The 121,366-nt window shown below is 56.9% G+C and overlaps 2 protein-coding genes and 1 long non-coding RNA gene across 24 annotated transcripts; 1 reads left to right on the forward strand and 2 right to left on the reverse strand.

The window, feature by feature from the left end:
* Positions 1-716: 716 nt before the first annotated feature.
* Positions 717-104,204, reverse strand: RAB11FIP3 (RAB11 family interacting protein 3). 5 transcript variants are annotated; one of them, XM_070064197.1, is made up of 16 exons: positions 103,532-104,204; positions 103,148-103,498; positions 50,821-50,914; positions 40,665-40,756; positions 35,231-35,442; positions 23,999-24,148; positions 21,373-21,507; positions 18,686-18,721; positions 15,396-15,489; positions 14,660-14,763; positions 9,122-9,262; positions 3,720-3,801; positions 3,006-3,143; positions 2,756-2,911; positions 2,505-2,645; positions 717-2,435 (listed from the first exon to the last, which is right to left on the reverse strand). In XM_070064197.1, exons 1-16 carry the CDS (start codon positions 103,808-103,810, stop codon positions 2,322-2,324), a joined length of 2,319 nt encoding a protein of 772 aa, XP_069920298.1. In that variant the 5' UTR covers positions 103,811-104,204; the 3' UTR covers positions 717-2,321. The 5 variants fall into 5 exon arrangements, with proteins under 5 accessions (XP_069920298.1, XP_069920297.1, XP_008250927.3 ...); XM_070064196.1 differs by having other exon boundaries at positions 103,148-104,204; XM_008252705.3 differs by lacking the exon at positions 21,373-21,507 and having other exon boundaries at positions 103,148-104,204.
* A 78-nt stretch (positions 104,205-104,282) lies between these two features.
* On the forward strand, positions 104,283-113,715 carry LOC149120665 (uncharacterized). The gene is made up of 3 exons (XR_016225750.1): positions 104,283-104,533; positions 107,880-108,022; positions 113,393-113,715. It is a non-coding gene; the product is annotated as an uncharacterized LOC149120665 (long non-coding RNA).
* Positions 113,356-121,055, reverse strand: DECR2 (2,4-dienoyl-CoA reductase 2). 18 transcript variants are annotated; one of them, XR_016225743.1, is made up of 10 exons: positions 120,918-121,055; positions 120,318-120,386; positions 119,914-120,141; positions 119,480-119,531; positions 118,796-118,931; positions 115,216-115,369; positions 114,842-114,935; positions 114,584-114,688; positions 114,176-114,390; positions 113,356-113,527 (listed from the first exon to the last, which is right to left on the reverse strand). XR_016225743.1 is itself a non-coding variant. In XM_051842157.3 (10 exons), exons 1-9 carry the CDS (start codon positions 120,995-120,997, stop codon positions 114,176-114,178), a joined length of 1,098 nt encoding a protein of 365 aa, XP_051698117.1. In that variant the 5' UTR covers positions 120,998-121,055; the 3' UTR covers positions 113,356-113,527. The 18 variants fall into 18 exon arrangements, 11 of the variants coding, with proteins under 11 accessions (XP_051698117.1, XP_089176981.1, XP_089176982.1 ...); XR_016225744.1 differs by having other exon boundaries at positions 114,171-114,390; XM_051842157.3 differs by having other exon boundaries at positions 115,216-115,340; positions 119,914-120,135.
* Positions 121,056-121,366: the final 311 nt, after the last annotated feature.

Genomic DNA, 121,366 nt, shown 5'->3' on the forward strand with positions numbered 1-121,366 from the left:
CTGGTTCCAGTCCAGGCTGTTTTGTTTGTTTGTAAATTTATCTGAGAGGCAGAGAGAGAGGGAGAGAAAGGTCTTCCATCTGCTGGTTCACTCCCCAAGTGGCTGCAAAAGCCAGAGCTGGGCCGATCTGAAGCCAGAAGCCAGGACGTCCTCTGGATCTCCCAGAAGCAGGGCCCAAACCCTCAGGCCATAGCGGACAGCTGGATCGGAAGAGGAACAGCCGGGACCTGCACGGGCGCAGGCTTAGCCCACCGCACCACAAGGCCAGCCCCAGTCCAGCTTTCCAAGCATGTTGTAGGGCCTTTAGGTGAGAGCAGCCCTCGCAGCCAGGCCTGGTACCTCCCCGGTGACCGCAGTGGCAGCACACTCCTCATCCCTGCCCTCCCCCAGGGCTTCCTGACCCCCTCTGGAGCCTCTGCCTTGGTGCTGTGTGCACGGCCCTCCTGAGGGACGCTTTCTCCCACTGCCCTGCCGTCCCTGAGGACACGCGGGGCCTCTCCTCCCAGTCTAGAGGCGCCTCGGCAGAGCTCCAGGATCTGGACCCTACCCACAGTGGTGTCGTCCCGGGGCCTCCCAAGGGCTTGGCTTGCTCAAGCTGCAGAGCCGGGGGAGTCTGTGGTCTCTGGATGACCAATGGCCCACTCTGAGGGAGGCTAGGCCAGGTCCCCCGGCCCCCGACCCTGCCCCAAAGACTGTGAAGAGGAAGGAGCCGGCCATCGGGTGCACAGTAACAGCTTTAATCTGTGGTGGCCGACGGTGAGGCTGCACTGGCCGGCACTGCCCTGCATCCAGGCAGGAGGAGCCACTTTTCACGCAGTAGAGTGGGCGCAGGTGCAGGCTGTGCTTGCTCTGTGCTCGCCCGCGTCTCCTGGCAGTTTGTATTTACAGACACACTGCCGAGCGGCCAGCAGAACCCAGACACAAGCCCGTGTCATCAGGGCCGGGGCCTGGCACAGAAAGGCAGGGCTCCAGTATTTATATAATATACATACATATATATATATATTTTCATGTGTATACACATAGTTTTCTCTCTTGAAAGTATTAAAAAATTGGTCAACCTTCAATCTATAAAAAATACCTACTCTACATGATAGAAAAATCTCTCCTCCAAGTTTACACTGATTTACACCCAAGGCTTTCCCCGAAATGTACAACACTGGGGCGGAAGGAGTGACACAGGGCAGCACACGTGTGCACACGAGCGGGGGCCTCCCCGGGAACACACACAAGCTCCTGGGCGTGAGGCTGGCGGGCAGGCAGGTGCCGCTGCTGCTCGGGGTAATGCGGGCACCAGGCAGCGGCAGCAGCAGCAGGAACAGGGCCTCCTCCGCTTCACACGTCCCTGGAGAGCCTGCCCCGGCTTCCTCCCCACCCGACAACGTTCTAAGTCAGAGAGCCCGGAGAACACGACCTCTGGACTCGGCCTAGGAAACGTGGCCTTTGCCTGGAGAGAGCGTGGACTCAGGAGGCCGGGCGAGGCCGCATCCGTGGAGAAGCAGCACCTGCACCAGCGAGCCAGAGGGGCCAGCGGTATCCACCCATCCGGGAGTGAGTTCCACCAGCTGGAATCTCGGGCGCTGGTTTCAGAGCACAGGGTCCCCACGGGCTCCTGCCTGGCCCTCCCCAGGACAGTCAGAGCCCCCGAGAGTTACTGCGGCCACGGTCAGGCCACTCAAATGGCTGTGTGGCCGGGAGGATCCTGGGGCCAAGGCTGAGCCCAAGTGGCCACACCCGACGGGTGACGGCCTGAGGGAGCGTGGCGGGGCCTGTGGCTCCTGGCCAGACCCGACAGGTGCCGGCCGCGCCAGCCTTTCCTTCCCACACCACCGCTCCTGACTCGAGGACGCAGGGGTTCGTACGCCAGCCAGCAGTGGCCAGCTTGGGTGGCTCTGCATCAGGGCACTTGTGGGGCGGGTGCGGGTGGCAGCACCTTGGGCGGGGACCCGTTTTCTTCCTTTCTTACCCACAGGGTTGGACAGTGGGAGAAGGGGCCTGCCATGAGGGGCTCACCGCAGCCCGAGAAACCATCCCCACACCCCTCTGCCAGAAACGGGAGCATTCTCAGGCGAGCCGCCGCGGACAGAGCCGCCAGCAGCCCAGCCACACCCTCACCTGCTGCAGGCTCCCGTCCCGGGGGCTGGCCTGCCTCCCCCTCCCCCACTGCCCTGTTTGCCCCAGCCCAGCTGCACGAGGGGTCCCTGCGTGCTCCGGGCTGGGACGGCCATGGCACTTGCTGGTCTCAGTCCCCATGGTGCGACGCGGCCACTCCAGGGTGCTGGTGGGGTCCCAGCTCCAGCGCAGGCTGGGCCTTCCTGCCCCTACTTGACCTCCAGGATGGACGGGTTGGTCTCCATGATGGCCACGATGATCCTGTCGATGTAGTCCTGCAGGCGGAAGTTGATCTCCTCCTGCTTCTGAATCGCTTCCATGAGCTGTGGGGAGAGCAAGGGTCAGCCGGCGGCACGCGGACCGGGGCACGAGCCCAGGGCGGGATGCGCTACCTCGTCGCGGGAGACGGAGCTGATCTCTGCGGCCAAGGACTCGGAGAAGGACGTGGCGAAGAGGCTCTTGGCACCCTGGATGCTCAGCGTGATGATCTGCCCGTTCAGCTCGTCGTTCTGCTCCTTCAGACTGCGGTTGTCCTGCAGGGACACGGGTGTCACCGCCCGGACAGGGCCCGGCCGAGGACCTCCACTGCCCCCCCAGCCTTCCGGAAGCTCCGCGGGGCGGGGGCGGGGCGGGCGGGCCGCACCTGCTTCAGCCTGCGGACCTCCTGCTCCAGCTCGCTCTCGCGGGCGCGGGTGTTGTACTCCTGCAGGCCTGCGCTGCTGCTGCGGCCCCGCCGCTGCTCGGCCTCCAGCTTGAAGAGCTGCAGGTGCTCCAGCTGCCTGCGCAGGTCCTCGATCAGCTGCGGGCAGCCACAGGGAGGCAGGGCTGCGTCAGCCTCGCGACCTCCGTGCCCACCAGGGGCACGGGCGCAGGCCGCCCGGGGCCCTGCTCACCTCCTGGGTCGCCTCCTTGTCCCTCCGGAACTGGTGCCTCTCGTGGCTCAGCTTGTCCCCCATCTTCCTCTTCTTCTCCTGCTCCTCCCTGAGCCGCAGAGTCAACTCTTCCATCTCATCCAGCAACTTGCGCTTCTCCTGCAAGAACGCAACACCTGCCATGGGCACCTGTCACGTCACGCAGGCTGTCCCCCAACCACGTCCCAGCCCGCGGTCACGGGCGGGGCCCTGCGCTGTCTGAGCCGTCCACGCGCCTGTGGCTGTGGTGCACACGCACGAGCCACAGGGCTGTTCTCAGAAGGGGGTGGGGTGGGAAGGACGTTCATGTGGACCAGGCCGGCCCGGCTCCTCTGGGTCTCAGGAGCCAAACTCAAGGGGTGTGGGGGACCCTCCGATCCTGGAGGCTCCCTAGACGCTGCCGAGGAAGGGACGGGGACCGCTCAGGGAACGGCTGGGGGGTGGGAGCCCCGTGGTGCTGCCTCTGCCTCCAAGGACCTTCCTCCTGGATGCAGACCCCTGGTGAATGCAGTGACCCCTGGACTCGTGGGAGAGCCAGAGGCTTGGCGGGGCCCAGTGTCCAGCAAAGGGCAGCCTGGGCCCGAGCTGGGCCCTGAGCAAGGCGCAGTGTCGTCTCCCTGCCCGCAGACCCTGACGCGCGCATTCTCCTCCCCTGGCGTGAAGTGTGGTGCTGAGGCCGGGCCCACCTGGCCTCACCTCCTCCAGGCGCTCGATGCTGGCCTTCAGACAGGGCGTGCAGGACCGGAGCTCACTGTTCTCCTCATCCAGCTGCTGCAGCCTGGGGCGAGAGCAAGGCTGGGACCTGCTCCCCGGGACGCACCTCCGTGGGGCACGAGGGCCCCGGATCTCAAGGAGACCCCAAGAAGTTTTCAGAGTCCTTATGCCACCCAAGTGCTCTAGGCCAATGTTTTCTATAACCCACTGTGGCTTTTTTTTTTTTTTTTTTTTTTGGACAGGCAGAGTTAGACGATGAGAGAGAGACAGAGAGACAGAGAAAGGTCTTCCTTCCATTGGTTCACCCCCAAAATGGCCACTATGGCCGGCGCACCGCACTGATCCGAAGCCAGGAGCCAGATGCTTCCTCCTGGTCTCCCATGGGGTTCAGGGCCCAAGCACTTGGGCCATCCTCCACTGCCTTCCCGGGCCAAGCAGAGAGCTGGCCTGGAAGAGGAGCAACCGGGACAGAATCTGGTGCCCCGACTGGAACTAGAACCTGGGGTGCCAGCGCCACAGGTGGAGGATTAGCCAAGTGAGCCACAGTACCGCCCACTATGGCTTTTAGGTTTGGGTTCTGGAATAATCTGAGGTTTACAGTTACAGATAGAGTGCAGAGTCCTCCTGGAGCCGCCCTGCTCCCTCTCAGCTGTCACTGGTTATCACTGTGTCACATCTGTCATCGCGTAAAACCCTCCTGGGACACTATTAACCAAGCTCCACTCTGCACTTTTCAGCGCTGCCAGGACCACCGGGGCCACATGGCACACAGCACACGGCCCTCGGCCCTCATGGCTCCTGCATGCTGCCACCTTCTCACAACCTTGGCTGTGCTGGGCAGTCCTGGCGGTGGGCTTTGTAGAAGGGCCCTCGAGTCGGGTCTGTCTGCGGCTTTCTCGTGGTCAGGCTGGGTGGTGGGTCCTGGGAAGATGCCCACGGAGGTGAGGGGCCCCCTCATCACACCATGGCAGGTACCTGGTCCCTGGCCAAGGTGTGTATGCCAGGCGTCCCCCCAGGAGGCCATGATCCACCTGCCCACAGGTCCTCGGGAGGTTGGCCCCTGGTCCCTGAGCCCGGCCCCTCTCTGGAGAGGCAGGTCTCAGAGCCCCCTCCTACCTGGGGTGCCCAGACAGCACTGGAGTCCTCTGTGAGAAAGACTCGCACCTTGTCCCCACCGTGCGTATCAGTCACCACTTCTGTCAGTCACCACTCTGTGCGTCCATCACTACCGTGTGTGTCACTGCCATCTGTGTCATCAGTCATCGCCGTGTGTGTCCATCAGCTGCTGCTGTGTCGTCAGTCACTGCCATCTGTGTCATCAGTCATCGCCGTGTGTGTCCATCAGCTGCTGCTGTGTCGTCAGTCACTGCCATCTGTGTCATCAGCCACTGCCGTGTCTGTCACCACTGTGTGTCATCAGTCACTGCCATGTGTGTCAGCCACCGCCGTGTGTGTCATCAGCCACCATGTGTGTCAGCCACCACCATGTGTGTCGGTCACTGCTGCTGACCACTGTGGACTGAGGCAGTCAGGACCTGCTCTGGGTCTGTCCGGTGGGGTCATTACTGGTTCACTGCTCAAACCGCCCCCGCTCCGGACTGGAGTCCTTTCGGTTGCCCGGCGTCCCTGGGGCTCACGTCCCTCAGACAGATTCTGCTAGTCTGTGCTGCACACCCCACCAGCCCCTCCAACCCAGCCCAGCTTGCCCACAGGGCGCATGTGAGAGGGGAAGCCCTGCCAGCGTGGGGGGTGCAGGGCTCTCCACCCAGCAGGGACCGTTGCTGCTCTGCAGGCCTGCCAGCCGAGCGCCCCTGCACCCTGGAACAAAGTGTCTCCAGCACTTGTCAGAGCTCTCGAGCCCGGATGTGCCGTCAGCCGGACAAGGGGGCTGGGCTGTGCCCACTCTCCTGTGTGTGGCTGCCCTCTTCAGGGCGGGGGAGCACGAGTCCCGCTGTGTGTGGGCAGCAGGCCTCCTGTCTGCGCCTCATCCTAACCAGCCTTCCTCAGCTGGCTGCCGCCGCCTGGTTCCGAGCCTGAGAAGTGCAGATGCTGGTATTTCTGGGCTGTCCGACTGCTGGGCAGGGGGCTTTGGGGATGTGGCTCGGCTGTGCCTGTTAATCTCTCTCCTGTCCTGCTAGGAATGGGGCACAGTAGGCTCATCAGTTCTCTCTCCAACTCAAGAATCCAGGCACCTCTACCCAGTTATTTTCCCTTAAAACAACTAGAAAAACAAATTGTGTTGAGGCAGCTCTGTGGTGTGGCGGGTAAAGCCAACTCTGACGCTGGCATCCCATATTGGCAATGGTTCAAGTCTCAGCTGCTCCACTTCCAATCCAGCTCCCTGCTCATGCACCTAGGAAAAGCAGTGGAAGATGGTCCACGTGCTGCCATCCATGTGGGAGTCCCGGAAGAAGCTCCTGGCTCCTGGCTTTGGATTGGCGCAGCTCCGGCTGTTGTGGCCAATTGGGGAGTGAACCATCGGATGGAAGACCTTTCTCTGCCTCTCCTCTGTGTGTAATTCTTACTTTCAAATAAATAAATAAATCTTAAAAAAAAATTATTTGAAAGGCAGAGTTACAGAGGTAGAAGCAGAGAGAGAGAGAGAAATCTTCCATCTGCTGGTTCATTCCCCAAATGGCCACAACAGCTGAAGTTGGGCCACTCTGAAGCCAGGAGCCAGGAGCTTCTTCCAGGTCTCGCACGCGGGTTCAGAAGCCCAAGGACTGGGGCCAACTTCTACTGTTTTCCTTAGGCCATAGCAGAGAGCTGGATGGGAAGTGGAGCCGCCGGACACAAACTGGCATCCTTATGGGATGCTGGCACTGCTGGTGGCAGCTTTACCCACTACACCACAGCGCTGTCCCAGTTCTATGAATTTCAAACAACTTATGAGCAGAGAAGAAAATACAAAGCTGGCCTTGCTCTCCCACAGCCCAGCAACACTCCCTCCTGGGACTTGGGCCATCTCTCCCCTCCTTCTCCCTGCCTGGCGCTCGGCTCCTGGTCTCCCTCACACCTGACGGGCACTGGGCTCCAGCCGCACAGGCACTGCGCTGCCCCAACAGCGGAGGCCGTCCTCCCACCTTCCCTCTTCCCAGCACGGGCAGGACTGGGGACTTTCACCCACACCTTCTGGAGGGATGTGGGGCAGTACACGGCTTTATGTGAAGGCTTCCTTGGCTCACACACCACAGACAGCATCACACGCCAGTGGACTCCCGTGAGACGGGGGCACGGCCGCTGACACTGAGGGCATAAGCAGGCCACAGCCCCAGCTCTCAGGAACCTGCCCCTGAGGGTCCCTGGGCCCTCCCCAGAAGTGCTCAGCTTTTCCTGGGCTGACTCAGCCCTGCCACTGTGACCGACACAGCCTGGGGGCTGACAACCATGCCCCTCCCGTCCCTGAGGCACCAGCCTCCCAGGCCTTCTGTCTCACTCTGCAGCGCTCCGCCTCTGGATCCACAGACGTGGCCTCCTGAGGGGCGGTGGGCTGCAACAGCACGGCCGCACCCAGCGGATCTTCACCACATGGGCTTCTCAGGGCCCATGCGGCCCCCAGGAACACCCCAGCAAGCTGTGGGGCCAAGAGGGCGCAGGACACAGGGAGGCGACTGGGTGCGGAGGGCTTTCAGGAAGTCATCAGAAAAGCTGGCGACACCAGAGGGCCTCGAGAGAACCCATCCCATCCCTCCCGTGCCTGCCCCTCCATGCCAGGGCAAGCAAGGGAGGTAGGTGTCTCACCCGGCCCCACCCCACAGCCCCAGGGCGATGGCGGGAGTCCCAGAGAAAACGCTCTGACAAGAAGCCAGCTCCGTGCTGAACCCACTCAACCGCACTGTGCCAAGGCCAAGGAAGACACTGTCCTGGGCCCCGTGGCCCCGTGAGTGCCAGGAGATGGTGCCCACTGCCGGCAAGCAAGGAGACCTGAAGCAGCTCCTGTGTGCAGCCCCCGCCTGGCCCCACTTGTGAAGATGCCCAGGAGCTCTTCCGAGCTTCAGGACCTGGTGAGACACAGCCCACGAGCCTGCCCTTTCATCAGCTCTCTCAAATGGCAGCCTCTAAACCCCACAGGCAGTACGGCTCAGGTGAGAGCGCACGCGGGCCAGTGCTGCGGGGCAGGTTGAGCAGCCACCTGCAACACCGCAGCCGCATCAGAGCGCCAGCTCCCAGTCCCAGATGCTCGGCTTCTGGACCAGCTCCCCGCCGGTGTGTCGGGAGGGCAGAAGATGATGGCCCAGGCACATGGGCCCCTGCCACCCACCGGAGACACCTGAATGGGTTCCAGGCTGCTGGTTTCAGCCTGGCCCAGCTCTAGCCATGTGGCCACTTGGGGAGTGAACTAGCAGACGGAAGACCTCTCCTTCCCACCCCGTTCTCTGTCACTCTGTCTTTCCAGTAAGTAAATACGAGGTGAGCGTTGTGGTGCAGCAGGTAGGCTGATCCCAGTCCCGGCTGCTCCACTTCCGATCCAGCTCTCTGCTGTGGCCTCGGAAAGCAGCCGAAGACGACCCAAGTCCTTGGGCGCTGCACCCATGTGGGAGACCAGGAAGAGGCTCCTGGCTCCTTGCTTTGGACTGGCTCAGCTCCAGCTGTTGAGGCCATTTGGGGAGGGAATTAGCAGATGAGAGATTCCCCGCCCCCGTAACTCTGCCTTTCAAATAAATAAATCTTTAGAAATACTAAGTAAATAAATCTTTTTTCCCCAACTATGAAATAGCCTTAAAGAAACGGCTTCCCCGCCTGGGGCCGCTGCACAGGGCCGGTGTGGGCAGCGGGGCCGCCGGCCTTTCCCCACTGCGTCTTGCTTTTCTGAGAGCGCTTCACCCCCGCACACTGCCGCCGGCCTTTCCCCACTGCGTCTTGCTTTTCTGAGAGCACTTCACCCCTGCACACTGCCGCCGGCCTTTCCTCGCTGCGTCTTGCTTTTCTGAGAGCACTTCACCCCTGCACACTGCCGCCGGCCTTTCCTCGCTGCGTCTTGCTTTTCTGAGAGCGCTTCACCCCTGCACACTGCCGCCGGCCTTTCCTCGCTGCGTCTTGCTTTTCTGAGAGCACTTCACCCCTGCACACTGCCGCCGGCCTTTCCTCACTGCGTCTTGCTTTTCTGAGAGCGCTTCACCCCTGCACACTGCCGCCGGCCTTTCCTCGCTGCGTCTTGCTTTTCTGAGAGCACTTCACCCCTGCACACTGCCGCCGGCCTTTCCTCGCTGCGTCTTGCTTTTCTGAGAGCGCTTCACCCCTGCACACTGCCGCCGGCCTTTCCTCACTGCGTCTTGCTTTTCTGAGAGCACTTCACCCCTGCACACTGCCGCCGGCCTTTCCTCACTGCGTCTTGCTTTTCTGAGAGCGCTTCACCCCTGCACACTGCCGCCGGCCCGGCCTACCTGGCCTGCAGGTTCTCGATCTCGATGCTCTTCTCTCGCTCCAGCCTGCACAGCAGCTCCTTCTGCCGCCGGGCCTCCCCCAGGACCGTCTCGCAGGCTCGCAGCTCCTGCTCCTTCAGCTGCTCCTCCAGGGCGTTGGCTCTGTCAGGGCAGAGCACAGCGCATGAGCAGGGCTCCAAGGCCTGTGGCCCCAGCTGTGGAGGCCTGCCTTTCTCCTGCAGCATCTGGACGCTGATCCAGGACCTGGAGAGCCTGTGCCCCCCGAAGGAAGGGGCAGGAGGGGGATGCCCCTCCAATGGCCCCCAGCCCCTACCAACTGGGGGCGTCTGGGGTGGCAGGACTTGCCCTCGTGCACCCCTGCCCACCTGACCCTGCCTGCTTGAGGCCTGTGGACAGGAGTGCACACAGAGGCCTTCGCTCACCAGTGCCTGTCCACAGCTGCTCGGCCCACAGCCACTACGCACAACCAGCCGGGCTCAGGGTCTCTGGGAGGCAGAGAGCGCATGTCCAACCTGACTGTGGAGACTGTCAGCTCCTATCAGCCATGACTGAGACTGGGGCAGCACAATCAGCCCAGGGTTGTCTCCCGAGGGTGTGCGTGAGGCCACAGCACACTACACCCAGGACCGGTCCAGCGCTGGCTGCCAGGCACACTGGAGCCCCAGGTGTTGTGGGGAGGGGACAGCTAAGCAGGAACCTGGGCTACAGCCCGGCCCTTTCCAGGCCACACAGGTGTCAGGGAGAACACAGGAAAGGGACCAGGAGCCCTCTCCTAGACCCCCGCGGACCACCGGCAGGAGACAGGGACCGGTCATCCCCGAGAGAAAGGCTGCAGGCCCCGCCCAGGGACGCAGTACAGCCCTGCCCCAAGCCCTGCTCTGGACACAGAACTTGCCTTCTCCGCACAGAGAGCGAACGGATGGCAACGGCTACCAGATGCCGCAGGAAGGTCTGTGCCACAAAGCGCAAGGCAAGCAAAGACAGGACTCTGAGAAAACTCTCCACGTGGAGACAGCAGGGGGGAGGCCCTGACGTGGACGTCAGAGGGCTGACGTCCCACACCCCTGAGATGCAAGCAGCTGTGACAGAGGACAGGTAACAGAAACCATCAGCAACTAAAACTATGGGAAGAAAAACTTAAAATTTCAATAGAAGGAGTTGAAGGAGAAAAATGAGGACATACAGGGAGACGAAAGGGCACAAAGACAAAGCTGGAAAAGGAAAATAAACAAAACGAGAGAAAACGCCCAGGGCTTCAGAGAAGGCAGATCAGGCACAGGAGAGGCTGGAAACAACTGACCCCAGCGGCAGGCATGGGGTCCGGGGTTACCCCCCAGGGGCAGGCATGGGGCTCAGGGGTTACCCCCCAGGGGCAGGCATGGGGCTCAGTGTCTACCCCCAGGGGCAGGCATGGGCTCAGTGTCTACCCCCAGGGGCAGGCATGGGCTCAGTGTCTACCCAAAGGGGCAGGCATGGGCTCAGTGTCTACCCACAGGGGCAGGCATGGGGCTCAGTGTCTACCCACAGGGGCAGGCATGGGGCTCAGGGCTACCCCTCAGCAGCAGGCATGGGGCTCAGGGCTCCCCCAGGGGAAGGCATGGGGCTCAGTGTCTACCCCCAGGGGCAGGCATGGGCTCAGGGGTTACCCCACAGGGGCAGGCATGGGGCTCAGGGGCAGGCATGGGCTCAGGGGTTACCCCCCAGGGGCAGGCATGGGGCTCAGGGGCAGGCATGGGCTCAGTGTCTACCCCTCAGCGGCAGGCATGGGGCTCAGGGGTTACCCCCCAGGGGCAGGCATGGGGCTCAGGGCTACCCCTCAGCGGCAAGCATGGGCTCAGGGCTCCCCCAGGGGAAGGCATGGGGCTCAGTGTCTACCCCCAGGGGCAAGCATGGGGCTCAGGGCTACCCCCAGGGGAAGGCATGGGGCTCAGTGTCTACCCCCAGGGGCAAGCATGGGGCTCAGTGTCTACCCCCAGGGGCAAGCATGGGGCTCAGGGCTCCCCCAGGGGAAGGCATGGGGCTCAGTGTCTACCCCCAGGGGCAGGCATGGGCTCAGTCTACCCACCAGGGGCAGGCATGGGGCTCAGTGTCTACCCCCAGGGGCAGGCATGGGGCTCAGGGCTACCCCCCAAGGGCAGGCATGGGCTCAGGGCTAACCCCCAGGGGCAGGCATGGGCTCAGTGTCTACCCCCAGGGGCAGGCATGGGGCTCAGGGCTACCCCCCAAGGGCAGGCATGGGGCTCAGTGTCTACCCCCAGGGGCAGGCATGGGGCTCAGGGCTAACCCCCAGGGGCAGGCATGGGCTCAGTGTCTACCCCCAGGGGCAGGCATGGGGCTCAGGGCTCCCCCAGGGGCAGGCATGGGCTCAGTGTCTACCCCCAGGGGCAGGCATGGGCTCAGTGTCTACCCCAGGGGCAGGCATGGGCTCAGTCTACCCCTAGGGGCAGGCATGGGCTCAGTCTACCCCCAGGGGCAGGCATGGGCTCAGTTTACCCCCAGGGGCAGGCATGGGGCTCAGGGCTCCCCTAGGGGTAGGTCTGGGCTTAGTCTACCCCCAGGGGCAGGCTCGCCACCTGGGCCCCCACAGCCCGTGTGGAAGGCCTGGGTTTGAGTCCAAGCTGCACTCCCGCAGTGAGGGTTCCAGCACTTGGGCCCTGGCACACGTGGGGCAGACCTGGATTGATTTCCCAGCTCCTGGCTTCGGCCTGGCCCAGCCCGGCTGTTAGGGGTATTTGAGGAATGACCCAGCAGGTGGGAGATCTCTGTCTCTGAGCCTTTCAAATAAGTAAAATTTTTTAAGAAATAGAATTCTAGAAATCTTTCTGAAGCTGAAGGTTTCAAGGCTGGAAACTGAGTAAACCACACAGAAAACAACAAAGGCCTCATGAAAACATCCCAGGCAAGAAACACACACGGGGGCAGCCGGAGCCCGTGTGCCAGCTGACGCAACATCATCTTATACTCAGCTGAACCCCGACTGGAGGGGGGGCAGGGAAGGGAAGACGCACCTCTTTGCAGGCACCCATCGGGGGCCTCCTCTCAGCAAGCGAACAAGACAGACGGCCTGGGATCCGGAAATGAGAGCAAACCCGAGAAGGCGTGTGGGCAGCCCACCCCAGGCCGCTGGAGCAGCAGGCTGCTCGCAGCTCCGCAGAGCGGGCGTGCGGTCCGCAGACGCAGCTAACTCAAGGAGGCTGCGCGGCACTGCTGTGCAGGAGGGAGGTGAGCACCACTCAGGACCCCCGAAACTGGGGCTGGGGCGGCAGCGGGGGGAGGCACCAAGTGTGGACTTCCAAAGAGGGAAAACGAAACCTCACACCACCTGGAGAAACGACCACCTGTGGAAATGCACCCAGCGGGCTAAGCCCTTGCCTGTGAGGCCAGCACCCCACTCAGAGTGCCCGGGGTCGAGTGCTGGCTGTTCTGTCTCCGGTCCAGCTTCTGCCAACGCACCTGGGAAGGCAAGCGTGGCCCAAAGCCTTCCATCAACATGGCCCGGCCCTCCCCTGGCTCTGCGGCCAGGGCTGGAGGCAGGTGCCTCAACTGAGCAGGGAATCCTGGACCGCAGGCCCACTCCACGGGAAGTCTGTTTGACTTTGCTAAAGGGAGGTGCTGTTTCTGCCTCTCACTTGAGGCACTGCACCCCCAGGGCTCAGAGGGCGGCCTGACCTGATAACGCAGGGTATGAGCACCGGAGCGAGTCAGGCGTCGTGCGGCTCAGCACCTGGTGACGGTGATGGCACTACTGCCAACACAGGCGCATGCGGGCTGCTGTCCGGGCTGCTCAGAGCCCGGGTCACTTCCTCAGGGCAGGCACAAGGAAACTGAAGCTCGGAGGTAAAGAGCCCTTGCCTGAGGCCACGACAGTACCTGTCGGAGCCAGAGAGGCCCAGGCAGCCTGGCAAGACAGAGGTTCAGAGGAAAGAACCTCTCCTGTGGATTCCACATGTGCCTCTCAGGTGTCCCCACTGCCTCCGCCCCCACAGCACCCAGCTCCATGTGGACACCACCTGGAGGGCCCACTCCCCCTGCCAAGCTCACCTGCATCAACACAAGAAACGTGACAGCACCGGAAGGTGGTGCCTTTGCACCTGGCCTGAGAGGAGTCGGCAGCTGCCAGCCCAGCACGCAGGAGTCCCGGCACCCTGTCCAGCTGCCACCCCAGCACGCAGGAGTCCCGGCACCCTGTCCAGCTGCCACCCCAGCACGCAGGAGTCCCGGCACCCTGTCCAGCTCCCACTCATTCTACTCCTCTGCGGCTAAGCACTTCCATGTGCTCAAGGGAGGGCCAAGGCCCTAAGGAGACACTGTCACCTCCCTGCTCTGTGAGGGTAGGGGGCTCTGCAGGCACAGACCTCACCCCAGCCACAGCCCAGCTGTCTCTGAGGCCCAGGGCCTCTCTGTGAACAGACCCAGTAGCAGCACCTGCCTCACAGGGTGAGTCTGAGGGCAACGGGTCATGTAGGGCAAAGCGCGCAGACAGCAGCAAGTGCCCAGGGCAAGTGCGAGGGTGGGAGTGTGAGAGACGGGGAGACGGGGAGACAGGGGGTGTGAGAGATGGGGGAGACAGGGAGATGGGGAGACAGGGGGTGTGAGAGACGGGGGAGACGGGGAGACAGGGGGTGTGAGAGACGGGGGAGACGGGGAGACGGGGAGACAGGGGGTGTCAGAGACGGGGGAGATGGGGGTGTGAGAGACGGGGAGACAGGGAGTGTGAGAGATGGGGAGACGGGGAGATGGGGAGACAGGGGGTGTGAGAGACGGGGGAGACGGGGAGACAGGGAGATGGGGAGATGGGGAGATGGGGAGACAGGGAGACGGGGAGTGTGAGAGTCAGGGAGACGGGGAGTGTGAGAGTCAGGGAGACGGGGAGACGGGGGGTTTAAGAGTCGGGGAGACGGGGAGACGGGGAGACGGGGAGTGTGAGAGTCAGGGAGACGGGGAGACAGGGAGTGTGACAGTCGGGGAGACGGGGAGACGGAGAGACGGGGGGTGTGAGAGACGGGGGAGACGGGGAGACAGGGAGATGGGGAGACGGGGAGTGTGAGAGTCAGGGAGACGGGGAGACAGGGAGTGTGAGAGTCGGGGAGACGGGAGGGTGTCAGAGTTGGGGAGACGGGGACTGCCAGGTGGCTGCAGGGGACACCTGTCGAGTGGGAACTCCCCAGTTCTCTGGGAAGTGGGCTGAGAGAGGGCTCTGGGTACAGCAGCAGCCACCAGATTGGTGGGCTGTGGTTCAATGTGCTCCCTCCGACTGCCTGAGGAGCTGAGCGTGGGTCCCATTGGCAGCTGTCAGATCTCTGGGCATGGCACAGGTGAGCAGGACCCAGCCCTCGCTTTCTCCGCTGTGTGTTCAGGGCCACGTGGAGGGCCGAGGCCACAGGGCGGCTCACCTGCGGCTCAGGAGCTGTGCTTCCAGCTCCCGGTGCAGGGGACCCTGCTTGGCGAGGTTCAGAGGATTCAGTGGGGGCGGGGGTGGGGGCGCAGACGGGGTGTGCAGGAGGCACAGGCTGCGGACGTGGCTGCCCCCTGGCTCACCTGTGCACCAGCTGGAGGTTCTCCTGCCGAAGCCGGCTGTGCTGCTCCCCGGTGGCTGCGGTGTCCTTCTCCAGCTCTGACACGCGTCTCTCCAGGAAGACCACCTTGGAAACCAGAGGGCAGCTTGAGAATCAGAGGCGGCGGCAGCAGGGCCCTGAGGAAACCACCCGGGACGCAGCACCAGGGACTTCGTGACTCAGGAGCAAGCTAGGCCGCAGCTGGCAGACCGTGCTGCGGCTGTCCCATCAGCCCGTGGGGCACGAGGAGTGTGGAGCACCTGCCGCCTCCAGGGCCCTGGGTCTGGGAAGCCCAGGCAGCCTTCTGATGCTGACGTGGGACAGGAAGGCAGGGACCTTGTCTCGCCAGATACAGCCTAGAGAAAAGGCCCTGGCGCCCAGGGATGCAAACAACAGACGTGTCTATGCCTTAGCTGCCCCCACCCCGCGCCGTCAGGGCAGTTCCTTCCAGAAGCTGATGTCTGTACCCACCCCCGCCACAGGCCGGTGTCCTCCCCAATGCTGATCCATGGGCCTGGGAAACAAATCTGTCAGCATCAACCTGCTGCCCTCGGCCTGACTCAGGTCATCCCAAGGCCAACAGCTCGTGCCCCCTCTACCTGTCCTGATCGTGTTCTCCCAGGGGCCAGGACGAGGCCCGTGCCCCAGAAGGCCCTCCCCGCGGCCCTGCCAACTGCAGCCTGACACACTGCCAGCTCTCTGTGGCCTCCAGCCTGTACCTTGTCGGCAATGTCCTCCTCTGGGCCCTCCACAGGCTCCAGGGGAGGGTCCTCCAGGGCATCCATGGTCAGGGCCCCTGACTGGTGCAGGTACCTGAGCGAAAGAAAGAGCAGCAGAGAAGAGGAGGAAGCACATGGCAAGTTCCTCACACACAAGCATTCCCGAGTCCCAGCCCTGGGCCAGGCCCTCTGTTTGAGAGGCTCCTCTTGGCCATCTGAACAGTGGGGTCTCCTCTGGAGAGGGCCGGGAACAGAGTCCCCTGGAGCTCTCCGCGGCTCACAGAACACCGCCTCTTTCCCTGCCCGCCACAGGGCCCAGGGCACTTTGTACTAGCGCAATAGAACACGACATCCTTCTTGAGCTTACAGGAAACGAGCAGGACTTTCCCAGAGGCCCCTCAAGCATGTCACGCGCTCCCTGTGGCAGACCAGGTGAGGGTCAGGGAGAGCCTGCACCCTGGCAGTATCCCTGGGGGCGTTCTCAGAGCCTGGTCCAGCAGCCTCAGGAAGGTGCCGGCTCCAGGGCACCCAACCTAGCACACAGCACACCTGACCCTGTGGTCTTGTGTGAGCTCCTGGCCTCACACTGTGGCCTCAGGGCAGGAGCAGTCTCAGCTGTGGGTGCCTCACGAGCGTCACACTCACAGCAAACCTGAATGACTCGGGATGCTTCAAGCTCTTGGAGGACCTGCGCCCAAGGCAAGCCCATGTGTGGACGCCTTTCCACCCTGGGACTCCCGGGACTGAACCGAGCCGACCGTGTGATGCTCAGAGCACTTGCTCCTCTGAGTCCTACCCCCTGTGAACGGGATCTGCAGGTTGCTGAGGCTGGACAGGGGTCAGAGTGAGACCCAATCAAACACTAAGACGCCACACTGAAATCCACATGCTGTCTCGACAAGCTCACTTCCCTTCGTGGAAGGTACTCAGCTAGCTTGTACATCTTTCTCTAAAAAATACACTCTAGGACCAGCATTGTGGCACAGCAGGCAAAACTGCCGTCTGCGGTGCTGGCATCTCATATGGGCACCAATTTGAGTCCCGGCTGCTCCACTCCCAATCCAGCTCTCTGCTATGGCCTGGGAAGGCAGTAGAAGATGGCCCAGATCCTTGGGCCCCTGCACCCACATGGAAGACCCAGAAGAAGCTCCTGGCTCTTGGCTTCAGACTGGCCTGGCTTCAGCCAATGCAGCCATCTGGGGAGTGAACCAGTACATGGAAGACCTCCCTCCCTCTCTCTCTGCATCTACCTCTCTGTAACTCTGCCTTTCAAATAAGTGAATATATTTTTTTTTTTGACAGGCAGAGTTAGACAGTGAGAGAAAGAGACAGAGAGAAAGGTCTTCCTTCCGTTGGTTCACTCCCCAAATGGCCGCCACGGTCAGCGCACCGTGCTGATCCGAAGCCAGGTGCTTCTCCTGGTCTCCCATGTGGGTGCAGGGGCCCAAGCACTTGGGCCATCCTCCACTGCACTCCCTGGCCACAGCAGAGAGCTGGCCTGGAAGAGGAGCAACCGGGACAGAATCCAGCGCCCCAACTGGGACTAGAACCCGGTGTGCCGGCGCCGCAGGCAGAGGATTAGCCTAGTGAGCTGCGGTGCCAGCCCAAATAAATGAATCTTAAAAAATAAATGAATAAAATAAATACTTTTTTTAAAAAAAGATTTATTTATTCACTTGAATGGCAGAGTTAGAGACAGAGACAGAGACAGAGACAGAAAGAGAGAGAGAGAGAGAGAGAGAGAGAGTATCTTCCATCCACTGGTGCACTCTCCAAACACTGGACCCGTCTGCTGCTTTTCCAGCCGCATTAGGAGCAGTGGGGACATGAACCAGCACCATGTGGGATGCCGGCATCGCAGGCAGTGGCGTCACCCTCTGTGCCGCAGTGCAGAGCCCGCAGTCTGTGGTTTTGTTCCCTGATGGCAGCTCTGTGCTAGGGGCCTCTGCACCCTGACAGAACCAGGCGTGCAGTGCCTGCCCTCATACAGTCTCTGTCTGCCCTGTCTTTGGGTTCCGGTTCTTGCTGAGTTCTTGGACTGCCTCCTGGCTGGCTGAGCCTCTCTTCCCCCTGTGTTGCATCCACAGCGCCAGCATGCCATGTGAGCACCGGTTCAAGTCCCAGCTGCTCCACTCCCAACCCAGCTCCCTGCTGATGTGCTGGGAAAGCAGTGGAGGGTGGTCCAGGTCCCTGCACCCACGTGGAAGACCTGGAGGAAGATCCTGGTTTCTGGTTTTGGCCTGGCCCAGCCCAGTCCAGTGTGGCCATTTGGGGAGTGAACTAGTGAGAGAGATCTTTCATCTGCTGATTATACTCCTCAGGTGGCCACATGGACCAGCTCTGGGCCAGCCCAAAGCCAGAAGCCAAGGGCTTCCTCCCGGTCTCCCAATGAGAGGCAGGGCCCTGCCACCCATGAGGAGAACAGGTGGGTTCGGTGAGTGAACTAGCAGGTGGAAATTCTCTCTATATACTTTTCTACCTTTCTGTCTCTGCCTGTCAAATAAATAAATACAATTTTAACAAATACCAATTTTAAAAAATTACTCACAACCTAGAATTCCATACTAACTGAAAGTTCAAAAACAAGATCTCAGAAATGTATCCCTGGTCATCACTTTTCTCAGGAAGCTACAGGAAGATGTACTAGACAAACATGGAGACAAAAAGAAGGAAGACAAGACCCAACCCTGTGGGGAAGACAGGCTGAACACAGCCCGATGGCCTGGAGCAAAGGGTACGGAAGCCTGAGGGGAGCAGCCCAGCTGAGACAGAGGAAGCCCGTGGCTGGCGGGAGCAGCGCAGGCGAAGAGCAGACTCCCCAGAGCGACACGGGGTAGCTTTTCACGGCTCCCTCAACGCTCATGTCAGAGGAAGCCGCCACAGAGCCGCACCAGCAGCGCAGGACAGTGTGTGCCCTCCTCTCACAGCAGGAGGTCAGCAGACAGTGCCCTAAACTAGACGCGAAGAAATGCTTTCACGGTTCAGAGGAAGGGGCACCCCTCATCCCCAGCTCCTTCGGGGACCCAGGCAGGCAGCCCCTGCGAGACCCAGCTCTGAGTGGCCTCTACCTCCAGGCTAACCTACAGCAGACAGTGGGGGCAGCAGCCCTGAACCCAGACCCTGCCCAAAGCCTGCTGTGGCCATTCAACAGACAGGCCCAAGTCCATACCCTGCAAGCTGTCACAAGCAATCCCTTCAAGTCAACTTTGAACCACAAGCTGTGAGAAGTCTTGCGCACGCTCTTAGAGTGATCAGTAGAGCATTTCAGTCCGCAGTGAGCGGCTGCCTACCTTGCCACCTTCCTGCTGGAGAGCCGCTTCGTCGGACTGCAGAACCAAAACAAACAGGAAAATCGTGTCAGGACAGTGAGAACAGGAGGAAACAGGAAAAGGCTAAGGCGACAGGACGGCACCCTCCCACACAGCACGCAGCGCCCCTCCCGAGCAAGCCGCACAGAGCGCACTCAGCACCGCGGGGAGGGGCGCGGCGCACGGCCCCGCTTCCCAAGGCCTTTCCCACTCTCTCGCCCTCCCCAGAGAAACTCCCCCTGCACAGAGGCTGGGCTCAGCGCCCCGACTGCCAGCCTGCACTGTGCGGGTGCCAGATGGGCCAGCGGCACGTTCCAAACACTACCGAAGCCAAGTCACCCCAAATGCGGGGCCCTGCGGACCCCCCAGGAACGTTCCACCCCTTGTGGTCACAATACTGATGTCACAAGCCAGGCACCTGCTGGGCGGGGGTAGAAAGTCTTTCCTGTTGCCACGGGGGGGGGGGGCAGTAAATACAGCTGCTCACACATCGCCCTTCTGACCTGCCCACCTGCAGGGCCGGAGGCCACGCCTACCTCGTATCTCACTTGTGAGGCCCACTCCTCCACTGAACGGCCAGCTTCAACCTTCACCTCATCTCTAAGCGTAAGAGCCATCACCCCATCCCGGAACCCAAGCTTGCTCATCTCAGCACGCTACGACCGTCTCTCAGGCACAGGCCGCAAGTCCCACCAGGCAGACCCCGGTGCCCTCAGGCTGCTGCTCTGTGGACAGCATTTTTCCTTTGCGACGCTAGGTTTTGGCAGCAGAGGGCGCTGGAGAGAGACAGTGCCCAGGACTGGGCATGCTCCCCAGCAGGCGGGAGGCGGGGGCTTTCCAGCAGGTCCCCATGCTGTCCCCAGCCCCAGGCGGGGAGTGGCCATTCTACTCTGAGTGCTCTTTCTTCCTGGTGGTTACCCCTCAACCCTCTACAGGCAGTCATTCTCTACGGTTAAGTTTCACTGTCCAAATTACGGTGGCTCCACTCTCCCGATGGGACCACACATTTCAACCCAAATCTCATCTCACCCTGGTACCGCTGGGCCTCCTCACCGCTAACAGGGTGGGCAGACTGCTCTGTTTTCTCGTCCAGCTCGCAGGACTGGACTGGCGGTCCAGTGGCAGTGTTCATGACTGTGAAAAGCAGCCTTTTGGTTCTACAAAGTGGATTTTTACAGACGCCCCAAGAGCCTAGAAAATACAACCACCACCACTGGGATGTTCAGAGGCCCACAGGTGCACCTCACCAACACCTGACGGCCAGGTAAGTTGACTGACTCCATGCAGAAAACCAGAGTGGGCTCAGACCTCCTCCACTGAGCGCTTCGGGGAGTGTTCTGACTCAAAGCCGTGTGTCCTAAGTCTGCTGACTTTAGCACAAACGTACCTACCTTGGTACAGCCTCTCACAGAAGGGGGTGCCGAAAGAGCATGTGAGCTCCCACAGGACTTGCTGGCCAGACTCAGCCACATCCTAGTCCACGCTCTGCCCCACAGGGCCTAGCAGGTCTGACACGCCACCCGGGGCAGGTTCTCAATGTGGAAAGACTGCCTCTCTCGAGAGAGAATGAGATGCGACGCGTGTCTCCGAGTCACCCTTCACACACAGCGACGACATACCTCACTCCCGAACTACCAGGAAGAGGGCGTATGGCCTCACGGGAAGAACCTCACGCCCAGCTGAACCCCACAGCCAGTGAAACCCATCTTCTGTGATCCTTGGTCTTGCCAGACGCCAGGTTCCCTCACAGGATGGCCTGTGAATGCTGAGCCTGTCCCCCCCCCCCCCCCCGGCACTTGCTGGGGGCGGCGTGCTTTGTAGCGTTGCACACAACACCAGGAAAATGCACCAGAGCTGCAGCTGAGGCGGGCCAGCAGCACAGCCAGGCTGTCGACAGCGGGCCCCGGCCTGGGCCCAAGCCCTGAAGGCGGGAGGCAGACGTAGGGCAGCTTCCTCCGGACAGGTCAAAGGTTTCCGAGGACCTGTGACACAGGAGCCTGTGCACGGCTGCCCAGAAGGCCTGAGCCGCCGCCCAGGTGCCGGCTCAGTTCCGCTGGCCCGTCTCTTCTCAAGACTCCCGCAGCGTGTGCCGAGGCTGTGCAGCGCCAGCACACACAGCTCTCCTGGGACGCCGACAGGAGCCCGGGCTTCCCAGGGCGGGAGGGGACGCGGCCCCAGCACAGGAGACTGCCGGGGAACAGCGGCAGAGCTGTTTAGAAGCAGGCAAAGCTGCTTCCGCGTTAACTGAGCGAGCTCAGGGGAGGGCCGATCTCAGCACACACATCCCGGACTGAAACGGACGTTCCTAGAGCTGCTCACAAGCTGGTGTCTGAAGCCCCAGTCCTTAACTCTCCCAATACGTCTGCGTGACTCTGCTTCCCCATGCTGGACAGCACGGTGCGCACAGATCACCCCTCCCCAAGACACAGCTGAGCAGACAGCCACAGACATGCAGGGCAGGAGGGCACGGGGTCCTTGGCGTGGTCCACGGCATGCGGGCAGAGGAGGCTGGGGAGTGCGCCCCTCTGGTCGGGTGTTCGGGCCAGGCCTGTCTGAGTGCCCAGCTCACGGCAGCAGGACCTTGCTCACGTCAGACCCCTGGTGGGGGCAGGGGCAGTGGGGTCTCCCTTGCCCTGAACAAAGAGCAAGGCCAGCACCATACCAGTTACCTATTCATTTCAAGGTCATTCAGGCGAGCGGAAAGGTCCTCTAGGCGGTTGATCTGCTTGTGGCACTGGCTACAGTAAAACTCAAAAGCCTCATCAGTGAGGATGCTGTGCAGCTTGGCAGCAAGTGGGCCGGAGCTGGAGAGACGAGAAGCGGCAGTTCAGGAGAGAGCGGGGCCCGGCCGGGCAGCTGTGACCCCGCAGAGACAGGACAGGACAGGACAGGGAGGAAGTGGAGCTGAACAGAGCACGCTGGAGAAAGTGAGCTGCGGAACACCCTGGCTCCGAGTTTCCAGCTCTGTGAGGCCACACCGCAGTGGGCCCTCCAGGAGCTGGGCACACACCTGTCCGGGCGCACCTGCTCCTTCACGGCCAGGTGCACGGAAACTGGCTGCAGCCTAGCACTCCTGCCGCTCCTTCGCCAAGACACATCGAGGGACGGACAGCCCGGCTCCGGGGGAGCGCACTGAGGGCACGGCTGTCACCACTGCTCTAGAAACCACGGGTGGGTGGGCCGGCGCTGCGGAGTAGCAGGTGAGGCTGCCGCCTGCAACTCCAGCAGCCCACACGGTGCCGGTCCAAGTCCCGGCTCCTCGACTGCCGATCCAGCTCCCTGCTAAAGCGCCTGGGAAAGCGTGTCTCTCGGTTTCTGTCTCTCCTTCTCTATCTCTGCCTGAAGGAAGGAACGAAGGAACGAAGCACTGGTGTCAAACTGTGGGGACCAGCGTTAGGTAGCTGCAGCTTGCGACGCCGGCGCCCGTACTCGAGCAGAGGCTGGGGTCTCAGCTGCTCGGCTTCCCTGCCACCCACGGGGCAGGACAGAGCTTTTTTTTTTATATATAAAGTTTATTTATTTATTTATTTATTTTTGACAGGCAGAGTAGACAGTGACAGAGAGAGACAGAAAGGTCTTCCTTTTCTGTTGGTTCACCCTCCAATGGCTGCTGCGGCCGGCGCACTGCGGCCAGCACACCGTGCTGAGCCGATGGCAGGAGCCAGGTACTTATCCTGGTCTCCCAGGGGTGCAGGGCCCAAGCACTTGGGCCATCCTCCACTGCACTCCCTGGCCGCAGCAGAGAGCTGGCCTGGAAGAGGAGCAACCGGGACAGAATCCAGCACCCCGACCGGGACTAGAACCCAGCGTGCCGGAGCCACAAGGCGGAGGATTAGCCAAGTGAGCCGCGGCGCTGGCCAGGATGGAGCTCTTGACTCCTGGCTTCAGCCTGGCCCAGACTTGGCTGTTGCAGCCATCTGGGAGAATGAACCAGTGGATGGAAGATTCTCTCGCTTTCTCCTTTTGCAATAATAAATCATTTCTTAAAAACCCGCAAAACTATGTGTGCAGCGGACACTGTGGTACAGCAGGTTAAGCGGCCACGTGGGGCACTCAGAGCACTCGGGACATATCAGAACGCGGGTTTGAGTTGGAACTGGCTACTCCGCTTCCAATCAAGCTTCCTACTTTTGCACCCGGAAAGGCAGCAGGGGACGGCCCAAGTGTATGTGCCTGCCGACCATGTGGGAGCCCCGCTGGAACGCTCTCCCTGAGACCCAGCCCTGCCCTGTGACTTCACTGCGAGGCTCGCAGGGCAGCGGCAAGGAGGCAGCTGCTGCTGGAGGGGCAGAAGGCAGCCTCGTCCTGGGGCCGGGAGCCCCGGTGCTGGACCCATTGGGAGGTCCAATGTTAAGAAAGATTAGAAAGAAAACAGAATGTGGCAGAAAAGAATGGAAAGCATGGACAAGAGGTGACAAACTCAACAAACACGAAGAGACGGCCAAACGGGACAAACACAAGCATAGAAATGCTCCAGCAGACACCCCAGAAAAGTGCGTGTTGGAAGAGGGAAGCTGTAAAAACAGGCACGTTGCACCTCTGCTGCCTGCCACCCTCACAGGACACTGTCCAGAAAAGCCAGCCCTCAGGGAGCCGGGGGAGGGTCTCTCACCCCACAGCACAGGCACACAGACGGCAAGGGCAGGGCCCTGCTGGGGCTGGCACCACCCTCCAAGGTTGTCTGGCCTTGAGGCAAGCAGAGGAAGACTTCCACGGTAGCTGGTTCAGATACCTCGCCTCTGCTGCCGGCAAGGGTGGAGAACTCACGGACCGACTGGTGTGGACGGGCTATGGATCAGGCATGGGGCCCACAGGCAGGAATGGCCCCTGATGCACTGACCACAACAAAGGGCTGCCTGGGCCCATGGACAGAGCACACTGAAGCCCTGCGAGCAGCCACGTGTCACATGACCAAGCGTCTCCCTCTTCCGCTATCACGGTGTTTATTCAAAGCCAGAATTTTCCAGAGACTCTGGGGATGCAGGCAATTATAGGGACACGAACCTACAGACGCCCTTCTTCCGTCAAAGCCAGCCACAAAGACGGGACTTGCGACCAGCAGCTAAGGAATCAGTTTCCCAACGTGGTCCTGGGCCACGCTCTGCAGTCAAGGCCGTGGGCACCTGGAGGGATCTGAGGGCCACTGAGGGGACGTCCACCCACGCTCCAGGCTGGAAACTTTCGAATGTGCTGTATTGAGTCACCTCCAATGACGCCGGTTTTCCCTTTTCAATTCATGAACCACAAAGGGAACGGGGGACAATGGGGAAGGGGCGTGTGGTCTGGGGGCGTTACCTGGGGGTGAGAAAAGCAGGATCACTGCAGGTGAGCTCCCCGTCAGAGAGGGCCTCCGGAGACACCTCCACCTCGGTGCCTTCCCCGTAGTCCTCAAAATGCTCCTCGCCGCCGATCACCATGACAACAGACTGGCCACGCGGGTGAGACCTGCACGGCACGACAGGAAGGACACGGCGACTCAGCCGCAGGCGGCCAGGCAGGAGGTGCAGGAGGGCTCTCCAGCTGGGACCTGCTGCGAGCCACAGGTGGAGGGCGCGTGCTCAGGAGCCATGTTCAAGAAGAGCAGGGGCAGGCCCCTGTGGCAGCAGTGAGATGCTGCGTGGGGTGCATCGGGGTGATGCCACACCCCGTACCAGACAGCCTGCGTCTGGCCCAGTTCCAGCTCCTGCCTCCAGCTTCCTGCTCATGTACACCTTCTGGAGGCAACAGGTCATGGCTCAGAGAGCGAGGTCCCTGCCGCCCATATGGGATACCTGGATGAAGCGCCCAGCTTCTACCTTTGGCCTGGCCCAGCACTGGCAGTTGTAGGCATTTGGGGAATGAACCAGAAGATGGAAACTCTCTGTATCTCTGCCTTTCAAACAAACACATTTAATTTTTTTACAGATTTATTTATTCATTTGAGAGTCAGGGTTACACAGAGAGAGAAGGAGAGGCAGAGAGAGAGAGGTCTTCCATCCACTGGCTCACTCCTCAACTGGCCATAACAGTCGGAGCTGTGCTGATCCAAAGCCAGAAGCCAGGAACCAGGAGCTTCCTCCAGGTCTCCCACATGGGTGCAGGGACTCAAGGTCCTGGGCCATCTTCCACTGCTTTCCCAGGCCATAGCAGAGCTGGATCGGAAGTGGAGCAGCCAGGACTCAAACCAGCGCCCACGTGGGACACTGGCACTGTGGACAGCGGCTTTACCCACTATGCCACAGCTCCGGCCTCCACAAATTTAATTTTTAAAAAGTTAAGAAACAGGTAAAATTGATTTTTAAAAATAATATTTTACATAGGCCCAACATACTCAAAATATAATGTCTTTTATTTAAACACTTTGTTAGTTCTCAACAGATTTTTTTTCCTTGAAGAGTAACTGATTTATCTGAAAGGCAGAGTTATGAAGACTCAGAGGCAGAGGCAGAGAGAGAGATAGAGAAAAAAGTCTTCCATCCGCTGGTTCACTCCTCAAATGGCTGCAATGTTTGGAGTGGGCCAATCCGAAGCCAGGAGCCTGGAGCTTCTTCTAGGTCTCCCACATGGGTGCAGGGCCCAAGGACTTGGGCCATCTTCCATTTCTTTCCCAGGCCACAGCAGAGAGCTGGATCAGAAGTGGAGCAGCCAGGACTTGAACTGCTGCCCAACTGGGATGCTGGCACTGCAGGCAGTGACTTTACTCACTACACCACAGCACTGGCCCCTCAAAATATAATTTCTAATACGTGTTTTCTGGGGCCAGCATTGTGGAATAGCAAGTAAAGCTGCTGCCTGCAGTGCCGGCATCCCATATGGGTGCCAATCGAATCCCGGCTGCTCCACTTCCTGTCCAGCTCTCTGCTGTGGCCTAGGAAAGCAATGGAGGATGGCCCAGGTCCTTGGGCCCCTGCATCTGCATGGGAGACACGGAGGAAGCTCCTGGATCCTGGCTTTGGATCAGCACAGCTCCTACTGTTGCGGCCAATGAGGGAGAGAACCAGCAGATGGAAGACCTCTCTCTTTGTCTCTCTCTCTCTGCCTCTCTGTAACTCTGCATTTAAATAAATATTTTAAAAAAGTGTTTTCCCATTACTTATTTTGTATAAGCATAAACTGTGCACTGCCAGCTCATGTCATGTGCACCACACATGCGAGTGCACTCAGGAGGGGAGGGGAGGGAGGCGTGCACAGACATGTGAGTGTACTCAGGAGGGAGGGGAGGGTGTGCACAGACGTGTGAGTGTACTCAGGAGGGAGGGTGTGCACAGGCGTGTGAGTGTACTCAGGAGGGAGGGTGTGCACAGATGTGTGAGTGTACTCAGGAGGGAGAGGAGGGAGGGTGTGCACAGACGTGTGAGTGTACTCAGGAGGGAGGGGAGGGTGTGCACAGATGTGTGAGTGTACTCGGGAGGGAGGGGAGGGTGTGCACAGATGTGTGAGTGTACTCAGGAGGGAGGGGAGGGTGTGCACAGATGTGTGAGTGTACTCGGGAGGGAGGGAGGGCGTGCACAGACGTGTGAGTGTACTCAGGAGGGAGGGGAGGGTGTGCACAGATGTGTGAGTGTACTCGGGAGGGAGGGGAGGGTGTGCACAGACGTGTGAGTGTACTCAGGAGGGAGGGAGGGTGTGCACAGACGTGTGAGTGTACTCAGGAGGGAGGGAGGGTGTGCACAGACGTGTGAGTGTACTCAGGAGGGGAGGGAGGGTGTGCACAGACGTGTGAGTGTACTCAGGAGGGGAGGGAGGGTGTGCACAGACGTGTGAGTGTACTCAGGAGGGGAGGGAGGGTGTGCACAGACGTGTGAGTGTACTCAGGAGGGGAGGGAGGGTGTGCACAGACGTGTGAGTGTACTCAGGAGGGAGGGAGGGTGTGCACAGACGTGTGAGTGTACTCAGGAGGGAGGGGAGGGTGTGCACAGATGTGTGAGTGTACTCAGGAGGGGAGGGAGGGTGTGCACAGACGTGTGAGTGTACTCAGGAGGGAGGGAGGGTGTGCACAGACGTGTGAGTGTACTCAGGAGGGAGGGAGGGTGTGCACAGACGTGTGAGTGTACTCAGGACGGAGGGAGGGTGTGCACAGACGTGTGAGTGTACTCAGGAGGGAGGGAGGGTGTGCACAGACGTGTGAGTGTACACAGGAGGGCTGGTGTTGTAGCACAGCAGGTTAACCACTGCCTGCAATGCTGGCCTCTCCTATTGGAGTACTGGTTCCAGTCCTTCCTACCCTACCTCCAATCCAGCTCCCTGCTGATGCACCTGGGAAAGCAGTGGAGGACGACCCAAGTGCTTGCCTCTGTACCCAGGATGAGAGAAGGTTGGAGTTCTGGGCTCCTGGCTTTGGCCCCGACTAGCTCTGGCTGTTGCAGCCATTTGGGGAATGAACCTGTGGTGGAAGATTGATCTCTCTCCCTGCCTCTCCATGGCCTCTGCCTTTCAAATACATAAATCTTAAAAAGAAAAACGTAAGGAAAAAATAGAGTTGAAAGTCAAGTTCATTTTGGTGCAAGAAAGAAATGGAGGTCTAGTTTCTCAAACTGTGTTTTCACGGACTTGCGAAGCCCCCGCTGTATGTGACGTGGTCAGCAGCCCCATACGGTCGAGCACAGGTGTCAGCGCAGACCTCACCCTCCCTCCCACACCCACTGAGCCATAATCCAAGCTTCTGCCTTGATGTACAACCAGGACAGAACCTGCTTCCCACCGCCCGTCGCCTCCTGAGGCAGCGACCCCTCGACAGCTGTTCTCTGGACCGCAGCTGAAGCTGGACTCTAGACATGCCAGGGCCACGGCAAGTCCTGCAGCTATGGCAGCTACTCTTGGCAGGGCTGGGCCTCCTGCGCCACCCAGGCGGCCTGGACACCGGCCTGCGGCTGCTCCTCTCAGAAAGGGGCAGGCCTTGTCCAGGAGACGTCGGCAGGCGTGGGACCCGACCTGGACACCGGCCTGCGGCTGCTCCTCTCAGAAAGGGGCAGGCCTTGTCCAGGAGACGTCGGCAGGCGTGGGACCCGACCTGGACACCGGCCTGCGGCTGCTCCTCTCAGAAAGGGGCAGGCCTTGTCCAGGAGACGTCGGCAGGCGTGGGACCCGACCTGGACACCGGTCTGCGGCTGCTCCTCTCAGAAAGGGGCAGGCCTTGTCCAGGAGACGTCGGCAGGCGTGGGACCCGACCTGGACACCGGCCTGCGGCTGCTCCTCTCAGAAAGGGGCAGGCCTTGTCCAGGAGACGTCGGCAGGCGTGGGACCCCACCTGGACACCGGTCTGCGGCTGCTCCTCTCAGAAAGGGGCAGGCCTTGTCCAGGAGACGTCGGCAGGCGTGGGACCCAACAGCGCTCAGCGCAGGAAGGAAGTTCCAGTTTCTCACACTAACCAGTCCTTTCAGTAAGAATGAAAGAACAATGTGACATTGCAGCAGCCCCACCCTATCCACAGTTGTTACCCAGTCACCAGCATACTGAAAACAGAACGTAAAATTCCAGAAGTAAACAATGAAAAGTTTCAAATAACTCTTATTTTGATAAATTGCTATAACTGTCCAGTTTATTAGTAGCAACTGTGGTTAATCTCTTACTGTGCCTAACTTGTAAACACAGCTTTATCACAGGTATGAACCACAGTCAGACTCTCTGAGGTTTCAGACGTCCACTGTGGGCCTTGAGCACAGCCCCAGTGCCTTGACGCATTCTCAAACTCCACCTAGGTAAAATGAAAGAGGATGACCTCATCAGTCTAGTATTCTAACAGTATTTCCACGTCACAGCCGTCTGCCTGCAGTGCCTCTTCTTACACAGTGACGGGAACACATAATTCTTTTTTGAGTCATAGTTTTCGCCTTTTTCTTTTTTTTTTTTTTTTTTTGACAGGCTGAGTGGACAGTGAGAGAGACAGAGAGAAAGGTCTTCCTTTTCCGTTGGTTCACCCCCAGTGGCCGCTGCGGCTGGCACACTGCGCTGATCCAAAGCCAGGAGCCAGGTGCTTCTCCTGGTCTCCCATGCGGGTGCAGAGCCCAAGCACTTGGGCCATCCTCCACTGCACTCCCAGGCCACAGCAGAGAGCTGGCCTGGAAGAGGGGCACCTGGGACAGAATCCGGTGCCCCGACCGGGACTAGAACCCAGGGTGCTGGCGCCGCAGGTGGAGGATTAGCCTAGTGAGCCACGGCGCCAGCCTTGAGTCGTAGTTTCACAGGCTATTATGTTCCATGAACACTGTTTGCTGCTGTTAAGATCAAAAAGGTCCTGTGTGACAGAACTGGCTCCACGGAGGTAGAATCAGAGAGGAAACACAAAGGCAGCTAGGCTGCCGTGCCTGCTGGGACAGGTGCTGGGGAAAGACAGGCTTCCACAGCAGGGACCCTGCTCCACCACCACTCCCCACCCGTTCCTTACAGCTGACTCCCTGTGTGTGAGGCTGAGATGAAGCCACACATTTCACTTTGGGGACCAACAGGCCCAGGCCACACAGCTCCATGAATGGACATCCCACAAGCACACTGGGCATACTTCCTACGTGCAGTCCACACCAAGCAGGGTCATACTGGCTCATAATCAGCTCTTCAAGAATACAACGGTGGCGTCAGCATTACAGCATGGTGGGTGACGCCTCTTGTCTGACGTCCCACGTCCGAGCACCAGTCCGAGTGCAGCTGCTCCACCTCAGACCCAGCTCCCTGCTAACGCTCCTGGGAGGCAGTGCATGACGGCCCAGTGCTCGGCTTCCTCCCAGCCACGTGGGAGACAAGGATGGAGCCATGGCTCCTGGCGCTGGCCTGAGCCAGCCCCAGCTGTTGCAGTCACCTGGGGAAAGATTCAACACAGATGATAACTCTGACCCTCCCCATCCTCTGTCAGTCTCTCTCCATCCTCTGTCTCTCCCCATCCTCTGTCTGTCTGTCTGACCCTCCCCATCCTCTGTCTGTCTGTCTGACCCTCCCCATCCTCTGTCAGTCTCTCTCCATCCTCTGTCTCTCCCCATCCTCTGACTGTCTGTCTGTCTGACTCTCCCCATCCTGTCAGTCTCTCTCCATTCTCTGTCTGTCTGTCTCTCCCCACCCTCTGTCTGTCTCTCCCCATCCTCTGTCTGTCTGACTCTCCCCATCTTCTGTCTGTCTGTCTGTCTCTCCCCATCCTCTGTCTGTCTGTCTCTCCCCATCTTCTGTCTGTCTGTCTGACTCTCCCCGTCCTCTGTCTGTCTGTCTGTCTGTCTCTCCCCATATTCTGACTCTCCCCATCCTCTGTCTGTCTGTCCCCATCCTCTGTCTGTCTGTCTCTCCCCATCCTCTGTCTGTCTGACTCTCCCCATCCTCTGTCTGTCTGTCTGTCTCTCCCCATCCTCTGTCTGTCTGACTCTCCCCATCCTCTGTCTGTCTGTCTGACTCTCCCCATCCTCTGTCTGTCTCTCTCCCTCTTTCTGCATTTCAAATAATAAATCGTAGAAAAAATGCAAGGGCATTTCAAAATGTTAGTGGACTATGGAAGCAGAGGATGTTTACTCGGATGCAAAGCATGTTGGACATCCACACAGTTTTCTCATACTGTACATTTCCATCAACTTTTCTTAAAAAGAGATGTCTTTTATTTATGCAAAAGGCAGAGGCACAGCAAGAGAGAGGGAGAGAGGTCTTCCATCCCCTGATTCACTCCCCAAATGACTATGATGTCCAAGGCCGGGCCAAGGCAAAGCCCAGCGCTTCATCTGTATCTCCCACACAGGTGCAGGGGCCCAGGGACCTTCCACTGCTTTTTCCAGGTGCTGGATTGGAAGTGGAGCAGCTGGGACTTGAACCAGTGCCCATACGCGATGACAGCATCATAGGCAGTAACTTAACCTGTCACACCACATGGCCAGCCCCACTGACTCAAATTTAATTTGGAGGACATAGTTTACTAGCTTTATTTACTTTTTTTTAAGACAATTTTTAAGGTTTTTTTTTATTATTATTATTTGAGAGGTAGAGTTACACACAGTGAGAGGGAGAGACAGAGAGAAAGGTCTTCTGTCCGCTGGTTCACTCCCCAGATGGCTGCAATGGTCAGGGAGACCTCTTCCAGGTCTCCATGTGGTGCAGGGCCCATGGACTTGGGTCATCTTCCAACGCTTTCCCGGCCATAGCACAGAGCGAGATCGGAAGTGGAGCAGCCAGGACTCGAATCAGAGCCCACATGGGATGCTGGCACTGAAGGTGGGGCTTTACCTGCTATGCCACAGTACTGGCCCCTATTAACTTTATTTTTTTATTTAATTTGACAGAGTTATAGACAGTGAGAGAGACAAAGGTCTTCCTTCCATTGGTTCACTCCCCAAATGGCCGCTACGGCTGGTGCTGCGCAGATCCGAAGCCAGGAGCCAGGTGCTTCTTCCTGGTCTCCCATGCGGGTGCAGGGGCCCAAGCACTTGGGCCATCCTCCACTGCCCTCCCAGGCCACAGCAGTGAGCTGGACTGGAAGAGGAGCAACCGGGACCAGAACCTGGCACCCATATGGGATGCCGGCGCCGCAGGTGGAGGATTAACCAAGTGAGCCATGGCGCCGGCCCCCCTATTAACTTTATTTTAAAAGATTTATGGAGCTGATTCTAGTCCTGGATACTCCTCTTCCCATCCAGCTCTCTGCTATGGCCTGGGAAAGCAGCAGAAGATGGCCCAAGTTCTTGGGACCCTGTACCAGTGTGGGAGACCCAGAAGAAGCTCCTGGCTCCTGGCTTCGGATTGGCGCAGCTCTGGCCGTTGCAGTCATCTGGGAGTGAACCATCGGACGGAAGACCTCTCTGCCTCGCCTCTCTCTGCTTAACTCTGACTTTCAAATAAATCAATTAATTAAAAAAAAAAAGATTTATTGGGGCCGACGCTGTGGCGCAGCGGGTTAAAGCCCTGGCCTGCGGCTCCACTTCTGATCCAGCTCCCTGTTAATATGACCGGGAAAGCAGAGGAGGATGGATCGAGAGCTTGGGCGCCTGCACCCACGTGGGAGACCCAGAGGAAGCTCCTGGCTCCTGACTTTGGATTGCCCAGCTCCAATCACTGCGGCCACCTCGGGAGTGAACCAGTAGATGGAAGACCTTTCTCTCTCTGTAACCCTGTCTTTCAAATAAAATAATTCTTAAAAAATAAAAATGCATTCATTTGAAAGGAGGATATATAGAGAGGTCTTCCATCTGCTGGTTCACTTCCCAAATGGTCACAACAGCCAGGCCTGGGCCAGGCTGAAGTCAGGAGCCAGGAGCTCCATCTGTGTTTCCCACGTGGAGGCGGGGCCCAAGGACTGGAGCCGTCATTCACTGCTTTCTCAGGCAGGAAGCTGGACTGGAAATGGAGCATAGCTGGGATTTGGACAGTGCTCCAGTATGCCAGCCCAACTTTAAAAATGCTTGTAAGGAAGCGGTGGGCAGAGAGCCTGCTCGCTCACTGGTTTCAGGCTTACACTCCCACTCCCTGCAAGCCGCAGAGTGGCCAGTGCTTCAGCCCCTGCTCCTCACAGGCTGGGGCTGGGATCCTGGCAGCATGGCGTCTGGGTCACAGTGCAGCCCAAGGGCCTGCCGCACATCCCACAACCACACCGAAACGCAGCAATCAAACTGAAGAACACTCAACTCAACGGAGCGAGAGGACACTCAAGGACCGTGAATGTTGCTATGAGGTAGTTTCTGTGAGTGTTGCCAGGAGGAACATTTCTCTGGGTGTAGCTGTGAGGTACAGTTTCTGTGTTGAGAGGCACAATTTCTGTGACTGTTCTCATGAGTACAGTTTCGTTTCTGTGAGTGTTGCTGTGAGGGCACAGTTTCTGGGAGTGTTGCCGTGAGGGCACATTTTCTGTGAGTGTTGCTGTGAGGGTACATTTTCTGTGAGGGTATATTTTCTGGGAGTGTTGCCATGAGGGTACAGTTTCTGTGAGTGTTGCCGTGAGGGTACATTTTCTGTGAGTGTTGCCGTGAGGGTACATTTTCTGTGAGTGTTGCCATGGGGACACAGTTTCTGTGGGCATCGTGAGGAACAGTTCCCGTGAATGTTCTATGAGGTAGTTTCTGTGAGTGTTGCCAGGAGGAACATTTCTCTGGGTGTAGCTGTGAGGGACAGTTTCTGTGTTGAGAGGCACAATTTCTGTGACTGTTCTCATGAGTACAGTTTCGTTTCTGTGAGTGTTGCTGTGAGGGCACAGTTTCTGGGAGTGTTGCCGTGAGGGCACAGTTTCTGTGAGTGTTGCCGTGAGGGCACAGTTTCTGGGAGTGTTGCCGTGAGGGTACATTTTCTGGGAGTGTTGCCGTGAGGGTACATTTTCTGTGAGTGTTGCCGTGAGGGTACAGTTTCTGGGAGTGTTGCCGTGAGGGTACATTTTCTGGGAGTGTTGCCGTGAGGGCACAGTTTCTGGGAGTGTTGCCGTGAGGGCACAGTTTCTGTGAGTGTTGCCGTGAGGGTACAGTTTCTGTGAGTGTTGCCGTGAGGGTACATTTTCTGGGAGTGTTGCCGTGAGGGTACATTTTCTGTGAGTGTTGCCGTGAGGGCACAGTTTCTGGGAGTGTTGCCGTGAGGGCACAGTTTCTGGGAGTGTTGCCGTGAGGGTACATTTTCTGTGAGTGTTGCTGTGAGGGCACAGTTTCTGGGAGTGTTGCCGTGAGGGTACATTTTCTGTGAGTGTTGCCGTGAGGGTACATTTTCTGTGAGTGTTGCTGTGAGGGCACAGTTTCTGTGAGTGTTGCCGTGAGGGTATATTTTCTGGGAGTGTTGCCGTGAGGGCACAGTTTGCAGAATCCAAGGGGTCACCCAGTGGGATGGCACTTAGGTGAGACACAGTGCCAGTAGTGCCTGGGAAGAGGTAAGATGAGCACATGGTGGGTTTGTGCTCTGCCGTGAGGACAGGTGGGTGGAACGGCCAGTTTTAAAAATCAGCCAGTGGTGTTCTGAGGCATTGGGCATCTACTCAAAGGTATGTCACACTTGCTGAAGAGTAAAAAGCCAAAAACTCCTTGAGAGGCAACCCAAACTGTAAAGGATTGCAAGCAAAATAAAGTAACAAATCATGGGTCTGCTGTTGTGGCAGAGAGAGTAAAGTAGCCACCTGCAATGCCAGTGCCCCGTATCGGCGCCAGTTCATGTCCTGGCTGCTCCATTTCCAATCCAGCTCCCTGCTAATGGCCTGGGAAAACCAGTGGAAGATGGATTAATTGTTTGGGCCCCTGCCACCCACACAGGAGACCAGGAAGAAGCTCCTGGCTCCCGGCTCCTGGCTTCAGCTTGGCCCAGCCCTGGCTGATATGGCCACCTGGGGAAGCCTGATGGGGAAGCCTAGCTGATATGGCCATCTGAATTGGTGTTTGGAAGATTTTCTCTCTCTTTCTCTCTCTCTCCCCCTTCCCCCTCCCTCTTTGCCTCTTCAAAATAAATAAATAAATTAAAAAAAAAAAAAAACTTCCATACTTGCTACACATGGCATCTTTCTAAGTAGCAGCAAGTAAATCTACACTCTTAATTTGGTCTACGTGGGCCATCGGGCACCTCTCTGGTCCTACCTTCTCCCACCACCCTCCCTTCGCCTCCACGTTCAACAAGCTTCTTGCTGGTCTTCAACCACAGAGACATGTTTACCCTAATGGCTCCATGCTGGAACACCTGGGTTTGAGTCCCATTCGGGCTCCTGACTCCACGTTTCTGCTAACACAGTCCATGGGAGGCAGCATCAGTGACAGCTCAAGTAGTTGGGTCCCTGTCACCACATGGGAGACTCAGATTGAGTTCCGGGTCTGGGTTCCTGGCTCCAGCCTGGCCCAGTTTCTGCCACCGCAAGCATTTGGGGAGTGAACCAGCAGATGGGAGCTGTCTCACACTATCTCTTTCTCTCAGTAAGATTTATTTTATTTATTTCAGAGACAGAGTTACAGAGAGAGGCAGAGACAGACAGAGAGGTCTTCAATCTGCTGGGTCACTCTCCAAACGGCTGCAATGGCCAGAGCTGGGCTGATCCAAAGCCAGGAGCCAGGAGCTGCTTCTGGGTCTACCACGTGAGTGCAGGAGCCGAGACTTGGCCCATCCTCTTCTGCTTTCCCAGGTGCATCAGCAGGGAGCTGGATTGGAAAGAAGCCACTTTTAACCTGCTGCGCCACAGCGCTGGCCCCTAATTGTTTTTTTAAAACATAGGGGTTAACAGTCACTTGGGGGAAGACAGGTGGTATGGTGGGGTGCTATAAATATAAACAAGTTCTCAAGACCTGCACAAGACTCTCACTGCATTCTGTGTCATCCAGAACAACGCTGACAAAATCCCAATGTCTGACCTAAAGTTTCTACATCTCTCTGTCTCTACAGTGAAACAGCTGTGTGACCGTTTCAACAGCAGTCACATGTGCAGCTGACAGGAGTCCCACGTGACGGAAGCCAGTCAGACAGGGTGCTCAGGGCAGTGAGTGTGGGCTTCCGTGGGGAGGAAGAGACGGCAGGGGCAAATCTGCCATAGTGTGCGGCGGATTCTGAGCTGTCTGGCCAGCACTCCTCTAGAAACCAGACACGTCCACACGGTGAACATGCCCATGGCTGGCCTCCAGGCAGGCACTACAGGGCACATACCTGCCCGGGAGCAGCAGCAGAGCACCATGGCCGGGCTCCTCCATGGTGTCCAGGCACTCGGAGGGTGCGGCCGAGCCGCCGGCGCTGTCTGTGTCCCCTGCAGGCTGCAGCTCGGGGTGTACCAGGGTGCCAGTGTCCTCATCGGTGAAGGTCTCGCACTCACTGTAGGTGCTCTCAGAGCCCATGTAGGCACTGTCTGTCACCTCGTTGGCCTAGGAGAGAGCACGCCAGCAGTCATTTAGTGCACTGGGGAGAACAAGGACATGCGCACCGCACTGTGCTGCAGTCACAAAAAGGACGTGGGAAAGTCCCAAATGCTGTCACATGAACAAGCGAAATATCAGCTTACAAAACAATTCCAGATGAAAACAGGCACGTGTCCAAGGGCAGAAAAACAGTAATCAGAGTGATTTTTACAGTGAGTTGAATACAAACCTCAAAGAGATCCCAGTGTCCTGCTGTCACCTGATACAACCACCCAATGGTGGCTTCCTACACTGGAAGCGTTTACACTCAAGAAATTAACATTCAACAGTACAAGAATGCACCTTTTTAAACTAAAAATGTCATCGTTAATAGCTGTTTCCATGCTGAGGCTACTGCTTTTAAATTCGGATTCAAGGCTAACCTTAAAAATACCCATCAACTATTTCATCACCTGTTCCGTTTACTGCTTCGACGGCTTCTTGCTGACTCGCAGAAGAGCAATGTGCACTGTAGTTAAGGATTTGCAAACAGACAAGATTCAGAAAAGGGGCGGCTGCCGCAGAGAAGCTGGACTTCGTACTGTGGTGCTGGTGTCCCAAGAAGCAGACGGAGTGCGAGCCGCGGGGGCTGCATCCACCCAGGCCTCCTCGTCTCATGTGCAGAGACGTGAAGGGCCCTGGCATGGTGGAAGAGAGGTCCCCGCTCCACCTTGCAGCTACCAGCATCGCCTCCTCTGTGAAGTGGGGGCTGTAGGCACTGACCTCCAGGGCAGCAGCCCCATGGCATCAAGGGACGGCACCGGGGCACACCCCACCAGTGAGCAGGAGACCCCAGCCAGCTGCCGGCACAGCAACAGCAACACAGGGAATGACCCGGTGTTCACTCACGTTTCCAAAGGGAAACCCAGTCCTCCCTGGAATCAATGAAGTAATGACGAGAACACATTCACTTCAAAGCCCAAAACCAGAAAGTGGCTTCAAGAGGCACCTGTTCCAGTCGGCTCAGCCTTGCCGAGCACTTCCCGCCGTCATCCACTAATGCAGCCCTGGGACTCAGCCCAGCGTGGGGCTGGCTCTGTGCTGGGCCTGGGAAAGCCAGACAAGGGCCGCTGTGCCCAGAAAAGCAGGCAGGTCCCAGGACGCCTGTCAGAGCCTGGACCCGGGGAAGACACGCCACAGCAGGACACAACCCTGAGCAAACACACGAGAGTGAGGAGCAGTCGCTAACGCCCCTGGTGGAACTGCCCACTCACCGGGCAAAACTGACCACAGGCTTGTACACGCATGACCACCAACACCAAAGACCAGAGCCAACTATCCAGTGTCCAAATTCCTGAAGGAACGCTGCTCCCGGTCTGCAAGGACAGCTCCACGGACTCCACGCCCAACACCACCAGCCGCTCGGTCCTCAAACTGGCTAACAAGTCACCCAGTCTGCCCCAGACAACTGGCACCGCGCGTGCTCAGAGCCAACCCCGTGCCACAGGACACGCAGCCACGTCCACTCCCCAGCACACGGCTCCTGCCTGGAGCCTCCCTCCTCCACGGGAAACCAAACGCTGGGCGCGGGGCCCGCCCCGTCTCCTCTCACGCTCAGATGCCAGCCCGTGTACCTCCATGTGCCTCCCCATATTTCCACCTGGGCCAAGTCACCGGCTGCTCTCCTCGGACAGCAACGTGCCGCGCTGGGGTTTCTGCAAACCCTGGGTGCTCGCCTGCAGGCACATCACCGCCCGCAAGGCCGTTCAGCCTGCTCCCAGACACGCTCTGTTAAACCTGCGGCTGCGGCCAGCAGTGCAGGGAGGCAAAGTTCAGGACGCGTCCTTGCGGCAGGGCTCAGGACAGAGCTGCTTTGTCCACACGTATCCAGCCCTGCTGATAACAGCCTGCGCAGAGGACGCGCTGCCCTGCCCTCTCACCAAGGCTCCTCTCCTCCAGAAGCCCAGGCGGGGGGAAGAGCAGCAGAGAAGCCACAGCAGGCTGCCCCTGAGGTCCCTCCTATCGCCCTGCCGGCTTGTGCCCTTCCTGCCTCCCTGAAAACGGCCCCGCCCCCACCTGCTCAGATTACAGGACCAGGCGCTTTATAAAGTCTCACAACACCCCAACCCACACCAGCTCTTCCCTTCTTCCTCTGGGAGGTAACAGTGGTCGCGTCTCCAATCACAAAGGTCCTGGGGACCAGCTCCTCCCGGGGAGGGCACGGCCCCCAGCCTCAGGGCGTGCAGCACAGTGGTGCTCCTGCGCAGGAAACAGTCTCAGTCAGTACCAGGCGTACTTCCCTCTGAAGATCACAGGGCAGGGTCTCTGAACAGGTTCATCAGAACGTCTAAAGGTAACACTCACGTTTTTATTAGACATTTAAGATTAAATGATGCAAGCTTTAAAAAGAAAAGAAAACAACACTTTGGGAGCCATGTCTTGAAGCAGGGGTTAAGCCACTGCCTGTGATGCTGGCATCTCATATGGGCACAGGTTCGAGTCCCAGCTGCTCCACTTCCAATCCAGCTTCCTGCTAACGGCCCGGGAAAACAGTGAAGGTGGCCCAAGTGTTTGGGCCCCTGCACCCACGTGGCAGACGAGGACAGTTTCAGGCTCCAGGTTTTGGCCTAGCCTAACCCTGGCCATTGTGGTTACTTGGGGGAGTGAACAAGCAGATGGAAGTTCGCACACTCTCTCTTTCCTTTTCTCTTGGAAACTCTCAATAAACAAATCTTAAAAGAAGAAAACAGGTGCTGCCACCCGCAGCACCAGCATCCCACACGGGCACTGGTTTGAGTCCTGGCTGCTTCTCTTCCAATCCAGCTATCTGCCACAGCGCTCTGAAAGCAGTGGAGGATGGCCCAAGTGCTTGGCCCCCTGCACCCACGAGGGGGACCCAGAAGAAGCTCCTGGCTCCTGGTTTCAGCCTGGCCCAGTCCTGGTCATTGCGGCCATTTGAGGAGTGAATCAGCGGGTGGAAGACCTCTCTCTCTGTCTCTCACTCTGCCTTTTAAATAAATAAAATAAATCCTTAAAAACAAAACACACTTTCTATAATTGCACAGTAGTATCTAGTTCCACTTATGAAAATTACACCTAAATCGTAAAGAGCAAAACATGGAGGAACCTGAACGCCTGGCACTCAGTGGGAGAAACTGGTCTGACTCCAGCCCTGGGCACTCAGGAGACCCAAAAGACCAGGGCTGCCAGGACTGGGGGGGGGGGACAGGGCTGCACCGGCGGCCTCAACCTGCTCTAACTGGGGGACAGGGCTGCCAGGACTGGGGGGGGACAGGGCTGCCAGGACTGGGGGGGGGGGGGACAGGGCTGCACCGGCGGCCTCAACCTGCTCTAACTGGGGGACAGGGCTGCACCGGCGGCCTCAACCTGCTCTAACTGGGATGCTGCGTGCTGCCACAATCAGAACGGGGCGTGAAGAGGGAGCCCAGCGCAGACTCCCGCCTGCAGCTGACAGCGCACCAGCACGGTCTCGGGTTCCAGCAAGGAAAGGTGTTCACAGGAGCAGAACAGGTGCCGCTCCTTGCCATTTGCCTGCTTTCCTGTAGACATAAACTGCTCCAAAATACAGTGTTCAAAATTTTTAAAAAGTAACAAATCTCAAAGAAATCAGAACCTACAGACTGAGAGGCACTGCTTTCCCACACTCCCTGCTAAGAGGCCTGGGGCGGGGCCGGTGTCTCACAGTGGGTGGTGCGGGTCAGTCTGTACGGCAGACAGGAGTGGCCCCAGCTTCAGGAGGCAGTCCTGAGTCCTCCCCCTTCATGTTTCCTACATGGACAACAAATTAACACAGACTGCGGCCTTGAAACCACAGAAGTTTGTTCCCCCACGACGCCAGAAGCCGACTGAACACACCAGGTACATCAGGTGTGGTTCCTTCCAAAGGCTCCTGAGGGGACCCCTCCTCACCCTGTCAGCCTCTGGGGGCTCCAGTTCACTCGCTGTGCATGACCCCTCCAGGCTCTGTCCCACCTCCACATCGCCTCCTTCCTGTGATGCTTGTCACTGGATTCAGGGCCCAACCCCAGCCCAGCAAGGTCCTGATTTGAGGTCCTTTGCAAATAAGGCCACACTCACAGGGTCTGGGTGGGCTGCCATCCAGCCTGCCGCGCCCACCGTTCACAGAATATACAAGTCAGCAGGATGCCCAGCACACAGAGGAAGAGACATTTATCAACAAGTGCCTAAGCAGAGACAGTCTCAAAAGGGGACACGGCTTCCCAGACACTCCGAACCACAGCAAGGATGCTCTTCCCTCGTATTCCTGGGAAACTCAAGGGCTGTTAAACTGCAGGGCCTTCACCGCCTCGTTGCAAGGGGGCTGGGTCCTCCTCTCCACGCCATGCAGTCGGGCACACAGAGCCCTGCGCACCAGAGCCATGTCAAGTCCCCGCCCTCTGCCCACCACACTGAACTCCCAGGCAGCACCACGGTCCAGTCCTGTCTCACCTCTGTGGCCCCACCACGCCAGGGCCCCACGCAGAGTGAGCACACCAAGTGCAGCCAACACGGAACTAGGGCAGGTGCTGTGGCCCAGCTGGTCCACTGGGCCAGGACTTTGAGCAGCGACCACCTGCTCCCAAGCAGCTAGTGGGGAGGGACGGTCTGTGCTGGCCCACTGCATGGGGGACTAACACCTGGGGCAGCTGCTCAGAGCAGGGCACCAGGGGAGAGAGAGGAACCCCACGATTGCCCCATGCGCCTGGAGACGACTCTGTGTGACCACCTCCTTTACCAAAGAGCCAGGGGCAGAGGACCACGGTGAGCAGCAGCCTCCGGCCAGTCCCGCTTCTTGGGCTTCACTGAGCAGCTGAGGTCTGACCAAGGCTGGCAGCTGCCACCCTGCCTTCGCAGCGGCCCTCAAGGCCTCAGGCAATCTGATGCAGCTTGGAAAGAAAACCTCCCGTGTGCAGCCACCCTGCTCCCCAGCCTGACCCCTCCCCAGACAGGGCACAGTCACCACGGTCTATCCTCCAGGACTGTGACCTCCCCAGCTACGGTGAGAAAGAGCAAGGGACCGCAAGGAGGGGACGCCACTTCACAGCAAACCTGGACGCGGATCCTGCCAGGCCCCGGCCCGGGAGTGAGCTGCATTTGAGCAGACACTCATCAACCTTCTGCAACAGCTAGGGTCGCCTCTCAGCCCTGGGCCCACCAGCCGCAGCGACCCTACACGGGGTGGGAGAGGAGCCCCTTCCCTTCCTCCAAGCTCAGATGAAAGCACTTGCCTCATAGGTGACGAAGTCATCGAACTCGACGGGGCAGGCAGAGGGCTCTCCGTCCTGGGCAGGGGGGACACCGCACAGCTGTCCATCGCAATCTGCAGGGAGAAGACCTGGGCTCAGCAGGCCACCACAGCCACCACCGTGAGGTCAAGGGCAAAGCCAATAGACTGCAGTGTGCGGGGTCTTTCTGAAGGGCGCATCGTGGGGCTGACGTGGGGGGGCCGGGGCCCTGAGGGTCACGGGAACAAGTCCACTCACACTGTGAGAAATCCAGGGGAGGGGCTGGCGCGGTGGCACAGTGCCAGCGTCCCACATGGCTGCCGGTTAGCGTCCCAGCTGCTCCACTTCCAATCCAGCTCACTACTAAAGTCCTGGGAAAGCAGCAGCAGACGGTCCAGTCCTTGGGCCTCTGCACCCACGTGGGAGGTCCAGATGAAGCTCCTGGCTCCTGGCTGTGGACCGGCCCAGCTCAGCCATTGCAGCCATTTTGAGGAGTAGGCCAGCGGATGAAAAGCTCTCTCCCTGTACCTCGTTCTCTAACTCTCTCAAATACATTTTAAAAAATAAAAAAAAAAAAAAGAAAGAAAGAAAGGAAAAAAGAAAAACAAAAAGAAATCCCAGGGAAAGAAAGCTGTGTCGCCCGTGACAACAGTGCTTTGCTCCAGAATCCTGAGTGGGTGGTGCAGAGATAGAATGATACTTTTTATTTCTTAAAAGATCCAAAGAGCCTTGTAAAAGAAAAGAGCCTGAGACACAGCTCTCTAAGGCTGCTAGGAGCAACCCAGATTTAGTTGTTTTTTCCCAACCATTCAGGTTTGGAGAGGTGCAGATACAATGGAGTTTGTCCTGGGTGCTGCCTAGCCAGCTCGCCCACAGCACTGGCTCCAGGGCTCTGCTGCGCCCGTGGCTACAGAGCACATTGCAGGAGCACAGTGCAAGGACGATGCTGGCCTTCCCCGGCTCCAGTGCTTACAGACGACGCACACACTGAACTTCTCACGGTCTAATCAAACACATGGAGCAGCATCCTCTGAGGCCACAGGGACAGCGGCCCTGAAGCAGGCAGCACTGGGATCCTCCAGCAGGCCACACTCGCGCCGTGAACCAGGACAGCACGTGGGACGGGCGCCCTGTCACCACGTCCCCAGCCAGAGCAAACCGTACAGCAGGAAGCACAGCCCTCCTGGAGGAGCCTCACCACGGGCAGAGGCAGGCACACGCCACTCCCTCTGTGCCAAAGCTTCCTCTCCAGGCAGGTGCAGCTTCCCGCGACACGTGCACAAAGGGCACTGGTCATGCAGTAATAGAGGACTGTGTCCATTCAGGATGGCCTGCGGGCAGGACCCTACCCCAAAGTCCTCCCGGGTACTTCTGCTGCTGCTGTTGGACCTCTGAGCCAACGAGGGAGTGTCTGAGTGTGGCCAGGGTGGCACCCAACAAGCAGGCTGGAGTCCCTGCCTCAGTCCCTGTGGGTCTAGTGCAGGGGGAACGCAGGAGAACTACATGCCTTTTTGGTATGGGAGGGAGGGCCCTGGACAGAACTTTGAGTTCTGGAGCCAGGGAGTTAGGAGAACTAGAGAGTCCAGTGCAGTCAGAGACTGACACACTTTGGTTTTTGCTTTTTAAAGGCTTTTATTTATTTGTTTGGAAAGTCAGTTACAGACAGAGAGCGAGCAGTGGTATCTTGTATCTGCTGGTTCACTACCCAGATGGTCATAATGGCTGGGGCTGGGCCAGGCCAAAGCCAGGAGAGTCATCCAGGTGTCCCACATGGGTGGCAGGGACCCAAACACTTGGGCCGTCTTCCACTGCTTTTCCCAGGAAATTAGTAGGGAGCCGGATCAGAAGCGGAGCAGCTGGGGCCCAGATCAGCGCTGGTATGGAATGCCGGGGTCACGGGTGGTGGCTTCACCTGCCACACCACACACCACCACACTGGGCCCACAGCACACTAAATGAAAGGCTTGCCTGTCTGTCGCTGGCTGACTTTCCCGTCAGATGTCAATAGTGTTGTTGATATTAAAAACTCAAAAATTTCACAGCCATGCATTTCAGACACAGTGGACAAATGCTCACATTCTGGGGGAGGGTGGGACACTGGTGCCTTGGTTACGACACGGCTAGGGATGCCTACAAGCCTACAACCCCGTCAGAGTGCCTGCGTTTGTGTCCTGGCTCTGCTCCTGACTGTAGGATCCTGCGAATGTGCACACTTGGAGGAGGCAGGTGACGGCTCAAGTTCATGGGATCTACCACACATGGGGAAATCTGGGTTAAGTTCCTGGCTCCTGGCTTCAACCAGTGGTTGTGGGCATTTGGGGAGGGAACCAGAGGGTGGGAGCTGTCTGTCTTCCCTCACCTCTCAAAACAAAACAAACCAAAACAAACAAACAAACAAAAACTGTGAAAGGAAAGAAGAAAGACTCTGGCGGTGGTGGTGGGCAGTCTTGCCCTGCATCAGGAGATGTGAACGTGGCTTGCATTTTTATCTTCTTGATGGGAACTAAATGTATTTTCTCTGTTAAGAATTAAGACAATTTCCAATTAACTGGAAACTTTTCAACTTTCCATGTGCACTTGATCTCCTCTGCTCAGCGCCAGAGGTGCTGCATGAGCTGGGGTTAGGCCTGTTTGTAGCAGCTCCCTCCCTACCTCACTGCACGCCTGAAACGACCTGCAGCTGCATCAGGAAAAAGCTCTGCACGCTGCCCTGCAAGCCGGCTCAGCACGGACGCAGGGGCCTGACGCAGAGCCAGGTGTCCGTAGCCACAGCAGCACAGGTGCAACCTGAGGAGCACAGGGGGGCAGTGGTGGACGTCTGCCCTGAGCCCCCATCAGAGCACCTCGGCTGGACGCCTCTCTCCAGCTCCTGGTTCAAGCTTCCTGCTGGCGCAGACCCCAGGAGGCAGCTCCAATGCCTGAAGTGATTAGATTACAGACACCCGTCGGGGAGACTTGGATTCAGGCCCCAGCTCCTGGGGACCCTTGGGGAGTGAGCCAGCAAACAGGAGTTTGCACTCTATCTCTCGTCCCTCTCAAGTCAAACATACGCATTTGTGTGTGTCTATACACAGTCCTAGGTAGGGGCAGGCACACCCACTGGGGTCCTCTGGCACTTTCTTGGCCGTACCCAGTGCTGCAGTCACCTTGTAGCCCCACTGCTCAACTGCTCTAAGAGGTGGCCCAGCCAAGCTGGTGCTGAGATTGAGGGGCCACCCCGATAGTCTCCCCAGAAGCCAGGACTGTCATGCCTGCCTCCCACAGAGAGGCACCCACAGCCCAGCTGTACCTCTGCTGCCCGCACCTCCATTCCTGTGCTAGGCACAGCTCTGCCTCACAACACCCCAGCTGGGTGCTGCCTCTCTCCCACCCAACCCTGCTGCTTCCTCTAGAAAGCCGGATCCAAGCGGCAGGGCGAGGGTGTGGTTCACAGTCCACAGCCTGCCAACCAAGGGCCCTGTCAGGAGGGCACTGCCCCACCCACTGTCCAGCTCAGATCCTCTCTGCCTCCCTGCCCGGAGCCCCTCCACCACGTGACCAACTGGCAAACCATCTCCCAGGGCCCAGGGTCTGCTCCGCAAAGGCTGAACTCACGGAGTGGAGTATCTCCCGCAATGCACTCCCCTACGTGGCATCAGATGACCCCAGGAACACTTCCATTCCAGAAAGTTCTTGCCAGCAAATACACAGCCCCACTTCCCGGAACATCCGTGCTAACCCTGGGAATGGCGGGGAGCTGTGTCTTCTCAATTAAATCAAAGTGAAAACATGGCCACAGGGGCCAGCGCCACGGCTCACTTGGTCAATCCTCCGCCTGCAGCGCCAGCATCCCACATGGGCGCCAGGTTCTAGTCCTGGTTGCTCCTCTTCCAGTCCAGCTCTCTGCTGTGGCCCGGGAGGGCAGTGGAGGATGACCCAAGTCCTTGGGCCCTGCACCCGCGTGGGAGACCTGGAAGAGGCACCTGGCTCCTGGCTTCAGATTGGCGCAGTGCCGGCCGTAGTGGCCATTTGAGGGGTGAACCAATGGAAGGAAGACCTTTCTCTCTGTCTCTCTCTCTCTGTGTTAACTCTACCTGTCAAATAAATAAATAAATAAGGGGAGGGGAGGGGAGGGGAGGAAAAGATGACCACAAAGATGCAAGATTTGAGATTAAAAACCACCCCATGAGGCTAGCGCAGGTGGTGGGGGTATCCTGACTTGGAGGGTCCACGCTGCACCTCAGCTCAGTCCCGGAAGACACCTGCCGCCTACTCCTCCACAGTTGCCAGGAAGAGCACTGAGGGAGGTGCAGAGCGCCAGGCTCCCCCGGGGAAGACGGGCTGGAAGCAGCAGTAGGCCCTGCACTTCCAGACCCAGGCCAGAAGGTGGCTCCACCACAGGGAGGCAGGGAGGGAATGCTGGGTCCAAACAAGAGAGCCCTAGCCAGCTCCTGGTGACAGCCACAAAACCCTTCCCAAACTGTGTGTCATTCCCTAGGAAGGGGACACAGCCCAGGCTGAGGTGAGGACAGGAAAGGGATGGAGTTCAGGAGGAGGCCGACCTCAGCAGTCAAGGCAAACGGCTGGTCGCCCAAGAAAAGCAGGAACTGACACACAGGCCATTCTCTAACGACCGTTTCTCTCAGAGATGGACGGGTATCGACACACTACTAAACTGCCCCATGAGACAGCCCTGGGTCAGCAGTGGGCAACCCCTCTTGCTTGACAGAGAACCTGCCCCCACAGAGGGCCCGTGGGCAGCAGGCTAGACAGCTTTATCGCGCGACTGTAGGCCTCAACCACCCCAGGGCACAAGTGTTCTGAGAGGGTGTGCTAACTGGGCTAAGAACCCCTACACCTGCAACTGTCCCATTCCTATGAACCTGACCCAAGAGACCAGACCAGCTGCCAGCTCAACAGAACCCTGTCTCCGGCTGTCTCTGTCTGGGGATCCTCTCAGCCCACACCCACGGCCCCAAGGGCCACTGCTCCACTTGCCGTGACTACGCAGAAACAGCCGAGCATGTCAACATCCCAAATCCAGGAAAACGTCTTCGCTCTCCTTAAACAGCGAAGGGCACGGCCCACTGGTGAGGGAAAGCAGCTGCCCTCCAGAGCTCCTGCCAGCCAGAGCTGGGAGCAGACCCGGGAACACACCCTGCCAACAAGCAAGTCCTGCTGTTTTGGAAGCACAGCTGGGCGCTGCGAGCGGCCAGGGTGTTGACACCTAGGGAAACAAGTCGCTGCCTGTACCGTCCTGAACAAATAACGGCCTGTTTTCATACAAAACGCATGGAAATGGGGTCAGTGTCATCACTCGGCGGGTCAAGCGCAGCTGACACCATCAGCATCTCACGGGAGCGCCAGTTGAGTCCCAGCTCCTTCGTTTCCAACCCATCTCCCTGCTAATGCACCTGGGAAGGTGGCGGAAGACGGCCTGAGTGCTTGGGCCCCTGCACCCACGTGGGACACCTGAAGAGTTCCAGGCTCCTGGCTTCAGCCTGGCTCAGTCCTGGCTGTTGAGGTCATTTGGGGAGTGAACCAGAGGATGAAAGACAACCCCCCCAGCCTCTGTCTCTCCCTCTCTCTCTAACTCTGCCTTTCAAACAGATATTTTTAAGCATGCACAGAGTTACAGTACCGTCGAACGTTTCCTCATACACCCAGCACGCGTGGGGAGTGGGCCGCGCTGCCAGGCTGCCGGGACGTGCACCTGGTCAGTCTCCCTCCAGGCTCCCTCTCACTCCCCACTGTGTGTCTGCACAGGTCCCACAGGCTCCTCACTGCTCTACAGGTGCACCGGCAAGTACCTTGCCCCGCCTGCCCTCTTCCCGTCTTCCGGAGCGGTTATGTCACAATCTTTGGTTATATAAACACTCCATTTGGTTGTTATGACTGTGAAGTGTTGCCCACTACTGGGCCCAGCCCTAGTCCCTCTTATTCCACTTCTTATTGCTCCTGGAAATGGCCTTTGCCTCAAGTGTCTTGTGCTTGACTTCCAGGCACCCGTCACACTTCCAGGGTGCTGAGCAAGGGCTCAGCCAGCTCTGGGGTCCCCAGGTTGGTCTTCTCAGTTTGAGGTAGTCCTATTTGTTTTGTTTTGGTTTATTGGGGGGGGGTTAAGATTTATTTATTTGAAAGTCAGAATTACACAGAGATAGGAGACACAGAGAAAGAGCAAAATTAACAAAGGCAAAATTAAAACAAATGGGGGGCGGCGTTGTGGTGTAGTGGGTAAAGCTGCCACCTGCAGTGCCGGCGTCCCATATGTGCACTGGTTCGAGTCCCGGCTGCTCCACTTCCCATCCAGCTCTCTGCTATGGCCTGGGAGAGCAGTAGAAGATGGCCCAAGTCCTTGGGCCCCTTCACCCATGTGAGAGACCCAGAAGAAGCCCCTGGCTCCTGGCTTTGGATCGGCATAGCTCTGGCCGTTGCAGCCAACTAGGGAGTGAACCAGTGGATAAAAGATCTCTTTCTCTCTCTCTGCCTCAGCCTCTCTATAACTCTTTCAAATAAATAAATATTTAAAAATAATTTTTAAAAAGAGTTATTCACTTATTTGAAAGGCAGAGTTACAGAGAGACAGAGAAGAGAGAAATCTTCCATCTGCTGGTTCACTCCCCAAATAGTAGCAACGGTCAGAGCCCGGCCGATCTGAAGCCAGGAGCCAGGAGTTTCTTCCGAGTCTCCCACGTGGGTGTAGGGCCTCAAACACTTGGGCCGTCTTCTGGTGCTTTCCCAGGAGCATTAGCAGGGGGCTGGGTCAGAAGGGGAGCAGCCAGGACTTGAACGGGCACCCATACGGGATGCCGCACTGCAGATGGCAGCTTAACCCACGGCACCACAGCGCTGGTTCCCCAGGTCTTTGATCCATCTTGAATTGATTTTGGTATACGGTGAGAGGTAAGGATCTAATTGCACTCCTCTACGTATATACATCCAGTTTTGCCAGCATCATTTGTTGAAGAGATTATCCTTACTTCACAGCATGGTCTGGGCACTTTTGTCACAAGCGAGTTGACTGCATGTGCGTGGACTACTTTCTGGGCTGTCCGTTCTGTCCCACTGACCGATGTATCGGTTTTTATGCCAGTACCAAGCTGTCTCAGTTACTCCAGCTTTGTCGCATGCTTGGAGTCAGAACTGTGAGGGCTCTAGCTTGATTTTTCCTGCTCAAGACAGCTTTAGCTTTGCGGGGTCTTTTGTGATTCCATATGAATTTTAGGATATTTTTTCTACTCCATAAACAATATCATTGGTATTTTGGTAGGGATTGCAAAGAATCTGTAGACTGTTCTAGACAGATTTCTGCTTTGTGAGTTCACCATTAGCATCTAAAAAAGCTAACGAATTTCACGTTTATTTTGTAACCTACAACTTTACTGACGTGGCTTGTCAATTCCAACAGCTTTTTGGCAGAATGTTTGGGTTTTCCATGCGGAGCATCATGGCACCTGCAAACGTGGATAATCTGACTTCCTCTTTCTGATTTCCTCCTCCCAACTACTCCTGCTAAAAGCCCCAGTAACGCACTGCGCAGGAGTGGTGAAAGTGGGCATCCGTGTCTTGTTCCAGATCTGAGGAGAACGCCTGCAGTCTTGTCTCATGCAGCATGGCACTGGTTGCTGGTGTGTCATATACAGCCTGTAGAATTCTGAGGAATGTTCCTTCTTTACCTAATTTGAAGAGCTTTTATCATGAAGAGGGGCTTTCTCCGCACCTACTGAGACGACCAGGTAGCTCTGACCCGTCATTCTATAGCATTTATCGTGATGTATGCTCTTTTGACGTGGTTTCAGATGAAATTTGCTAGTATTTTGTTGAGAATCTTCGCATCTTGCTCACTACGGACACATCAAAGGTATCTGGGCTCAACTCGCAGACCCGGCTCCCAAGTCCAGGTCTCTGCCAATGCAGACTCGGAGGCAGCAGGGACGGCTCAAGCTCTTGGGTCCCTGCCTCTCCGTGGCAGACCCAGATCAAAATCCTGGTTCCCAGCTTCAGCCCATCCTGGTCCTAGCCATTGAAGGCATCGGGGGAGTGAACCGGCAGATGGGAGCTTGCTCTGTCTCCCACATACATTAAAAAAGGAAGAAAAAAAATCTACAAACAAACGTATAAATCTTGATCAGGACTGATATGCACACTAAACTGTTAGGGAGAAGTACACAAGAGCACACTGAATAGAAATGCATCCCGTTAAAACAAAGGATGTGGCAGGCAGAGGACGGTCATGTGAGGGGAGATACAGCCACGTGCTTCCTGTAGAACAGGGGTAGTAAATACACGTAGACACTTCAAAAAGTTCATGGAAAATCTAATTAAAAAAGCTTATTTTGATGCAAACTTTTTTTTTTTTTTTTGACAGGCAGAGTGGACAGTGAGAGAGAGAGACAGAGAGAAAGGTCTTCCTTTTTGCCGTTGGTTCACCCTCCAATGGCTGCCACGGCTGGCGCACTGCAGCCGGTGCACCGCGCCAATCGATGGCAGGAGCCAGGTACCTATCCTGGTCTCCCACGGGGTGCAGGGCCCAAGCACTTGGGCCATCCTCCACTGCACTCCCGGGCCACAGCAGAGAGCTGGACTGGAAGAGGGACACCCGGGACAGAATCCGGCGCCCCGACCAGGACTAGAACCCGGTGTGCCGGCGCCGCAAGGCGGAGGATTAGCCTAGTGAGCCACGGCGCCGGCGTGCAAACTTTTTTTTAAGATTTATTTTATTTATTTGAAAGACAGAGTTACAGTGAGAGGTAGAGACAGAAAGAGAGGTCTTCTATCCGCTGGTTCACTCCCCAGATGGCCACAATGGCCAGAGCCACACCGAACCAAAGCCAGGGGTTAGGAGCTTCTTCCGGGTCTCCCACACGGGTGCAAGGGCCCAAGGACTTGGGCCATCTTCTACTTCTTTCCTAGGCCACAGCAGAGAGCTGGATAGGAAGTGGAGCAGCCAGGTCTTGAACCAGTGCCCACATGGGACGCCGATGCTTCAGGCCAAGGCGTTAACCCACTGCGCCACAGCGCCAGCCCCCACCCCCTATTTTTCAACATTTATTTATTTGAGAGGCAGAGGTCCCACCCACTGGTTGAGCTCCTAGATGCCTACAAGGGCCAGGAATGGGCTTGGGACAGAGCTAGGAAGTGAGAAAATAACCGCGTTCTCCCACAGGAGTGAGAACCCGAGTCCTTCAGCCATCACTGCTGCTTCCCGAGGCCAGCCCGGCACCAGCCAGCACTCCAGTGCCGGCTGCAGGCGTCGTCACCACTGCTGCTCCGGGAGCTTTCTGGAGATCCCTCCTGCGCCCAATTTCAAAATTTCTGCACCAAAATAAACGTACCTCTTTAAAAAACATATTGATTTCAGAAGTTAGAGTTAAAGAGAGAGGGAGAGAGGGCAAGACAGATCTTCCATCCACTAGTTCACTCCCCAAAACAGCTGCAACAGTCAGGAGAGGCAGAGAGAGAGAGAGAGAGACAGACAGACAGACAGACAGACAGGTCTTCCATCCACTGGTTCATTCCCCAAATGGCCGCAACGGCTGGAGAGAGAGAGAGAGAGAGAGAGAGAGAGAGAGAGAGAGAGAGACAGGTCTTCCATCCACTGGTTCATTCCCTAAATGGCCGCAACGGCTGGAGAGAGAGAGAGAGAGAGAGAGAGAGAGAGAGAGAGAGAGAGAGAGACAGGTCTTCCATCCACTGGTTCATTCCCCAAATGGCTACAACGGCTGGAGCTGCACCGATCCGAAGCCAGGAGCCAGGAGCTTCTTCTGGGTCTCCCATGCGAGTGCTGGGGCCCAAGGACTGGGGCCATCCTCCACTGCTTTCCCAGGCCACAGCAGAGAGCTGGATCGAAGTGGAGCAGCCAGGACTCGAACCTGCGCCCATATGGGATGCCAGCACTGCAGGCGGTGACTTTACCTATTAAGCCACAGTGCCGGTCCCATAATTTTTTCAATATTCATGCTTGACATTTTTTATCATAAAACCTTCAGGTAAAGGGACTTTCTAACATATGGATAAGTAGTTTAGCCATTTCTGGAAGACAGGCTGTGTGAGAACCAATAAGCAAGAAAGGATGTAATCTTAAGACCCGAAATGTTCTAGGGGCTTTAAAGATGGAAAGGTATTGAACTTGGAGGGGCGGAGGACGGGAAGAGAGCCGGTGCACAGCAGGACAACTGACCTCCGTTCCTGATGGCTGTGATCCCGTGGTAGAAGTCTGCGAAACTCATCACACCAAGCCCACTGGGATCCAGGTACTGAGTTAAGTCCTTCACCTGCAATCAGCAAATGAAAATATGTTACCCAGAGCATTTACGAAATCGAGGTGGGGTGTAGAGTGCACCTGACCTCTATGCCACACACAGAGGGCAGCCCGCGAGCGGCGGTGCTGAGAACAAGGCCGACGCAGCCACTGCTCAGGGGTACATCTGCAGTGAGTGAGTGTTAGAATACAACTACACTACATCACAGCGCTCAGAAAATAATAAAGAGATAAAAAGGATTCAAGAGAAAGTGACAATACTGACACGAGGCAAACGTGATTGAACACATAGACATTCAAGCCGCTGAGCGAAAGATCAAAGCAAAAGCACAGGGCAGATCCAAAATAATATCTGGGCAAAGTTCCCAAAGCAAACGCAGTTCCGGCCACATAGGGAAAAAATACACAAGTACGTAAGCATACCAACTTCCGCCCCACAAGACCCACTCCTCAAAGACTCAGATCTCCAAAACTCATTCAGCCAAATTCCTTAAACTTTAAAGAAAAACCTTTTATTCTTTATAAAGCTATCTAAGAGTCAAGGGACGAAAACAAGAAAGAACGGTAACAGAGGAGGTGGTAGGCTGCAAATACAAAGCACACAAAACGGAAATGCTCACTGCCTGATATGAGCGCTCACGCTGTGTACAAGTGATGGAGTACGGCAGGGTACCCCATGAGAAAGCACCACTGATGCTTAGGAAATTAAATTACCTCTTAACTTTTTGGCACCAATGACAACACTATTCTTTTTTTTTTTTTTTTTTTTTTTTTTTTTAAGATTTCTTTTAGGAGCCAGCATTGTGGCATAGTGGGTTAAGCCACTGCCTGCATCCCATATGGGCACCAGTTTGAGTCCCGGCTGCTCCACTTCTGATCTGGCTCCCTGCTATAGCTTGGGAAAGCAGTAGAAGGTGGCCCAAGTCCTTGAGCCCCTGCACCCACATGGGAGACCTGAGAGAAGCTCCTGGCTCCTGGCTTCGGATCAGAATACTTACTGGAAAGTTTAGATATACACCTAAATGTAGCTGACTGGCACAAAGCTGCTGAAGGGTGGTACTGGAAAGTCATATGCCAGTCTCTCTCCTGTTACACGGGTTTGATCCCCTCTATAACAAAAATAATCCTTTATTAAAGATGTATTTATTTATTTGAAAGTCAGAATTACATAGAAAGAGAGAGGGAGAGACAGAGAGAGATCTTCCATCTGCTGATTCACTACCCAAGTGTCCACAACAGCCAGGGCTGGGCCAGGCAGAGCCAGGAGCCAGGAGCTCAAGCACTTGGCCACCTCCCGCTCCTTTCCCAGGCACATCAGCAGGGAGCTGGATCAGAAGGAGCAGCGGGACTTACACTGGAACCCATAGGGACGCGGGCACTGCAGACAGTGGCTTAGCCCTAAGTGACGAAACACAGCACAGGCCCCCTGGACGATGGAATTTTAGAGTAGGAGGAGGCACTGGGGTGCAGTGGGTCAAGCCAACAACTGGGACACTCGCATCCCATGTAAGGGCAACCGGGACTGAGTCCCACCTCCACTTCCTGCTAGCATGCTTGGGAGCATCAGGTGGCGGCCCAAGTACTTAGGTTCCTGCCACCTACATGGGAGATTCTGATGGAGTTCCTGGCTCCTGGTTTTGGCCTGGCACAGCACCGTCAGTCTCAGGTATGTGGAGAGTGAACCAGTTGCTAGACTGTCACTCTGGCATTCAAATACATAAATAAATAAAACTTTTAAAAATGAGTGAGGGGGGTGTGGCACTGTGGTGTAGTTGGTAAAGCTACCGCCTGCAGTGCCGGCATCCCATATGGGTGCTGATTCGAGTTCCGCCTGCTCCACTTCTAGTCCAGCTCTCTGGCCTGGGAAAGCAGTGGAGGATGGTCCAAGTCCTTGGGCCCCTGCATCTGTGTGGGAGACTGGGAAGAAGCTCTGGGCTCCTGCAGCTCCGGTCACTGTGGCCATTTGGGGAGTGAACCAGCAGATGGAAGACCCCCCCGCCTGCCGCCTCTCTGTAACTCTTTCAAATAAATCCTTAAAAAGAGAGGAAGAAAGATAAAAACAGAAAAACAGCACAGAAGAGAAAAACAAAGAGGGTAGGACAGTGCATTTGGCCGGTGACAGATGATTTTTTACCACAAAATGAAGAAAAGATCATTAAAGAGGCCTAGTAAGGTAGAGTGGGCTGGGTGAGCACATTAAAAGGTGTAGAAACGGCCGGCGCCACAGCTCACTAGGCTAATCCTCCACCTGCGGCGCTGGCACCCCAGATTCTGTCCCGGTTGCTCCTCTTCCAGTCCAGCTCTGTGCTGTGGCCCGGGAGGGCAGTGGAGGATGGCCCAAGTGCTTGGGCCCTGCACCCGCATGGGAGACCAGGAGGAAGCACCTGGCTCCTGGCTTCAGATCGGCGGGTGAACCAACGGAAGGAAGACCTTTCTCTCTTTCTCTCTCTCTCACTGTCTAACTCTGCCTGTCAAAAAAAAAAAATAAATAAATAAATAAATAAATAAATTAGGCCAGCGCCGTGACTCACTAGGCTAATCCTCCGCCTTGCGGCGCCGGCACACCGGGTTCTAGTCCTGGTTGGGGTGCCGGATTCTGTCCCGGGTGTCCCTCTTCCAGTCCAGCTCTCTGCTGTGGCCCGGGAGTGCAGTGGAGGATGGCCCAAGTGCTTGGGCCCTGCACTCCATGGGAGACCAGGAGAAGCACCTGGCTCCTGCCTTCGGATCAGCGCGGTGCGCCGGCCGTGGCGGCCATTGGAGGGTGAACCAATGGCAAAAGGAAGACCTTTCTCTCTGTCTCTCTCTCTCACTGTCCAGTCTGCCTGTCAAAAAAAAAATTAAATTAAATTAAATCAAATTAAAAAAAAAAAAAAAAAGGAAAAGGTGCAGAATCATCAGGGATAATTCACAGCGGCCACAGGTACTCCTCTTGGGCTACCCCACACTGGGCGGGCTGACAGCTGCTGGCATAGCAGTGAGACACAGAGAAAGCCTCGGGGAGGCCCTGTCCAGGACAGAAGGCAGATAAACCAGATCCGATCCCTAGCCTGGTGGAATAAGCAGGGTGTTGGCGGAGGGCAGGGCCAGGCCTGGGACGCCAAGGAGATGACGTCACACGTGGTACTGCTCACAGCATCAGCTCCCTGTTCCTCCTGACAGCAGTGCCTTTACAGCTGTATCTGGAGGCCTCGAATCAGGCAAACTAACAACAGGAAGGTTAGGTCCTGAGGCCTGCACTGAAGCCAAAGAGAGGGGTTTCAGAGGTGCAACTGCAGAAGGTGGCGAGACACACAGCCCAGACGAGAACAAGAATCTAGGCTGCTGCTCCAGGGTGGGGCAGGATCGCGGGAAGCTGGGCATTGAGAGTGTCTTGGAGCTGAGTGCTGTGGCTCTGCTTGGGACACCCAAGTCCCACATCACAGTGCCAGATCCAGTCGTGGCCACCCTACTTCCAGCCCAGCTCCCGGCAGGCAGCAGGTCACGGGGCCCTGTTCCCCACGTGGGAGACCTGGACGGAGCTCCTCCCTTCTGGCTTCGACCAGGCCCAGCCCTGACCGTTGCAGACATCTAGGAGTGAACCAGTGGATGACAGATGGAGCTCTCTCTCTCTCTCTCTCTCTTTTCCCCCCAACTCTGCCTTGCAAATAAATAAAGCTCAATAAAATAAAGAGAAAGTCTTGCACCCCAGCTTGAGGGCCGACATCAACGAGATTTCCTCCTGGTCTTCGGGAGGCAGGGGAGTCACGTAAGGGAAAGGAGTGACCACTGGAATCCAGGGAACCCAGTCCCACTGGGCAGAGCAGGAAGAAAGCTAGAACCCAGCAGCGAGACGCAGCTGTCCAAGTTCCGGTGAGAAAGGCCCAGGGAGCTGTTGGCAAAGCTCGGGCACCACTGAGAAGCGACGTGGAGAATGAGGGGCGTCGGAGAAAGGAGACCCCGGGGGCCAGGCCCCAGCACTCAGCCCCACCAGCGCAAGGTTCTCTGACCCCTCACAGCATCCAGGGGGCCACCTGTACCCAGACCCACGCTCCGAGTGTCGCTGGGCAGGGACATCCGTGTGTGAGCTGATTCACAGAAACAAGTGAGTCAGCATTCGCATCTCACAGAAATCTGTCCATCAAGAGCCCTCCTGGACACCATGGTCCATACTGACCAACCTCTAGGATTCCTGGGAACACCGAAACCAAAGCTACTTGAAGAACAAAATGTACCAAGTTGGTCACTTGTTTATTAACCAAAGGCTTCTTAAAAAACCATTCACCAGGAGCAGGTCCTTTCATGCTACCCTGTTAGAACGATCAAGGGGGAAACAAAGGGCTTGTTCTTTCAAAAATAGTTCTGAAGATTCACTTATTTATTTGAAAGGCAGCGTTACAGAGAGAAACAGACAGAGAGATCTTCCATCCACTGGTTCACTCCCCAGACAGCCATAACAGCCAAGGCTGGGCCAGGTCAAAGCCAGGAGCCAGGAGCTTCCTCCAGGCCTCCCACGTGGGTGCAGGAGCCTAAGCACTTGGCACCTTCTGCTGCTTTCCCAGGCCATAGCAGGAAGCTGGAATGGAAGTGGAGCAGCTGAGAAATGGACTGGTGCCCATACGGGATGCCAGCACTGCTGATGGTGGCTTCACCCACTATGCCACAGCACCAGCTCCCCACCAAAAATTTTTTTTTAATTTCCCTTCATTTGAAAGGCAGAGAGATCTTCCATCTGCCAGTTCACTCAGCAAATGCCCACAGCAGCCTGGGCTGGCCCAGGCTGAAGCCAGGAGCCTGGAACTCCACCCATGTCCCCCACAGGGTTGGTGGGGACCCAAGTGCTTGAGCTGCCTTCTAGGGAACAATTAGCTAGAAGCCGAAATGGGAACCAGAGCTAGCCCTGGAGCCAGGCACTCAGACACTGTTGGAAACTCCCCCTTGACCTACACTTCCTTTATGCCTGAGGGACAGACCCATCTCTGGGCAGCTGATTTGGTACAGTTCTCGTCCTCTCAAAGTACTCCACGCGAGGCTCTCAGAAGAAACTGGTGATGCTGTCAGACAACCCACCCTTCCTGCACAATCTGCAGGGCCAGAAATCCAAGCCGAGACCTCAACAGGGCGGCCCGAGCGAGCCAGCCTGCCCCAGCAAACGGACAGAGTGGGCTTCAAAGGAGCCTGCTGTGCAACCAGCCACGGAGGGAGGGAGTCAGCCCCTAGCAGCAGTACTCCAAGGGAAAACTTAACCAAAAAATGGCATTGCGGCTACTAATCCGGAAGACAAGAAAGCAGAATCCTCACAGACGTCACACCGAAGGGGCGAGTGCTCAGTGCAGCAGCGCCAGCACCGCATCCCAACAGCCCCGGTTCAAGCCTCAGCACCCACGAATGTGCACGCGACAGCTCCCTACCTAGGCCCTTGGCTCTCACGTGGAGACTCGGATGCAGTTTTTGGCTCCCAGCTTCAGCCTGGCCCAACCGTGACTGCTGAGGCTCTTTGAGGAGCAAACCAGCATATGGAAGATTTCTGTCTCTCTGCCTTTCAATTGTAAGTAAAATTACCCAAAAAATCACATTAAAAACACTGCAAAGCACCCTTCAAAGAGAGAAACGAACCCTATTTCTGCATCTTGTTGCAACTATATTTTTTACAAAAAAGTATATAAGTTTTCTTTATTGTTACCACAAAGAAAATAAATCAGTAGCCTTTTAAGATACTTCAAGTTCATCTTAACGTATTTTTAGCTGTTATTTGAGATAACTGTAGGTTTACCTGCAATTCTAAGAAAAAACGCAGACAGACCCTGGGTGCCTGTTATCTTACGATCACAGCCAGGAAACACACACTGGCGCAGTGCAGGTGCAGAAGCTCCGGCTCCACTCTCCACAGTCACCTCCCTGCCGCTGCCTCACCCGCAGCCACTGCTTCGTCTGCACTCCTGTTTCCTCAGCTCAGTGTCACACAGAACGTCACATTTTGGGAGTGACTTTTTCACTCAACAGAATTCCCTAAACAGTCACCCCGGCTGTTGCCTATATTAACACTTTTGTTCCTTTTCATTCCTGAGTAACGTTGCAAGGAAATAATATATTACAGTTTCTATAACAATTCACCTGTTGTAGGACATCTGGTGGTTAGTTAAGTTGCTCTATATTTTTATGTGAAATTGCTGGGTCATACAGTAGTTGTGTGTCTAGGATTTTTTTTTTTTTTTTAGGATTTATTTATTTGAAAGGCAGAAGTACAGAGAGAGAGGGAGAGGCAGAGATCTTCCATCTGCTGGTTCACGCCACAAATGGCTGCAAAGGCCACAGCTGGGCCAATCCAAAGCGAGGAGCCAGGAGCTTCTCCCAGTCTCCCACATGGGAGCAGGCGTCCAAGTACTTGGGCTGTCTTCCGTTGCTTTCCCAGGAACATTACAGGAATCTAAATTGGAAGTGGAGCAGCCAGGACTCAAACAGGTACCCATATGGGATGTCAGCAACACAAGCGGCAGCTTTACCCACTATGCCACAGCGCTGGCCCCGCATATCTAGTTTTTTTTGTTTTGTTTTGTTTTTTAAGATCTGTTTATTTATTTGAGGGGCAGAGTTTCAGAGGGAAGGAGAGGGGTTTTCTATCTGCTGGCTCACTCCCCAAATGGTCACAACAGCTAGAGCTGAGAAGATTCAAAGCCAGGAGCCAGGAGCTTGTCCGGGTCTCTCTCGTGGGTGCAGGGACCCAAGCACTTGGGCCATCTGCCATTGCTTTCTCAGGCCATTAGCAGAGAGCTAGATCAGAAGTGAAACAGCTGGGACTTGAATCATTGCCCATATGGGATGTCAGCACTGCAGTCGGAGGCTTAACCTGCCGGCCCCAGGCAGTTTCTTAAAAACTAGATGCCGGGAGGGGCCAGAGCTAGCGCAGCAGGTTAAGCCATCGCCTGCGGCACTGGCATTCCATATGGGCACCAGTTGGAGTCCTGACTGTTCCACTTTTTATTATTATTATTATTATTTATTTGACAATGAGAGAGAGACAGAGAGAAAGGTCTTCCTTCCATTGGTTCACTCCCCAAATCGCCGCCACGGCGACGCTGCGCTGATCCGAAGCTAGGAGCCAGGGTCTTCCTCCTGGTCTCCCATGCGGGTGCAGGGCCCAAGCACTTGGGCCATCCTCCACTACCCTCCCGGGCCACAGCACAGAGCTGGACTGGAAGAGGAGCAACCGAGACTAGAACCGGTACCATATGGGATGCCAGCGCTGTAGGCAGAGGATTAACCAAGTGAGCCACCGCGCTGGCCCTGTTCCACTTCTGATCAGCTCCCTGCGAATGGATTGGGAAAGCAGTGGAAGATGGCCCAAGTGCTTGAGTCCCTGCACCACATGGGAGACCCAGAAGAAGCTCCTGGCTTCAAATTGGCCCAGCTCCAGCCACTGTGGCCATTTGGGGAGTGAAACAGCAGATGGAAGACCTCTCTCTCTGTCTCTCCCTCTCTGTCTGTAACTCTGCCTCTTAAACAAATAAATAAAACAAAAGAAAAAAAGAGAGAGGGCGAGGGAGGGAGGGAAGAACTGCCCACTGTTTCCAGAGCGGCTACGCCCTTTACGCCCTCCAGAGTCATACGGCGACTCAGCTCCTCCACGTCTTCAGCTTCAGCACTGCGTATTCTGACAGTTCTATCTCATCGATATTGAATCTGTAATTTCGGTCAATATATCTAATGTTAGTGATGCCAAACATCTTCTTCTGTGATGGTTGACCATCTGTATATCTTCGGTGAAATTTCTCTTACTATCATATTTAAATTAAGACATTTTCAACAAAGCTTTTTAAAAAAATATTTATTTATTTGAAAAGCAGAGTGACAGGGAGAGAGGACACATGCAGAAAGAGAGAGACAGAGAGATGATGATCTTCCAGCCAATGATTCACTCCTCAAATGTCTGCAAACATCCGGGCCTGGGCCAGGACGAGACCAGGCGACAGGAGTTCCACCGGGTCGCCAAGTGAAAGAACCCAAGACCCTGGGTTTCCCCCCTCGGAGGCACATCAGCAAGAAGCTGGATCAGAAGCAGAGCAGAGGCCAGCGCCGTGGCGCAGTGGGCTAATCCTCTGCCTGCAGCGCCAGTATCCCATATGGGCACCAGGTCTAGTCCTGGCTGCCCCTCTTCCAGGCCAGCTCTCTGCTGTGGCCTGGGAAGGCAGTGGAGGATGGCCCAAGTCCTTGGGCCCCTGCACCCACATGGGAGACTGGGAGGAAGCACCTGGCTCCTGGCTTCGGATCAGCACAGCTCCGGCTGTTGTGGCCATTTGGGGAGTGAACCAACGGAGGGAAGACCTTTCTCTCTGTCTCTCCCTCTCACTGTCTGTAACTAACTCTCAAATAAAATAAATAAAATCTTAAAAAAAAAAAAAAAGAATAAGAAGAAGAAGGAAGAAGGAAGAAGAAGGATATAAAGAGAATCGAAAATGAATCTTGATGTGAATGGAAGGGGAGAGGGAGTGGGAAAGGGGAGGGTTGCGGGTGGGAGGGACGTTATGGGGGGGGGGGCATTGTAACCCATAAACTGTACTTTGGAAATTTTATTCATTAAATAAAAGTTAAAAAAAAAAAAGAAGGAAGAAGAAGGAGGAAGAAGGAAGAAGGAGGAGGAAGAAGAAGAAGGAGGAGGAGGAAGAAGGAAGAAGGAAGAAGGGGAAGAGGAAGAAGAGGAAGAGGAGGAGGAGGATGAGAAGAAGAGGAAGAGGAGGAGGAGGAGGAGAAGGAGAGGAGGAGGAGGAGAAGCAGCAGCAGCAGCAGCAGCAGCACAGAGGAGCTGGGACTGGAACCAGGCGCTCGGAGAGGCGTTCAGGGATCCCCGCAGCAGCTGAACCCACTGACCCACAAGCCGGCCAGCAGACAGTGCCACCAGGCAGCAAGTTCCTGCGGGCTTCCTCCAGCTGCTCAGACTTCACACGAGACGTGCACAGCAAACGGCCACTCAGCAGGCAGGTTGTCACCTAGACACACCGACCTGAGGCTGCTCACCTGCCTGACAGCACCCTCGCTTGTTCCTAAAGGTGCCAACAAAGCAGCTGCTCGTACACAACGGCCTTTCCCTGTTGCTCCCCAGGGCCAGCCCAGCGATCCTGATCTGACTATCCCTGGAACCCCCAACAACCACCTGACGAGACCAGCTCACAACCAAGTCTCCAGCGCACTCTGGTCATGGACAACTACCTACCTTTGGCCCCAAAGTGTATGTGCCAGTCTGCACCAAAGCTCAAGACGCCACTTCTAAAGCCCTCACTTAGAATTCAGGGGAGGTGGGGTGGAACTGTGGCACAGCAGGGCAGCAAGCACTCGGGATGCTCACATTCCGTATCAGAGTACGGGTCCCGTCCTAACTACTCCACTTCCAATCCGCTGAGGTGCCTGGGAAGCACCGGACGAGGCTCAAGTCCTCGAGTTCCTGCCACTCACGAAGGAGACGCCGACGGAAGCTCCTGGCTTCAGCCTGGCCCAGCCACAGCTGCCGCAGTCATCTGTGGAGGGAGCCAGTAGCTGAAAGAGCTCTGCTCCTTCTCTGTTATTTTGCCTTTAAAATAAATATGTAAATAAAGCTTTTAAAAAGACAGAAGAGGGCCAGCGCCGCGGCTCACTAGGCTAATCCTCCGCCTAGCGGCGCCGGCACACCGGGTTCTACTCCCGGTTGGGGCGCCGGATTCTGTCCCGGTTGCCCCTCTTCCAGGCCAGCCCTCTGCTGTGGCCCGGGAGTGCAGTGGAGGATGGCCCAGGTGCTTGGGCCCTGCACCCCATGGGAGACCAGGAGAAGCACCTGGATCCTGGCTCCTGCCATCGGATCAGCGCGGTGCGCCGGCCGCAGCGCGCCGGCCGCGGCGGCCATTGGAGGGTGAACCAACGGCAAAGGAAGACCTTTCTCTCTGTCTCTCTCTCTCACTGTCCACTCTGCCTGTCAAAAAAAAAAAAAAGACAGAAGAGTCAAGGTCAAACCATCTTGATAAGACTGGAGAAGACGAGACTCGTAATTGTTAAGTTGAAGAAGAGGAGACGGGGTAGCTGTCGTCCTTTACCGACACATTCGGAAGTCAGTCTGCGTGTCTATTTTTGAACAGTTGTTCCAAACTATGCTCTCCTTTTCAGGCTGTACTTTACCTATTGAAAGGCAGAGTGGCTGGCGCCGCGGCTCACTAGGCTAATCCTCCGCCTTGCGGCGCCAGCACACCGGGTTCTAGTCCCGGTTGGGGCGCCAGATTCTGTGCCGGTTGCCCCTCTTCCAGGCCAGCTCTCTGCTGTGGCCAGGGAGGGCAGTGGAGGATGGCCCAGGTGCTTGGGCCCTGCACCCCATGGGAGACCAGGAGAAGTACCTGGCTCCTGGCTCCTGCCATCGGATCAGCGCGGTGTGCCGGCCGCAGCACACCGGCCGCGGCGGCCATTGGAGGGTGAACCAACGGCAAAAGGAAGACCTTTTTCTCTCTCTCTCTCACTGTCCACTCTGCCTGCAAAAAAAAAAAAAAAAAGAGAGAGAGAAGAAGAAGAAGAAGAAGAAGAAGAAGAAGAAGAAAGAAAGGCAGAGTAACACAGAGAGAGATCTTCCTTGTACTGTCCACTCCCCCAGATGGCCACGTCAGTTGGAGCTGGGCCAGGTTGCCAGGAGCCTGGAATTGCATCCTGGTCTCCCATGTGGGTGGGCAGCGGCCCAAATATTTGGGCCATGTTTTACTTTTTTTTTTTCAAGGTTTATTTATTTATTTGAAAGGCAGAGCGACAGAGACAGACAGAAAGAAATCTTCCATCCATTGCTTCACCCTCCCAAATGGTTCACTTCCCAAATGGCCACAATGGCTGGCACTGGGCAATCTGAAAGCAGAAGCCAGGAGCTTATTCTGGGTCCCCCATGTGGGTGGCAGGGGACCGGGGGTTTGGACCATCCTATGCCGCTTTCCCAGGTACGTTAGCAGAGAGCTGGATTGGAATTGGAGCAGCAGGGACCTGAACTGGCGCCCACAGGGGATGCTGGTGTCACCTGCTACACCACAGCGCCGGCCCATTCTTGGGCCATTCTCTGCCACCCTCAGGCCCATCAGCAGGGCACTGGATCAGAAGTGGAGTAGCTGGGACTCGAGCCAGTATTCCCACCACAGGATGCTGGCGCTGCAGGAGGTGGCTTCATCCACTGCACCACAACCTGGCTCTGAAGTCTGTTTATTTTTATATATTTAAAAGGCAGAGCAACAGAGGCAGAAGGGAAAGAGAGAGAGAGAGATCCTTCATTCTCTGGTTCACTCCCCAAATGTCCACAACAGCCAGGGCTGAGCTAGGCTGAAGCCAGGAACCCAGAACTCCATCCAGGGTACCAGGGGCCAAGTACTTGGGCCACTACCGTTGCCACCAGAGCGTGAATCAGCAGGAAGCCAGACTGGAAGCAGAGCAGGACTCAGTGCAGGCACTTAGAGCAGAACGTGGGCAAACCAGGCAGCAGTGTGACCCACTGTGTCACAGCGACCACCCCAAACGTGAAAATGGTTTAAAATAATATTAAAAGGATCCCCTGCAGCAGATGCAGTGCCACGTGTGGCACCAACCCCTCTGGAAGCACCTCAAACCCTTACTCAAACCTGCATCCGACCGAAGTCGCCACACACAGGTCCAGGCTTCCCCAACAACAGTTATTAACTGTAATTGGACACATTCACGCTACGGTGCGCACTACGCCCGTGCATGTGCTGTGACTGTGAAGCCTGGCTCATCAGCATTTCGGCTTCTCCCACATTACTCTGTAACCGACTGGAGACTAACTACTGCCTCTGGTGGGTTTTGTTTGGTTTTCTGTTTGCTTTTTTTTTTTTCTTTTCAAATTTATATGTTACATTTTGGCTTCACATGGCAGAAAGAGAATTCTGTGCTCTGATAACAAACTCCCAAGCTTAGCGAGGTCATTACTGATGGCGTGGATACTTCTGTTGCTGAACCAGATTAAACTTTAGCACTGACTTCCACAGGTCCTGTCCCCACATGCAGCCATTAGTCTGCCGGCCTGGCCACTGCAGAAGCCCCGGCTCCTTCCCACCGTCCTGTGCTCCCTTTCTGCCTCACGTCCCTACAGGAACACCTCGGCAGCTTCCAGAGTCTCCAGCTAGTATCTCTTCCAGAATCTCTCTACATTTTATCTCAAATTGTGCCTTGCTAAGAACTTCCTGGGAGCCGCATTGTGGCAGAGCGGGTAGGCGGACACCTGCGATGCACGCTTCCCCTATGGGCACCAGTTAGACCCAGCTGCTCCACTTGCCATCCAGCTCACCGCTTACGGCCTGGGAAAGCAGTAGACGATGGCCCAAGTGCTTGGACCCCTGCCACCAACGTGGGGGACCTGGAGGAAGTTCCTGGATCCTGGTTTTGGCCTGACCCAGCCCCAGCCACTGCAGCCATCTGGGGAGTGAACCAGCGGGTGAAAGATCTCTCTCTCTCTGTCTCTCTCTAACTTTGACTTTCAAATAAATAAATCTTTAAAAAAAGAGCCTCCTGGGGTGGAACTGGCACTGTGGTGCACCAGGTTAAGCACCTGCTTGAGACGCCAGCATCCCACACCAGAGCACTGCTTGGAGTCCTGGCCGCCCTGCTTCGGATCCAGCTCCTTGCTTATGGGCCTGGAAAGGCAATGGAGGATGGCCCAGGCACGTGGAACGCCGCCACCCCCGTGGCAGACCAGGAGGGAGTTCCAAGCTCCCCAGTTCAGCCTGGCAGGGCCGGCCACTGCAGCTACGTGGGAAGTGAACCAGCAGATGCAAGATCCATCTCGCTATCACTCTTCGTCTCTCTTCCCACAACCCCTTCCTCCCTGTCACTCTATCTTTCAGATAAATAAATCTTAGAAAGAACTTTCTAGGAGACAGTCTTTTTAAAAAAAAAATTATTTTATTTATTTGAAAGACAGAGTTACAGAGAGAGGTAGAGACAGAGAGAGAGGTCTTCCATCTGCTGGTTCACTCCCCAGATGGCCGCAACAGCCGGAGCTGCGCTGATCTTGGTCTCCCACGCAGGTGCAGGGGCCCAAGGACCTGAGCCATCCTCCACTGCTTTCCCAGGCCACAGCAGAGAGCTGGACTGGAAGTGGAGCAGCCAGGACTAGAACCGGAGCCCATATGGGATGCCAGTGCTGCAGGCCAGGGCTTTAGCCCGCTGCACCACAGCGCCGGCCCTACAGGAGACAGTCTTGGTCTCACTCCTCCTGCAACTCCTCAGACACTTGCACTTGTTTGTTTGTTTGTTTTTTTGACAGGTAGAGTTTACAGACAGTTAGAGAGAGAGACAGAGAGAAAGGTCTTCCTTTCCTTCTATTGGTTCACCCCCTAAATGGCCGCCACGGCCGGAGCTACGCCTATCCAAAGCTGGGAGCCAGGTGCTTCCTCCTGGTCTCCCACACAGGTTCAGGGGCCCAAGCGCTTGGGCCATCCTCCACTGCCCTCCCGGGCCACAGCAGACAGCTGGCCTGGAAGAGGAGCAATCAGAACTAGAACTGGCGTCCATATGGGATGCCAGCGCCGCAGGTGGAGGATTAACCAAGTGAGCCGTGGCGCCGGCCCCGCACTCGTTCTTCACTCTGGGGTCCCTTCCAGGTCCCTGCAGGTACTGTCTTCTCTGACCTCTCCGATAAATGTCATTTTCTACACTGTCTTCTCTCTCTCTCTCTTTTTAAGGTACGGAAGTGGTTTTGTGTTTTGTTTTTTTGACTTGAAAGGCAGAGACACAGAGCTCCTTTCACTGGGTCATTCCCTAGATGCCACCGACCCCCACCGAGAAGCCTGGAATCAGAGACTGAGTGAGTGTCCCATGGGGGCAGCAGGAACCCAACTCCGCGAGCCATCACTGTTGCCTCCCAGGGTGTACATTAGCAGGAAGCTGGATTCAGGAGTCAGGGCTGGGTACTGAGCCCAAGTCCTCCAACGTGGACTCGGTGACTTAACAGCTAGGCCCAACACCTGCCCCCCAAGTTTCATGCCTGTCCCCTTAAGTGCCCCTGCCTGTGGTTTCTGGCCTGTCTTCCTGGCTAGAGGCTCTCCTCAATATCAGACGTCTGTCTGTCCCTTCACACTGAAAAGCAGGCACTGCTGGAAGCTGCTCTGCACGGTGGGCTGGGCAACAGGGACCTTTCACTGCAGGTGAGCCAGGCAGGGGCCAGGCGCCTGTGTCACTCGGAGCGCAGGACTCCACCCTGTGCAGGAAAATTCTCTCTTGGGCGGGGCAAGGCCTGTGAATATGACGGGCCAGTGACCTGGCTCCCCAAAGTCATGGACTGATGGCACTAAGGGGACAGGGGGCGGGCCCTGGTCCAACTACAGGGTGCAGGGGTGGGCCTAGCAGGATTCCTCAGGTCCTCAGGAAGGCAGTTCCTACGAGAGAGCTGGTGACGCAGCCTGACTCTGGCCCAGCCTTCCTGCTTCCTGTCCATGCTCCACACTGCACCTCTGCCACCCCCATCAGAGGCTGATCTCACGGGCTGCCCGGGCCTGGACGGGGAGCCTCTCCCCTAGAACCACGGGCCAAAACCAACCTCCACACTTCACAAACAGCTTCTGGGAGTGAAGACAATCTCACCACCAAGATCACGTGGGTGGTGCAGCTCCACTGCAGCAGACACTGGCCTCAGGGGAGCACAGTAAGTTCCATGGGGCTGGACAGCCCAGCGAGATGAGAAGCACAAAGTGGACTTAGCACGGCAGGGAGGCATCGTGACACAGAGGCTGCCTGGGGAGGCGGGGGAGGCAGGGGAGGCTGGATTGTAGCAGGAGGAAGGCCTCTGCCTGCAACACCGGCATCCCATACGGGCGCCAGTTCATATCCCCGCAGCTCCACTCCCAATGCAGCTCCCTATTAGAGGCCTGGGAAAAGCAGCAGAGAAGGGACTAAGTGTCCCACGCTGCCCACATGGGAATCCTGGATGAAGCGCCTGTCTCCTGGCTTCTGCCTGGCCTAGCCACTGGCTGTCGTAGCCATCTGAATAGTAAACCAGCAGATGGAAGATTTCTCTCTCTCTCTCTGATTTTAAAATAAACAAATAAATCTTAAAAAAAAAATAAAGTACGCTTGGGACACCTACGTTCCACATCAGTGTCTGGATTTGAATCCTGGCTCCTCTCTCCATTCCAGCTTCCCGCTAACATGAAACTTGGGAGGCAGCAATGATGTCTCAAAGAACTGGGTCGGGAAACCCAAACTGAGTTGTTGGCTCTGGGCTTTGATCCTGTACAGCCTTGGCTGTACTGGGCATTTGGGTAGTGACCACCAGGTGAGAGATACCTCATTCTCTCTCTGTCTCTCTTCTCTCTCTCTCTCTCTCCCTGCTTTTCAAATAAAGGAGCTAAAACCAGTCCCTGGAGCAAGGACCGTCTCTTAACAAACGGTGCTGGGAAAACTGGATCTCCACAAGCAGAAGTATGGAGCAGCACCCCTACCTTACACCTTACACAAAAGTCCACTCAACATGGATTAAAGACCTAAATCTACGACTCGATATCATTAGAGAACATTAAGGAAACCCTGGAAGACATTGGCATAGGCACAGGATTCTCGGAAAATACCCCAGAATCACAGGCAATCAAGCCCAAAATTGACAAATGGGATTACATCAAACTGAGAAGTTTCTGCACTGCAAAAGGAGCACGCAGTGGGGCCAGCGCTGTGGCGTAACGGGTGAAGCCGCTGCCTGCAGTGCCAGCATCCCATATGGGCACCGGTTCGAATCCCGGCTGCTCTACTTCCGATCCAGCTCTCTGCTGTGGCCTGGGAAAGCAGTAGAAGATGGCCTAAGTCCTTGGGTCCCTGCACCTGCTTGGGAGACCCGGAAGAAGCTCCTGGTTCCTGGCTCCTGGCTTTGAATCAGTGCAGCTCTGAACGTTGCGGCTAACTGGGGAGTGAACCAGCAGATGGAAGACACCTCTCTCTCTCTCTCTTTCTGCCTTTCCTTCTCTCTCTGTGTAACTCAGATAAATAAATAATAATTAAAAAAAAAAAAAAAAGACAGGCCGGTGCCGTGGCTCAATTGGTTAATCCTCCGCCTGCAGCACCGGCATCCCATATGGGTGCCAGGTTCTAGTCCCGGCTGCTCCTCTTCCATCCAGCTCTCTGCTGTGGCCCGGGAAGGCACTGGAGGATGGCCCAAGTGCTTGGGCCCTGCACCCCCATGGGAGACCAGGAAGAAGCATCTGGCTCCTGGCTTCAGAACGGTGCAGCACCAGCCATAGCAACCATTTGGGGAGTGAACCAACAGAAGGAAGACCTTTCTCTCTGTCTCTCTCTCACTGTCTATAACTCTATCTGTCAAATAATTAAAAAAAAAAAAAAAAACTCACCAAAGTGAGGAGGCAACCGACAGAATGGGAGAAATTATCTGCAAACTTCAACTGATAAAGTATTAATAACCAGAATATATAAAGAGATCAAGAAAATCCACAATAAAACAAACAACCTAGTTAAGAAATTGGCAAAGGACTTAAACAGGTATTTTTCAAAAGAGGAAATGCAAATGGCCAACAGACACATGACAAAAATGCTCGGGATCACTAGCCATCAGGGAAACGCAAATCAAAATCACAATTGGTGAGGATGTGGGGGAAAGGTACCCTAATCCCCTGTTGGTGGGAATGCACACTGGTAAAGCCACCCTGGGAGACAGTGTGGCGATAACTCAGGAAGCTAAATGCAGACCTACCATATGCAAGAGTTAGCTGTACCCCATGATTATTGCAGCTCAATTCACAATAGCCCTTCAACTGAAGACCGGATAAAGAAATTATGGGATATCACAGCATGGAACACCACACAGCAGTTAAAAAATCCAAAATCCAGTCATTTGCAACAAAATGGATGATACTAGAAAACATCCTACTCAGTGAACTAAGCCAGTCCTAAAAGAATAAATCCCGTATGTTCTCCCCGACCTGTGATAACCAGCAGAGCACCTAAAAGGCAATCTGTAGACATGAAACTGACACTTTGAGAAGCAATGACCTTGAACAGCCCTCGTCTTGACTGCGGAGGAACAGTTTGTGTTTTTCATACTATTTGTTGAACTTTGTACTTAACATAGAGTTAATCATATGTGTATGAGGTTAACTGAAAATAGATCTTAGTAAAAAATAAGAATGGGAATAGGAGAGGAAGTGAAGAGAGGCGGCAGAGTGGGTGGGAGGGCCAGAGGGGGGAAGAATCACCATGTTCCTAGAGTTGTAATTATGATGTGTATGAAGTGTGTCTTCCTTATGATGTGTATGAAGTGTGTCTTCCTTATGACGTGTATGAAGTGTGTCTCCCTTATGATGTGTATGAGGTGTGTCTCCCTTATGTGTATGAAACGTGTATCCCTTATGATGTGTATGAGGTGTGTCTTCCTTATGATGTGTTTGAAGTGTGTATCCCTTATGATACGTATGAAGTGTGTATTCCTTAAATAAAGGTTTCTAGGAAAAAGGGGGAGGGAGAGGAGGAGGGAGGAGGAGGATGAAGACAAAGAAGAAAATCAATCTGTGGATAACAGGACACTGCTGTCTGAAGTACTGGTCACAGGACCGAGGGATGAGAACCTGTGTATCTTGGGGAGCCCATATGTTGTCTGCCACACCCACCTAACTTTTAAAAAATAAGTTTTATTGAGATACAATGTCTACTCTACAGGCTCTTTTTTTAAAGATTGATTTATTTATTTGAGAGAGAGAGAGAGAGAGAGGTATCTTCCATCTGCTGGTCACTCCCCAGAGGCCCTACCAGGTCAAAGCCGGCATCAGGAGCTTCACCCTCACCCTCCACGTGGCCGGCAGGGCCCACACACTCAGGCCGTCCTGCACTGCTCCCCAGGCCATGAGCAGGCAGCTGGACGAGAAGCAGAGCACTCGGGACTGGAGTCAGTAACATATGGGATGCCAGCTGCAGGCAGTGGCTCCATCCACTACACCACAACGCCAGGCCCTACTCTTTTGTTTTTGTGACTAGTATCTGTTTCCATCTTACCCGAAAGGTAGGCTGACAGGATGAGATGTTCACCTGCTGGTTCACTCGCCGAATGCCTGCAGCAGCAGGGCTGTGCCAGGCCAAGCCCAGGAGCCCAGAGTCCCACCACGTGGGTGGTACGGACCCCAGTGCCTGAGCCACCACCCGCTGCCTCCCACGATGCACACCAGCAGGAGGCTGGACAGGGAGCTCAGCCGGAACTCGGGCACTCAGACGCGAGATCCAGGCATCTCAAGTGGCAACTCAGCTGCTGCACCAAAAGTTGCCTCCACTCTCCTGTTCTAAATCAGTTCATCCTATTTTTTTAAAAAAAAGACTTATTTACTTAAAAAGCAGAGTTGCAGAGAGAGAGAAGAGACACACAGTGAGGTCTTCCATCCACTGTTTCACTCCTCAAATGGCCTCAATGACCCAGGCTGGGCCAGGCCAAAGCCAAGAGCCAGGAGCTTCTTCTGGGTCTCCTACGTGGGTGCAGGGGCCCAAACACTTGGGCCATCTTCCACTGCTTTCCCAGGTGCATTAGCAGGGAGCTGGATCAGAAATGGAGCAGCCAGGACTGTAACCAGCACCCATGTGGGATGCCGGTACTGAGGCCATGGCTTAACCTGGTATGCCACAGCACCAGGCCCCTCACTCCATTTTTTAGGAAATTCAGCTTAAATTTTAAATCTTTGTCCCCACCTTTGTGTGTGTGCATGAGCACACGTGTGCATGCTACAGATCTGGCTCTTGTTCATAGAAATCAGAAAATGGTTCTGCATTTTATTCTCTTGATGTATTTCTGTAGTAAGATACATACATGATTTTGATTTGGTCTCTAATGAACCCCAATCACGTTAACTTCCATCTGATGTCACTCGTGTCTGCTTTCTCCTAAGGCTACTCATATGAGCAATGGCTGGGATGCCTATGTCCCACAGTAAAGAGCCTGGAGTTGATTCCTGATTCCTGCTCTTGATTCAGGATGCAGAGCCTGGGAGGCAGCAGTGATCCTCAAGTACTTGGATCCTGGCCACCCATGTGGAAGACCTGGCCTGACTTTAGCCTGACCCAGTAGTGGCCACTGCGGGCATCCTGCAGAGTGAACCAGAGGACAGGAGCTCGGTCTGTCTGCCCTCTCCTCTCAAATAAATAATAATTCTTGTTTTAACTTTAAATGTTTGCTAAAGAAACTGGGATTTGGTCCATCTTGCTCCATGCTCTAAGAACTATGCAAAATGAGAGCAGTGTGTGGCCTCCCGTGTTCGGTGAACATGAACTATAGGAACTTGCAAAAACTCTGTATAAGGTTCCACAAGATTTCAGAGGCCGCCTAAGAAATGGAGGCCTGGGGCCGGCGCTGCGATCAGCAGGTAAAGCCACTGCCTACAGCACCAGTATCTCAGTGGGCACCAACTGAGTCCCAGCTGGTCCGCCTCTGGTCCAGCTCCCTGCTAATGGCCTGGGAGAAGCAGAAGTAGTGCTTGGGCCCCTGCTACCCAAATGAAGATCGTAGCTTCAACCCGGCCCAGCCCCAGCCTTCGCAGTCATCTGGGAGTCAACCGGTGGATGGAAGATCTCTCTCTCTCCCCCTCTATGTCTGTAACTCTGCCTTTCAAATAAATAAATATGTCTTAAAAAAAAAAAAAAAAAAAAAAACTTTGAGGAGCTGGTACTGTGACATAGCTGGGAAAGCCGCAGCTCACGACACCAGCATCCCTCGTGGGCGCCATTCTGTGTCCCAGCTTTTCCACGTCCAATCCAGGCCCTACTACCGCCTGGAAACAGCAGGGGAAGCTGGCTCATGTACTCGGGCCACTGCCACCTACTCAGAAGAACAAGAGGAAGCTCCTGGTTCCTGACTTCAGCCTGGCACAGCCTCGGCTGTTGCAGCCATCTGGGCAGCGATCCAGTGGGTGGAAGATTTCTCTCTTTCAACTAAACCTTTAAAAAATAATAAAGTAAAATCCTTTAAAATCTACATGTCTAGTGACACAGCAATTCCACTTTTAAGACTTTAACCCAAGAAAACAAGAATTGTGTATGGGGGCCCGCCCTCTGCTTGGGACGTCTTTCTCCTGTGTCAGAGTGGCAGTCTGAGTCCCGGCTGCTCCACCTGTGACCCAGCTCCCAGCTGATGGCCTGGGTCCCTGGCTCCCAGCCGGGAGGCCAGGATGGAGCTCCTGGCTCTGGCTTCTGCCTGGCTGTTGTGGGGACCTGGGAAGTGAACCTGAAGAACCCCTCTCCCCTGAAGTGAACCTCTCTCTCTGTCTCCCCATCACTCTTTTGAATAAATAAATTTGAAAAACTGTAAATTTGGCACCACAATATGGAAGACTAGGAGATGGGGTCACACTTATCTGTGTTCCTATGGAAACTATTTGAATATTTGTTTTATTCGGATTTTTATTCACTTTTTGAAAATGCTACTACAGAGTGCCCCCCGGCTGCTGAGCGAGAATCTGTAGCTTGTTCAATGGCAGGATGGGCCAGAAGCTTAGCGGTGCGACCTGTTTTGAAAATAAAGTTATTAGGCTAATCCTCTGCCTGGGCGCCGGCACACCGGGTTCTAGTCCCGGCCGGGGCACCGGATTCTGTCCCGGTTGCCCCTCTTCCAGGCCAGCTCTCTGCTGTGGCCAGGGAGTGCAGTGGAGGATGGCCCAAGTGCTTGGGCCCTGCACCCCATGGGAGACCAGGAGAAGCACCTGGCTCCTGGCTTCGGATCAGCGCAGTGCACCGGCGGCAGCACACCGGCCGCGGCGGCCATTGGAGGGTGAAAGGAAGACCTTTCTCTCTGTCTCTCTCTCTCTCACAGTCCACTCTGCCTGTCAAAAAAATAAATAAATAAAGTTATCTTCAAAACAATAAAACCACACTGTACCTCCATCAGGACTCCGGTTTACCTGTATTATTATTATTATTATTATTATTATTGACAGGCAGAGTGGACAGTGAGAGAGAGAGAGAGACAGAGAGAAAGGTCTTCCTTTGCCGTTGGTTCACCCTCCAGTGGCTGCCGCGGCCGGTATGCTGTGGCTGGTGCGCTGCACTGATCTGAAGCCGGGAGCCAGGTGCTTCTCCTGGTCTCCCATGGGGTGCAGGGCCCAAGCACTTGGGCCATCCTCCACTGCCTTCCCTGGCCACAGCAGAGAGCTGGCCGGAAGAGGAGCAACCGGGACAGAATCCGGCGCCCCGACCGGGACTAGAACCCAGAGTACCGGGGTCACAGGTGGAGGATTAGCCTGTTGAGCTGCGGCGCCGGCCTGGTTTGCCTATGTTATATAACTAACTTAGAAGGCTGGGGTGGGCATCGGCACAGCAGTTACAATGCTGCTGGGACACCTGAATCCCATACCCGAGTGCCTGGGTCTCAGTCGCAGCTCCACTTCCAAATCCAGCTTCCAACTAACGTCCTGGGAGCCAGAGGTCAAGTTAGGTACAGGCCGTCCACATGAGAGACCCAGACAAAGCTCCTGGCGCTGGCCACCATGAGCATTTGGAAAATGAACCAGCAGATGGGGGCTCTTCCTCATGTGCTCTGTCTCCTTCTGTCCCTCTCCTTTCACACAAATAAAATAAATATAATTTTTTTTAAGATTTGTTTTATTTATTTGAAAGAGTTACAAAAAGAGGCAGAGGCAGAGAGAGAGAGAGGTCTTCCATCTGCTGGACTGCAACTGCCAGAGCTGAGCTGATCCAAACCAGCAGCCAGGAGCTTCTTCCAGGTCTCCCACATGGGTGCAGGGCCCAAGGACTTGAGCCATCTTCTACTGCTTTCCCAGGCCATAGCAGAGAGCTGGATCGGAAGTGGAGCATCCGGGACTCGAACCAGAGCCCACATGGGATGCCAGCCCTGCAGACCGGGGCTTTAACCTGCTACGCCACAGTGCAGGCCCCTAAATTTAATTTTTTAAAAGCTGTAAGGTTGAAATACTCACAAGGTTTTATTTTATCTTTTATCTGCTTGTTTTAAATATTATTTGCAATTTTTTTCTCTGTGTTTTTTTTTTTTTAAGAGATTTATTTTAGAGTCAGAGTTACACAGAGAGAGAGGAGAGACAGAAACAGAGAGGTCTTCCATCCACTGGTTCACTCCCCAACTGGCCACAATGGCCAAAGGTGCACTGATCTGAAGCCAGGAGCCAGGAGCTTCTTCCGGGTCTCCCACACAGGTGCAGGGGCCCAAGGACTTGGGCCATCTTCCACTGCTTCCCCATAGCAGAGCTGGATCGGACATGGAGCAGCTGGGACTGGAACCGGCACCCACGTGGGATGCCGGCACTGCAGGCAGCGGCTTTACCCACTAGGCCACAGCGCTGGCCCTTATAGATTTTAACACATTGGCAATAGCTATGCAATGACAACAGGATTTTTTTTTTTTAAGATTTATCTATCCATCTACTTATTTATTTATTTGAAAGGGGAAAAGACAGAGAAAGAGAGACAGAGATGGAGAGATCGCCCAACCACTGGTTCACTCCCAAATGGTTGCAACAGCCAAGGCTGGGCCAAGCCAAAGTCAGGAGCCACACACTTCATCGCGGTCTCCCACGTGGACGGCAGGGCCCACACTCAGGCCATCTCCAGCTGCCTCCTAGGCACATTAGCAGGAAGTGTGCCAGAAGCAGTCACTGAGGCTGCAGCCATTACAAGGCTGCACCTCAACAAAGGCCTGGACAACAGGTTGTTGATGCAGACTACGAATGCTGGGACCCCTCCTATTAGATATTCCTCAGTCTACAGGAGTGCGCCCCTGTTCCTAAGTGCCAGTTAAGCCTCACCGGTAGGAGCCTGGTGTTGCCCATGAATGAGGGGTTCTTAAGAACTGAATCACCGGACAGATACTAGTCTAGCAGTAAGACACCAGCGTCCCAGATGCCTGGGGCTGGGGGCGGGGTCAGGACTGGCACCAGCTGCTGCCTCTAGCTTCCTCTAAACAAGCACTGGGACACAGCAGTGACAGCTCAAGCATCTGGATCCCCACCACCCGCAGGGGAGACTGGACTGAGTGTGCGTCTCCCAGCTGCAGCCTGGCCTCTTACAGGCATCTGGGAAGTGAACCAGCAGATGGGCGCACTCTGTGGACGTCTCCTCCCTCTCTCTCTGCCTCACAAATAAAAATACACAATTTTTGCAAGTTTATTTTTAGAAACTAAATCACCGAGAGAGGTATCCAGTGACTTCGCACCAGCCAGAGAGAGCCAGGCAGCCAGGGATAAACTTTTCTCATAAAACAGCTTTTCATCGCCAACAGCAAAAAGAACGCGTCTTGTTTTTCTTGGATTTTAGTAAAGTAAATCAACCCACCCAATGGTGGAATGAAACAGAAGTATGAAAACAGTGAGGGGGAAGGAAGGGATGAGAGATCAGGCAGAGGAGGAAGAGGAAGAAACACAGGTCACTGCCGGATTACGGATTCTTCCAGTGCAGACCAGGAACCCGGCCACTGATGAAGCAGAAAGCTGGAGCCCGAACTCTGCCCTAGGACCCAGAAGCAGACACAGAGCGCCTCCCGCCGGTCCCTCCTCCTTCCCAGACACAGAGCGCCTCCCGCCGGTCCCTCCTCTGCCCCTGCACACGGAGCGCCTCCCGCCGGTCCCTCCTCTGCCCCTGCACACGGAGCGCCTCCCTCCTCTGCCCCTGGACACGGAGCGCCTCCCGCCAGTCCCTCCTCCTTCCCTGCACACGGAGCGCCTCCCACCAGTCCCTCCTCCTTCCCTGGACACGGAGCGCCTCCCGCCGGTCCCTCCTCTGCCCCTGCACACGGAGCGTCTCCCGCTGGTCCCTCCTCTGCCCCTGGACACGGAGCGCCTCCCGCCAGTCCCTCCTCTGCCCCTGGACAGCCCCGCGGAGACTGCCACCCCTCAGCACACAGAGAGCCATTCACTACTGCTTCATCGTCTCAGATCCTACTCCAAGAAGGCACGACACCTGGAACAGCGCACAGCTAAGCCACAGGAGCAAACTGAGCACATGGGAGCCGGGGCAGTCTGCACAACCCCAGAGCCATCCTTGGAGCGTGTTTCTCTTTTTTAAGGATTTACTTTTATTTGAAAGGCAGAGTCACAGAGAAGCAGAGGCAGAAAGAGACTTTAACCACTACGCCACAGCTCCGCCCCCCCCCCACCTTTAAGATTTATTTATGGGACCGGCATTGTGGTCTATCAGGTAAAGCCATCACCTGTGATGCAAGCATCCCATCTGGGTGACAGTTCAAGACCCAGCTGCTCCACTTCCTGTCTAGTTCCCTGCTAATGTCCCAGGGAAGGCAGCAGAATGGCCCAAGTACTCAGGACCCTGCACCCATACAGGAGACCCAGAAAAAGTTCCTGACTCCTGGTTTTGGCCCAGCCATGACCATTTGGGCCATTGTGGCCATTTGGGGAGTGAACCAGGGAATGGAAGATCTCTCAGTCTCTGTCTCTCCCTCCATCTCTGTAACTCTACTTTTCAAATAAAATAAATTAATCTAAAAAAAAAGAAAACACAGCACCTGATTTGGTAAATAGGCTCCACGGACAAGTCTGAGCTAGCCAGGCCAGGAACCAGGCTCTTGAGAAAGGTTACGTCTCCCAGGGAAGGCAGCCCAAAAGTGGAAACCAATCAGACTCCGGGTCCAACACTTTCAGGTTCAAAAGTGAGCCCCTCTTGCCAAACTTCTCTCTGGCCTGCTAACAGCTGTTCAACAAACAAGCCTCCTGGTCTACAGGAACAAGGACCTCCTGGTCTACAGGAACAGGCATCCTGGTCTACAGGAACAAGGACCTCCTGGTCTACAGGAACAAGGACCTCCTGGTCTACAGGAACAGGGACCTCCTGGTCTACAGGAACAAGGACCTCCTGGTCTACAGGAACTGGCATCTGGTCTACAGGAACAAGGACCTCCTGGTCTACAGGAACAGGCATCTGGTCTACAGGAACAAGGACCTCCTGGTCTACAAGAACAGGGACCTCCTGGTCTACAGGAACAGGGACCTCCTGGTCTACAGGAACAAGGACCTCCTGGTCTACAGGAATAGGGACCTCCTGGTCTACAGGAACAGGCATCCTGGTCTACAGGAACAGGCATCCTGATACACAGGAACAAGGACCTCCTGGTCTACAGGAACAGGCATCCTGGTCTACAGGAACAAGGACCTCCTGGTCTACAGGAACAGGGACCTTCTGGTCTACAGGAACAAGGACCTCCTGGTCTACAGGAACTGGCGTCTGGTCTACAGGAACAGGGACCTCCTGGTCTACAGGAACATGCATCCTGGTCTACAGGAACAGGGACCTCCTGGTCTACAGGAACAGGCATCCTGGTCTACAATAACAAGGACCTCCTGGTCTACAGAACAGGGACCTCCTGGTCTACAGGAACGAGGACCTCCTGGTCTACAAGAACAGGGACCTCCTGGTCTACAGGAACAGGGACCTCCTGGTCTACAGGAACAAGGACCTCCTGGTCTACAGGAACAGGGACCTCCTGGTCTACAGGAACAAGGACCTCCTGGTCTACAGGAACAGGGACCTCCTGGTCTACAGGAACAGGGACTTCCTGGTCTACAGGAACTGGCGTCTGGTCTACAGGAACAGGGACCTCCTGGTCTACAGGAACAGGCATCCTGGTCTACAGGAACAAGGACCTCCTGGTCTACAGGAACAAGGACCTCCTGGTCTACAGGAACAGGGACCTTCCGGTCTACAGGAACAGGGACTTCCTGGTCTACAGTAACTGGCGTCTGGTCTACAGGAACAGGGACCTCCTGGTCTACAGGAACAGGCATCCAGGTCTACAGGAACAAGGACATCCTGGTCTACAGGAACAGGCATCCTGGTCTACAGGAACAAGGACCTCCTGGTCTACAGGGACAGGGACCTCCTGGTCTACAGGAACAGGGACCTCCTGGTCTACAGGAACAAGGACCTCCTGGTCTACAGGAACTGGCATCTGGTCTACAGGAACAAGGACCTCCTGGTCTACAGGAACAGGCATCCTGGTCTACAGGAACAAGGACCTCCTGGTCTACAAGAACAGGGACCTCCTGGTCTACAGGAACAAGGACCTCCTGGACAATAGGAACAGGGACCTCCTGGTCTACAGGAACATGCATCCTGGTCTACAGGAACAAGGACCTCCTGGTATACACGAACAGTTGTCCTGGTCTACAGGAACAAGGACCTCCTGGTCTACAGGAACAAGGACCTCCTGGTTACAGGAACAGAAATCCTGGTCTACAGGAACAAGGACCTCCTGGTCTACAGAAACAGGCATCCTGGTCTACAGGAACAAGGACCCCCTGGTCTACAGGAACAGGGACCTCCTGGTCTACAGGAACAGGCATCCTGGTCTACAGGAACAGGGACCTCCTGGTCTACAGGAACAGGCATCCTGGTCTACAGGAACAGGCATCCTGATACACAGGAACAAGGACCTCCTGGTCTACAGGAACAGGCATCCTGGTCTACAGGAACAAGGACCTCCTGGTCTACAGGAACAGGGACCTTCTGGTCTACAGGAACAAGGACCTCCTGGTCTACAGGAACTGGCGTCTGGTCTACAGGAACAGGCATCCTGGTCTACAGGAACAAGGACCTCCTGGTCTACAGGAACAGGGACCTTCCGGTCTACAGGAACAGGGACCTCCTGGTCTACAGGAACAGGCATCCAGGTCTACAGGAACAAGGACATCCTGGTCTACAGGAACAGGCATCCTGGTCTACAGGAACAAGGACCTCCTGGTCTACAGGGACAGGGACTTCGAGGTCTACAGGAACAAGGACCTCCTGGTCTACAGGAACAGGCATCCTGGTCTACAGGAACAAGGACCTCCTGGTCTACAGGAACAGGCATCCTGATACACAGGAACAAGGACCTCCTGGTTACAGGAACAGAAATCCTGGTCTACAGGAACAAGGACCTCCTGGTCTACAGGAACAGGCATCCTGGTCTACAGGAACAAGGACCTCCTGGTCTCCAGAACAGGGACCTCCTGGTCTACAGGAACAGGGACCTTCTGGTCTACAGGAACAAGGACCTCCTGGTCTACAGGAACTGGGAACTCCTGGTCTACAGGAACTGGCATCTGGTCTACAGGAACAAGGACCTCCTGGTCTACAGGAACAGGCATCCTGGTCTACAGGAACAAGGACCTCCTGGTCTACAGGAACAGGGACCTTCTGGTCTACAGGAACAAGGACCTCCTGGTCTACAGGAACTGGCGTCTGGTCTACAGGAACAGGGACCTCCTGGTCTACAGGAACATGCATCCTGGTCTACAGGAACAGGGACCTCCTGGTCTACAGGAACAGGCATCCTGGTCTACAATAACAAGGACCTCCTGGTCTACAGAACAGGGACCTCCTGGTCTACAGGAACGAGGACCTCCTGGTCTACAGGAACAGGCATCCTGGTCTACAGGAACAAGGACCTCCTGGTCTACAGGAACAGGGACCTTCCGGTCTACAGGAACAGGGACTTCCTGGTCTACAGTAACTGGCGTCTGGTCTACAGGAACAGGGACCTCCTGGTCTACAGGAACAAGGACCTCCTGATTACAGGAACAGAAATCCTGGCTACAGGAACAAGGACCTCCTGGTCTACAGGAACAGGCATCCTGGTCTACAGGAACAAGGACCTCCTGGTCTACAAGAACAGGGACCTCCTGGTCTACAGGAACAGGGACCTCCTGGTCTACAGGAACAAGGACCTCCTGGACAACAGGAACATGCATCCTGGTCTACAGGAACAAGGACTTCCTGGTCTACAGGAACAGGCATCCTGGTCTACAGGAACAAGGACCTCCTGGTCTACAGGAACAGGGACCTCCTGGTCTACAGGAACTGGCATCTGGTCTACAGGAACAAGGACCTCCTGGTCTACAGGAACAGGCATCCTGGTCTACAGGAACAAGAACCTCCTGGTCTACAAGAACAGGGACCTCCTGGTCTACAGGAACAGGGACCTCCTGGTCTACAGGAACAAGGACCTCCTGCTCTACAGGAACAGGGACCTCCTGGTATACAGGAACAGGGACTTCCTGGTCTACAGGAACAGCCATCCTGGTCTACAGGAACAAGGACCTCCTGGTCTACAGGAACAGGGACCTCCTGGTCTACAGGAACAAGGACCTCCTGGTCTACAGGAACAGGGACCTCCTGGTCTACAGGAACAGGGACTTCCTGGTCTACAGGAACTGGCGTCTGGTCTACAGGAACAGGGACCTCCTGGTCTACAGGAACATGCATCCTGGTCTACAGGAACAAGGACCTCCTGGTCTACAGGAACAGGCATCCTGGTATACAATAACAAGGACCTCCTGGTCTACAGAACAGGGACCTCCTGGTCTACAGGAACAGGCATCCTGGTCTACAGGAACAAGGACCTCCTGGTCTACAGGAACAAGGACCTCCTGGTCTACAGGAACAGGCATCCTGGTCTACAGGAACAAGGACCTCCTGGTCTACAGGAACAGGGACCTTCCGGTCTACAGGAACAGGGACTTCCTGGTCTACAGTAACTGGCGTCTGGTCTACAGGAACAGGGACCTCCTGGTCTACAGGAACAGGCATCCAGGTCTACAGGAACAAGGACATCCTGGTCTACAGGAACAGGCATCCTGGTCTACAGGAACAAGGACCTCCTGGTCTACAGGGACAGGGACCTCCTGGTCTACAGGAACAGGGACCTCCTGGTCTACAGGAACAAGGACCTCCTGGTCTACAGGAACTGGCATCTGGTCTACAGGAACAAGGACCTCCTGGTCTACAGGAACAGGCATCCTGGTCTACAGGAACAAGGACCTCCTGGTCTACAAGAACAGGGACCTCCTGGTCTACAGGAACAAGGACCTCCTGGACAATAGGAACAGGGACCTCCTGGTCTACAGGAACATGCATCCTGGTCTACAGGAACAAGGACCTCCTGGTATACACGAACAGTTGTCCTGGTCTACAGGAACAAGGACCTCCTGGTCTACAGGAACAAGGACCTCCTGGTTACAGGAACAGAAATCCTGGTCTACAGGAACAAGGACCTCCTGGTCTACAGAAACAGGCATCCTGGTCTACAGGAACAAGGACCTCCTGGTCTACAGGAACAGGGACCTCCTGGTCTACAGGAACAGGCATCCTGGTCTACAGGAACAAGGACCTCCTGGTCTACAGGAACATGCATCCTGGTCTACAGGAACAAGGACCTCCTGGTCTACAGGAACAGGGACCTCCTGGTCTACAGGAACAGGCATCCTGGTCTACAGGAACAGGGACCTCCTGGTCTACAGGAACAGGCATCCTGGTCTACAGGAACAAGGACCCCCTGGTCTACAGGAACAGGGACCTCCTGGTCTACAGGAACAGGCATCCTGGTCTACAGGAACAGGGACCTCCTGGTCTACAGGAACAGGCATCCTGGTCTACAGGAACAGGCATCCTGATACACAGGAACAAGGACCTCCTGGTCTACAGGAACAGGCATCCTGGTCTACAGGAACAAGGACCTCCTGGTCTACAGGAACAGGGACCTTCTGGTCTACAGGAACAAGGACCTCCTGGTCTACAGGAACTGGCGTCTGGTCTACAGGAACAGGCATCCTGGTCTACAGGAACAAGGACCTCCTGGTCTACAGGAACAGGGACCTTCCGGTCTACAGGAACAGGGACCTCCTGGTCTACAGGAACAGGCATCCAGGTCTACAGGAACAAGGACATCCTGGTCTACAGGAACAGGCATCCTGGTCTACAGGAACAAGGACCTCCTGGTCTACAGGGACAGGGACTTCGAGGTCTACAGGAACAAGGACCTCCTGGTCTACAGGAACAGGCATCCTGGTCTACAGGAACAAGGACCTCCTGGTCTACAGGAACAGGCATCCTGATACACAGGAACAAGGACCTCCTGGTTACAGGAACAGAAATCCTGGTCTACAGGAACAAGGACCTCCTGGTCTACAGGAACAGGCATCCTGGTCTACAGGAACAAGGACCTCCTGGTCTACAGGAACAGGCATCCTGGTCTACAGGAACAAGGACCTCCTGGTCTACAAGAACAGGGACCTCCTGGTCTACAGGAACAGGGACCTCCTGGTCTACAGGAACAAGGACCTCCTGGACAACAGGAACATGCATCCTGGTCTACAGGAACAAGGACTTCCTGGTCTACAGGAACAGGCATCCTGGTCTACAGGAACAAGGACCTCCTGGTCTACAGGAACAGGGACCTCCTGGTCTACAGGAACTGGCATCTGGTCTACAGGAACAAGGACCTCCTGGTCTACAGGAACAGGCATCCTGGTCTACAGGAACAAGAACCTCCTGGTCTACAAGAACAGGGACCTCCTGGTCTACAGGAACAGGGACCTCCTGGTCTACAGGAACAAGGACCTCCTGCTCTACAGGAACAGGGACCTCCTGGTATACAGGAACAGGGACTTCCTGGTCTACAGGAACAGCCATCCTGGTCTACAGGAACAAGGACCTCCTGGTCTACAGGAACAGGGACCTCCTGGTCTACAGGAACAAGGACCTCCTGGTCTACAGGAACAGGGACCTCCTGGTCTACAGGAACAGGGACTTCCTGGTCTACAGGAACTGGCGTCTGGTCTACAGGAACAGGGACCTCCTGGTCTACAGGAACATGCATCCTGGTCTACAGGAACAAGGACCTCCTGGTCTACAGGAACAGGCATCCTGGTATACAATAACAAGGACCTCCTGGTCTACAGAACAGGGACCTCCTGGTCTACAGGAACAGGCATCCTGGTCTACAGGAACAAGGACCTCCTGGTCTACAGGAACAAGGACCTCCTGGTCTACAGGAACAGGCATCCTGGTCTACAGGAACAAGGACCTCCTGGTCTACAGGAACAGGGACCTTCCGGTCTACAGGAACAGGGACTTCCTGGTCTACAGTAACTGGCGTCTGGTCTACAGGAACAGGGACCTCCTGGTCTACAGGAACAGGCATCCAGGTCTACAGGAACAAGGACATCCTGGTCTACAGGAACAGGCATCCTGGTCTACAGGAACAAGGACCTCCTGGTCTACAGGGACAGGGACCTCCTGGTCTACAGGAACAGGGACCTCCTGGTCTACAGGAACAAGGACCTCCTGGTCTACAGGAACTGGCATCTGGTCTACAGGAACAAGGACCTCCTGGTCTACAGGAACAGGCATCCTGGTCTACAGGAACAAGGACCTCCTGGTCTACAAGAACAGGGACCTCCTGGTCTACAGGAACAAGGACCTCCTGGACAATAGGAACAGGGACCTCCTGGTCTACAGGAACATGCATCCTGGTCTACAGGAACAAGGACCTCCTGGTATACACGAACAGTTGTCCTGGTCTACAGGAACAAGGACCTCCTGGTCTACAGGAACAAGGACCTCCTGGTTACAGGAACAGAAATCCTGGTCTACAGGAACAAGGACCTCCTGGTCTACAGAAACAGGCATCCTGGTCTACAGGAACAAGGACCTCCTGGTCTACAGGAACAGGGACCTCCTGGTCTACAGGAACAGGCATCCTGGTCTACAGGAACAAGGACCTCCTGGTCTACAGGAACATGCATCCTGGTCTACAGGAACAAGGACCTCCTGGTCTACAGGAACAGGGACCTCCTGGTCTACAGGAACAGGCATCCTGGTCTACAGGAACAGGGACCTCCTGGTCTACAGGAACAGGCATCCTGGTCTACAGGAACAAGGACCCCCTGGTCTACAGGAACAGGGACCTCCTGGTCTACAGGAACAGGCATCCTGGTCTACAGGAACAGGGACCTCCTGGTCTACAGGAACAGGCATCCTGGTCTACAGGAACAGGCATCCTGATACACAGGAACAAGGACCTCCTGGTCTACAGGAACAGGCATCCTGGTCTACAGGAACAAGGACCTCCTGGTCTACAGGAACAGGGACCTTCTGGTCTACAGGAACAAGGACCTCCTGGTCTACAGGAACTGGCGTCTGGTCTACAGGAACAGGCATCCTGGTCTACAGGAACAAGGACCTCCTGGTCTACAGGAACAGGGACCTTCCGGTCTACAGGAACAGGGACCTCCTGGTCTACAGGAACAGGCATCCAGGTCTACAGGAACAAGGACATCCTGGTCTACAGGAACAGGCATCCTGGTCTACAGGAACAAGGACCTCCTGGTCTACAGGGACAGGGACTTCGAGGTCTACAGGAACAAGGACCTCCTGGTCTACAGGAACAGGCATCCTGGTCTACAGGAACAAGGACCTCCTGGTCTACAGGAACAGGCATCCTGATACACAGGAACAAGGACCTCCTGGTTACAGGAACAGAAATCCTGGTCTACAGGAACAAGGACCTCCTGGTCTACAGGAACAGGCATCCTGGTCTACAGGAACAAGGACCTCCTGGTCTCCAGAACAGGGACCTCCTGGTCTACAGGAACAGGGACCTCCTGGTCTACAGGAACAAGGACCTCCTGGACAACAGGAACATGCATCCTGGTCTACAGGAACAAGGACTTCCTGGTCTACAGGAACAGGCATCCTGGTCTACAGGAACAAGGACCTCCTGGTCTACAGGAACTGGGAACTCCTGGTCTACAGGAACTGGCATCTGGTCTACAGGAACAAGGACCTCCTGGTCTACAGGAACAGGCATCCTGGTCTACAGGAACAAGGACCTCCTGGTCTACAAGAACAGGGACCTCCTGGTCTACAGGAACAGGGACTTCCTGGTCTACAGGAACAGGCATCCTGGTCTACAGGAACAAGGACCTCCTGGTCTACAGGAACAGGCATCCTGGTCTACAGGAACAGCCATCCTGGTCTACAGGAACAAGGACCTCCTGGTCTACAGGAACAGGGACTTCCTGGTCTACAGGAACTGGCGTCTGGTCTACAGGAACAGGGACCTCCTGGTCTACAGGAACAGGCATCCTGGTCTACAGGAACAAGGACCTCCTGGTCTACAGGAACAGGCATCCTGGTCTACAATAACAAGGACCTCCTGGTCTACAGAACAGGGACCTCCTGGTCTACAGGAACAGGGACCTCCTGGTCTACAGGAACAGGCATCCTGGTCTACAGGAACAAGGACATCCTGGTCTACAGGAACAGGGACCTCCTGGTCTACAGAAACAGGCATCCTGGTCTACAGGAACAAGGACCTCCTGGACTACAGGAACAAGGACCTCCTGGTCTACAGGAACAGGGACCTCCTGGTCTACAGGAACAGGAACCTCCTGGTCTACAGGAACAGGCATCCTAGTCTACAGGAACAAGGACCTCCTCGTCTACAGGAACAGGCATCCTGGTCTACAGGAACTGGCGTCTGGTCTACAGGAACAAGGACCTCCTGGTCTACAGGAACAGGGACTTCCTGGTCTACAGGAACAGGCGTCTGGTCTACAGGAACAAGGACATCCTGGTCTACAGGAACAAGGACCTCCTGGTCTACAGGAACAGGGACCTCCTGGTCTACAGGAACAGGAACCTCCTGGTCTACAGGAACAGGCATCCTAGTCTACAGGAACAAGGACCTCCTGGTCTACAGGAACAGGCATCCTGGTCTACAGGAACTGGCGTCTGGTCTACAGGAACAGGGACCTCCTGGTCTACAGGAACAGGGACCTCCTGGTCTACAGGAACAGGCATCCTGGTCTACAGGAACAGGGACCTCCTGGACTACAGGAACAAGCATCCTGGTCTACAGGAACAAGGACATCCTGGTCTACAGGAACAGGCATCCTGGTCTACAGGAACAAGGACCTCCTGGTCTACAGGAACAAGGATCTCCTGGTCTACAGGAACAAGGACCTCCTGGTCTACAGGAACAAGGACCTCCTGGTCTACAGGAACAGGGACCTCCTGGACTACAGGAACAAGGACCTCCTGGTCTACAGGAACAGGAACCTCCTGGTCTACAGGAACAGGCATCCTAGTCTACAGGAACAAGGACCTCCTGGTCTACAGGAACAGGCATCCTGGTCTACAGGAACAGGGACCTCCTGGTCTACAGGAACGAGGACCTCCTGGTCTACAGGAACAGGCATCCTGGTCTACAATAACAAGGACCTCCTGGTCTACAGGAACAGGGACCTCCTGGTCTACCGGAACAGGAACCTCCTGGTCTACAGGAACAGGCATCCTGGTCTACAGGAACAGGGACCTCATGGTCTACAGGAACAGGGACCTCCTGGTCTACAGGAACAGGCATCCTGGTCTACAGGAACAAGGACCTCCTGGTCTACTGGAACAGGGACCTCCTGGTCTACAGGAACAGGCATCCTGGTCTACAGGAACAAGGACCTCATGGTCTACAGGAACAGGGACCTCCTGGTCTACAGGAACAGGCATCCTGGTCTACAGGAACAAGGACCTCCTGGTATACAGGAACAAGGACCTCCCGGTCTACAGGAACAGGCATCCTGGTCTACAGGAACAAGGACCTCCCGGTCTACAGGAACAGGGACCTCCTGGTCTACAGGAACAGGCATCGTGGTCTACAGGAACAAGGACCTCCCGGTCTACAGGAACAGGCATCCTGGTCTACAGGAACAAGGACCTCCTGGTCTACAGGAACAGGGACCTCCTGGTCTACAGGAACAGGCATCCTGGTCTACAGGAACAAGGACCTCCTGGTCTACAGGAACAAGGACCTCCTGGTCTACAGGAACAGGGACCTCCTGGACTACAGGAACAAGGACCTCCTGGTCTACAGAAACAGGCATCCTGGTCTACAGGAACAAGGACCTCCTGGTCTACAGGAACAGGCATCCTGGTCTACAGGAACAAGGACCTCCTGGTCTACAGGAACAGGCATCCTGGTCTACAGGAACAAGGACCTCTTGGTCTACAGGAACAGGGACCTCCTGGTGTACAGGAACAGGCATCCTGGTCTACAGGAACAGGGACCTCCTGGTCTACAGGAACAGGCATCCTGGTCTACAGGAACAAGGACCTCCTGGTCTACAGGAACAGGGACCTCCTGGTCTACAGGAACAGGGACCTCCTGGTCTACAGGAACAGGGACCTCCTGGTCTACAGGAACAGGCATCCTGGTCTACAGGAACAAGGACCTCCTGGTCTACAGGAACAGGCATCCTGGTCTACAGGAACAGGCATCCTGTTCTACAGGAACAAGGACCTCCTGGTCTACAGGAACAAGGACCTCCTGGACAATAGGAACAGGCATCCTGGTCTACAGGAACAGCCATCCTGGTCTACAGGAACAAGGACCTCCTGGTCTACAGGAACATGCATCCTGGTCTACAGGAACAAGGACCTCCTGGTATACAGGAACAGGCATCCTGGTCTACAGGAACAAAGGCCTCCTGGTCTACAGGAACAAGGACCTCCTGATCTACAGGAACAGGGACCTCCTGGTCTACAGGAACAGGAACCTCTTGGTCTACAGGAACAAGGACCTCCTGGTCTACAGGAACAGGAACCTCTTGGTCTACAGGAACAAGGACCTCCTGGTCTACAGGAACAAGGACCTCCTGGTCTACAGGAACAGGCATCCTGGTCTACAGGAACAGGGACCTTCCGGTCTACAGGAACAGGGACCTCCTGGTCTACCGGAACAAGGACCTCATGGTCTACAGGAACAGGCGTCTGATCTACAGGAACAAGGACCACCTGGTCGATAGGAACAGGGACCTCCTGGTCTACAGGAACAGGCATCCTGGTCTACAGGAACAAGGACCTCCAGGTCTACAGGAACAGGGACCTCCTGGACTACAGGAACAAGGACCTCCTGGTCTACAGAAACAGGCATCCTGGTCTACAGGAACAAGGACCTCCTGGTCTACAGGAACAGGGACCTCCTGGTCTACAGGAACAGGCATCCTGGTCTACAGGAACAGGGACCTCCTGGACTACAGGAACAAGGACCTCCTGGTCTACAGGAACAGGCATCCTGGTCTACAGGAACAAGGACCTCCTGGTCTACAGGAACAGGCATCCTGGTCTACAGGAACAGGAACCTCTTGGTCTACAAGAACAAGGACCTCCTGGTCTACAGGAACAAGGACCTCCTGGTCTACAGGAACAGGCATCCTGGTCTACAGGAACAAGGACCTCCTGGTCTACAGGAACAGGGACCTCCTAGTCTACCAGAACAAGGACCTCCTGGTCTACAGGAACAAGGACCTCCTGGTATACAGGAACAGTTGTCCTGGTCTACAGGAACAAGGACCTCCTGGTCTACAGGAACAAGGACCTCCAGGTCTACAGGAACAGGGACCTCCTGGACTACAGGAACAAGGACCTCCTGGTCTACAGAAACAGGCATCCTGGTCTACAGGAACAAGGACCTCCTCGTCTACAGGAACAGGGACCTCCTGGTCTACAGGAACAGGCATCCTGGTCTACAGGAACAAGGACCTCCTGGTCTACAGGAACATGCATCCTGGTCTACAGGAACAAGGACCTCCTGGTCTACAGGAACAGGGACCTCCTGGTCTACAGGAACAGGCATCCTGGTCTACAGGAACAGGGACCTCCTGGTCTACAGGAACAGGCATCCTGGTCTACAGGAACAAGGACCTCCTGGTCTACAGGAACAGGGACCTCCTGGTCTACAGGAACAGGCATCCTGGTCTACCGGAACAGGGACCTCCTGGTCTACAGGAACAGGCATCCTGGTCTACAGGAACAGGCATCCTGGTCTATAGGAACAAGGACCTCCTGGTCTACAGGAACAAGGACCTCCTGGTCTACAGGAACAGGGACCTCCTGGTCTACAGGAACAGGGACCTCTTGGTCTACAGGAACAAGGACCTCCTGGTCTACAGGAACAGGGACCTCCTGGTCTACAGGAACAGGCATCCTGGTCTACAGGAACAGGGACCTCCTGGTCTATAGGAACAGCCATCCTGGTCTACAGGAACAAGGACCTCCTGGTATACAGGAACAGTTGTCCTGGTCTACAGGAACAAGGACCTCCTGGTCTACAGGAATAGGCATCCTGGTCTACAGGAACAAGGACCTCCTGGTCTACAGGAACAGGCATCCTGGTCTACAGGAACAAGGACCTCCTGGTCTACAGGAACAGGCATCCTGATACACAGGAACAAGGACCTCCTGGTTACAGGAACAGAAATCCTGGTCTACAGGAACAAGGACCTCCTGGTCTACAGGAACAGGCATCCTGGTCTACAGGAACAGCCATCCTGGTCTACAGGAACAAGGACCTCCTGGTCTACAGGAACAGGCATCCTGGTCTACAGGAACAAGGACCTCCTGGTCTGCAGGAACAAGGGACCTCTTTCTCTACAGGAACAGGCCTCCTGGTTTATAGGAGCAGGCCACTATGAGCTTAGAGAGATGTTGAACATCTGCTCCGCTGGGCCGGTGTCTGTCAGAGCAGTTAAAGATACTGCCTGGGTAAGCAGTGTTGTGGTGCAGTGGAGTAAGCCACTGCTTGTGCAGCTGCACCCCGTGTCATACGCCAGGTGAGTTCCAGTTGCTCTGCTTCCAATCCAGTTCCCTGCCAATGCATGAGAAGACAGCAGAAGATGGCCCAAGTACTTGAGCCCCTGCCACCCACACGGAAGACCTAGATGGACTTCCCGGCTCTTGGCTTCAGCCTATGCCAGCCCCACCTTCATGGCCACTTTAGGGGGTGAACCAAAGAAAGAAGGTCTCTTTCTCCATGTCTCTTCCTCTCTGTCCCTCTGCCTTTTACATAAATATTAAAAAAAAATCCCCACTTCAGAGCCTGGTCCTGGCTCCTCTGCTTCTGACCAGCTTCCTGCTAGAGCAAATTCTGAAAGGCGGTAGGGAATGGTTCAGGGCTTGGGTCCCTGTCACCCACATGGGAGACCTGGATTCAGTTCAAGCCCCTGGAAGCTCAGCCCAGCCCTGGCTATTGTGGGCATCTGGGAGATGAAGCAGCAGATTCCAGAGATGTTCTCTTTCTCTGCCTTTAACTAAAGCAAACACACAAACCTGCTCGAGTTCAACGTCCCCACCTGCTTGAGAGAAAGAGTGACAGCCACGTTCTCAGCCACACAGCGGCTGGAATCACCCGGGAGTCCCCACCTCCTGCTGCTCGCAGGGCTCACCTGAGTCAGCACCAAAGGCTCCGGGCCTCGCCAGGACCCCTCAGGTGGAACAAGCTCCCCCAGGAACTCAGACAGGATTGAGAAGCACTGCTGCGGTGCAGGACCACCAGCGGGCCCAGACCCTCAGGCCTCGCGCAGGAACCTGAGGGCTAGGCCCATCGGGCTGCACCTCCTCGAGCACTCCTACTCCAAGCAATCGCCAGTCCAGCCAAACACTGCACCGGCCTCCCAGCTGAGCCCCCTCACACACTCAACCCCTCCAAACTGAGGCATGCTGTGAAACGCTAACATTTATTGATTTACTTGAAAGGCAGTTACAAGGCGGAGATGGGGGTGTAGGGGAGGGAAGAGACCTTCCATCCACTGGCTCATTCTCCAAATGGCTGCAATGGCCAGGGCTGGGCCACGCTGAAGTCAGGAGCCAGGAGCTTCATCCAGGTCTCCCACACGGGTGGCAGGAGCCCAAGGACTTGGGCAGCTTCCGCTGCTTTCCCAGGAGCATCCGCAAGGATCTGGACGAGAAATGGAGCAGCCACGACTCAAACCAAAGCCCATGTGGGATGCCGGCATCGCAGGCAGCAGCTTAACCTGCTACGCCACAGCGCCGGCCCTAGAACACTAAATCGTACGAGGCATCCTTCTCTGCTCAAACCCTTCAGCGCCTTCCAGGTGCTCCAGGAATGCAGACCAACAGCCTCCTCCAGATACAAGCTCCAGGCCCCTCAAAGCCCCTTCGCCGCGTCAGGCCTCTCCACACCAGCCTCCACCTCGAGGCTCCTTCTTCTCCCACCTTCGCCTTGCTGATTTCTACTTAGTTTCAGAACGTCAGCTCAAAAGAAAAGCATTTCCCTGGGGAAGCTCTGCTATGTAGGTCGGGCTCCCTGTTACGCAACCGGCACACCACCTCTGCCTTTCCTTGCCAGGACTTCTGATGGTCTGCGCCTACTGCAGACTGCGTGCTAACATCGCGAGGAAGGCCAGGAAGCGGGTCGGTCCTGCTAGCACTCAGTCCCCAGCACCTGGAACGGCCCAGTGAGCATCACACACACTTGCTGAGCAAAAGAGCGAGCAGCGGCGCTACAGCAGAAGAGCAGGCTCTGATTCCACAGTCCTCGGACGTAACGTGTAAGCCTGGAGCCAGCACTGCGGCGTAGAGGGTAAAGCCGCCTGCAGCGCTGGCATCCCATGGGGCGCCAGTTCAGGTCCCCACTGCTCCATTTCTGATCAAGCTCTCTGCTGTGGCCTGGGAAAACAGAGGAAGATGGCCCAAGTCCTTGGGCCCCTGCACCCACATGGGAGACCCGAAGAAACTCCTGGCTCCTGGCTTCAGACTGGCCCAGCTCCAGCCACTGCGGCCATTTGGGGAGTGAACCAGTGCATGGAAGACACCTCTCTCTCTCTCTGCCTCTGCCTCTCTGTAACTCTGTGTTTCAAATAAATAACTTTAAAAAAAAAAAAAAAAGCGACCTAGCCAGGACTCCAAGTGGCACTCTGATATGGAATGCCAACATCTCAAGTGGTGGCTTAGCCCCCTGCATCATCAGGCCATGCCTCCACTACCTACCTCAGATGCCACAGCAGGGCTTAGGATGCTAAGAAAGCACGACTAACCTTCACCCAAGAGAATGAACTCAATGTTCACAGCACAAAAACTAGATCTTGCTGCAAGTCAGGCACATGAGAAGTAACCTGTGTAGTCTGAGGTCCAGTGTGTGGCAATAGTGCTAACACAGGGCAGCATCTGCCTGACCACAGTGCAACAACATTATAGGAATCCTCTAGTTCCAAAAGTTAATTTCAGGTCAATATGGAAACGTACACACATGAACTCACTAGGAGAAAGGCTAAACCAAACCATCTGTTGACAGAATTCACAGACTGCATCCCAGCACGAGACGAGAAAGGGCAGAGTCTGCACCGTGGCCCTGCGACTCCCAGCTTGGACACGGGCACATCCGCTGTCCTCTCATGGACTAGGGAATCCAGGGAGACAAGTACACACACGCCCAGGCCTGTGAGGATGGACTGATGAGTGGGACGTGAGAACAGAGTGGGGCCTAAGTGCAGTCCAGCACGGAGACCTCACACAGGAGTCTGCCTTCATTCCTTCCCAAAAGTTCACTGGAAAAGCACCTCCAGAAACAGACACCAGCGTCAGGGAAGACGCACAGGGATGGAAAAGTGGAAACTCAGAGCCAAGAAAGTGGAGACAGGGCCAGAGTGGACACTGACAGGACCACGACCGCAGGCGCCGCACAGCTGAATTAGCGCAATGGGGCTCTGGATGCTTGACCTGGGAAATCCTCGTGAGGTCACACTTCAGACGGACCACTCCCCAGAGGGCTCAGGATACAGAGAGAGGCATGCTGGGGCCAGCGCTATGGAGCGGAAGAGTCAGCCTCTGCCTGCAGTGTCAGCATCCATGTGGACGCCGGTTCAGGTCCCAGTTGCTCCACTTCCAATCTGGCTCCCTGCTAACACACCTGGGAAAGCAGCAGCTGATGGCCCAAGTATGTGGGCCCCTGCACCCATGTGGGAGACCCCAAAGAGGCTCCTGGCTTCAGCCTGGCCCAGTCCTAACCATTGTGGCCATTTGGGGAGTGAACTAGCAGAGAGAAGATCTCTCTCTCCCCGCCCCCTTCTGTGTCTCTACCTTTAAATAAATAATAAATCTTAAAAAGAGAGAGAGAGAGAGAAATGCACCAAAAGTAGGACACCAGGCTCAGAGTAGGTATAGGGAAGCCCCTGCCTTGGGGCTTTTGGGCAACTGACACACACTGAAGCCCAGGTGGAGCGATGAAATCCTGGGCAAGGGGCTGGGAGGAGCTGCTGATGGACGTGTAGAAAACTAAACAAGAGAATATGATGTGACTGAAAACTGCAGGAAAAGGAAGCTAATTATTATGAAGGAAATTTAATCATACCCTGCTACTTACATCAGCTGTAAAAAGTATCCATAACCAAAATAAAATAAACAGGGGCCGGGGCTGGCGCTGTGGCACAGCGGGTTAAAGCCCCAGCCTGTGGCACCGGCATCCCATATGGGCGCCGGTTGGAGTCCCGGCTGCTCCACTTCTGATCCAGCTCTCTGCTGTGGCCTGGGAAAGCAGTAGAAGATGGCCCAAGTCCTTAGGCCCTGCACCCACATGGGAGACCCAGAAGAAGCTCCTGGCTCCTGGCTTTGGATCAGCTCAGCTCTGGCCATTGTGGCCATCTGGAGGATGAACCAGCAAAATGGAAGATCTCTCTCTCTCTCTCTCTCTCTCTCTCTCTCTCTCTACCTCTCTGTGTAACTCTTTCAAATAAATAAAATAAATCTTTAAAAAATGAAAATAAAGGCCGGCGCCGCGGCTCACTAGGCTAATCCTCCGCCTTGCGGCGCCGGCACACCGGGTTCTAGTCCCGGTCGGGGCGCCGGATTCTGTCCCGGTTGCCCCTCTTCCAGGCCAGCCCTCTGCTGTGGCCAGGGAGTGCAGTGGAGGATGGCCCAGGTGCTTGGGCCCTGCACCCCATGGGAGACCAGGAAAAGCACCTGGATCCTGGCTCCTGCCATCGGATCAGCGCGGTGCGCCGGCCGCAGCGCGCCGGCCGCAGCGGCCATTGGAGGGTGAACCAACGGCAAAGGAAGACCTTTCTCTCTGTCTCTCTCTCTCACTGTCCACTCTGCCTGTCAAAAAAAAAAAAAAATGAAAATAAAATTAAAAAACAGGGCCGGCGCCGCGGCTCACTAGGCTAATCCTCCGCCTTGCGGCGCGGGCACACTGGGTTCTAGTCCCAGTCGGGGCGCCAGATTCTGTCCCAGTTGCCCCTCTTCCAGGCCAGCTCTCTGCTGTGGCCCGGGAGTGCAGTGGAGGATGGCCCAAGTGCTTGGGCCCTGCACCCCATGGGAGACCAGGAGAAGCACCTGGCTCCTGCCATCGGATCAGTGCAGTGCGCCGGCCGCAGCGCGCCAGCCGCAGCAGCCATTGGAGGGTGAACCAACGGCAAAAGGAAGACCTTTTCTCTGTCTCTCTCTCTCACTGTCCACTCTGCCTGTCAAAAAAAAAAAAAAAAAAAAATTAAAAAACAGGGGCAGCATTTTGGTGTGGTGGGTAAAGCCGCTGCCTGTGACTCCAGCACCCCATAAAGGCACTGGTTCATGTCCCAGCTGCTCCGCTGTCAATCCAGTTCCCCAGTAATGATCTGGGAAAAGCAGCAGGAGATGGCCCAAGTGTTTGGGCAACTGCCTCCCACATGGGAGAGTGGAAGAAAATCCTGGCTTCAGCCTGGCCCAGTTGAGTCGCAGGCGCTTGGCTTTTCAATCCAGCTTCTGGGGCCAGTGATGCAGCACTGTGTGGAGAGCTGCCACCAGAGACGCTGGCCTCCCATGTGGATGCCAGTCCATGTCCCAGCTTCTCCAATCTAGCTCCCTGCCATGGCCTGGGGAAAGAGCGGAAGACGGTCTTTCAAAGAAGCAAATCCTTAAAAGAAAAAAGGCCTGAACAAGGACTTTCCTGACCACTATTTTTTTTTTTAATTTATTTTATTTGACAGGCAGAGTGGACAGTGAGAGAGACAGAGAGACAGAGAGAAAGGTCTTCCTTTTGTCGTTGGTTCACCCTCCAATGGCCGCCACGGCCGGCGCGCTGCAGCCGGCGCACCGCGCTGATCCAATGGCAGGAGCCAGGTGCTTCTCCTGGTCTCCCATGGGGTGCAGGGCCCAAGCACTTGGGGCATCCTCCACTGCCCTCCCGGGCCACAGCAGAGAGCTGGCCTGGAAGAGGGGCAACCGGGACAGAATCCGGCGCCCCGACCGGGACTAGAACCCGGTGTGCCGGCGCTGCAAGGCGGATGATTAGCCTAGTGAGCCGCGGCGCCAGCTCCTGACCATTATTAAAAGGTCACAGCAAGAAGGGGCTGCCACTGTGGAGCAGCCAGCTAAGCCAACACCTGCGAGGCCAGCACCATGCGTAAAAACCAGTTCAAGGAGTCCCAGCCGCACTAATTCTGACCCAGCTCCCTGCTAATGAGCCTTGAAAGTGGGAAGATGACCCTAGTACCAGGGCCTCTCCCACCTACATGGAAGACCTAGATGGAGCTCCAGGCTTCTGGCTTCAGCCTGGCCCAAATCCAGCTGTTGCAGCCATCTGGGGATGGAACCAGCAGACAGAAGATCTATTTCTCTCTGTTTCTCCTTCTCTTGCTCCTCTGCCTTTCAAATAAATATTTTCAAAAGCCGGGGGAAAGGTCACAGTATAAAATTAATCACATTTATATTTACTTCATTAGCAGTGAGAACTGGAAAATTTGTGGCTTATACCAAACCAAGTTCACAAACCCAATTTTGTGATACTTTATACACAAGAAAAAAGACCCTCAGGACTTTCGGCTACTCCACGTTTGATCCAGCTCCCTGCTAATGCACCTGGGAAAGCAGCAGAAGATGGCCAAGTGCTTGGGCCCCTACACCCACGTGGGAGACCTGGAAGAAGCTCCTGGCTTCGAATCAGCCCAGTTCCACCCATAACAACCACTTGGGGAGTGAACTAGTGGATGGAAGATTTCTCTTCACCCCCCTCTCCCTGCCTCCTTCTATCACTCTGCCTTTCAAATAAACAAATATATCTTTTCATGAAAAAAAAGAACTTTAGGGGCCGGCGCTATGGCATAGCAGGTAAAGCCGCCGCCTGCAGTGCCAGCATCCAATATGGGTGCCAATTCTAGTCCCAGCTGCTCCACTTCCAATCCAACTCTTTGCTGTGGCCTGGAAAAGCAGTAGAAGATGGTCCAAGGGCCAGCGCCACGGCTCACTTGGCTAATCCTCCACCTGTAGCGCTGGCACCCCGGGTTCTAGTCCCGGTCGGGGCCCCGGATTCTGTCCTGGTTACCCCTCTTCCAGGCCAGCTCTCTGCTGTGGCCAGGGAGTGCAGTGGAGGATGCCCCAAGTGCTTGGGCCCTGCACCCGCATGGGAGACCAGGAGGAAGCACCTGGCTCCTGGCTTCGGATCAGCGCAGCGCACCCGTGGTGGCCATTTGGGGAGTGAACCAACGACAAAAGGAAGACCCTTCTCTCTGTCTCTCTGTCTCTCCCTCTCTCACCGTCTAACTCTGCCTGACCGAGAAAAAAAAAAACGATCCAAGTCCTCAGGGCCCTGCACCCATATGGGAAACCCAGAAGAAGCTCCTGACTCCTTGCTTCGGATCAGTGCAGCTCAGCCGTTGTGGCCAACTGGGGAGTAAACCAGCAGATGGTTCTCTCTCTCTCTCTGCCTTTCCTTCTCTCTCTAACTCTGACTTTCAAATAAATAAATATTTAAAGAAAAAAAAAGAACGTTATCTCGGCACATCACTGATGCTGGCTCTCCTGTTTCAACCCCTGGGTTACTTCACAGCTTCAGAAATCACTGTGCCCACAGGAGGCCTTGTGCAGACACGGTACCAGTGAGAGTGCAGTGTTTTCTTTCATTCACATTTTTAAAAATATTTATTTGCAAGGCAGAGAGAGAGAAAGAGAAGTCCTCCATCCACTGGTTCACTCCCCAAATGGCCGCAATGGCCAGAGCTGGGCCAGAGGAAAGCCAGGAGCTAGGAGCTTCCTCTAGGTCTCCTACATAGTTGCAGGGGCACAAGCACGTGGGCCAACCTCCACTGCTTTCCCAGGCCCAGCAGAGAGCTGGACTGGAAGAGGAGCAGCCGGGACTCAAATCGGCACCCATATGTGATACCGGCACCACAGGCAGCAGCTTCACCCGCTACGCCCCAGCGCCAGCCCCCAAAACTTGTGTCTTCCTGCCAAAACTTTCCCCGAGAGGCAGCAGAGATGATTGAGCTGAGTTGGCTCCCTGCCACCCTCACAGGAGACCTAGACTAGGCGCCTGTCTTCAGTCCTGGGCCAGCCCCAGCTGTCATGGGCATCTGGGAAGTGAACCAGTTATGGGATCTGTTTGTAGAGTCAATCTCTCTCTCTTTCTCCTTTCTTCCTTCCTTCCCTCCCTCTCAAATTCTAAAAGAATGTTTAAAAAACACACAGGGCTGGTGCTGTGGCACAGCAGGTTAAGCCACTCCCTGCAGTACCAGTACCCCTTACCAGAGAGCCAGCTTGAGTTCCGGCTGCTCTGCTTTCTACCCAGCTCCCTGCTAATTCGCCTGGGAAAGCAGCAGGAGATGGCCTGAGAACCACGTGGGAGACCTGGACAGAGTTCAGGCTCTCAGCTTTGGCCTGGCCCAGCCACAGCAACTGTGGCCACTGGGGGAATGAGTCAATGGACAGAAGCGTGTGTGTGCTCTGTCTCTGTCTCTCTGTCATTCTACCCTCAAATAAATAAAAATCAGTAACAGGGGCCAGTGGCATAGTGGGTAATGCTGCCAACCATGACTCCAGCATCCCATATGGGCGCTGGTTCATGTCCCAGCTGCTCCACTTCCAACCCAGCTCTCTGCTAATGTGCCTGGGAAAGCAGCAAAGGATGGCCCGAGTGCTTGGGCCTCTGCATCCACATGGGAGACCTGGAAGAAGCTCCCGGCTCCTTGCTTAGGCCTGCACAATGTGGCCATTTGAGCGGTGAACCAGTTGATGGAAGACACCTCTCTCTGTCTCTCCCTCTCTCTAACTCTGCCTTTCAAATAAGTAAAATAAATCTTAAAAAATTAATAATAGGGGACCGGTGCCGCAGCTCAATAGGCTAATCCTCCACCTGTGGCGCCAGCACACCGGGTTCTAGTCCCGGTCGGGGCGCCAGATTCTGTCCCGGTTGCCCCTCTTCCAGGCCAGCTCTCTGCTGTGGCCCGGGAGGGCAGTGGAGGATGGCCCAAGTGCTTGTGCCCTGCACCCGCATGGGAGACCAGGAGGAAGCACCTGGCTCCTGGCTTCGGACCAGCGCGGTGCGCCGGCCACAGAGAGCTGGCTGCAGCAGCCATTGGAGGGTGAACCAATGGTAAAGGAAGACCTTTCTCTCAGTCTCTCTCACTGTCCATTCTGCCTGTAAAAAAAAAAAAAAAAAATAAATTAATAATAGTAAGTAAACAAATAAAAAGAGGCAGTGTCATGGTGTAACAGCTTTGTATCCTGGCTGCTCCACTTCTGATCCAGTTTCCTGCTAATGGTCTGGGAAAAGCAGAAGATGGTCCAAGTGTCTGGGCCCCTGCCACCCATGTGGGAGACCCAGATGAAGCTCCTGGCTTCGGCCTGGCCCAGCACTGGCAGTTGCAGCCATCTAGGGAGTGAACCAGTGGATGGAAACCCTCTCTGTCTCTCCCTCTGTAACTTTCAAAATAGATAAATAAAATTTTTAAAGATTTTTATTTATGTATTTGAGAGGTAGAGTTACAGACAGTGAGAGGGAGAGACAGAAAGGTCTTCCTTTCATTGGTCAACTCCCCAAATGGCCACAACAGCTGGAGCTACGCTGATCAGAAGTCAGGAGCCAGGAGCTTCTTCCCAGTCTCCCACACAGGTGCGGGGGCCCAAAGACTTGGGCCATCTTCTACTGCTTTCCCAGGCCATAGCAGAGAGCTGGATTGGAAGAGGGGCAGCCGGGACTAGAACTGGCACCCACGTAGGCTACCGGCGCCACAGGCAGAAGGTTAACCTACTGCACCACAGCACTGGCCCCAATAAATAAATTTTAACACAAACAAAAGTAAATTGTAGACATCATGAAACGTCCCTAAATCCTTCTGGGATATATTTCTGAGGAACCAGGGCCACCCTCCTACCTAATCACAGCACCATGACGACACCCAGGAGACTTGAGTTGACGTCACAGAATACTGCACCGAGGTTCAAGTTTTTCTAATGGTCCAGACAATGTCCTTTACAGTTTTGCTAATCCTGGCCTGGGTATCTGGATTCCTGCCACCCATGTGGGAGACCTAGATGAATTCCTGGCTCCTGGCTTCAGCATGTCCCAGCCTCAGCTGTAGCAGACATGTGGGAAGTGAACAGGCAGATGGAAGATCTCTCTCTGCCTGTCTCTGGTGTGTCTCCACTTTTCAAATAAATAAAGTAAATTTTTTAAATATGAAAGAAAAAGAAATATATCCTGTCCTGCAATCCCTTAAAATTTATTTTACAGGGCCAGCGCTGTGGCATAGAGGGTAAAGCCACCACCTGCAGTGCCAGCATCCCATGTGTGGGCATCAGTCCGAGTCCCAGCTGCTCCACTTCCTATCCAGCTCTCTGCTATGGCCTGGGAAAGCAGTAGAAGAAGGCCCAGGTCCTTGGGCCCTGCACCCATGTGGGAGACTCAGAAGAAGCTCCTGGCTCCTGGATTTGGACTGACACAGCTCCAGCCGTTGCAGCCATCTGGGGAGTGAACCAGCAGATGGAAGACCTCTCTCTCTCTCCCTCTCTGCCTCTCCTTCTCTCTCTGTGTAACTGACTTTCAAATAAATCAATCTTTAAGAAATTTTTATTTGACGATCTTTGCTTTACAATGGGTTGGTGGCAGTAACTACAAAAGCACCAGTCCCATCTACATGAAGGGGTCATAGCAATGATGAATCTTCAGAGACTGTTCGGGACTAAAAATAACCTAGTCAACTTCACACCTCACGCTGGACGCATCTGGCTATACGTCCGTATTTCAATACGATACAACCAAACAACTTCACTACAGCCCTCCTCCTCCTCTCGTCAGCTGACTCCGGCCAACACAGCACTGTATTCTATTACACCACACCTGATCTATCACCAGGTGATGCAAGGAGATCCAAGCACACAGGACACTGGCAAAGAAAGCACACAAAAGCTACCACAGCATAAATGGGAGCTGCTTCTATTAAAAATTCAGATAACCCATTTAAATAATTTAAAACGCCACCTTCGTGAGCAGAGTATATAAAGACACTGAACCTCCTACATTGAAAGCTGGACAAAAACCAAGATAATCAAGTTGCCACCATCAAGGACAGTAGCGTGACTATCACAAGTCTCTCAGTATTTCGAAACATCCAGGTATAAAGTGCAACAAACCTGTGGTCTTTACTGCTGTCATCCAGCTTATCTGAACCGGTCCTACAGTTTTTAGAAAACTATGACTATTTTGAAAAGAATGCTCATTTCTTAGAGATACATGCTGAAACACTGAGGAAATGCTGTACCAGGTATCTAACCTGGGGTCAGGAGCGGAGAGCTCCCGGGAGCACAGGGCAGACTGCAGACGTCCAGTGATGGCCACAAAGGGTCATGGGACCAACTGTCCACATCGGTGTGTGCTCCAGACTTGCCTTTTAGAGTTTAAAATATTCATTATGAGGTGGAGAGCTTCATTCTGCTCTCCACTATCCACTCTCTGCTCCTCTGGAATGTACTCCGACACGGACTAGGGAAGCCAGCCTGAGGCACCGTAAAGGCCACCAAAGCTTACACAAAACGCACAGCAACCTCTCATTACCCAGGGAATTATCTGCTCCAAAATAGCAACGCAGCACAGAGCAGCCCGGAGCCCCGCTCCTCCGGCACTGGGAGCCAGTCAGGCCCAGACCCCAGCTCCCCTACAACCAGCCCGGAGCCCCACTCCTCCGGCACTGGGAGCCAGTCAGGCCCAGACCCCAGCTCCCCTACAACCAGCCCGGAGCCCCACTCCTCCGGCACTGGGAGCCAGTCAGGCCCAGACCCCAGCTCCCCTACAACCAGCCCGGAGCCCCACTCCTCCGGCACTGGGAGCCAGTCAGGCCCAGACCCCAGCTCCCCTACAACCAGCCCAGAGCCCCGCTCCTCCGGCACTGGGAGCCAGTCAGGCCCAGACCCCAGCTCCCCTACAACACTGCTTCCTCCTGAGCGTCCGGGAGGGCAACGCCCCAGGAAATCCCCCTCCACCCTGCTCCCCAGCACACCCTGAGATCCCGGCCTTGTCCCTGAACTTCAAATTCCACCAGGAGCTGTGAATGCAAAGAATTCTGACTCATTTCTCCTTCGTGATGACAAGAAACCCAGCCCCAAACGGCAGTCCAGGGTCTCTCCCACTGTGGTCACTGGGAGGTTCCTCAAAGGTTAACAATGAAACCTTGCAGGAAAGCTGTCACTCCGGGAGAGTCACTGAAGGTTCATGAGACTAAAGATCTGGCTCTACCTGGATTCCAGCACTATCTGTGATGCCTTGGGGAAGTTACTAAACCTTCTGGGCTTCCGGTTCTTACTGGAAAGTGGGAGCGAATCCTACTTGCCTAGGCACCACCTCTAAGAACTGCGGTGACGACCACTGGAACCCCAGTGAGCTTCCCACCAGCTTCTAAATTTAGCACTACAGTTAAGTAAAGGACAAACGCAGCACCCCCCTACCACCACCCGTCTAAGAAGCCAGACTGCACAGGAGGAGATACGCTGCGCCGTTAGAACCTGAATCACGGGCTGGTGTCGTGGCCCAGAGGTCAAGGGGCCGGTGTTGTGGCCCAGAGGTCAAGGGGCCGGTGTGGTGGCCCAGAAGTCAAGGGGCCGGTGTCATGGCCCAGAGGTCAAGGGGCTGGTGTGGTGGCCCAGAGGTCAAGGGGCCGGTGTTGTGGCCCAGAGGTCAAGGGCTGGTGTGGCCCAGAGGTCTAGGGGCCGGTGTGGTGGCCCAGAGGTCAAGGGGCTGCTGTGGTGGCCCAGAGGTCAAGGGGCCGGTGTGGCCCAGAGGTCAAGGGGCTGGTGTGGTGGCCCAGAGGTCAAGGGGCTGGTGTGGTGGCCCAGAAGTCAAGGGGCCGGTGTGGTGACCCAGAGGTCAAGGGGCCGGTGTGGTGGCCCAGAGGTCAAGGGGCCGGTGTGGTGGCCCAGAGGTCAAGGGCTGGTGTGGCCCAGAGGTCAAGGAGCCGGTGTGGTGGCCCAGAGGTCAAGGGGCTGGTGTGGTGGCCCAGAGGTCAAGGGGCCGGTGTTGTGGCCCAGAGGTCAAGGGGCCGGTGTTGTGGCCCAGAGGTCAAGGGCTGGTGTGGCCCAGAGGTCTAGGGGCCGGTGTGGTGGCCCAGAGGTCAAGGGGCCGGTGTGGTGGCCCAGAGGTCAAGGGCTGGTGTGGCCCAGAGGTCAAGGAGCCGGTGTGGTGGCCCAGAGGTCAAGGAGCCGGTGTGGCCCAGAGGTCAAGGGCTGGTGTGGCCCAGAGGTCAAGGGCTGGTGTGGCCCAGAGGTCAAGGGCTGGTGTGGCCCAGAGGTCAAGGGCTGGTGTGGCCCAGAGGTCTAGGGGCCGGTGTGGTGGCCCAGAGGTCAAGGGGCTGCTGTGGTGGCCCAGAGGTCAAGGGGCCGGTGTGGTGGCCCAGAGGTCAAGCGGCCAGTGTCATGGCCCAGAGGTCAAGGGGCCAGTGTGGTGGCCCAGAGGTCAAGGGGCCGGTGTGGCCCAGAGGTCAAGGGGCTGGTGTGGTGGCCCAGAGGTCAAGGGGCCGGTGTTGTGGCCCAGAGGTCAAGGGCTGGTGTGGCCCAGAGGTCTAGGGGCCGGTGTGGTGGCCCAGAGGTCAAGGGGCTGCTGTGGTGGCCCAGAGGTCAAGGGGCCGGTGTGGCCCAGAGGTCAAGGGGCTGGTGTGGTGGCCCAGAGGTCAAGGGGCTGGTGTGGTGGCCCAGAAGTCAAGGGGCCGGTGTGGTGACCCAGAGGTCAAGGGGCCGGTGTGGTGGCCCAGAGGTCAAGGGGCCGGTGTGGTGGCCCAGAGGTCAAGGGCTGGTGTGGCCCAGAGGTCAAGGAGCCGGTGTGGTGGCCCAGAGGTCAAGGAGCCGGTGTGGCCCAGAGGTCAAGGGCTGGTGTGGCCCAGAGGTCAAGGGGCCGGTGTGGCCCAGAGGTCAAGGGCTGGTGTGGCCCAGAGGTCTAGGGGCCGGTGTGGTGGCCCAGAGGTCAAGGGGCTGCTGTGGTGGCCCAGAGGTCAAGGGGCCGGTGTGGTGGCCCAGAGGTCAAGCGGCCAGTGTCATGGCCCAGAGGTCAAGGGGCCAGTGTGGTCGCCCAGAGGTCAAGGGGCCGGTGTGGCCCAGAGGTCAAGGGCTGGTGTGGCCCAGAGGTCTAGGGGCCGGTGTGGTGGCCCAGAGGTCAAGGGGCTGCTGTGGTGGCCCAGAGGTCAAGGGGCCGGTGTGGTGGCCCAGAGGTCAAGGGGCTGCTGTGGCCCAGAGGTCAAGGGGCCGGTGTGGTGGCCCAGAGGTCAAGGGGCCACAGCAGCACCAGCATCCTGCACGAAAGCGCCAGTCTGAGGCCTGACTACTCTCCTATCCAGCTTCCTCCCAGCATTCCTGAGAAGGCAGCGAGATGGCGTGAGTCCTAGGGCCCCTGCCGCCCACGTGGGAAACCCAGATGGAGTTCCAGGCTCCCTGCTTCAGCCTGGCCCAGCCCCAGCCTTTGCCGCCATTTAGGGAGTGAACCAGCCAATGGGATATCTCCCCCATCTCCCCCACCCCGTGTGTGTATTTATCTACCTTTCAAATAAATAAATCTTGGGAAAAAAAAAAAAAAAAAGGACCTGAAGCAGCAGTCCCAATCAGGCCAGCTCCGGAGGACTCCTGTCGCCGCCTCTGCCCATCAGAGGAGGCAGGCCCACCCTGACAGCGCCGCCCAAGCACGAGGCACTCCACTGACCCAACACGGAGGGGTGCTCAGCAGGTGCCCGGACATCGTCCATGCTGTGAACCCAGCAAGGGCCCCAGGTCTGCATACCAACTGATGGGCACAGCAGGCTCCACTCTACCTGCTTTGAAAACCCTCTAGGCATAAACGCGCGCGTATGTGCGTGAACACTCACTCCACGAAAGTCTATTCCTGAGAAGTCAAGGAACACAAAAGGTAGCAGACGGACGCTAGAGGTTCCCCACCGGTAAGCAAAGTACGCACATGGATAATCATGATTTCCCTGGCTGTCCGCGCACACACAGCACGGGGGCATCTTCACCTAACTTCAGCAAGTGACCTTCCGGGGTCGGCGCGGGCCCGGGCACTGCCCCGTGCACTCCATCCGTCCGCCTGCGCGTCCCACCCGTGCCAGACGGCGCCTCCGTCAGCTCCAGGCTCATTCTCACCTCCTGCCCGCAGGAGGCACAGAACCCAACACTTCACCCCCAAGGAGCTGCCACAGCGTTCCCCGGCCACAGACAAAGAAGGAATCTCCGCAGAACCTAACCCAACCACACACAGCCAAGCAACTGCGCTCACAAGGGGCGTCCCCCAGGAGGGTCTCAAGGGGCAAGGGGGCTCCGGCCACGCCTCGGGCGGCCTGGGGCAGGACGCTACGCCGGGAGCTGGCCTTGGGACGCGGCCCTGGGCAGGACAGGGAGGCGGGGGCCTCCCGGGAAACCCCACCAGGAGCCCAGGGCGGAGCGGTGGATCAGAGAACGCAGAACCCCCGGGCCTACCCGTGCCGCTCACCTGCTCGGCCCCGTAGGCCGTAGCGAACTGGACGAAGTCCTCGATGCGAACGAAGCCGTCCCCATCCCCGTCCAGGGCGTCGAACACCGCTCGCAGGCGGGGGCCGTCCTCCGGACACCCCGCGGGCTCGCCAGGAAGGGGCTGCTCCGGGGATGCCCGACCCTCCTCCGGCGCCAGCTCGTCCACGGCAGGCGAAGGGAAGGCGGGGAACAGGTCGGCCGCATCCCGCACACCGAAGCTGAGAGCCGGAGCCTGCACGCAGAAAGACGGGCTCTCCGGGCACGGCGGGAGACCACAGTCCTCCGGGCCTTTGGTCCAGGAGAAAGGCGGGTCGGGGTCCGGGGATGCCACCTCGGAACGCGGGTCGGGCTCCGGGGATGCCACCTCGGAACGCGGGTCGGGCTCCGGGGATGCCACCTCGGAACGCGGGTCGGGCTCCGGGGATGCCACCTCGGAACGCGGGTCGGGCTCCGGGCAGGCGGCCTGGCGGGCCCCGGCGTCCGCATCCTGCCCCCGCGCACCGCGGCTGGGCGGCCCGGTGTCCTGAGGGTCCTCCAGCCCCGGGGCCGGCTCATCGCACTCCGAGGGACCCGGGGCCGGCCCGGCGGACGCGCCCGGCTCCGAGTCGGGGCCCGGAGGGGAGGCCGGCCGGCCCGGCTCCATGTTGCGGGGCGCGCCCCCGGCCCCGGCGCGGGCCCGCGAGGCTAGTGGTACGGCGGGCGGCGCGGGCGGCAGACAAAGGCGCTCAGGGCGCGGCGGCGGGCGCGGGCATCCCCGCGGCGGCGCGGGCGGGCGCGCGCGGGGCGCCCGGGCTGCTCCGGCTGGCACTCGGGCCCTGCTCCGCCCTCGCCCATCTTCGCCCCGCGCCTCAGCGGCCCTCGGCCCGGCGGCGCGGAGGGCGCGGGCCCATGGCGGCGGGCGCGGCACCACCCGCGGAGGACGCCGAGAGCCCGGCAGCTGGCGCCGGGCGCGGGGCGCGCGAGGCGAGGACCCGAGGCGGCGCCGGCTGAGGAGGATGCGGCGCCCGGGGTACCCGAGGAGCGAACGCCGCGGCCGCCGCCCGGCCCCGCCCTCCGTCGGCCTGACGTCAGCACGCCGGGCGCCGGCCGGCCCCGCCCCCCGGCTTTCTATAAATAGGGGCGCCAGGGGGCGGCGGCCGGGGCCGCGGCGGTGTTCGCGGGGTTTCGCCGTCGGTGGTTGTTTCGGCCTTTTCGGCGACTCCGGCCCAGCTTTTCTGGGCCTCGGGCGCCGGCAGCTTGCGTGTTGGGCGGCTGCGGGTGCCGGCGTGAAGTCACCAGCGCGGGGCGCGCGAGGACGGGCCTCGAACCTGTGCGCGCCGCACACCCACGCGCGGTGGCGACGTGGAGGGAGCTGCGCCAGCGGGGGGTGAGCGTCAAACGCCGCGCGCGGGTTGCACGGAGGCTGAGTCCTCACGCACCGCGGGCCGGCGTGACGGGTGCGGAGCTGCGGCCTTCGGCTGGAGCCGTGGGGGCGCGGCGTGTCCGGCGTCCCTGTCCGCAGACGCCCCGGGGCAGTGTGTGGCGGGGAGAGCGGGCCCCTGGAGAACCAGAGCGCGCCCTGGGGAGAAAGAGGAGGGGTCGCCGCTGCTCCGGGCTCGGCCAGAACCCCCCGCCCCGGGCCGCACACAGTGTGCAGAGCCGCCTTGCTGCGTGGAGATGGAAGCGGAGAGACCGGCGTCCCCGCTCAGAGCCCGGAAGGCTGGGGATCTGGGTGCTCCCCAGTTGCCTGCAGCAGCCAGGCCTCGGCTGGGCCAGCGCCGCATTCAACCTGGACGCGCTTGCCGGAGCCGGCGCTGCCACGCGGGCCCCACGGCCCAGTGCCCACCCGGAGGCTCTTTCCTGCCGCTGTGCCAGCGCTAGCACCAGGCCAGGGCAGCAGGCCTTCCCCCGCGGGCCAGCCGTTCAGACCCAGGGCTGCCCAGCGACAGACCTGCTGCCCTCCGGACCGCCCCGACCCTGGAGGAAGGGAGGGCAGATCCCAGCTGCCGATGTCCGTGGAAGTGACCGGAAGGTGTTTGCGCCCAGCGGGTTGGAGCTCAGCCAGCCCGTGGGTCACCTTGTTCCCTTCCTTGGGGACCTTTGGCCTGGGGGGGGGGGGGAGCTGAGGCCAGGCTGGTGGCACAGCCAACAGGGGGGGAAACAGTGAGGCGGGAGACCTCAAAGGGGGCAGGGGGTCCAGGACAGGCCAGCTGGATTTGCTCAAACCACGGAGGTTGTAGCAGACTGCATTGGACTCTCCCTGCTCGTGCGCATTGGCCGTGGTGTCTGGGTCGCACTCAGCGGCTGCTGCTGTTGACGCCTGGAGCCCAGTGTGCTCGGCCAGTGGCGGCCCTTTCTTCCTTTTCCATGGCTCTCCTGCCCCTGAAGTGTTGGATGTTACAAGAATCTGAAGATGATCTCTCAGTGAACTGTGGATGTCCTTAGAGCAAGGACATTGAATAGAAATCTTACCGTTTTATTTGAAAAGCAGAGAGAGGGAGAAGGGTGAGGGGAGTTTCCAGGCTCCTGGTTCAAGTCCCAGCCGCTCCACTTGTGATCGAGCGCCCTGTGCTGATGGAACTGGGAGAGCAGTGCAGGGCGGCTCTCGTGCTGGGCCCTGCACCCACATGGGACTTCGGCAGCCACTTGGGAAGTGAACCAGCAGATGGAAGCTCCCCTCTGTATCTCCTCCCGCCGCAACTGCCTTCCAAATAAACAGATCTTTTTTTTTTTTTTTTTTTTTTTTTTTTTTTTTTTTTTTTTTGACAGATTGAACAGTGAGAGACAGAGGGAAAGGTCTTCCTTTTTCCATTGGTTCGCCCCCCAATGGTCGCTGCAGCCGGCGCACCGCGCTGATCCGAAGCCAGGAGCCAGGTGCTTCTCCTGGTCTCCATGCGGGTGCAGGGCCCAAGCACTTGGGCCATCCTCCACTGCACTCCCAGGCCACAGCAGAGAGCTGGCCTGGAAGAGGGGCAACCGGGACAGAATCCGGCACCCTGGCCGGGACTAGAACCTGCTGTGCCGGAGCCCAACAAATCTTACCAACAACAGCAAAGTAGCCAGGAACTCCCACGTGGCTTAACTACCTAGGCCAGAGCCAGGAGCTGGGAACTTCATCCAGGTCTCCTGTAGGTGGCAAAGGACTCAAGCACGTAGGCTATCTGCTGCCCTCCCAGGCACACTAGCAGGAAGCTAGACCTGAAGTGGAGCAACCAGGCCTCAAACCAGCACCCATAAGGGATGCTGGAATCTCATGGTGGCTTAACCTAAGTGCCCACCGTGGCCTGAACTAGGCAGAAACAAGCTGGAAGCCAGGAGCTTCACGGGTGGCAGGAACCCGCTTACTGGCTCACCACTGCTTCCCGGGGTCTGGATTAGCAGGAGGCTGGTGTCAAGCGTACAGGTGATAATCAAACCCAGATACTCTGCTGTGGATGCAGACATCTTGTTACTTTTTAAGGTTTATTCATTTTATTTAAAAGAATTACAGAAGGGAGAGACAGAGTGAGAGATCTTACATCTACTGGTTCACTCCCCAAGTGTCTGCAACAGCCAGGACTGGGCGAAGCCAGGAGCTTCCTCCCGGTCTCCCACACGGGTGGCAGGGGCCTAGGGACTCGGCCATCTTCTGCTTTCCCAGGCCATCAGCAGGCAGCTGGATCAGAAGTGGAGCAGCGGGAAATTGGACCGGTGCCCACATGGGGTGCAGGCGTTGTAGCCAGCAACTTGACCCACTGCCGCAGCACAGCCCCAAGGAGGCAGGCATCCTAATTGGCATCTTCACCATTAGGCCAGATGCCTGGCCCAGCTGGTTCAAGTATTTGGCAGTAACCTGTGTTCCTCTGAGTGTGGAGGAAGGGGCCTAGACACAGGAGCAAAGCAGGTGTGTGAAGCAGCCCTTCCCAGGGAGGCTCCCAGGAGTGCCGCGGCAGGGCCTCCCTCGTCCAGCTTTGTGGGCGCCTTGCAGCTAGAAGCTCAGTCCACACACTTCGGGGCAGGTGGCCAGCGTACCCTGGGGAGGCTGAGCAGGGGGAGGGCTGGCCCTGTGCTGCCGGAGCCTGTGCTGGGGCCAGCGTACCCTGGGGAGGCTGAGCAGGGGGAGGGCTGGCCCTGTGCTGCCGGAGCCTGTGCTGGGGCCAGCGTACCCTGGGGAGGCTGAGCAGGGGGAGGGCTGGCCCTGTGCTGCCGGAGCCTGTGCTGGGGCCTCAGTTTGAAGCGGCAGGGCAACCAAGCAGCCTGGAAATGCGCACCTGAGAAAGGGGGCTCTCAGGCCCAACACCTCTTCCTACAGTTCTCACCTTTGGGTTTTGTTTTGTTTTTTTGTTTTTTTGTTTGTGGTTTGTTTTTGACAGGCAGAGTTAGACAGTGAGAGAGAGACAGAGAGAAAGGTCTTCCTTTTCCATTGGTTCACCCCCCAAATGGCTGCTACAGCCAGCGCGCTGTGGCTGGTGCTCTGTGCCGATCCGAAGCCAGGAGCCAGGCGCCCCCTCCCGGTCTCCCATGTGGGTGCAGGCACCCAAGCACTTGGGCCATCCTCCACTGCACTCCCGGGCCACAGCAGAGAGCTGGACTGGAAGAGGAGCAACCGGGACAGAATCTGGCGCCCCGACCGGGACTAGAACTCAGGTGCAGGTGCCGCAGGTGGAGGATTAGCCTAGTGAGCCTCGGCACCAGCTACAGTTCTCACCTTTTGACAGGTGTCCCCTCCTCACGGGGCCTCTTCTCCCACACAGGAGCCCCTGTGTCTGGCCACATCCTCCAGGGCCTGAGTGTCCACCCTGAATGGACAGCCTCCTTCATCCGTGTTGAAAACACCAGCAGAGGGCGTTCAAAACCACATTCCTCCCAGACCACCACTGCAGAACCAGTGAGCCCAGTGAGTGGAGGGCCCCTGTGCAGAAGGTCATAAGACTCGGGGGGTGGGGGTGGGTGCACTGGTGGAGTGCCCTCCCAGGTCCAGCGCCCTGTGCAGTGCACCCTGGAGGCAGCAGGTGTTGGCACAAGTGCTTGGGAGACCTGGATTGAGCTGGTTCCTGGCTTCCACCTGACCCAGCCCCAGCTGTTGCTGGCATCTGGGCCTGAGCCAGAGGGTGGGAGCTCCCTCCCTGTTTGTCTAGCTCCGACTGCCTACTTTTTTTTTTTTTTTTTTTTTGGACAGGTAGAGATTACAGACAGTGAGAGAGAGACAGAGAAAGGTCTTCCTTTCATTGGTTCACTCCCCAAATGGCTGCTATGGCCAGCACCGCGCTGATCCGATGGCAGGAGCCAGGTGCTTCTCCTGGTCTCCCATGGGGTGCAGGGCTCAAGCACCTGGGCCATCCTCCACTGCACTCCCTGGCCACAGCAGAGAGCTGGCCTGGAAGAGGGGCAACCGGGACAGAATCCGGCGCCCCGACCGGGACTAGAACCCGGTGTGCCGGCACCACAGGCAGAGGATTAGCCTAGTGAGCCGCGGCACCGGCCTGACTTCCTACTTTTCAAAAAAAATCTTCAAGCCAGACAGAAAAGAGAACATGTTGTATGATTATGTGGAATTCTGGGGAGTGCAGAGGGACCCGTAGTGACAGCACCACGTGGTCCCGTGAGGCTGAGGAGTTGGGGACGGGGGAGGGAGTCCTACCAGGGCTGGGACCGATTGTCAAGCAGTGCTGATGGGTTCTCAGCGCTAGACACATGTCAGTCAGATGTTCTGCCCATGAACAGCTTATCCTGTATCAGTTGTCATGGATACAGCAGGATTTGTCTCCCCGGAATGGGAAGCATGGAGATGCCCAAGTTTCGTGTTGTTGATTAAGGTGGAGGCTGCATGCAATGGTGTCTGGTCCTGGGCCTGAGGGGAGGTGTTTAGGCCACGACGGGGTGGCTGCCTATTTGAGTTCCGTTTTTGCTTGGCTGCTGAGTCCCACCTCCGTCGGGCACAGGCTGCAGGGACCCTGGTCCTGTATCCCCACTGCTGAGTCCCACCTCCGTCGGGCACAGGCTGCAGGGACCCTGGTCCTGTATCCCCACTGTGAGCTCCTACTGAGTCCCACCTCCGTCGGGCACAGGCTGCAGGGACCCTGGTCCTGTATCCCCACTGTGAGCTCCTGTTGGCTCTTTTACCTCAAGTAGCAAAAGCAGACCCATACATTAATTATACCTAATTCAGCTGTAAGAAAAAACTGCCAAGCTTTTTTAAAATTTGTTATTTATTTGAAAGAGTTACGTAGAGAGAGAAAGATCTTCCAACGGCTGGTTCTCTCCCCAAATGACCACAACAGCCAGGGCTGGGCCAGGTGAAAACCAGGTGCCAAGAGCTTCATCCGGGTCTCCCACATGGGTGCAGGGGCCCAAGTATTGGGCCATCTTCTGCTGCTTTCCCAGGCCATCAGCAGGGATCTGGAGTGGAAGTGGAGCAGCTGGCACTTAAACAGGCACCCATATGGGATGCCAGCATCACAGGTTTTACCCACTATGCCAGAATGCTGGCCCATGCCAAGTATTTTTAATTTATAATTTTGAAAACGAGACTGACGTTTCCTATTCAATAGGTACACTTACAGGAAAGTCAGTGGCTGCAGCACAGAGCCCCACATGTGTTTACTGATATTTTATTCAGCGGGGAAGGATTTTTTTTCTCACCTTCAAATTTGGGAAAATGCATTTCTCAGAGTAAAAATAGAACACGGGTTTGTAAGGCCTTTCGTTCCTCTGACTCAGCCCAAGGTTTGGATGACTTTCTTTTTTTAGCATTTCACTCTCAGCACCTGCCTCGTCTCCCAGTGGTGGCGGTCTCTCCAGCGCCCCCCAGGCCCTGCGCTCCCCCCCACCAGCCCCAAAAGGGAAGACAGATCTGACTCCTGTCACTCCCTTCCCACTGGGCAAACATGTCCAAGTCACTTGCAGAGTGATTCTCCATATTTCTTTTGTTTTTTAAATATTTATTTATTTATTTATTTGAAAGAGTTACAGACGAGAGAGAAAAGGAAAGAGAGAGAAATCTTCCGTATGCTGGTTCACTCCCCAAACGGCCGCAACAGCGGGGGCTGGGCCAGGCCGAAGCCAGGAGCCAGGGCTTTCATGCCCATCTCCCATGGGGGTGCAGGGGCCCAAGCACTAGGGCCATCTCCCACTGATTTTCCAAGCGCATTTTAGCAGGGAGCTGGATCAGAGGTGGAGCAGATGGGACTCAAACCGGCGCCCATATGGGCTGCCAGCACTGCAGACGGCAGCTTAACCTGCTGTGCCACAGCGCCGGCCCCATTCTCCGTATTTCTGACAGTGTTTCTCACGACATCTTTGGGCGCTGTCTACTGTCTCCTAGCTTTCCTGTGGGCTCCCCAGCTCCCTGGGACTCGGATCTCTGGGCTGGAGTCCCGCTCTGCTGTTGGTCCAGCTTCCTGCCAGCGTGCCTGTGCAGCAGATGGCCTGCATGGGAGACCGGGAAGAATTCTGAGCTCCCGGCTGCGGCCTGGCCAGCCCTGGCAGTGTGGCCATTTGCGGAGTGAATTAGCAGATGAAGGTTCTTTCTCTAATTCTCCATTTCAAATCAATAAACCTTTAAAAACTAATTTGAGAGGTAGAGACAGAGTGAGCGCCCATTCCACTGGCTTACTCCCCAGATGCCTGCGACAGCCAGAACCAGGCTGGGTCAGGCCGAGCGGGAACTCCATCCAGGTCTCCCGCGTGGGTGGCAGGGGTCCGAGTGCCTGAGGCCTCACTGCGCCCAGGGCTGCGTGGAGGGAGCTGGAGGCAGCAGAGAGCGGGGGATGACAGGCACTGGGAGCGCAGCTGTCCCCGCGTCCGCATCACCCGCCCAGAGGGAGAGACTGCTGCTTTGAATCGCACAGCCCAGTTCTTTGCCACCAGAGCCCGGCGGGACCGACGGCACTGCCGGCCTCTCTGCACACACCTGGCCCTTCTGCTCTCCTGTCTTCCCCGGCCTCGGCGCTGGGCAGATGGCACCCGCTGGGCGCACCTGCAACCACAGAGCCCACAGCGGCCATTCTAGGCCTGCAGGCCAGCATCCTGGGCCAGTGGCTGTGCCAGAGCAAAGCAGTTTTTTGCAGCCAGGTACGGTGCAGGGGAGCAGGTATCTTCACTGTGTGTGTGCAGCAGGCGGCGGCTGCCTGGGGACCTGCTTCCAGCACGCCAGTGAGTCTCGCCAGGTGGCCTTCACTTATTTTCTTATTTATCTATTTATTTCTCTTACCCAAGCCCCATTACGGGGCAGTGTTCCCACCGTCTTCAGAGGCAGCAGAGCCTTGTCATGGCTGGCAGGCAAGCCCGGGGCCACTTCCCCGGGAGAACAGCAGGGCTGGTCCACAGCCCGTCTCTGGCGCTTCCACAGATCTCAGCGCCACCTCCGCCTCCCTCCCACGGCGCCTGGCAACTGTTTCCAAGGTTCGGGACTTTTCCGTTTGCGTCCTCAGCTGGTGGCCGTGGCCCCACCACTCTGGTCTGTGAGCTTTACACAGCAGCTGGGTGCTCCGCTGGGATGACCCTGGGGTCTCACGCACCTGCTGGGCTGCGAGCTGAAGGGTCTCAAGCGCACTGAGTGCTGCACCGGCTGACGGAACCGCGAGCAAAGTGCCAGCTCCTCGCAGAGCGGGGCCTCGCCCCATGCTGCTCGCCGGGGCTCGGCTCGGGATCAGTCAGGAGCTCACAGGCCATCACTGGCCCGGGCAGGCCTGGTGACCTGGGGTCCTCAAACAGGGAGAGCAGGTTTTCCCTGGAGCACCAAGACCCAGGCTGCTAACTCCTGTCGCTTTGAGGAGGATACACAGGAAACTGAGGGAATAAACAGGGCGTCTTCCCAAAAGCACCCCTGGCTTTCTGGTTCATTCCAGGGGTGCACTGCTCAAAAGAGGCTTTGCCCAGGGCTGCAGCCTCTCCTGGGGGGGCCCAACCCCCTCACCAGCTGCACAGGGAACCAGGGCGTTTCTGTCGGCAAGGGAAGCTGGGGAGGGCAGGAGTCAGGCTCCAGGATGACTTTCTAGCGAAGCCTCTGCCAGCACCAGCCCTCAGGGCGGAAGTAGGCAGGAGCCAGTGACAGAGCTGTGGACGGCTCAGAGGGTTCCCAAACCTCTCAGGTCTGAGCCCTGGGTCGCTCTGGCCCCGCGTCCCAGACGCAGGACAGCCCCGCAGGCACACTGGTGTGGTGTCTCAGAGAGCCACTCACGTTTGTGTTCCTGTTGCTTTGTTCTGAATTCTTATTTATTCGGGTGGCAGAGAGCTCCCCATTAACTGATCCACTCCCCAAGTGCCCACAGTGGCAAGACACAGCTAGGGGCCAGAGGCAGGAGCCACGAAGTCAGTGCAGGTCCCCATGAGGGGCAGGGACCGATCGCCGGAGGTCTCACCACTGCCACCCAGGATCTAGGAAGCGGCAGCAGGCGGCAGCCCCAGGTACTCCGACGTGACTCAGGTGTAACCACTAGCCCAAGAACCCCGGACCCCATGTGGCTGCACGTTTCAGTCTTGTTTGTCGAGACCCCCAGAGGCCTTGTGCAGACTCCAGGGTAGACATGGGCATGCTGTGGACATGGTCATGGTGGTCACAGGCAGAACAAGGACCTTGGCTAAAGCCTCAGCTATAGTGTGATGGCCATAGGACTGCTGGTGACAGTTATATGTGCACCACTCTGACACTCCCACACAGGTAACCCGGCTGCACCTGTCACCTGTCCACAGCTCAGGAACTCCACCCAGATACCAACTTTGTCTCCTCTTTCACAGCAAGTGAAACTGAACACATCTGAGTCTGGAACAGTGGGAAAACAGCAAGAGGCGTGTCAGGGAGCACGGTGTCAGTCAGGCGCCCTCCCAATCAGGAGGACGGAGAGGTGGGAAGACAGCAAGAGGTGTGTCAGGGAGCACGGTGTCAGTCAGGCGCCCTCCTCCCAATCAGGAGGACGGAGAGGTGGGAGGACAGCAAGAGGCGTGTCAGGGAGCACGGTGTGCAGTCAGGCGCCCTCCTCCCGATCAGGACGGAGAGGTGGGAGGACAGCAAGAGGCGTGTCAGGGAGCACGGTGTCAGTCAGGCGCCCTCCTCCCGATCAGGAGGACGGAGACCACGCTGGCCCCCATGTCCGTGTGCAGATGCCAGGGCTGAGTTCACAGAGCAGGCAGGAGGCACGGGGCCTCCCCCAGACCAGTAGGTACCTGCCTGGGGCTCCGAGTTTCCTAAATGTCATAGAAAAAGAAAGAAATACACCTGCTGCGTCTACATGATGAGCTCAGCAGTGATTGTTTATTTCAATGACAGGTACCTCCAAGGCCGGTGTGCTCCCTCAGTGCCCGCAGAGCCGGGCGCCGCTGGAGCCGGGAGCCGGGCGCTCTGTCTGGGTCTCCTTCCGTGAGGGCGTCCGGGCCACACGCCTGAGCCACCGCCTTCTGCTGCCTGAGGCGTGAACGCAGGAACGACAGTGTGAGACGCAGCTGTCCCAACCACGGCGACAGAGGCCCACCCCTCCAGGGAATCTTGGAATCAGCCTTTGTCTTCTAAAGACTTTTGCTAAGTCCAACGAACAGGTATTTTTATAGCAAAAAGATGTTCTTTCGAAAAAAGAAAACGTGGTTTCGGAACAAGACTGTAGCAGCTGTGCTGGGACAGCCCGTGGGCGGGCGGCGGGCGGGCAGGGGGGCAGGCGGGCGGGTGGGCGGGCGGGCAGGGGGGCAGGTGGGCGGGCGGGCGGGGCTCACTGGTCACTCCTGCTCAGCAGCTGCAGCCGCGGCACAGGAAGTGCTGCTGGACGCTAGACTCGGGTCAGTGCTCAGCTGTGCCCGCTGACGGACAAGGACAAGGGCACGGGCACGCAGAAGATCCCCTAGAGGGGTTCTGCCGGATACCACTCGCTGCATGTCCAGCACTGCCAGGACCGCGGGCAGAAGCCAGGGTCCTTGGGAAAGCCGTGTGGCGCTGGCCCCCACGTCCTGCACAGCCTGGAGGGGATGTCTGTCCACGCCGGGGCCGCAGTGAGCAGGAGGTCCCTATGCTTCCATAGCAGCAGCACCCAAAGAGGCATGGGTGGCGAGGCACCCACCTCACCTAGAGCTTAGCGAGCGGTGCAGAGTCCACCTGCCCCCTGGCCTGGTTTGGCAGCGTCAGCCATGCCCCGCCGTCCACCACCAGCATGGCTCCGGTCACATAGGACGACAGGGAACTGGCCAGGTATAGCGCGCTGTGGGCCACCTCCGTCTTGTTCCCCAGCCGCTGCAGCGGGATCGCAGGGACGCTGGTGCTCCTGCCGGCCTGGGGCCCGCCTAGAGGAGCACAGGAGGCTCAGGCCCCGCTGAGCCCTAGGACCCCGGGCCCTCCACCAGCCAGCTCCTTCCCTGAGCCACGCTGGGAAAGGTGATGGCCCCATTAGCATCACCAAGCCCGAACAACAGCGACAGGCTTCTCCACACACCCTGCTGGCTTTGGGACGCTTCACCGGGTGCCCAGGAGTCTCACCAAGTCGCCGTAACCCCTCTGTGCCGCTGATGGGGCCTGGGGCGAGGCTGTTTACGCGGACGTGCCGGGGCCCCCACTCCACCGCCAAGTGCCGTGTCATGGCATCTGCAGGAAAGAGGGAACATGGGGAGAAATGCGGGTTCCTCTGCCTGCCGGGCGGCTCAGGACCAAGGCCAGGCCTCTCCACTGCCTAGTCTGAAGATTGCCAGCCCCAGAGACGGTCAGGGAACCAGGCGGGCAGACCCGGGGCGTCCGTACCCACAGCCGCCTTCGCAGAGCCTGCGTGCACCTGGAGCACCTGCCCCCGCAGACCCAGGGTCGCGGTGATGTTCACGATCACCCCACCGCGGTTCTGCAAGGCACGGGGATGAGGTGGTGAGTCGGCGGCCAGCGGGGGCCCCGCCAGGAGGACACCCGCCTGGAGACGGCCAGCAGGGGCCCCGCCAGGAGGACACCCGCCTGGAGACGGCCAGCAGGGGCCCCGCCAGGACACCCGCCTGGAGACGGCCAGCGGGGGCCCCGCCAGGAGGACACCCGCCTGGAGACGGCCAGCGGGGGCCCCGCCAGGAGGACACCCGCCTGGAGACGGCCAGCAGAGGCCCCGCCAGGACACCCGCCTGGAGGACACCCACCTGGAAGACCTTCTCGTAGAGCACGCGAGACACGTTGAAGGTGCCGATGGTGTCGATGTCGATGACGGTCTTAAAGGCGTTGAAGGACAGCGCGCCGGCGGGGCACAGGAAGTTTCCGGCCGCACCTGCAGAGCAGACAAACAGTGCCAGGGCCCTGCGAAGAAGCCACACCACTGGGCAGCGGCCCTGACGGAGGGCCAACGAGTGACCAGCCCCCTCCCGGAAGTTCAGGGTTAAAGGGCCCCCGGGGTGGGCCTCACGGACAGGGAAGGAGTTGGGGTGTTTCCTGAGAAACACGACGCGACAGAATTCCGTCCCCCAAAGAAACGCAGCAGCCTAACCCTGGCGGCCATGTTTGGGTCTTCACTGACGTCATCAACTGGGTGGGGACACAGAATTGGGGGGGACAACCCAGTAACTGATGTTCTCACAAGAGGAGCACACAGAAGGCAGTGTGACAGGACACAGGACGTGGGGGAGGGGCTGTGACGGGACACAGGACGTGGGGGAGGGGCTGTGAGGGGACACAGGACGTGGGGGAGGGACTGTGAGGGGACACAGGACGTGGGGGAGGGACTGTGAGGGGACACAGGACGCGGGGGAGGGGCTGTGAGGGGACACAGGACGTGGGGGAGGGGCTGTGGGGGGACACAGGACGCGGGGGAGGGGCTGTGAGGGGACACAGGACGTGGGGGAGGGGCTGTGAGGAGACACAAGGACGCACGGGGGAGGGGCTGTGGGGGGACACAGGACGTGGGGGAGGGGCTGTGAGGGGACACAAGGACACACGGGGGAGGGGCTGTGGGGGGACACAGGACGTGGGGGAGGGGCTGTGACGGGACACAGGACGTGGGGGAGGGGCTGTGGGGGGACACAGGACAGGGGAGGGGCTGTGAGGGGACACAGGACGTGGGGAGGGGCTGTGAGGGGACACAGGACGTGGGGGAGGGGCTGTGGGGGGACACAGGACGTGGGGAGGGGCTGTGAGGGGACACAGGACGTGGGGGAGGGGCTGTGGGGGGACACAGGACGCGGGGGAGGGGCTGTGAGGGGACACAGGACGTGGGGGAGGGGCTGTGGGGGGACACAGGACGTGGGGGAGGGGCTGTGAGGAGACAGGACATGGGGAGGGGCTGTGAGGGGACACAGGATGGGGGGGAGGGGCTGTGAGGAGACACAAGGACGCACGGGGGAGGGGCTGTGGGGGGACACAGGACGTGGGGGAGGGGCTGTGAGGGGACACAAGGACGGGGGAGGGGCTGTGGGGGCACAAGGACACACGGGGGAGGGGCTGTGAGGGGACACAGGACATGGGGGAGGAGCTGTGAGGAGACACAAGGATGGGGGAGGGGCTGTGGGGGGACACAAGGACACACGGGGGAGGGGCTGTGAGGGGCACAGGACGCGGGGGAGGGGCTGTGGGGGACACAAGGACACACGGGGGAGGGGCTGTGAGGGGCACAGGACGCGGGGGAGGGGCTGTGGGGGACACAAGGACAGGGGTGGGGCTGTGGGGGCACAAGGACACACAGAACGCCAGGTGTACACGGTCAGTGCAGTGCTTTGTCCACGAGCCCAGAAATGCCAAGCAGCATCGGCCATGGTGGAAGCCAAGCCCAGGCCACAGGCCACAGGCCACAGGCAGGACGGAGTCAAGGGTGGGCCGCCCGTGAGTGCCGTGGGAGTGTGCCTGAGTATCTGGATGGGCTCCTGCGCAGCCCCCCGCTCCTGCACAGTGGGAGGCAGCGGTGATGGCGCGGGACCTGCACCTGGTCCTGCCACCACCTGGGAGACCTGGACACCATTTCTGACCCCCAGCTTTGGCCCAGGCCAGCCCTGGCCATTTAAGCATTTAGGGAATGAACTAGTGAATGGGAGCTCTCGCTCGCTCGCTCTCTCTGTCTCCGATAAATAATTGAAAGAAAGACACAGGACAGTCTCCCCTGGAGCCCCAGAGAGCACACCGCTTGCCAATGCCCTGATTCTAGATTTTCTTAAGTCCTAGAACTGAGAGATCACATCTCTGTCCTCACCAACCCAGCTGCAGTGCTCTTAGCCCAGGGAGCTAAAAACAGGACGCTTTCAAAGGGAAGTTCTAGCAAAGAGGGCACCTGAACGTCAGCTGCGGGCTACAGTTAATAACACAGCACTGGTTCACTCACTCAACACATACAAGATGCTGAGAAGAGGAGTCACTGGAGTCAGCGTGGCGCGCGGGGTGGGACCACTGCTTGGGATGCCTGCATCCGTACTGGAGCGCCAGTTCAAGTCCCGGCCGCTCTGCTTCTGATCCAGCTTCCTGCTGACGTACTCGAAAAGGAACCAGGTGATGGCCCACGTACTTGGGTCCCTGCCACCCATGTGGGAGACCAGGATGGAGTTCCTGGGTCCTGGCTTCAGCCTGACTTGGCTATTGCAACCATCTGAGGCATGAACTAGCTGATGGAAGATACCTCTCTTTCTCTACCTCTTCTTCAACAAATAAATCAATCTTAGAGAAAGAGGGAAAGGAAAGGGAAGGGAAGGGAAGGGAAGGGAGGGGAGGGGAGGGGAGGGGGGGGAGGGGGAATAGGGGAAACTATGGCATGGGTATGTGGAATTCCATGTACTACCTGTTTAAGTATTCTGTAAATCTGTATTTAAAAAAAGTGATTACTTATTTGACAGAGTTTACAGACAGTGAGAGAGATGGAGAGAAAGGTCTTCTTTCTGTTGGTTCACTCCCCAAATGGCCGCCACAGCTGGAGCTGTACCGATCCGAAGCCAGGAGCCAGGTGCTTCTCCTGGTCTCCCATGGGGTGCAGGGCCCAAGCACCTGGGCCATCCTCCACTGCCTACCGGGCCACAGCAGAGAGCTGGCCTGGAAGAGGGGCAGCCGGGTCTAGAACCCAGTGCCCATATAGGATGAAAGAGAAGAGACAGAGACAAATTTTCCTTTCACTGGTTCACCCTACAAATGCCTACAATAGCCAGGGCTGGGCCAAACCAAAGTCAAGGGCCAGGAAATGAATCCAGATCTCCTATGCAGGCCATCACCTGGTGCATGCCTGCATGCGCACCGCTGGGAAGCGAGTCAGGAGCAGAGCCCACACGTGAGCCCAGGCACTCCAAGACGGGAGGCAGGCATCCCAAGCAGGGTCTTAACGGCCCACCCATCCCTTTATTTAAACTGTTCATCCGGGCCATCATCCGCTGCCTTCCCAGGTGTTAGTAGGAAGCGGGGTTGGAGACGGAGGCGCCAGGTCTCACTGGCACTGAGAGATGGCATGGGGATGCCAAAGGCGGCTTCACCAGCTTCACCACCACGAGGGCCCTGTAGTGGTCGTTACTGTAACAGAGACGTTCAGGACACAGGCGTCCTGACTCGCATTTAGCTGCTTGTAGGGCACCTACTGCAGCTGAGGCTCTGTTGACTGATCACCCAAAAACAGCAAGCCTGAGATACAGGCCAGAGCCAGGCACACGGATGGAACAGGTGCAGCTGAGCCTGGGGCAGGCGCCGAGGCTCTCTGGGCCAGACCCTACCCCAGCGCCAGGGTCAGGGCACTGCTGGCCCTTCAGAAGCCCCTGGCCGACTCACAGTTAACGAGAATGTCGACTTTGCCAAACTCTTGCAGAGCCTGGTCCACGGCAGCCATGACGCCTGGGGCATCTCGGACGTCCACAGACAGAGGCAAGCAGCGCCGGCCGGTGGCAGCGGCCAGCTTCTTGGCAGCCTGGAAGGCGGACAGGAAGAGCGGTGGAGGCCAGCCCAGCGGCCTGGCCCGGACGATGGGCTTTCTGAGTCAGCTGAGAATGACCCATCCAAGGTCCCCCAGAGCCTCAGGGCTGGGGAGGCCACTCCCTGGGGCACGAGCCCTGCTGGACGTTCGTCAGGACATCCTGTGCTCTCTACGCCCACCTGCCACCTGCCGCAAAGTTCGGGACACCATCAGCGGCTATTCTAGCTGACTCCCAGTCCCTGCCAAGACCAGCAGTGACCAGAGAGGCCAACCTGTTCCCAAACCTTGTGGGCCAGCTTCATAATTCTGAAGAGCCCAGAGAGACCTCTCCTGGGGCCACACCACCCCAATCCGAAGGCCTACAGGACCCAATAATTTGAGTTCTTAAAAAGCCAAGGTGTCTCCCGGAGGCCACTCTGAGGTTCCACGGTTGAGAGAGGAGCACATCCGGGCATCACCAACTCCTGGGTCTCGGGACCTCCCAGCCCAGGCTCAGGACGCCCACAGCTGCCCGTGGATGGCCACAGGAGAGGCCCTCTCACCGTCAACACTCTCGGCAGGCTCCTGCTGGCGATGACTGTGTGGCAGCCATGCCTGCAAAACCAGACACAGGGCGTGAGGACGCCGCCGGGCGCTCCGAGCAGGGCTCCCCCAAAGGGCCTTAGGTGGGAGCACAGCCAGGGCTGCAGGCAGGGCGGCAGAGGCACAGGGGCTGGGCGGGGCTGGCCACGCGTTCCAGGTCTTCGGGCTAGGCTGTTCGAGCAGTGTCAGCCACACAAGCATGCCAGTGCCAACACACACGCACACCACAGGGTGGCTGTGGGCCACCAACACCAGGCCCGAGAGCTGCACAGGGCCTCCTGGGTGCCCCGGTGAGCCCCACCCACAGAGGCCCACTCAGGGTGCTCGCCTGCCCACCTCCTGACAAACTCAGCCTCACAGCTCCCACTGCCCAACCATCTCGCAGGAAACTCACCGTCCCACCCAACTCTGGAGCAGCCTGAGTGCGGTGGCCACGCACAGAACCATCTGCTGGACGGACGGCGGCCCAGGGACAGAGGAGTCCCGAAAGCTCTGACATACGAAAAGCAGGGGCCCCGGGGGCCACAGCGGGCGCCTCCTAGCGCCAGGCCTCTGCGCGGTGAGGGACGAGTGGCAGACCCCAGCCCGAGGGCACAGAACTTGTGTCTCAAGAGTGCCGCAGCTCCAAGGCCAGGGCTCAGTCCCCAGTGATGTCAGGGAGAACCCAGAGTCCCAGCCGACCTCAGAGCAGCATTGGCCGCCTCCCCGACCCACTAAGGCACCAGACCCCTAACCCTCCCCGCTGCACCCTGCCCAGCTCGAAGCCAGGGTCGGGGAGGGACCGCCACGTCTACTTACCGCATGAAAACCTCCGCGATCCGGAACCCGATCCCGGAGCCACCACCCGTGATGAAGGCCACCTGATCCCTGAGACAGGAAGAAGGCTCCTTACGAAGGCCCCCGCTGGGCGGCGCCGTGCCAGACTAAGTGGGGTGCTCATTCGAGCCCCGGCTGCTCCGCTTCCCATCCGGCTCCCTGCCAGCGCCCGGCGTCCCAAGTGCTTGGGCCCCTGCACCCCCGGGGAGACCCGCCCAGGCTCCTGGCTTCGGCCGATGCTGCCATTTGGGAAGCGAACTGGCCAACGCAGAGTCTCCACTTCCCTCTGGCACTCTGCCTTCCCAATAGGTAAGTCGAAGGCGGCTGGCGGCCAGCGCAGGACTTTGGCCCTCCACTGGCACTTTGACCCAGCCCCGTGGCGAGACGCACGCAGGGCTTCCACGAAACGGCCGGGCCTTCCAGGCTTCCTGGGGAACACTGCTTCCAACCCGACATGCTCCGTGGAGAGAGCCGAGGCGGCCCCCGGCCCGCCGCGGTCCCCAGGGCTGCCGGACACCGGTCCGCGCGCCCCGCGCGCCCCGCCCGCCCCACGGTCCCAGGTCCTCTCTGCGCCGGGCTCACCGGAGCAGGTCCGGGCAGAAGAGGTGGCGGTACTCAGGGAGACAGTCGTCCCCCTCCACGTCGGGAGGTGGCTGAGCCATGACGCCGGAGCGCGCCGAGATAGCGACCACCGCGGTCCAGCCAGAGCCCGGGAAGCTCTCTGCGCAGGCGCACTGCAGCGGAGGCGGGGCCGGGCGGGGCGGAGCTGAGGCGGGGACCAGAAAGAGGAGGCGAAGCGAGGGGCAGGGGCGGGGCTGAGGCGGGGGCGGGGCTGAGACAGAGGCGGAGGTAAAGCTGAGGCGGGACGGGGCGGAGCTGAAGTGGGGCGGAGCTCAGGCGGAGGCGGAGCTGAAGCAGAGGCGGAGCTGAGGCGGGACGGGGGCAGGGCGGAGGCGGAGCTGAGGCGGGGACCAGAAAGAGGAGGTGAAGCGAGGGGCTGAGGCGGGGGCGGGGCTTAGACAGAGGCGGAG

This window comes from Oryctolagus cuniculus, chromosome 19 (assembly GCF_051225735.1).
Source record: "Oryctolagus cuniculus isolate XC-2025 breed Fujian yellow rabbit chromosome 19, ASM5122573v1, whole genome shotgun sequence".
NCBI lineage: Eukaryota > Metazoa > Chordata > Mammalia > Lagomorpha > Leporidae > Oryctolagus > Oryctolagus cuniculus.

Coding starts and splice junctions, on each gene's coding strand:
- RAB11FIP3 (XM_070064196.1), bottom strand. CDS start 103,810: ATGGAGCCGGGCCGGCCGGCCTCCCCTCCGGGCCCCGACTCGGAGCCG. Junction 14,764..15,395: donor AGGAGGACATTGCCGACAAG/GTACAGGCTGGA, acceptor CTGGTTTCCAAG/GTGGTCTTCCTGGAGAGACG. Junction 2,646..2,755: donor AGGTCCGCAGGCTGAAGCAG/GTGCGGCCCGCC, acceptor GTGTCCCTGCAG/GACAACCGCAGTCTGAAGGA.
- DECR2 (XM_089320855.1), bottom strand. CDS start 120,997: ATGGCTCAGCCACCTCCCGACGTGGAGGGGGACGACTGTCTCCCTGAG. Junction 114,936..115,215: donor TCTACGAGAAGGTCTTCCAG/GTGGGTGTCCTC, acceptor CGTGCCTTGCAG/AACCGCGGTGGGGTGATCGT. Junction 114,391..114,583: donor AGAGGGGTTACGGCGACTTG/GTGAGACTCCTG, acceptor GTGCTCCTCTAG/GCGGGCCCCAGGCCGGCAGG.